Source organism: Pithys albifrons, chromosome 27 (genome assembly GCF_047495875.1).
Source record: "Pithys albifrons albifrons isolate INPA30051 chromosome 27, PitAlb_v1, whole genome shotgun sequence".
Classification (NCBI taxonomy): domain Eukaryota; kingdom Metazoa; phylum Chordata; class Aves; order Passeriformes; family Thamnophilidae; genus Pithys; species Pithys albifrons.
The window spans coordinates 4,569,495-4,704,413 of record NC_092484.1 but is presented as its reverse complement, the minus strand read 5'-3'; the positions used below and the strand labels follow the sequence as shown (position 1 = coordinate 4,704,413).

Genomic DNA, 134,919 nt, shown 5'->3' with positions numbered 1-134,919 from the left:
ACAGTGAGTTTATAGCCCTGCTGTGGGTGCTTCTGCAGGGCCACAGGAACACGGATAATGCTGCTTTTCTAGGGGAGTTGTCTTGTGCAGTGCCAGGTTTGTGGAAACAGCAGCTGTAAGCCCAGTGTGAATGGAAATGTCAGTGTTGTGTGTAGCATCTTGCTTAACTTACTTGTGTCTGTTGAGCAGTGTCTGGTGCTGACATGAACTTAACATGAAATGTGCTCTATGCTCTTAAGTAAACCATTTTTGTTTTCTTTCTGGTTCTTGCATGTTTTGTCACTTTTGTTTTCCTGTCTTGACCCGAGACATGTAATTTTACTTTCAGAATGCACCTCTTTAAGCTGTGGTACTTTCCTTCCTGGAGCTGGTGGTCTCTGAGCTCTCTGAGTTGACTCCAGCCCAGTGACAGTGCCTGCCACACTGACTACACTGGATAAGCTGCCTCTGAAACCGGTAGAGTTTTAGTTACAGAAAGCTTGAGCTTGCTGTGTTTGCAGACTTCAAAAAGAGGTTTAGAGAAGCTGTTCTTTCTGTACCTCGTAAGTACCCTGGATGGCAACTGCAGGAGAGTCCTGCCAATTTAAGCATTTAGGGAGAGTGACAGAGTTCAGCAAATGAGAGGTGATGAATTTTGTCTTTTGCTGGAAATGATCAGGGCAGTTCTGTTTGATACGTAGTTTGTGATTGGGCCCCTGAAAGCTTCAAACTGCTGGCCTAAATGATCCCTTTGATTATACAACCTCTTTATATGTAGGTGATGTATGCAAAAATAGATTTCAATCTTTTTTTTTCTGAGAGAATAAGGTGAAAATAAGCTGTACTGAGAAGGCAGAGACATCCTTCATATGTGTGGGTTTGCTGCCTTTGGTATTTTGTTTGTTTTGTTTTTAATATTAGTAGCAGTGGCATGGTAAGTATAAAGGTATAATTTTCTGATCTCCTGTGTAGGAGCACAGCACAAGTCATGATGTCTCATCAGACCCTCAGAGATGGATCTCCAGCTGCTGGAAATCCTACTACTACTTTTGTGCTGGCAAACAAGTTGGATGTGGTCCCTTCCTCCTGTTGCTCACTTGTCACCAAAGTGAAAGTACCAGCTGCTAATCCAAGGATGGATCAAAGTGTGGGGCAGCTGTTGTCATAAAGTGTCTGGAATCTGCAGTTCTTACCTCTGCTTCTTCTCACCTCCTGCAAGTGCCCTGTCCCTGGCAGAGGAGTTGTTCCCTCACAGCACAGTTTTTTGTGTCCAGATGTCTTTTTTGCAGGTGAAAAAATTGCCAGAGGCAATTTCTGGACAATCTCATGCTGTTTAGAAAAAGGGATGTAATAACTAATTTTTTTAATCTGTTTATTGTAAACCTGTCCTTTTAAAATACCAGTGCAGAAGAGGAGATAGTCCTGGCCCCCTGAAGTTGTTCAGCTCTCTCTTCCCTGCATAAGAACTCTGTGATGCTGTTACCTGGCAGCATCTTTGACTGAGGGATAAATGACTGTGGAATCCCAGAATCCCAGAGTGGTTTGGGTTGCACAGGACCTTAAAGTCTGTCTTTTTCCAATCCCCTTCCACCAGCCCAGGGTGCTCCAAGCCCCATCCAAGCTGGCCTTGGACACTTCCAGGGATGGGGCAGCCACAGCTGCTCTGGGCACCCTGTGCCAGGGCCTGCTCCCCCTCTCAGGGAGGAATCCCTTCCCAATATCCCACCTAACCCTGCCCTCTGGCAGTGGGAGGCCATTGCCCCTTGTTCTGTCACTGTCTGCCTGTACAAAAAGTCCCTCTCCCTCCTTTTTTATGCCCCCTTAAGGTATTGGGAGGCTGTAATTAATCAGGTCACCCCAGAGCCTTCTCCAGGGGAACACCCCCAGCTGTCCCAGAGCAGGGGGGCTCCAGCCCTTTTGGCCTCCTCCGGACTCCCTCCAACAACTCCATGTCTTTCCTGTGCTGGGAAAGGCGTTGTGCTGCTGGGAGGGTGTTGATGTGCAGCTCTGAGCAGCCTGGATCCTCCTGGCCCTGCCAGGGCTGGCTGTACCCTGGGAGGGGGCAGGTCTCGGCTCTGGCTGTGGCTGTTCAGTGTCTCAGCTGAGGTGTCTCCTTGCCCTGGTTTGTTCAGATCCAGCCGAGGGGCTGTCGGGGCCTGGTCCCCCCTGTGCTGGACCAGCAGCACGTGGTAATTGTGGCCAGCCTGTGTCTGATTGCTGACAGCATCCTAACCATGATTAATTTTGTTCCGAGGAGATGGGTATAGTTCATCAGACTGGTGAAATGAGGTCATTCCTCTGAAGAATGGAGCTGATTTTTTGGCCTCAAATACTTGTATCTCTGAATGACAAATATAAGCACTGACAAAAACATCTTGATGGTGTTACATGGACACAAAAACAACTAAGGAAAGCATTAAAAACCTTTATAGACAAATCTGATTGCTAAAGAAGATATAAAACTACTTTGTTGAAATATGAAAATTACGGCAGTTGAGATTTGTTAGACTAAGAAGACCCTTAAAATTAAGTTTATGCCCAGTGCTGATAAAACAACAACAAAAAAGAGCTTAAAATACAGTGTACTGGAAGTCACTGATTTAGCACATGGAAATAAAGTTTGTGGAAATGCAGTAGTAGATTTTAGCAATGGCCACTTCTGGTGCAGAGGTACTTTTATTGAGAAAAATGTGGTAATCTGAGGTTTAGTCAAGCAAAGGGAGCAGGGGTAATGTCCTCATTCCATGTTTGCAAAGGGAATCAGAGATGGGTTCCGTTAGCTCTGGAAAACTGGAAGGGCTGGCAAGCAAAAAAGGTTTCATTTGCAAACAGAACTTACACGTTAGTGAATGGATCCTACATGTGCAGCTTCTGTGGCTCCTCCATGTGCAGCACTCAAGAGTTTCAGGGTAAAAGAATCTTCTGTCTGAAGACAAAACTGTTTTTTTTTGAAGTGACCTTCATTAGCTTGGGTCAGTATTGAGTTGAGTTCATTCTTGTATGGAGAGACAGGAAAGTTAAAATGCTAACTGAATCAAATTGAATATTGAATTTAAAGTTTTCCTGTTTGCTGATTTAAAATATTGTGGCTGCAGGGCAGAGGAATCCAGATGAGTCAGAGAGTGCTGAACTAATCTATGGCTCTGGCACAGTAAAAAGAGAAATAGGATGGCAGTAGTTTGAAGTCAGGAATCTGTGACACCTCACTTTCTGCCTTTAATTTCCATGTGTACCAAAGCACCACGGTCACAATTCAGGAGGATTGCTTTGCCAGTGGAACGTGGGATTCTTGCTCCTGAAACACAGAGCTGCCTCTCAGCCTGAGAGGAAAGGTGAGGTCAAGAGTCTTCCTTTTGTGGTCAGGACTTGCTTCTTGAAAACAGCATCAGGCACCTCTCAAACCTGAGCACAATACTTCAAACCTGATTGGGTTTTATCCCTAAAAAAACCTTAACCTTGACCTTGCCAGTCTTCAGTGGAATAATTTGTTGAAAGATGTAACCATGTTGCCCAGATCTGAGTTAAGGCTTTAAAGTGTGTGACCTGTACAGGCTGGGATAACCTTCTGTGTTCGTGTTACTTCCCCTCACACAGTGTATAAATGTTGCTCTTGAATTAAAGAGACAATCTGGATTTTGTGATTTCCCCCTCCCTCCAATTGACTTTTGGCATTTGGTCAAGATTTGAAGGAATTTTGAGGGAATTTCAAGGAATGTTACATGAATGCAGCAGGGCTTGCCCTGCACTGTCCCTGCCCTCTGGTCTGTGGGTGTTGGGGGGGTCTGTGCTGTGTGTGGAGCCACTGGGAACATGAAAGGAGGTTGTGCAAAGAATACAAGGTGTTTTCTTGGTGATTATGGGGAAAAGGTCTGTGACATAGAGATGTCTGGGTTAAGAAATAGAGACAGTGTTCTGGCTGTGGAGCACTGGGAAACTTTTTTCTTTTTCTTGAGAGGCATGTGGGCCTGAGGAGGGTTTTCTACTGGTGTGGCTTCTCAGGTGAAACCTGTTCTGTTCCTTAACAGTGAGTTCAGGGAGGACAATTTGATTTTTTTTCCTCCAGTGTCTGTCCCTTCTCTGTCTTGATTAAACCCTTGCTTCTCAATGCTGACAGCTGGTGCAGAGCAGATTTGACATGGCAATACCACGTTTGATCATTCTTGAAAACTTTCCCTGAACAGTTTAAACTCGTGAAGCCTCTGCAGGCCCTTTAGGCCCTTCTGTGTGTGTGGCATTGGTTTTGGCACATGTTCTAACCTGGACATCTCAGCAGCTGTGGGGATTGGTTTGGCACTTGCCTGCTTGTTGTAGTGTCCTTTTTCATTCTGTTTCAGGTGTGGTCTCCAAAACAGTGCTCAGCAGCAGCAGGATGGGGAGCCAGAGCAGTGTCTAAAGATAACCAAGTTTGTTGTTGGCCTCTGTCAGCCATGGCTGCGGGGGGCAGGCATGTCAACAAAGATCATCCGTGTGCTGGAGAAACAGGAGGAGGGCTCTTCTTTGTATAACCCTGAGGTTTTACTCAAAGCACCCCGTCGAGATTCTGAAATGCACAGACCTGTGAGACTGAAGTCTGAGTTGATAAAGCAGCTCACAGCAGGACTCTCCAGCATCACTGCTGTCAGGGCCCCTGTGCATTCACCACTGACAACCCCAACAGGGAGATTTCAGGGATCTGTCAGACAGGGTCTCCTGAAGCCCCTCCTGCACAGGCTGTCTCGGGTGATGCTGCCTCGCACTTCCTTGCAGAGAAGGGTGGAGGTCTTGGGTCAGTAGCTGTGTCAGTTAATTTGCCACAGGTCTGCTGTGGTTTGAGGACCATGCTGTGGTCACTGTGGCCCATTCCCAGTGTTCCAGTGAAGGTGTCACAGAGCTCGTTGCTCTTGGAAGAATTTCCCATCCTAAGTTCTGCAGCAGCTGGAATGCTCATTACCCTCCATCCCACCTGGAGCTCCATGTCTGGCTTAGGGGCTCCCAACACAAGAAATACATGGAATACCTGCTGGAGTGAGTCCAGGGGAGGCCATGGAGATGCTCCAGGAATGGAGCCCCTCTGCTCTGGAGCCAGGCTGGGAGAGCTGGGGGTGTTCACCTGGAGAAGAGAAGGCTCTGGGGAGACCTGAGAGCCCCTTCCAGTGCCTGAAGGGGCTCCAAGGGAGATGGAAAGGGACTTTGGGCAAGGGGAAATGGTGTCCCTGCCCCTGGCAGGGAGTGGAACAAGATGAGCTTTAGGGTCCCTTCCCACCCAAACCATTCTGGGATTCTGTGAGCATCTGTTTAGGGATCTGCATTCAAGTCTGTAATCCCAGTAGGAATCTGTGCCCTTGCAGTTCTGTGAACCAGGTTAAGGTAAAGCCTCTTGCCTGATACCAAAGACAGTTCTCCTTACCAGTGTTCCTGTTTCACATTATCTCCTCAGATCCATACAGGTCTTCCTTCTTAGCAAACATCTTGCAGTGAAACAATTAATAGTACTGATTCCTGGAATTCTGGATGAAGATAGAATATCATTTGGAAAAAGCTTTTATTATTGGCTTGTTGCCAGATTCATTAAACCTTCTGAGATCTGGTGTGCTCTTGTGAGAAGGTGATTGTTGTGGTCATCGAAACATTTCTGAAAATAATACCATGGAGAGCTCTTCAGTCCAGTGCCAGCCTGGCTGTGGTGCCTGGGCAGTGTTTGGCAAAGGTGCTGGAGTGTTGTGCTGTGGGGATTCAGGCACCTCCAGAATGAAGGGAAGATTCAGGCACAGCACATGTGGTTCTTTTTGATTGCTTTGTGCTCCCTTGGCATTATCTGATCAAGAGCATCTCACCCGTGGAAGAAAGTGCCTGCTGCCTTTTCAAACAAGCTTCTGCAGGGTTTGGTTATTTTTTTCTAAAATGTCATTTTGGGAACTGCAGTGCAGCCAAACTTAGTCTTAAAGTTTCAGGTTTTTGGGATATGGAATTGTGGTCCTGTTTCGAAAAGGCTGCAGAGTATCAGTCTCATTACAGGCATCCTCCCCAAATGAAGCTGTTGGGGCTTCTTGCCATCCTTGGCCCGTCTGCATTCAGACTTTTGTTTCATGTCAGTGTGGATTGACATATGTTAGTGTAGGTCTATGTGCAAGTTCATGTCTGGGCCTGGTTCTCAAATCTGGAATATTTGCTGATAGAAATGTATTGTTGCCTCTTTGGTAAAGAATAATCAGGAGATTCCCTCAGCATATTTCAGTACGAGCAGAATAAAAACTTGTTTTCTAATGTAGCATTGCTTGTTTCATCTGTCCTGACCATCTTATACCCCCTTTTCTTTTTGGATTTTTTTTTCAGTATTCAAAGGTTACAGTTCTTCTGAGGCTGTTTTTATTTTCTCTGTCATGAGAACTGTTCACCTGTTGAGGTCAATGTACCTGGTGCAGGTGGGCAGTGCCACTGTGAGCACAGGGTGTACCTGGGTGGGTGGAACACACCTGGTGCAGGTGGGCAGTGGCCCTGTGAGCGCAGGGTGTACCTGGGTGGGTGGAACACACCTGGTGCGGGTGGAACACACCTGGTGCAGGTGGGCAGTGCCACTGTGAGCACAGGGTGTACCTGGGTGGGTGGAACACACCTGGTGCAGGTGGGCAGTGCCACTGTGAGCACAGGGTGTACCTGGGTGGGTGGAACACACCTGGTGCAGGTGGGCAGTGGCCCTGTGAGCGCAGGGTGTACCTTGGTGGGTGTTCCTGAGCTCTGGCAGATTTGGGTTGTGACCACCCCCCACCTGGAGAGCCTGTTCAGAACCTTTCCCTGATACCCAACCTAAGCCTCCCCTGACACACTGAGAAGACCCCAGATTAAATACCAGCCCCGCCTGGGGTTGTCTTTGTGCAGGGGCCCTGCCCAGGGGCACCAGCTCAGGCTGTTCTGTGTCCCTGTGCACAGAGAAACCAGGCTGGGACTGTGCTCTGAAACTGGGGCTGAGCTGGTAAAGGGAACTGGTCTGACTGGGGTGTGTGGGGATCACATGGGGTCACTGGAGCTGCTGCTGGAAAGGGGCTTCAGTCCCAGCAGTAGCAATTGAGTGGTGCCAGTGGGACCCCCAGAGTGGCATCGGACTGGTCGGATGGGGGAGTTTCCTCATCACCCCACCAGCGGAGGGAGTGGTTTCCTACTAATCTGGAGGGTGGTTGGACAGTGTTAGTCCTGCAGCAGGTTGTGTCAGTGCCCAGTGAAAGATTAGGAAGAAAGAAGCATCTTCTCTCTTCATACTCTGCTCCTTTTCACTGTGCCTTTATCGCTCCCACGTGCTTCGTTCTGGCATTCCCTGGAAACCTTTGCCAGGCCTGTGTGCAAGGGCTTCCTGTAGTTTTTTCCAAATACCTGTAGAAAAGCAGGTGCCCAGCTCGAATGGCTCTGAATCAGCACAGCCTTGTGGATCTGGGTGGTGCAGACAATGAGGTTGGAGGCTGTGGGACTATGAAAGAAAGTCAAAAGCCACTTACCAATTCTGCTTAATGCCAGATAGGAGTCTGGTAACACCATCATGATGTGCTGGGATGGTTCCTGTTCTTGGTTTCTGACTGTGGTGCCTCCTTTTTAGCAGCAGATACACCTTGGAGGATTAAAAACCCCCAAACTCTTTTCCTTAAGTTTCTGATTTTATAAATTATTAAAATATGTAGCAATTTCTTAAGCTTGGCAGGACGGGAATCTTGGCAACAGGAGGATTTTTATTATCTTGGGTAAATTGATTTAAGGAAATTTGAACTTCTGTCTCATAAAGGTGGAAAAATCTCAGTGTTTCCTCCTTTACTTATTAAATATTCTAATCTTATCATACAACTTCCAGACTCATCAACATATTCGTGTGTTGTGCTTGTGAGGCTTGAATTTTATAGAGGACAAAGGCAGGCAAAGTTGCCTTCCATGAAGGTAATTTTAAAAAGGTGTGTTACGTGGTTTTGTAGCTCAGATAGAGGGAACAGGGACAGTTCAGCTGTTGGAGTGTTGTTCAGCAGAACAGGAAACTTCTCTGAGATTGTGCTCAGCCAGTTCTGACAGAGCTGGGAGGGAAAGTGTATTTAATGACAGAATTTCACAGTACAAGTGAGACAACTTGTCAGCTTAAAAATCACTGGGTGCAGAGGGGGCGTCTCTTCCCCTGGTTCCAGCTTTGCCGTGCTCCCCCTGCTCTCCAGTCCTCTGGCATTAACTGGTGCTTATCTTGCAAGGGAAGCAGATTGAAACTGCTGACACAACCAAAAGGGCTCCCCTTCTGTGTGGTTTTCCATTGCTTTCACAGTACAGATGGGTTACCCCGAGGGCAGAGGCTGCTGGGGCAGGTCTGGGGGCACAGAAATGGGGCTAGAACCTGATCTGTGGGCGAGGGGCAGCCAGAGCTCTCATGTCCTGAGCTGCCAGCTCTTAATGCTTTAACATGTATTAAAAAGGTGAAGATTCAGTTCAAATCTGTACTGTGCTAAATCTTAAATTAACATAAGTCTTCCTATGGTTTATTTTGTAATGATGTGCTCAGGTATTGCCAGTTAAAAAAGTCTGACCTTCACACGCAGAGAGTGTGAAATATTGTCAGGAGACTGAACAGGAGCTGCTGGTGAAGGGCCTCGAGTCCCTTTGTAGACTGGATTTCTAGTGCTGTTCCTGATTTCTTCCATTATTCAGCTTCTGGCTGTCAGTGGTGGTGCAGTCCTTGGAAAGACTCATCTGTAGTACATCCTGATCTGCAGATCCTGTTGAAGAAGTTTAGATATCCTGATTTTGACTATTTCAAAGTAGTTGAAGTGCTTTAAAATCTTTGATTCTGGCAGGCCATGAGCAGCTTGGGGCTGGTGTGAGTTTGAGTTTTAGATGTTCTCTGTACCTGAATCATCAGGATTCAGTCCCTGATGTCTGACTGAGATGGAGAGAGTCTTTCTGGATGTTTTCTCAAGGCTTTCTTTTAAAAGGTGTGAAAATCAAACATCTGTGAAATACTCAATCTGCCCCCAGGTCAGTGTGCTCAGACTCACTCGTGGGTTCCATGCACAGCTGAGCAGCACCAAACACAGCACTGAACAGGAACAGGCCTTGAGGTGCAGGACAAGCAACGTGTGCAGGGGGAAACCTGCAGAAAATAAATAGTCCCCAACTGAAACACTGCACTGGGCCAGTAGGGCTGACTGCTCCTCTCCCTGTCTGAAAGAGTTGTGGGCATAAGGTTGGAATTCAGGTTGAGGTGGCAATTTGGTTCTGGCTGGTCAAGTGTTTGGACATGGGGAATGTGATTTTTACCTTGGCTGTTGGGAATACTTTGGTGTTTGCAGGATGTCTTGATGCTTTTTATTAAAAAAGTAAAAAAAATCTTGATGAGCTCCTTAATGGTACATAGTTCTGTAAAATGCTGTGCTTGTGAGCTTGAAAGAACGAATTGTTCTGGAATTTTCAACAAATAATGTTTTGTGAGTGGAAAAAATAAATTGCTGAAGACAGTGGTTCTCAGTTTTTTAAAATAAACATTCAAACTTATTTCAGGTGGGGGAAGTTTGGCTTATTGAAATGCGAAGATTTAGAACTCACTGGGTTTTTTCTCCTTGCAGATACATTATAAAATGTCTAATGGTTATGAAGATCACATGGCTGAAGATTGCAGGGATGATATTGGTAGGACAAATTTAATTGTGAACTACCTCCCTCAGAACATGACACAGGATGAGCTCCGGAGTCTGTTCAGCAGCATCGGCGAAGTGGAATCTGCAAAACTCATTCGGGACAAAGTTGCAGGTGAGATTTGGTATATCAGAAATCGTCACTTTGGGGAGGGCTGCTCAAGCAAATACCTGATTGAATGCAACTTAATGTAGGAATAACAAATATTTCTGTGTGTGTAATCAAAGTATTGACAACTATGCCTGGAACTCCAGTAGTGCCAGGACTAGATAGTGGATTTTAGGAGGACAAAATGCTCAAGACTAAAGTAGTGACTGTTGTGTATATGGCTAAGAATTCCAAGAAGTAAAGTTCCCACATTTGAACATCCATAGACATATCTAAAACTAGTTTGGATTTGGTCCTCAGCTGGTTTATTCTTCCTGCAGTCTGAGTGGTTTTGTCTCTACCGAGCTCTGAACATTCAAACAAACCTTTTGCTCTGATTTTGATCAGTAAAAATAAGGTGTGGCAAGTGTCTGAAATGGCCTTATTGCTCTTGAGGAATTTCACTCGTAAGTTCCTTAAATAGGATTGGTGGCAGTAGTAGCTTTAAAACATGAGAGGAATGAATTGTTCAGATTTGTGAAACTTAATGTTTCATTGAAGCCAAACAAGTGCTGACAGGGCAGCTGGTTCCATGAGCCATATCCGTTCAGTTGTAGGAGCTTTTGGCTCATAACCACAACCTCTCTTTTTAGTGAAGAGGTTTTAATCAATGTACTGTTAAAATACTTCATTTATAGGTTGAGGTTATTCTTGTTCAGAATTCACAGAATCTTGGATTTAGTGAGAGCATGGTTGTTTGTGGGGGAAAAAAAAAGTACTTGTGCTGTTAACGAGCTGTGCACGTGTTTGTTCCCAGCCTGCAGCTGAATGCCTGTGGAATTCTCTGCTGCACATGCTCAGTCTTGTATTTCAGACTCCAGTAATACTGATTGTTATCTAATCCAGAAGGGAACAGGGCAGAGACTGCTTCCCTGTCTGGGGAAACTGCAGGAGAGCTCATGGAATGCATGAGAGTTCTTTGTACTCTTATATCTTTAGTGCTTTAGAATAGACATGAGAACTGAGTAATTGAAAACTTCAGAGTTTCCTTCCAGAGTATCCTCTCTGACTGCCATGTCTCTGGGTTTCCTCGTGTCTTTCAGCTGAAGTTTCACATGATGCCTCTCTGTGTAAATCTGTACTTATGGGATGTATGTGTGTGTTCAGTCAGGATCAAATAGTTACATAAATACTGATGTCTTTCAGGATTTTGGCAGCTGTGTTTTCAGCCTAGATACTGTCATACACTTTTAGGCACTTAAGAGTTTTGAGGCTTACTCTGAAGGCTGGTTTTGCAAGGAAAAGATCCCTTGTTTAATGATAGCAAATCCAAGCTGACCCACACCTGAGACTGTCAAATAAGCACAAAATCACCTGTGTGAGAGGGAGGGAGGGATATTTTCAGTGGGAAGCAAAAGACTCGTCCTTGCCTGAAGCTGAGTCTGCTTCACGCTGTTCCCTGTAGCATCAAACACTGGTGAAATCTGCTTAACTTTAACTTGGAACTTGTCAGTGCTGGCAAGTTTAGTCCAAAACATACACTTGTGTGCTTCAGGATGTTCTTAACCTGAAGAATGAAAAGTAAAAGTGCAGTAAGTGTTGCACGGAGTCCTTGAGTGCCTGTGGACAGAACACTGGCTTTTCTCCTGAGTGGTAGCAGGAGTTGGACTCCACAGTGGTCACACCACTGAATTTTGTTGCTACCTAATTTTTCATTTGCTTGCAACACTGTTAGGAGCAGTTCCCAGTCATCTCCATGGTCCCTGATAGTTCTGGAGTGTCAGTACTTAAGAATTGGTGTCTTTAGGAGCCCTCTAAGCCTTTTTTAAATTCCTTTTGCTCTTTTTGCTCCTTCATGTTTGCATTCAGTGTCTCTATTCTCAAACTCTGTGTTGAACAGCAGGTGGGTGTGTGGCTGCCCCTGAACAGAGCAGTGCTGTGGCAGTTCTGCTTTCCTTGTGCCTCCACTTGCATTTCTTGGCCCCGTGGCAGACAGCAGGAAACAGGAGCTGCAGAAAAACCTGTTCAACTCCCTGACCTTGGTTTCTGGTCAGATAAGTCATAGTATTGGCATGTGAGACATAGCGGGGTTGAGTGGCCTGGACAGGAGAGAGAAACCTTTGCTTTTGTTGGAATTAGACCTTTTGGGTCAGTTCAGTTCTTTTCAATGAAATCACAGCTTTGGTGCCCCCATGAAATTCTAATAATCAAAGTATTTTGTCTTTGGAGTTCCCTTTATTGTCTGTATTTGCAGAGTTAAAATCAATGTTTGGTTGATAACACTTTTTGTAAAGCATTGACTGATGTGCAAATTTTTTCTCAATTCATTGTTTATTAATGAAACATGTGGGGCAGAAAATGTCTTCTGCCAGGAATGCAGTTTTTAATGACTTATTGAACTGTCCTGAGCTTTCTGGAGTCTGATTACTGGGATTCAAGAATTGATTTGGAAGCCAAAGTTTGGGTTTGTTTGAGCAAAGTATTTCACTGTGATCGTTGCACACGCTGAGCTTTGCTTCAAAGGCAGCACAGTATTGAACAGTCTGCATTCCATGTGTTAGATTGTGGTGATGAAATGTAGAGAAACTCTTTGAACCACCAGACTGCTCATCCTTTATCTCACTGTTGATGAGTGTTAGGGAAGCAGCAAACCATGGTGTCAGTTCACACTCCTGGAGGGAATTTTCAGCTTTGTGTGCACACGGGTCATCGCCATTGGTGAAAGTGCGACTGCGTTGGGGTCGTTTTTGAGATGTGACTTCTTTTTCTGGTTTTTTTTTTTCAGTAACTGTACAGAGAAGCTTGTGCACCATTAGCAGGGTGCAGGGCTCCTCCAGCTCTTCCTGCTCAGACTGGAGGGACAGAGTGCTGGGCTCTGCATTCCCAGTTGGGGTATTGCATTTCTCAGCACTTCCAAATGTGGCTTAAGCTTGACTTGTAATGGGGAATCAGTACTTGGGGTCAGTGGGCAGATACTGGGTTGTTGCTCTGCTGCTCACTGTGCTTGTGTTCATGGTAAGCATGTCTTGGACATCCAGGATTTTCCTAAGAGGATTGTAGAATTCACTGGATACTCTTTTTTCTGTCAGATCCTAATTGTGCACCAGCCATACACCCTGGGGCTTTGAACCCTGGGAAAATGTTAGAAGGCTGATTCCCACTTCCCAGTGGTAGTGTGGGAGTGGCCAGCCTGAGATGTAACTTTTTACTGTTATGTGTCCTGGCCTGTTGTGCTTATTGCTGAGTAGCCATTGACCTGGTTCTGTCAATGAAATCCTCCCTTCCTGTGGCTCTGGCTCATGATGGAGGTGAGAACAAGAAGTTTGGGGTTGGTCCATGTGGCCTGCACTGGTCAGACTGAATCCCTGCATCCCTGACTGTAGACACAGTGGGACCACCAGACTTGTGCTGTGCACTGGTTCCCTCTCCAGTGATGTGTATAATGTTAAATGTCTCCTTCTTTGAAGCAACTGCCTCATGCCAGAGAAGATTCAACAAAACAATGCCTTTTGCTTTGGGCTGCCTGACTTTGCTGCAGTGTCCACATTCTGGGGCCTGGGTTTCTAGACAGTGCTTGCTGTCCTGGACTCCTTTTACAGGTGAATGTTTTTAAAACATTTTTCCTCCTTCAATACCTGTTAACACCAAAATCCAGGCCTCTGGACCCTTTAGACTTGCATTGTTTCTTGGAGCATGGATGCTGATGGCTCGTGGTGTCAGGATATCTGATGGTGCACAGCACGGATCAATCCTTCTAAATATTGTGAGAGAGCCTGGTCATCTTTAGCCTGCTTTCCATGCAGCTCTGCATCCACAGGCTCTTCAGGAACAAATGCTGAAGCTGAAACTTAGTCTGTCACAAGCATTTTAGTTTCTCTGTCTTCTTTACCCTGAAGTGTTGGTATTTTCAAACCTGACTGTCCTAAAGCTCTGAAAAGCTTGTGTGAAGTCATCACAGGCTGATATTAAAAATAATACTCCTGCTTATTGGCATTGTGTGAGCTGTGGGATGGCTCCCACCTGTCATGCTGATGTAACTGTCCTCACAGTTAAGTGAAAAGAATTCAGCAAAACCAGCATGAGGCTGTGCTGGGGGAGGTTTAAGCTGAATCTCAGGGAAAGGTTCTTTCCCCAGAGGGTGGTGGGCACTGACCAGGCTCCCCAGGGCAGTGGGCACAGCCCCAAGGGTCAGAGCTCCAGGAGTGTTTGGACAACGCTCTGGGGGACAGGATGGGATTGTTGGGCTGTCTGTGCAGGCCCGGGAGTTGGACTGGATGGTCCTTGTGGGTCCTTTCCAACTCAGCATTTCTACGATTCTCTTCTAGGATTCTGGTGAACCTTTTCCACCATGTGTTTATGGTCTCAGAGCCCTGTGGGGTCTGCTTCTTGCTCCTGACACCCACAGCCCTGCTCTGGGTCCGTGGTGACAGGTTCCTGTGCACACCTCTCTGCGTGAGAGTTCCTCCTGATGGCAGTTGGGTTTGTTAGAGAGGCATCCAGTTTCTGAGGGCTCCTGTTGCCTCCCTCTCACCTTCTGTACTGCCTGAGCTAGGAATGTTATCCCTGTGATGCTTGTGTTGTCTGTGTGATACTTGTGACAAAATAGCCATGAATTTCTACTCTAGAAAATGTTGGACTGTGCCAGGGACTCTGTCTGTACCTGTCGCTCCCAAGGCATGGCCCTCTCTGTGCAGAGGCTGGAGGAGACGTGACCTTCCCATGCCCTCCTTGCACTTGCTTCTGTCACTGAGCACTGATGGAGCTCACTGGAGTCAAACACCGTGACCAGCAGCTGCCAGGGACAAAGGGATTGCTCTGCTGCTGCTGGAGAATGTGGAACAGAAAGGACATTTTGGGGTGACTTGTTAAGGTTGTGTGCAGAAACCTGGAGTCCATTTCAAACAGTGCTGTCATGGTGCTCACCTGCTGCAGGTGTGCCTGGGGCATGTTGCTTACAGGACCAAAAAGAAGTCACTTTTAGGTAGTTGCAATTCCTCATGAATGGATGTGCAGCTTCACCTTTTCTCTGTCCTTTTTGTGTTGTTTTCTCTGGAAGATTTGTTCTCAGCAGTCTGAAAAAGCACATGAAAGTCTGTGTCCTTGTAAGCTTTAAGGCAGACGGGGAGGAGGATTTTACTGCCCTGCTATCAGGTGCTGCTCCAACTCACATGACAGGGCAGCTCTCCTTTCAGTAGTGCAGTGGACTCTGTATAGAAACAGAATCCTGAAGTGTTACTGTTTGTGGAAAGTGTCTAAGTATTCTCTTTGGTTGAAATAGTTTCATTTTGCATTGACAACACCCATGAAATTGCTTATGCAGTTTTGCTGTTAACTGTGGAATTGGAATGCCTCATTACCCCTGGATTTTTTGTTCTAGCTCTTTAATCACATTTGGTGGTATGTGATTTCTTTAAATATGCATTCAAGAATGCCTTGTGGCAATGGTTAACTTAATGAGAAGTACAAATGGTTTGCAGATAAATTTCCCAAATACTGAACATGTGAACACCCTTCCAGCTTTGCCAGCTCCACTTATTTTCCTTTCTCGTAAGGGTGGCCACATAAACTGCCTCCAAGATAATAACTGAGTTCTAGCAAGGGTGCAGGAATTCAGTTAATCTAATTCATAGAACCATGAAATCTCCTGAGTTAAAAGGAACTCACAAGAACTATTTTGAGTCCAATCCCTGGCCCTGCACAGACACCCCAAAAATCCCACCCTGTCCCCCAGAGTGTTGTCCAAACCCTCCTGGAGCTCTGGCAGCCTTGGGGCCGTGCCCACTGCCCTGGGGAGCCTGGTCAGTGCCCACCACCCTCTGGGGGAAGAACCTTTCCCTGAGATCCATCCCAACCCCCTGGCACAGCTCCAGCCATTCCCTGGGTCCTGTCCCTGGTCCCAGAGCAGAGCTCAGTGCCTGCCCCTCCACCTCCCCTCGGGAGGAGCTGCAGCCACCGAGGAGTCTCCCCTCACTGTCCTCTGCCTCAGCTGAACAAGCCCAGTGCCCTCAGCTGCTCCTCAGATCCTTCCCCTTCAGAACCTTTCCCCTCTTCATAGCAAAGGCTTCTTAAAGGCTGCTCAGGTTCTTTCAGAGGGCTCAGAGCACATCCAGAAGCAGCAATAGCTCCTGCAGCAGTTCTGAACTCTGCTTCTAAATGTTTTGAGAACCTCTGGGTTTGTCAAAGGACTTCTGGCATCCATCTGATGGCCCAGAGTGCTGGCTGCTGCCAGGAAGGGATAACTGTGGGACACCTGGGCTTGGAGCAGGTTGCTCAGAGCTTTACTTGATCTAAGGAGGTTGGAGTTTTTGTTCCAGTTGGCCCCTGGTTGGGAGAGTGAAGCACCTGTTTAGCTGTAGGCCAGGCCTATGTACCAGTCTGGCCTAGACTGTGCTGGACTGGCCAGAGTGGTGGGAGCAGGCAGAGCAGGACAGGGACCGGGAGCTCTGCTGTGACCAGCTCTTGTGCACTCAGGGCTGGTGGGGATGTGCTGCAGCCTCCAGCAGTCACGATAGCACCTATTGCTGTGACAGCAGAGGCCTTGACCAAAAATGAGCTACCTTGATCAGAAAGGATGGTGGAGCTCTGCATGGAGTGCCTGAGGCCTCTCGCTCGGGTTGGGCAGAGATGTGTTCCTATTGCTGCAGGTGTGTCCTGCTGAAGGACCCGTGGGTGAAATGAAAACCAGTCCCTGGGGTGCATGGAAGTGCAGCTGAAGGCAAGTCATTGTTGCAGTACCCAAGAGTTTGACTTCAGGGCCAAATCTGTTAGAAATGTTGGTCCCTGACCTGGCTGATGGTTCAGGTTGCACCCTCAGCACGTGATGATGCCAAACTGGGACCAGTGACTGGTGACCAGGTGAGGCTGCTGCCATTGAAGGGCCTCTGGCTGTTCTCTGAAAGCCTTGAGGCAGGGCTGGCCCAGGGGAGGCTGTTCCTGCTGTTTGTGGTGTGGGTATTCCTCCACTCTATCTGGTTACATTGAGAGGGTAAATATATTCATGCTTAGTGTCCCTCCTTATGATATTAAAGTCAAAAAGACCAGTGGAGCTGCACAGACTATTCCATGGCTCTGCTTCTTTTGCACTTCTTTTCCCTCATCCATCCATCCATCCATCCATCCATCCATCCATCCATCCATCCATCCATCCATCCAAACGAGCCATGCAACAGCATCTTTGGTTGTGCTCTGTTATTTCTCAGTGTGCTTTTACTGGGAGTTACTGTTCCACGTTTTAGAATATTCCCATTCTCTTCCAAGGAGCAGCTTCTGCAGAGTAATGGTTTGGTTCAGCTTAACCTGTGGTCGTGGTGACTCTGAGCACTTGCTGAGGTTTTGCAGTATAATGTTCACAGCTAAAAGGGTCATTATTTGAGAGCTGAAGTTTCTTCTTTAGGAGATGGGGGAAGTGGAATTTTCAGCCCTCAGCATCTTGAACAATCCGATTTTTGTTCCACCAACAGGTGAAGAGATTCAGTCTTGGTTAAAGAAATGAGACCTTATAGTAAGTGGGCAAGGAATTTTCTTCACAAAGATTCCCTCAAAAAAACAGCCTGTGGTTATTCCTGCACGGTTTTGGGCCTGGTATTTTCTGTGTTCACTTTCCAAATCCTTTTTACTTCACAGCATTTTGGGTGCTGGCACTTCATCTGGAAAAAGGGCCCTGGAGCAACTGAAATTAAATCTCAATAGAGAAATGTTCTGGAAATGAGAGAAAGGAAACAAATCTAAAGAGAACACATAGAAATGATAAGTATGCAGAGAGGCTTCAGGGCATAAAATTAATTGCTAAAGAAAGGGAACCTTTCAGGATCTAAAGCTATCACTCTTACGGTTGGATTTTTGCAATATTGGTGAGATCCCTGTGAACTGTCTGGGCCAGGATGAGTAACAGACTTGTGTCAAGTTAGAGTTGTAGCTTTTGACTTTTCCCCAAAGTGTCTGTTTGAGTTGCTTGTACTCATCTTTGTTTCAAGGCAAATACCAGTGATTTTGCATAAGGAGGAGAGGCTACTTTATCTGTGATTTGTAATGTTTTGCTGAGTTATTTGAAGGTCAGGCTTTCCAAACCAGCTAAATGTGATTTTGCCCTTAAGGTTCCATAAATGAGACTTGTTTGGCCGTGAACAGAAAAGGACTTTTGTCCTGGCCTGTGGAGCCAGGGGAAGCAGCAGAGACACATTCTGGATCTGAAAAACATTAGCAGTATATCTTTGTGTTTTCTTTGTTTCTTCTCTAGTTCTCTTCGTTGCCATCAGGAGTCTGTTCAGTGAGATGTGCTTGTTTGAAGCCTCGAGCAGAAGCAGGAGTTGGCTCAGAGAGCAGCCTGGGTCTTAGTCACAGAACTGGAGCAAAGCTGAGTTCAGGTCCTGCAGGAGGAAGGTCCTGAGCTGCTGCACCACAGAGATTGTTTAAAGGACAAATGCTGTGGAAGTGCTCCAATACAAACCTAAACTTCTGGCTTTGTAGTCTCGGGGCACGGTGTAGGTGGAGCATGATGCTGTAATTCCTGGAGTGGTGTTGATGGGACTGATCAGTGTTACAGCAGCACAGTTGCTTCCCCAAGGTCCTTCCTGGGTTAGGCACCACCCAGGCTATTCTGGCCAGGCTGAGCTTTGCCCTGAGCCTGACACAGACTCCACATGCTGTGTGGAGTTTCTGGTGTTCTCTTGATGTTTCAGTGATTAATGGTAGTTTGGGGCAGCATTTATGACTAAACTGGAGATGAAGCAGATTAAAATATTTCAAAGTGATTAATTGTTCCTTCAAGAAGTTACTTGGGCAAGCAAAAGGAGACTTATTTCCATTTTCCAAAACCTGTAATAGAAGACTGCAGAATATTTTTGATGCACAAGGTAAAAGTGGTGCTTAAGATGAACCTGCTGCTTTCAGCACCTGCACTGAAACTCCTGCACTCAGTTCTGTCCCTGGCACTGTGGCTTCTGGTTTTCTGGGACTCACCAGAGCACAAAGCAAGGGGGATTGTGTCAGAGGGCACAGCAGCTGTGGTGTCACTGGTGGGGAGGGCATGAGGACATGGCTGAGTGGGGAACTGGAGTCTTGGGAACTGGGTCAGGACAGAGTGGGTTCAGACTGTGGGGTTTAGCTTTATCTTCATGTGTTTCCAGAGTAGCTGAGGTGCATCATCTATATTGTTAATGAAGGGCTGGAGCCCCTCTGGCTCAAGGGGCTCCAAGAGACCTGGAGGGGACTTTGGACAAGGGCCTGGAGGGACAGGGCAAGGGGAATGGCTTCCCACTTCCAGAGGGCAGAGTTAGATGGGATATTGGGAAGAAATTCTTCCCTGTGAAGGTGCTGAGGCCCTGGCACAGGTTTTCCAGAGAAGCTGTGGCTGCCCCATCCCTGGGAGTGTCCAAGGCCAGGCTGGATGGAGCCTGGGACAGCCTGGTCTACTGGAAGGTGTCCCTGCCTGTGGCAGCTGGGGGTGGGACTGGATGAAATGAGCTTTAAGGTCCCTTCCAACTCAAACCATTCTGAGATTCTGTGATTTCCTGTATTTTCAAAAACATACCATGAATTAGGTGCTTGATAGTAATAAACAGAATAAATAGAACCACTTTTATGTTGTGATAATGAGATTTATTGACATAGGCATGGAATGGAAAATCATGCCCTTCTACTGTTAGTTTTGAGGATTAAATACTTGCAATGTTTGTTCTCATCCAAAAGTATGTTTTGATAGAAATTCTTCATGAAGCTGCTTTCTTTCCTTTTTTTTTTTTTTGATAAGGACACCTTGCAGTATGAAAACAGATCTGCCAAGGACATAACAAATAGCAAGAGCTTGTCTCCAGAGTTGAGTCAAACAGCACATGTAGAACATGGCAGGTTCTGAAGTTGGCATTTAGAATATTGAAGTGAAAAAGTGGTTAAAAGTTATGATGTGGAGCAGATTCCACATTGGACTGACAGTTATAAGGAGGAGCTAGAAATTAGCATCATCACCCCAGATCAGTGGACAAAAAATGACAGAGGAAATCTTGTGGAAACGTATGGATATGAGTTTTCACTAAAAAATAGACTGTGAGAGTGGGTGCTTTCAAAAACCTGTGATAGGATAACTGCATATTGGCCCAGCCATGTAGCAGTTTTGGTAGTTCCAGGCTCTGGCTTAGCTACACTAGAAATAAACCCAAAATTTAGAAATGATTCCATGAATAGGAGAAAATCCTAAGAGGGTGATGAAAAGTGGGATTCTTTACTTTCACTAAACCTTTCATTAATAGTTCTATTCCGTCCCTCTTTAGCTGAAAGATACATCCAGGATGTCAGTGCAAAAAGACCTTGTGCTGTGGAAGTGGAAGAACACGAGGTTAATGTAGTGTTGAGTTCCTTGTTCTGTCCTTTGGAATTCCAGGATGGCACAGTTTTAAGGGACACCAGTCCAGCCTCCTGCTCAGAGCTGAGTCAGCTGTGAGGTCAGGCCAGGTCACTCAGGACTCTGACCCGTGGGTGAACTTCCACATGTTCCGGTCCCCGAGCAACTTGGTGGCCCTTCCTGAGCTCATTCCAATTGATCAACCTTTCCTGTTTTGGGGGACATTAAAAATGGGATGCAGTATTCAAGGGGTGGTCTGGTGTTGTGTAACAGGGGATGGTCTCTTCCTTTTGCCTCTGCCTCTGTCAGTGTAGTGCAGGGTGCTGTTACCCTTCTCCACAGGGGCACTTCTGGCTCATGTTCCATACCCTGATTCCCAGTTCCTATTCCATACAGTGCTCTCCAGACAGTAGGTGCCCAGTCTGTTGCTGCCAGGACTTCTTCCTGCCCACAGTCAGGGAAGGATCTGTCCTTGCTGCATTCTGTGAGGTGCCCCTTGGCCTGTTCCCCCAGCGTGTTTGGCACCTGTGGGTGGCAGCCCCAATGCCACCAGCAGGTTCCTCCTAACCTGGTTTTGTCTCTCTGGTCTTGGTGAGAGCACATTCCTGTCTCCTCCTCCAGGTCCTGGATCTAAAGGTAAACAGCACATCCCAGAAGAGACACCTGGCAACTCCTCTCGATCCAGGCATACACGTGGAGTGTGTGTGAGGGGCGTGCATGTGTGGGGTGGAGGTTTAGTCTCTTTTTGAAGATGGATGTGACACTTGCCTTCCTGCAGTTGTTGGAGACCTCTTCCAATTCCCTGATCGTTCAAAGGTGAAACAGTTTCAGCAGGGACATGAGCCTGGTCCCTTACAGAGAGCCTGTCTCGTGCCCCCATGGGCTTGACTGGAACAGGTTCACTCAACCAGTCAGTCCCTGGCTCAGCCTTTATCCACTGGCCCTTCTCATAGAATCATAGAATGGATTGGGTTGGAAAAGACCTCTGAGATCATCAAGTCCAACCCTTGGTCCAACTCCAGTCCCTTTACCAGATCATGGCACTCAGTGCCACGGCCAAGCTCAGCTGAAAAACCTCCAGGGATGGGGAATCCACCCCCTCTCTGGGCAGCCCATTCCAATCCCTGAGCACTCTCTCTGCAAAGAATTTCTTTCTGCTCTCCAACTTCAATTTCCCCTGGCAGAGCTTGAGCCCATCGTGCCCCCTTGTCCTATTGCTGAGTGCCTGGGAGAAGAGACCAACCCCCACCTGGCCAGAACTTCCCTTCAGGCAGTTCCAGACAGTGCTGAGGTCACCTCTGAGCCTCCTCTTCTCCAGGCTGAACACCCCCAGCTCCCTCAGCCTCTCCCCACTGCACTTGTGCTCCAGTCCCTTCTCCAGCCTCGTTGCTCTTCTCTGGCCCCACTCCAGCCCCTCAATCTCTTTCCTGAACTGAGGGGCCCAGAACTGAACACAACACTCAAGGTGTGGCCTCCCCAAGGCAGAGTCCAGGGGAAGGGTCACTGCCCTGGTCCTGCTGGACACGCTATTTTTGATCCAGGCGAAGATCCCATTGGCCTTCTCCTTGAGCTCTTTCTAAAGTGCAGAGGTCTGTTAGGCTGTGTTGGTGAAGTGAGACACAGAAGGCATCCTGTCCCGTCTCCTCAGTTCACACGTTAAATCTGCTCCCACCCTTCCAGCCCTGTGCTGCTGAGACAGCATAACCTTTCCTTGTTACCCTTGATATTATTCTTTAGTTTATTTGCATTCCTTTCAGGTCTGAACTGCAGCTGAGCTCTACTGTTCCTCAGACACAGTGGACAGTGTTTCCAAATTCCTCCTTTTGTAGCCATCACTTCTTCCATCTCCTGTGCTCTCTGTTTCCCTTGGAGCTCTGCCATGAGCTCCCTGCCCAGCCAGGCTGCTCTGCTCACACATCTGTGTGTTTTCCTGGGTCTTAAGAAACAGAAGATGCTGTATGTGTGGTGTGACTCACTCAGGGATTAGGGTATCCCTCGGTCTCACCTGCCCTGCCAGTCTGCACTTCTGCACTGGCATAACACTTTTTGGGAAGTTTGGTGGTTGTGTTTCTCTCTGGGTTCATGTCCCTCTGTATCCCTGGCTGTGCAACAGTGGAACTGTGCTAAGAGCCCACACGGGGCACATCCCAGCACTTTAATCTCTCCTCTCATCCTCAGAAACTACACTCATTGCTCTGAATTCTGCTTTTTCAGTGCACTGATGCCTGTTGTTTTCCCTCATATTTCTCAATGTATTCATGCATATTTAGGCTCTCTGGTTATCACTCACAGCACAGTTTGTAAAGCCAAACAAAAAACCCAAACCCAGTTCACACCCTCCAAATGCTGCTTCTCACTTCAGAAAGCAGGTTCTACACTAAGATGCCATCATACTGATGTGCATTGATCTGACAGGAGCCAGATTTAATTCTGGGGTTTCCTAAGAAGGACAGGATAGGGGGGATCTGTGTTGGCTGCTCTCAGGGAAGTGCTCTGCCCTCATATCAGACTCTGTGAGACTGAGACTTATCAGCAGTGGACCAGGAATGAGGAAAGAGCTGGTGACTGAAGCCACGTGTCCTGGGAGCTGGGAAAGGAAGCAGGGACATGGACAGAAACCCAAGTGATGCACAGAAAGAAAATGACTGCCCTCTCTCATGAAAGGCCCTTTTATCATGGAAACAAAACTTGTTTCTTTCTGCTGAAGGAGTTAGTATTTTGCTTAAAACTGGATTTTATAGTCACACTGTTAATTACTCATCCAGATAAGGACCTACTTGTTGCTCTTTTTTTAGCTCTGTCTCTTGAGTATGTTTTTAAGTATATACAAACTTCTAAAAATATTTTTAATTATTATCTACTAAAATGGTTTGAAAAGTGTTTCTGCACCACCTTGCTTTGCAGGTTTCTGTAGCAGGCTGGGAACATCAGGGGAAAGCAAAGAACTTCTCTCCTTGCCTGGGGAAAACACTTGACAACAATTATAATACTGTGCAAATGCCAGTTCCTCATGTGTTTCCTGGCATCCTTAGCACAGAGGTAGAGTATGTTTTAGGAGAAGGGAGTAAAATTGTGAAGCAAAGAGTATTCCTGCTGAGGGATCCGTGAGGGAATGTTGGAATGTGCCACCTGCAGTGATGGGAGTGTTGTGTGTGAGCCCAGTCTGTGCAGAGATGAACCCCCGGCCACTGAGTGGGAGGAGGTGGCTGAGGCTGTTGGGTATTGTGAGCCACACAACTTTGTGTGTGTGCTGGCAGTTTTGCCTGGGCTTGGTTTTTCTGGCACTTCAGGACTATACAGTCTGGTGTAGTTTAAAGGTGGTAAATCCAGGCTAAGGGATGGTTTGAGAAATAGGTTATTGTGGAGAAATACAGGTAATTGATATTTTCTTACCTCGTGGCAGGTAAAAGTTAACAGAACTGTAGTACTGGAGTTCAGTCAAGCTTATTGTCATATTCCTTCATGGCATATGAGAATGTCTGACTGTTCTGATCCTGCCACTTTCAAGGGCTTCCTTTTTTCATCTGTGCTTTTTTGTGAAAACCCATTACCTCCCTCCTCCCTCATTTCCCAGGATTTTCAAACTTTTGGATAAGGAATAGTCATTGAGCAACCTGTATAAAACTGCAAGTGGAAAAGGTCCAGAATTTTGCTCTGACAAAAACAGCAAAGAGGGTCAGGAGGATACAGTGATTATGTGGGGGTAGTTTGCAGACAGACATGTGGAAGGGGAAGCTCAAGGACAGGATTTGTACAGGAACAAGAAAGACATGGACATGCTGGAAAAAGTCCAGAGGAGACCATGGAGATGCTCCCAGGGCTGGAGCCCCTCTGCTCTGAAGCCAGGCTGGGAGTGTTCACCTGGAGAAGAGAAGGCTCTGGGGAGACCTGAGAGCCCCTTCCAGTGCCTAAAGGGGCTCCAGGAGAGCTGGAGAGGGACTTGGGACAAGGGATGGAGGGATGGGACAAGGGGAATGGCTTCCCACTGCCAGAGGGCAGGGCTAGTTGGGATATTGGGAAGGAATTCTTGGCTGTGAGGGTGGGCAGGCCCTGGCACAGGTTGCCCAGAGCAGCTGTGGCTGCCCCATCCCTGGGAGTGTCCAAGGCCAGGCTGGACAGGGCTTGGAGCAACCTGGGCTGGTGGGAGGTGTCCCTGCCCATGGCAGGGGGTGGAATGTGATGGGCTTTAAGGTCCCTTTCAACCCAAACCATTCCATGATCTATGATTCTGTGCCTGCTGTGTTCTGTGGGAAATTGTTGCAAGGGAATAGGGAAGGATACTTGCCTTAGTAAGTTTGTATGGTGTGGAATCCTGCACTTTTTCATGTGCCAGGAGAACAGTCACCCCCTCCCCAGTGCACATCAATCCAGGGAGAGACAGCCCTGAGTGCCAGGGCTCAGTGTGGGTCTCTCTTGGAGGGATTAGTCTTACTTGGACTATGTTTCCCTGGTCTTTGAGGGTCTGTTTCCATAAGCTTTATCAGGACCTGGTTCTGTTCAGTAGTTTTCTGGAATATTCATGTTTATGTGACTTTTGGGACAGGTTGAAAACATCCATAAAGCAACTGGTGCTCTGGGCCTTCAGAGCAGGGCTGAGGTGCTGGAGCTGTGAGAGGTGTCAGGCCCTTCCCACCCTTGGAAGAGGGAAAAGTCATTGCCAGCTGTTTACCTGGTATTTGCTTGCTCTTAAACTTATCTCTGCTTTCTTGGTCAGACTCTTGAGAGATATGCAGGGTCCAGGTGCTAAACATTTTTCTGATTATTAAATTACTCAGTTCCTTAAATCAAGAGAAAAGAATCTTGGTAGGTAAGTGGGTGTGAACAACCAGATTTGATTGAAAGGATTGACCTTACCCGACTAATAAAGTGAATTTTACAAGAAAATCACAAAATCCATGTGGTGGGTACATGTAAGAAACATTGTACCAATTTTTGCGACATTATCTGTAGGTCTTTATAGGCTAAAGGTGCAGAAATGAGTGTTCAAGATCTCTTATTGCATTTTTTTGTTTTCTATGTCGACTTAAATCCTCCTTGGCTGTCCTGGGGTGCTTTGCCCTCACTCATGTGCAGTGTGTGGTGTCATGAGAGGCTGGTGGGGATATTGAACAGGTCTGGAGGGAGCAGGATGGTGTTGGTTCTGTGTGAGGGGTGAGCACAAAGCAGTTCTGGCTTCTCCAGGGGCTTTGGCAGACAGCAGGAATTCCCTGGGAGTGTTTCCACAAGGGGTGTATCAGCCAGCAGGCACTGCCATTGTTGGGGTCCAGGTGAGTTCCTGCAGGTTTGGGTTCCCAGGGAAGCAGCCCCGGGCAGAGGCCGGGCCAGGGCAGAGCAGGGGCAGCTCCTCAGCCCGTCTGGCACAGTTGGCACCAGCACTGAGCCCCCTGCCCTCCCTTCTGTGCTTTAGACCTGTCCTCTGGATGCCTCAGCAGACTGGGGGTTCTGTTTTTTAGTAGCTGGAGTTAATGTGCAGTGTCTCTTGCAGCCCCTTTGCTTCAGTTCCTCTGACAGTTCATAGAATAGAACCATAGAATTGATTGGGTTGGAAAAGCCTTCCGAGATCATCAAGTCCAACTCTTGGTCCAACTCCAGTCCCTTTACCAGATCATGGCACTCAGTGCCACGGCCAAGCTCAGCTGAAAAACCTCCAGGGATGGGGAATCCACCCCCTCTCTGGGCAACCCATTCCAATCCCTGAGCACTCTCTCTGCAAAGAATTTTTTCTGATCTCCAACTTCAATTTCCCCTGGCAGAGCTTGAGCCCATCGTGCCCCCTTGTCCTATTGCTGAGTGCCTGGGAGAAGAGACCAACCCCCACCTGGCCAGAACTTCCCTTCAGGTAGTTCTGGACAGTGCTGAGGTCACCTCTGAGCCTCCTCTTCAGGCTAAACAACCCAGTTGTACCAGAATATCACCATTTGACTCCTGGGTGGGTGTATTTGGTGTTCTGAAAATGTCTGGAAAGCATTAGGAACCTTCCTAGGCAGTCAAGACCATTGCAGAGCTGTGTGATTAAAAAAGGACTATATTTCACAAGAGACTCCTTTGCCATAATAATTAGCTCTGTCTTCCAGTGTCCTCAAGCCTAACAATGGAGCTTAATAACTTAAAAATAGTATATTGTTAAAGTAGCTCATTTTCCTATGCATGCTTACAATTTTCAGTAGAAACTTCCATAGATCTGGCTGAGAAAAAGAGGAGTTGGATGAAAAATGTGTCTTGTATTGAATTGGATTTGTTTTATTGCACTGAGACAGTTTTGAAAGTATTTTAGTTATTTTTAGGTCTACAATGAGCTTCTAATTTTTGGGAAATTCCAGCCTGAAATGATCTTAGTGTGTAGTGTCGTAATTGATAGTAGGAATTGTGGTGATTGGAGATTGAAGCAGAACAAATAAGTATCCAAATAAATATTCTTTACCTTAAATACTTTAAAGATTTGTATTTTTTCAAATTCTCTCTGTAAGAGTTAAGGGTTAACTTAGATAAAGCAACAGTACACGAATTGTCTGCACTGGAGGAAATCTTTCAGTCTCCACTTTGATGCTGTGTTTGCAAAACCCACAGCTTATAAACTGTGTTTGGAAGGATTGGAAACTTCTTTTTCTGTCTTGTCCCGGGAATGGAGGCTGGAACAGCCACACAGAAATGAGCACCTCGTGGTTTCTTACCTGGCAGTTCATCCATAGTTCATCCACTTTCTGCTCTCTCTCTACAGGATTTTCTGCTAATGAACTTGGTGAAGTTCTTGCCTTTGTTCCACACCCATAAAGTTTACAAGACTAGTCAGAGTTGGTGTTTTAGTCTTGAATTTCTTGCTGTTGGTGGGTGCTCTGAGCAATTCCTGCTGTCCCTGGGGACACAGAGGTGTCCCAAGTGGAAATGAAAGAGCTCTGAGTTACTCATGATCTGTGCCAGCTTGGGAAACCTCTTTGCCTTATTGAAATATTTACTGTGTAGATGTTGAATTCACTTCTCATTTGCATTTCTTTCATTTTGATGATTATAATAGTTTTTTTATTACAATTAATTTTAAAAAATGTTCTTTCCTGTAGGGCACAGCTTAGGCTATGGCTTTGTGAACTACGTAACTGCAAAAGATGCTGAAAGAGCAATAAACACACTGAATGGCCTCAGACTTCAGTCAAAAACTATCAAGGTAGGAGGTTTTTCAGTCTCTCTGAAAATGATAGATGTAATGAAAGTTGTAAAACTTCATTCTGGTGGTGCTCCCAACTGCAGGAAGGGTGAATCTGGGAGAAGAGTAGTGAAGTGTTTTGAAACAGCTTTGTATTCAAAGATTCCTCTTTTTTTTATTCTCATCATTTTTACAGCAGTGGAGAAACCATTCTGAATTGTTGCCAGGCTTTTTAAAAAACTCATGTACCTTTTGGGTACTTCATGGTGTTTATTTTAAATCTTGTTACTGCACATGGCACTCCTTGTCCAAAACAACAGCCTGTGCTGCATAGGTGGGATTCACACCTGCTTAGGTGATATTTGTAACTTTCTCTAGTAGCAGACAGAAAATTGCACTTTAGCTGGTAAAGTCTTTTTATGAAGCTTTAAAAAATACACTGACAGGACAAGTTCTCAGTGTGACCTGTGGGAGCTGCCAGTGTCTGAGTCAGGGATTCTTCAACATGGCAAGTGTGTTTGCTGGGAGTGTAGGTATTGATCTGCTGCTGTCTCCTTATGGCAGTGCCCATGTGTTGATTATCTGTTGGATGAGCCCCAAATGAATGGAGTTATGCAGGGACATGCCCTTTCTCCTTTTGTTTTCTCAGTTTTCCCTTTCCTCTCCCAGTTCTGTTTTTTTGAACTCCAGTAAAAATCCCAGAGTTGTTTAGTGGGGAATAAATGCAATTGCCTCGTGACAAAATAACTTGACCTTCCCTGTTAACCCTGAGCATACCTTTACTTTCTTGCTTCTGCAGGTCTCCTATGCCCGCCCAAGCTCTGAAGTTATCAAGGATGCTAATTTATATATCAGTGGCCTGCCCAGGTCCATGACACAGAAGGATGTTGAAGACATGTTTTCCCGCTTCGGGCGCATCATCAACTCACGTGTGCTTGTGGATCAAACCACAGGTGAGCTCTGGGGCCTTGGCTGCATTAAACTGCAGTGTGCAGCATGTTCAGTGGTTTTCTGATACTGGCAGTTCTGAAACTTAATTAAATTAGACTTCCACAAACTAACCATGACATCTGGTGTCAACCACTGACATAATTTTAATGGGAAATCCTTGTCCAGTGATTTTTTTGAACACAGAATGATTCTGCTGCCTCCTTTGCTAGCTTAGAGGCCAAACCTTATATCATCTTAAAAAGGATTATTGTAATTTTTGTCAGCTGCTGATTTGCCAAATCTCTCTTGCTCTGACACTTGTCACTGCAGTGCAGCTTCTGCACCATGTGTGTAACCTGCAGTGCTGACTTTGCCTGTCTCTACACACATGCAGTTATTATCCACAGGCAAATTCCAGGCCATGGTTACAGATTTAAAAGCAAAGCAATATGTTTTGTCTTTTATACCAGCTTGGAACTCACTCAGACAGTTTTCTCATATTTTCAACCATTTGAGGTGTCTTACAAGCCCCTGTGGTTACTGCTAAGCAAAAGAATGAATTTTATACACTTAGTACAGCCCTGAAAGTTCTGAATGTATTTTGTTTATTGAAAAAAAAAAGAAAGAAAAGTGAAAAGAGTTAAGTGCTTGGCTCAGGGGAGAACAGTTAAGGGGTTTTTTATGATAATAATTCTGACTCTGTTACAGTGTGTTTCAGAGTTTAAATTTCTTACCTCATTATTTCAAATTGGGTAACTGAAAGAGTCTGGCTTATCCTGTCACCCAGGTGTTCTGTGGCTTTTCCAGTAGGCCTTATGTCATGTGTGAGTCTGGGGAGAACTTCTGCAAATACACTTTTTCATTGATCAGACCTGTGCTGTGTTAGAATAAAGATAATCTAATTCTAGCAATTCCACATTTAACATTTATAACTGGAATATGTGCATTTATCCACACTCATCAGTTCAGCAGCAGCTTTCCCGCTCTGTGAGGAACGTGCTGTAATCCAGGGTGGGCCATCAACAGGCTCTGGTGAAGTCAGTGTGACTGCAGGCTGAGGGCTGGGGGGCTGGGACCCCACCAGAGCCAGCTCCTGGTGCAGGAACCTGCTCTGGAGTGTCTCTGTGTGTCAGAGACACCCGAGGTGACTGGATGAGGTCTGGGGACTGGCATTGTACACACTGTGGTGGAGTGAGGAAAATCCCATCCTTCCCTTCTAGAGAGGAGGATTCTTTTTGTCCAGCTCTGATACCTGTGTGGTCCCACCTCTAAAGCTGATTATCCAGGAGGCAGCTGTACAGAGAAGCACGAAAAAGACTCATGGGGCACAGCAAACTTATGTACATGTCCAAACTAGTCATCCCTCTGGCAGTCAGTGGGGGCTGGAGAGCACCTGACTGCCAGAGCTGTAAAATGAGATGGCAGAAGTCATACAAATAAAATCTCTCCAAGAGTAATAGACTCTTCATGGGTGTGCTGAAGGCAGATGCTGTGTAATTCAGCTCAGAACACACCTCCTGCTTTCCAGTAGCCCTAATGATGCCTTGATTGAAAATGGATTGTACATCACAAAATCAATGCCTGCAGACCTGGGTTTGCTTTCCCACCAGGAATGTAGCTGTACCTTCTCACAGAGGTGGTTCTCTACTTTTGAAAACTATTCTGTTTGAAAACAAGGCTTCCTAAAGTATTGGTATTTTAAATGAATGCTGTGATAGATGGGTGAGAAGCACTTGGAAGAGCAACATGAAAGTAGTCAAGTCACAGTAAGCTGAGCTCTGGGACAGGCCTTGCTGACTTGTGGGTGATGCTGCTCCAGACCTTTCCAGAGTGGGACAAGGCTTTCCCCTGGCACAGCAGGCTGATCTCAGGGGCACCTGAGCACTTAGTGCTGTCAGCTCTAATCTGGTGAGCCCATCTGTTGTTCTTTATCAGAGCTCTCCCAGTGCCCCGAACACAAACACACTTTGCTGCAGGCCCAGCATTTGGCACGATGCATTTTCTTCTGTGAAACAGAGAAAATGATCCTCAGTGGTTATCAAATACCTGGTGATTTATGATAAGCTTAACTTCTGAAACTGGCTTTGAAGCCCTGTGTGGGTACAAAGAACACATGAAAGTATCTGATATGTCCCTTCCTGAAATAGAGCTAATGAAGTCCTACAATATCTGCTTTGGAATGGCATTCAAACAAAAGGTGCCCTTTCAGCTTCACTGTGATAAACCATATTTTCAGCCTATGGTTGAGTCACAGATGAGAATCAAGGGGAGGAGGGGACAGTTCACAAGGCATAACCTGCACCTCGATCAGCATCCAGGGGCTGGGACTAGGACAGAATTACAGTTTAACAGCTGTGAAATTGATTCAGTACAGTCACCAAGAGGTAATTCTTAATTGGTTTTAATGAATTAAAATAATGTGTGTGCCAGCTAGAAATAATGAACGTGGTGTAGGTGAAATTGTGACCTCTCCATTACAAAAGGTGAAACTCCTTTATTACAGTCAGACCTTTCTTTCTCCATATCTGAACCTGAGTGTGTTTCCAGGATGGAAAAAGGAAAAAATTGCAAAAATGTGTCCATTCTGTGTTTGCAGATGCTTTTTAGTGATAAAGTAATTGAAACTAAGGGGTTTGGGTTTGTTTTTAAGCAAATGGAATGAATTCTTCTTTTAAATTTACTTAAAATGTTGGGAGGGTTTTTTTATTAATGGAAATGTCAGTTGGTGATGAATTTCATGGAATTCTATCACATTGTAGTTTTTAAGTGTTTTAGTCATTGTGGTTGTTATACCTGAAATGAATATGTTAATTTATCTTTGGTTTCTGAATTTCATACTTTATCCTCCAGCTGCTGAAGAAGCATTAGTAAATGTGGAGAATTTGAAAGCTGTGACCACAGAAATATTGACCTTTTTGTTTTTTGTTTTCAAAGTTATTTTGAGTTTATCCTGAACTTCAATTTTTTTATTTTTTTGTTTTGTTTTGTTTTGTTTTTTTATTGGTTTGGTTACAAGGTTTGTCCAGAGGGGTCGCATTTATCCGGTTTGACAAAAGGTCAGAAGCAGAAGAGGCAATTACAAATTTCAATGGTCACAAACCCCCAGGTTCCTCCGAGCCCATTACAGTGAAGTTTGCAGCCAACCCTAACCAGAACAAAAATGTGGCACTGTTGTCGCAGCTGTGTCATTCACCAGCTCGACGGTTTGGAGGGCCAGTGCATCACCAGGCGCAGAGATTCAGGTAGGTTAGGAGGAATAAATGCGTTTAAGGCTGTGCTCCTGTTCCCCTGTCCATCTGGAAGCTCCCACAGCTGGGCAGTGACTCCTCGCTGCAGCGTGGGGGAATGAATACATGGTGCACTATGTGTCCTGCAGTGTTATGTAAATAAACTGTTGCATTAAAATATGATTAAAGTAAAGCTTTACTTGTAAAATTTATATTGAAGTTAGTACATAAAGGTACCTGCACTCTGGGGTCTGTTTCCACAACTGGGTACAGGGAGGTGAAAGAAGCAGCAGGTTCCAAGTGGGTGTTGGTAAGTCCTGTCTCAACAGATCCCCATTCTGTGGTCTGTATTTCTCAGCAGAGATATATTGGCAACTTAACTCAAACTCTGAACCGTTGGTTCCAGCCGGGAGGTGTCATAGTAAGACAGGAAAACCTTGTTTCTGATGAGGAGGTTCAGTAGGATCCGTGTGTGCATCCCGACCTCTGCAGGGCTCTGCCTTCCCTCGAGACCTTAAGAGTTCAGTGATGAGAATATTGAGTAGTTTCAGCATCTGTCTGCATCCAGGCTGTGGAAGATGCTGTGTTTTGCTTTTGAGGATTGCCTTGGTTGCTTTGAGCAGGAATTGCTTGAACTGGAATTGTCTTGGATGCTTTTGGAGGAAGCTGATGGTTGGAGAGTGCTCTGGAAAATGAGATATATTGACTGGCAGATAAGCAGTGGCCTTTGAGATGAGATTATGTTCCTGAGAGTTTCTGGCTGCAGTGTCTCCCTGTTGAGAATATACTCTTTTTTTATTTTTGTTTTTCTTCTCTGAGGTGTCCAGTGATGGACTAAAATCTCAGCCAGTTTTTGGCTGTGCTGCTGCTCCACTTGCCTATAATGCTGTAGTTCAGCATTTTGAGCACAGCTCGGTGTAATGTGTCCCCAGAGAGAACTGGTACTTTGTGGTCAGCTGTGGTTTTACACTGAGGATGGTTGAACAGTTTGCCCAAAGAGACCATGAAATGTTCATTCTCAGAGTTGCTGAAACGTGGCTGGACAGGGCCTGTGCCACCTGCTTCACATGCCCTGCCTTGAGCAGGGACACTTACTAGAGGATTTCCAGAGGTCCCTGCCAGCCTCAGTTGTTCTCCATTTCTCTTCAGCTCTAGCCCAGGGAAGTTTAGTTGAGGCAGCTCCTCATGTCCCTGAAACACTTACCCAGATCTCCACATTAAATCTGTTGAGCCACACCGAGGAATGAAATTCTGCATTGTGTGTATTTAAGTGAACTGTTACAAAACTTGACAGTTCTGTCCTTTCCTTCAGCCAGGGCTTCAGTATGTCCTGATCCTAGTAAAGTCTTCAGGCTTATGGCTCATTTTTTTCATTCTTAATTTAATTGGACATTTTATTCATCATTCTTTGCCTTTTAACAGAATTAAGATGAAGCAGTACAAATAAAATTCACATCCATAAATAAGAGAGCAAATAACTTTAGTTCTGTCCTGTAATGACCACTCAGGAACAATAAAAATGATTAATGTATTCGTGCTAATATTGCTGGTGAAACTGGATTTTAGTAACCAGTTTGTTCATTGTTCTTTTATTGCACCATTTAGAGTGACCTTAGTGTCATTTGTGTGCATTTCATAGAATCCCAGAATGGTTTGGGTTGGAAGGGACCTTAAAGCTCATTCAGTCCCACGCCCTTCCCATCGGCAGGGACACCTTCCACTATCCAAGGTTGTTCCAAGCCCTGTCCAACCTGGCCTTGGACACTTCCAGGGATGGGGCAGCCATACCCAATGTTTCTGTAGGTTTGAGGTGTCACTGAGGGGTAAAATGGAAGAAAATGTTTTGTCTCTATCTGCTCCATTGCTGCTGCTGTGGGAACTGTGCCCCCCCAAATTGTGCCCAGCGCTCGTTTGTGAGCACTTTTTGGCCAACTTTGGGTAGACCTGCTGGTTGAGAAAGAGCTGAACGTTGTGTGGTGCCACAGACTGGCAGAGACAGGAGTAGAGCAGCTGTGAGTTGGGTTGTGCTGAGGAGTGTGGTGTGGACACAAGACCCACTGGTTGCCTTGGAGACACAGACTGTCCATCTCTGTCTTCTCACAGACTTACAAGAACTCCAACACTTTTATAAAATTTCCTGCCCTCAGTGACCTGTGCAGGCACTTATGTAAACATCTGCACAACACTTGCACCACAGAGTCATGGAATCACTAAGGCTGGAAAAGACCTCCAAGATCCAGTCTATCCTACAGCCCTTCAGATATTAATTCCCACCTTTGGTGTTAGCTGCAAGTTTTTCTAGTTAGTCTTCCTTAAAGGATGCTGAACTTAATGAGTTACAATTACTCATGCTGTGGTTAAACTCAGGAACCTGAGTTTGGGCTGAGTGTTGTTTGTCTTGGTAGTGAACAAGACATGATGAAAGATAAGCTGCTTCCACAGTGCTCAGTCTGCATAAATTAAAGTTGTGGTCTCTGCTCCGTGGAGGTTGAATACTTAACCTGATATTTTGATTACACTTCATCTCATTCCATCATAATCCTTGTAAATCCAGGATTAAGCCTTTAGTATCTAATTTGTAATTATTAATTTCCTACAGATATTGCTTCAACCCTTTGTTTAATGTTCTGTTAATCCTTTGGAGTTCCTGTGGTATCTGTGGCTCCCATCAGGAACTGGTCTTAGTGCCATGTCCCCCTGGAGTGCTGGGCTGGCTGCTAATTCTGGGCCAGGGGCTCTCTGCTTCCATCCAGAGGGAGTGATGCCACAGCACGTGGTGTGTCTGGAGGAGAGAGAAAATATCTGGGGCAGGGGTTTCTTTGGAGCATAAGATTTGTTTACCTACAAATCTCACAAACAGGAGATCTTCAGGTCCTGAACTCTGATGACATGGAGGGGTTTGGCTCTGAGGTGTGAGAGGCTGCCCAGAGCCCCTGTAAGTCCTGTGGTTTTACAGCTTACCAGGGCTTTATACTAGAAGAGTGTTCTTTCCATCTCAAATATTCCAAGTTCAGCTGGTTTTGCTTTCAGACTTGCTCAGAGTCAGAGCCAGTTCCCAGTTACTGTAATGGGCTTAACTCTACTGGTATCAGGCCATGAGCTCAGTCATGAATGCCTGAAGGGGAGTAATGTCTGATAGTTCTTTCATCCAAGAGGAAATGTGAGAAGACTCCTGAGTGTTTAACCTGTAATTGGCATTATTGCTCAGAGAGCTCCTGCACTCTGTTTGGTTTCACTCCAGTGAAATTGTTTAAATTTTCCATTTTTAGGTCAGTTTGTAATTTGGATGCGAGCTGTCTGTGTTGAGAATACCATGGAAGGAACCATTTCACCCAGAGTAGGATTTCATCAAGGTTCTGGAAGAATGTGGGCCTGAAACCCCACTTGCTGCTCTTCTCTATACTGTTTGATTGAACACCCTCATTTATTGCAGGCTTAGGGGTTGTACCACTGAATTCTCAACACAATTTGTGTTGGTCACAGCAGATCATTTCCATCTGTATCAGGGTAGGGCAGGAAAAAGTTGCTTGTCAGAGGGACAGTGTCAGTGTAGCTGAACTGCCAAACTTACGTGTGTAACTCATAGGCTGATACTAAAAATAATGTTCCTGCTTATTGACATTGTGGGGTGGCTCCACCCATGATGCTGTATATAACTGTCCTCAGAGTGCAGTGAGAAGAATTCAGCTAAAACAGCCTGAAACTGTGCCAGGGGGTTGGGATGGATCTCAGGGAAAGGTTCTTCCCCCAGAGGGTGGTGGGCACTGACCAGGCTCCCCAGGGCAGAGGGCACGGCCCCAAGGCTGCCAGAGCTCCAGGAGGGTTTGGACAATGGGACAGGGTGGGATTGTTGGGGTTGTCTGTGCAGGGCCAGGAGTTGGACTGATGATCCTTGTGGGTCCCTTCCCACTCAGGAGTTTATGTGATTCTATGAAAAGGATTTATTGGACTTTCAGAGACCTAAAAAGAAATGGTTTTCATTCAGGAATGTATTTCTGAGATTTTCCTCCAGTGTGTTAGTTTCAGGGTCTCTTAAACATAGCAGTCTGTCTGTCTTATGGCAGAAGAGGAAAATGTCATTCATATAAGTAAGAAACTTATAAAGTGAGAAAGAATTGCAATTAAAAATCCAATGTGGTGATACTTAATGCCACAAGATTTTGGAGTTTTAAGTTGGCATCACTTGAAAGAGCCATCCATTGATAACACTGACCACAGACTCTTAGGAAGGGTTGAAAAAGCAAGGTGGAGGACACAGTATAAAAGTGATCACAAGAGAAATGAGAGTAAGTGTGATAAGACTGAGATTGTTCAAATTACAATATTAATGGAATTTTAAAAACACTTTCTCTGAAACATCTTGGATCTCTTTGGGTCTTAGTGTTTGCCCAAGTTGGATAGTCTTTTAAATATCCTTAATAAGTATAATTTCCTAAAGAGCATCTTAAATTGCTGTGGTCATAAAAATCTTTCCTGGTAGGACAGAATTTGTGTGTCAGCTGCTCCAGGCCTGGCTCATCCAGGCAGTTACCCCAAGCCGAGTGAGAGGTCTGGGGATCCTCTTATGCAGAGTGAGCACAGAGATGTGTCAGATGAGTTGAGGTGCATTTTCTAGGGTTGTTTTTTTTGAAATTACTTTTCAGGTCTTTTGGGGGACTTTTTTTTGGTTTACCATGTTTTTCTTGTTGGTTTTTTTAATAAACCTGTAATGTTTTTGTGAGTCAAAGCAGGAAGAGAGGAAAATCTCTTTGAAAATGAGTGTGTCCAACGAGCAGAGGTACTTGCTATTTTCAGTTATTTTTTTCTGTGACATGCCTTTAGGTCTGTTGTTTTCTTGCATTTAACACCAGCTGCTCCTGTGCAAGTGACTGCAGTCCTTGGTGTGGTGTTCCCTGGGCTTGGGGGCAGGCAGGGTCAGAGCTGCATGGGATGCTGGAACCAACGTCAGGCAGTTCTGAGCTCTGGTGTGCTGCTCCCTGTACATGTGAGCAGGGCCCAGGACTGGTGATCTGTTGAGATGAAACTTGCCAGGTAATAAGTTAAATCCATCCTACCAGATCATTACTCACATGAAGAAGCTGCAGAGCTGAAGGTGTCTGTCAGACCAAGTAAGTGTATCAAAAACATGCAAACACAGGAACATTTTTCTCCAAAGCCAAAATAAACATCAGGTATGTCACCAAGTCATCAGATCACACGGGTTAGTGCGCCTCATTCACCTTCTGATGCTTCTCCCTGCTCTTTCAGTGTTACTGTAGTGCAAGGATTCCCAAACTTGGGTTTGCTTGGGGCTGGCCCTCAGTGGGTCTGTGGGCTCAGGTGTGTTCTCACTGTGCCCCAAACCTCAGGCTCAGGGAGCCCCTGGACAGCGAGGGAGGGGTGGAGTGACCTCTGCTCTGGGCAGATGGTCATTGAGTGGTTCTCATGTGTGAATGTACAGCCTGAGTTGGAGCTGGTTCCCTGTGTGTGTGTCCTGCCACCCCTCCACTCGCTCCCGACACATGTCCTTGAGCCCTCCCTCCTCGACGGAGGCAGCAGCAGCTCCTTGGTGCAGGGCAGGAAAGAGTCACTGGGGACCATTTGGCACTTCACTGCCCAGACATCCCTTCCCTGTTTCCTCCAGGTCAGCAGAGAATCAGGATCTGCCCCCGCCATGCTCTGGGCAGAGAGCAGCTCGTGTACCACTTTTAAGGGGTTTGCATATCATCAGTGGTACAACTCAGTTTGGGAACCCCTGGTATAGTATCATTATATTTCTATGTGACCTCACATTTTTAAATAATAAATAAGCACAAGAGTTCAAAGTGAGTTTTGACCTTTATGTTCACATGTCCTGTACAACCCTAGTATTGCACTAAAATATTCAGAAGCTTTGAATTTCTAGGGTGGAGGCCAGAAATAAAAGAAGGGGGAATTAGAAATGTGGGTTATAGGAAAAAGAAAATATAAAGCAAGACATGAAAAGGAGAGGCTTTTCCTTTTTTGGTAATGCATAAATCCTGAGGCAGGTTCAGGAAGAGTGAATAAAGGTGATTTTAAAAATCTAGTTCAGTAAAGTTGTATCTAAGTTTTCTTGGTACAGAGTTGGTGTAAAATTAATAAAACCATCCATGCATACTGAAATGGTAAAACTGTGCACTGAGCCTGCTGGTGTTGGGAGTGTTTGCCTGTACCTGCTGCCTTTGAGTGGAGAGGGAATAGGTTTTGTTCTGTCCCACAAACCAAGGAATTAATACATTCCAAAAACCAAGCACACCCATTCCCTGGCCCAGCAAGCCCAACGAAACCGTTTGACTTTGGAATTCCCAACATGCTATTTTAGAGGCAAGAAAAGGAGAATGGGTCAAAAAAACCTCCTTGAGAGAAATAACTGGGAGATGCCCCAGGGTGCCTGGGGGCTCTGGGGTGGGGCTGCCCCTGCCTCAAGCAGTTCTGCACACTCTGAGCAGCCTGGCTGAGTTCAGAGATCCATCCAGATCCCCTGGGAGGGTGATCATGTAACCTTGCCTTGCCCTTTGTAAGGATAGATCCCTGTTGATAAAGCAGTTGGAATTCTTAACTCTTTTTTTCCCTGGCAGCTGTTAATTTGATTGTCAATTTGAATGGGGAAACATTTATCTCGCGGTTTTGATGTCCATGTAGAAAATATTCATTCTCAGTTGCTTCCCATTCAAGTTAATTTGCTTAATTGAATTGAACTTTTACATGAAATATTGTGCTTTTTATTTGCTAGGTTCTCTCCTATGGGTGTAGATCACATGAGTGGGCTTTCTGGTGTAAATGTTCCAGGAAACGCATCTTCTGGCTGGTGTATCTTCATCTACAACCTTGGTCAAGATGCTGATGAGGGAATCCTCTGGCAGATGTTTGGCCCCTTTGGTGCGGTTACCAATGTGAAAGTTATTCGAGATTTCAACACCAACAAGTGCAAAGGTTTTGGTTTTGTGACCATGACAAACTATGAAGAAGCTGCAATGGCCATAGCAAGTCTTAATGGCTACCGCCTGGGGGACAAAATCTTACAGGTTTCCTTCAAAACCAACAAGTCCCACAAATAACTTGCTCGTGCTTTTTGTATGGAATAGATAATGGAGTGACAGAAGTTGAAACATTTTTGTTAGTGTTAAACTCATTTTGCGCCAATTTTCACAAGTGTTTGTCTTAGTCTAAATGAGAAGTGAAAAGGTTTTATATTCTGGGATGCAACTGACATGTTCAAATGTTTGAAATCCCACAATGTTAGACCAATTTTAAGTTCCTTTAAGTTATTTCATTTAAAACATGTTAAAAATCCCCAGAAATCTTGAGTAGATTGCATTAACTAGACCCTCGGGATGGTGGTAAAATTGAAGCATGCTTTCACTTATGAGACTAACATTTGTTTCATTGAATGTTGTCTGCAAAAACTGGAATTTTCTGAAAAATATCAGGCTGAATTAATTAATTTTCTTGGGGTTTATGTTGTTGTTTTTCCTCCCCATCCCCATGTCCTTTCTTTTCCCCCTCAGTTTCCGTAGTATGGAAGAAAAGTTGAGAAATACTAATGTTTTAGTTGACAGCAAATTGTTTGAGCAATTAATATTCATAACTGTGTGTCTAGCTGAGGGTCAGGCTTTTAAAGTCAAGGTCTTGTAAGTAGTAGCATGCCAGCCTAACTTTTAACACCATTGGGGAGGTAAGTTGCACACGAGCAGTGGCCGAGCTGTCCAACTCCCAGGTTGTACAAACGTGACTTCTAAAGCCCACTTTGAGAGGAATGGACCAAAGAGTTTCAAAGAAACTCCAGGACGATTTCAGAGTCAAAATGAAACTCCAAAAAAGCAAGTGTGAATATATGTTGCTACTTTATCAGACTGAATCTCTTCTGTCCAAATACTTAATGCATGGTGCACTACTTACTGGTACATTATAATGCAGCAAGATACTTACTCATTTTCCAAGATCATTGTAGTTGGAATTCCTTTGGCAGTTCTATTTTGTTAAGAAAAAACAGTTATAAACATTTGAGCATTGTATTTCTCGCATCCCTTCTAATGAGTGCTAGATTTTTCTATTTTAATAGGATTTTGTTTTGACAACTAGCTTTACTTATTGAACACTCAGCAGAAAAGTACTTACGACTTGCAAGTTAGATATTAACCAAAACCCCCGTTGATTTGTAGATTTAAAGATTAATCCCCCAGGTTTTATGCAGACTGCCTTGAAACTTTGAGTTGTTCTGTTTCTGTTAATTTTCTTTTGCTTTTTTGTGTTTTTTGTTTGTTTTTACTTTTGCATTTAAGAACATTAAATTTGATTTTGTTTTGCTCAAATTTTGTTTTGTTTTTTATTTTCTATTCTTTTTTTGCTAAGTATTTCACAAAGTGTCCAGCTTTCAGAGTGTTGTTTAAAGAACCGTAGCTCCTCTTTAAAAAGAGAATTTTAATTTACTGCTTTGACAGATGAGTAGAAGAAATAGAGTTGTGAAACGAGCACTACAATAAATCTGTCACATAGAAATGATGTGCCACAGACTGCTGTGACCCTCAGGTGTTCCTGGGTAGGAAACTTGGAAGGGCTGACCATGCCAGGTGCAGGTGTGTGAGGTGCTGTGCATGACTAGAGGCTTGGCCACTTCCAGCTCTGGTGTTCATGTAGGGAGAGCAGACGTGAAATTGGGGTCCATGGCAGATTCATGCAGTGTCTCCTTGTTTTGCCTGAACCTCTACCAGCCCCAGAGTTTATTCCCAAATTCCAGAGGCCATTCCATGCCACCTGCTGTCTGGGTCCATTCCCAACTGCCCTTGCCTTGTGATTGCTGTTGTTCCTGCTCTCCCAGCAGTGGGATCTGCAGTTCTGCACAGCCCGACGGCTCCCACAGCCTCTGCAGTGGCTGTGGAGGCTGAGCTGCTGCTGCCCAGCTCCAGTGGGGACCTGTGGGAGCTGCTGGTGCTTCTGGAGCTGCCCCAGACACACCTCAACCCTGCAGATAGGCCTTGACCCAGCGAGCAGCCTCCTGCTTGGTTTGAGTTTGTGTGCAGAGAATGCAGGTGGGATTTTTCCTGTTAAAACATCCAGCCTTGCCTCTCCTGCTGGTCTGTTTGTTCTCCATCTCTTGAGAAGCTCAGTGGGCTGTGAAATGGTTACTGTGACACAGAACCAGCCCCCTCCTGCCCCACAGAGCGTGCTCGTGGCTGGCTGTTCCAGAGGTTCCCACCAGTTCATTGTCATCATTTATCATGTCAATGAATATTTCTTTTCTGTGTATGAGGAGGGGTTGAGAAGCATTCAGGGGCTTCTCCCAAGTTAAAGCTGTGTAGTGCAGCGAAGTTCTCTTGCTGTCTCCTGTCACTACTGAGCCCTGCACTGTCCTGTTCCACAGGAGTGCCTGCTGTCGTTCCTAGTTCCTGTCATTCTTTCTTGCCTTTTTTCACTTAAAATAAATTTTCAAACTAAATGGGAGTTGCTGTTTATCACAGTATTTAGCTGTGTGTTCAAACTTAATGACCCCTAAACATGACTGTATCAGTTCTAGTTCTGAGCACTGCTGTGGGCTCGCCAGCTGCCACTCAAAAAAACCCTTCTCTTGGATGCTTTGTGTCAGTACTGTCTGCTCCTTTTTCCACTGCTTCCCGATTTTCCATCTGTCATTCTTTGCTAAATAAGAAGGAAATGCAGGATATGGTTTTGTACCACTACTGCAACAATCTCTTTTAGGAAAGGTCTGTTCCCAGCTTCCTTTGATAATTGCTCTGAAAATAATTGCTCCAGGTAATTAGTATGAGCAAAGCACTGCTGCTTGAGTCAGGAAGAGGATAAAATCCTGCTAAACTATTCAGAGCTGATACCAGAAGTAGTCTATGATCTGCACTGCTCTGCCAATAAATCCTTGGCATAAACAGCTGAAGTCAGGAAAAAATGGTGTATATATTCTTCATGGTTTTGGTCCTAAAGAGCAACCCATGCATCTCACTAGTAAAGACCAAAAGGAGAAACTTCTAGAGGTGGAAACTAAATTGTAACAAGACATCTGCCAGCAGTTTTTCTGCCCAAAAGGTAGGAGCAACTGGTTCCTCACCACGCCATCCAGCAGACCCTGCTTTGAAGCTCTCACTTGAACAAACCTATTTCATGAGAGGTTTTGGCCTCTTAATTGTCAAGGAATGTAGGAAAACTGTGTGTGTGTATTCTGCTTTTTCATCCGTTAATTTGACAGAATCCAGGTGTTTCTGCCAGGTTACACTTTATCTCAGTCAGTGCTTGCAGGATCTTTGTAGGACCAAAGGGCTGTCTCAAAGCAGAGGTCTCTCATTCCTCATGACATACAATGTCTCAGGTAGGGAATTTTGGAAAGTCTTTAGTGCTGGATTAGGATGTGATGGTCAGATTTTAAAGAACTGGATTTATTGGTCTGTACTGGAGATTTTCTACAAGAACAGCTGTGATGGGAATGTTTTAGGGCCCTTTAAAGCAGGTTTAGGAGCCTCTTGGGACAGCCCTGGGTGCAGCTTCTGAAGGTTCAGGTGTAATTCCTGATGAAAACACATTGGGCCCTGCTGCTGTCACAGGATCTTGTGCAGAGATGTCAAACATTTGCCACCCAGCTGCTCACATGAATGGAATTCACCCTGTGCAGAATGCTGACCACGAGCCTCATCACAGCCTGAACCTCCTGTTAACCATTAGCAGACAGGGAAATTCCACATAAATACGGAAAAGGAATCTGATGTTGCTGAATGTGTTTGGTATGAGCTGGCAGAGGCAAGTGCAGTCCTTCAGGTGAGGGGGTGGCAACACCTGAAATCCAAACACGAGCAGAATCAGAGCAGCTCAGTGTGTTCAGTTCTCAGTGAGTCCCTGTTAGGTTGTGTCTGTGCTCTGAAGTGTTGCATTTGTCCTTCAGGCTGCATCATCATGAAGTTTGGTTTACTTGAGCTGCTGCGCTCTCTGTCAGAGGGAGGGACTGGCCAGTGCAGTTGCTGTCACCTCCTGAGCCAGCTGTGCCAGTCCCTGGTCCTGCTCTAGCTCTGGCTCTGGGAAGGGCTTGAGGATCCAGCTCTGAGGCTGGAGGGAGCAGTCACTGTCCCCACACAGCTTTTCCTTTGCTGGGATACGGTTTTTGTACATCTGTATCATGTGAGCATGGAAACCACTGAAAATCCAGAGATCCAGAAGTCACTGGAGCAGGATAAATCCTGACCACAGTGAGCACCAGTTGGTCAGTGTGGGGTCACTTACCTTGTCCAGGTGAGCAAAAGGTGCCCATATGGGGAGGACACCTATTTTTGTAGGGGGCTGAATGTTGTTGTAATGTTTTTTATATACAAAGCAGTTAAAAATCTTTAAAAAAAATTTGGCATAGCTCCATTTGTAGAAGGAATGTCTAGCAGTCAAAACTAAAATGATGATCTAATTGTAAAGGTGATCTACTATTTCAAGACTGAGTTTGGAAAATGAATAGTCCTTAAGGTCCTTAGACACTTGTTGCAATTTTATGTTGCTTTGATGTTCTGAGTAAGGTCAATAAAGTAGAAATTTGTCAAATATTTCAGGAGATATTTTTTCAGTGCACTCTAAATATTAATAATGCAAGTTACTTTTTGGATAGTTTATCATTACATATATACTTTAAAAAAAAACTTGGAGAATGTCCCTGTGTTTACTTTTTTAACACAATAAACAGGTCATATAATAAAATAAGCTGTTCATTCACAGTAGCTCCTCTGATAGCTCTGCCTGCAGAGCATTAGGGTGTTTGAGAGGTTTTAACATGGCTTTGTGAGCTGGTGAGAACCTGGTTCAGTCACATCACTCAAACACAGAGCAGTTTGTCTTCTGTCAGAAAGTCACTGTATTTTTGATTGCCATAATGAAGAAATTTTTCCTTTATAACTCTGTCAGTGAAGCACCTGATTGTTACATTTCTACTTTAGGCTCCTAAGAATAGCTTTAGAGGGAAGGGAGCAAATTCACCTTTAGAATAAGGAAACCCCAAGCCCCTTGAATTCCCTGAGTGGAGGTGCACTTTTGTTATGGTTTTTTTCCCCAGATGTGAATTTGTCACCTGAGGTACTTTAATCCCTGTTTGGAAGCAGGAGAGTCTCTCTGTGCCGTAAGCAAGTTCCTCTAATGTAGCCCTGCACTCCTCAAGGTTGGATACTCAGCACAATAGAATGGACAAATCCAGAGCTCAAGAGGCCAGTGGTTATTTTCTGTGGTTATTATTATGCCTTATTGGGTTTTTGCATATTAATATTAAAGAATAAAAATTAGGACTCCATGAAAAGGGTGCCAGTCCCTCTGTCTCTGTTGGGACGGCGGCGGGACCGAAAGTCGCCGGTAGTTTGAGTGTCCACTCGTAGGTTGGTCAGGCCCAGCATCGTTTTGGTGATTGCCTTCTGTAAGAGGTTCATGTAGTCAAACCAAACCAAACTCGAGTTGTTGCTTTCTCCTCCTGCATGAGTTAAAACCAGTCAAACCCTTTGTGGTCTCTCCAGCAAATCCACCCCCCATGAGTGGGTTTGACATTCAGCCCTGGGGGTTTGTTCTGGATCACACCTGGTCAAACATCAATAAAGGTTTAGAAATGTTTTTCTGTTGAGTGGAATTTTCAGCACTGAAATTCTTTTTTGTTGCTAATGATGGGAAATCAGTAAAGGTAGAACTGCCACCTGAAACCTTGGAAAATTACTTCTGTATTCACATTTTAGAATCTCAATATTCTCCTACTGTTGTTCCTTATTTTTAAACATTTTTGAGCAAGTTTTCAGTGGTATGGCTGAACTTTTTCACTTGGTCATTGAGAAGAAAATGACTTGAGACATTTGAAACATAAGTTGGGATAAACCTTTATTTGATGAGTAATTTGAATAATACTGTACTTATAGTCTTTTTATTGATTTCCTTTCCTTTAACTTATGTAATCTTTTGTTTATAAATTAATCTGTTTGTGGGACAGAAGGTTTTATCAATTGCTTTCCATACTGTACAGTATATGGTTACACATTTTGTATATTTAGTGTGTTTTTAAGTTATTGATTTGTTTTATATCAAATTATTTATTTTTCAGGTACCATTTTCATTTAAACTTTGTTTTTACATGGGTTTATTTTAAATAAAGTATGACACTGCTTTCCAAATGTCTAAAATGAAGTTGAATCCCATTGTGTTATTTTGAGATGACTTATGTAAATTAACTTATTTTAGAAATAACTGCAAATATGTACCAAATCCATACTTTGGTTGTGCTTCAATTCAAATGCTTGGAAATTCTCTGCAATGATTTTTGAGCAGTTTGAAAAAATGGAATTTTCATATTGAAACAGTTCAAAGATTTGTTGATGAAGCAGCAGCTTTGTAGAATCCTGTGGATGGAGTTATGAGCATTGTTTTCTATATGGATTTTCAAAATTAAATGAAACAACTCATAGATATTTTACTGGTGTTAAGACTTAAATGAAATTATCTGTTCATAGTACAAAGGAGTTTTGTACCTTTGCCTCATGTTCATGACTGGTTTTGTTGAGTACTTGTTTGGAACATACTTGGGATGTTTTTACGTGAGTCCTGATGGAGGGTGATGTACTTCAAAGTAGAATTAGGCTGTTACTTAATTGTTCATATTTTGTCTTTTTTTCCCTGCAGGAATTGGATTATTATTGTGCAGTTTGGAATTTGACATGTTTTCAGAAGAATCTGAACTGTTTTCAGGAATAGGCCAATCAAGGTTCCTCCACTAAAGATTTTGTAACTTGTGGCCTTGTTAGAAAGACGGTATTAAAAGAAGGTGCTTGGTTTCCTTTCTGTTTTTCAGGCAAAAGAGTTGTTCCCTTCATCTTTTGGTTGTCATCCCAATCTAAACCAACCCAAAAGCCCAGCTACACCATTAGTTGTGTAGTGAAACTTCTGGAGGGAGCTACTGAGGAATGACCTCTGATTGTGCCAGGGCAGGTTCAGACTGGATTTTGGGAATAATTTCTTCATGGAAATGGCTGTCCAGCCCTGGCACAGCTGCCCAGAGCAGTGGTGGAGACACCATCCCTGGAGTGTTCAAACATGTGGATGTGGCACCTGGGGACATGGGTTAGTGGTGTTGGGCTGGTGGTTGGACTTGAGGACCTTTCCAACCTCCTTGCTCAGTGTGTGGGTCAGACTGTGCTCCCTGTGGCTCCTCAGGTGGGCTGGGGCAGGACACACTCCCAGGAATGCTCTTGGGGGGTTCTTTGAGGGGCCTTTTTCAGAAATGCTTCTTAAACTGTGTCCTTTCAGTTGAAGGAGCTCACACGGCCCTGCTGGCTTTGCACAGCCTGTGTTTCAGTCTCAGTCCCTTCTTCACCAACACAAATTTTTAAAGTTTTGATAATCAAAGTCTGTCCTGCTGAGTTTCAGCAGGTGCCTTGCTGTGTCCTTTAGTTGGAGAAATGATCCCTCTCTCCAAGCTTGGCTAATTATGGTACCTCTGATTTTTCTCCTAATGACTCTTAATGTAAAATAAGAAAAATAAGTAGTGTTTCCTGTGGGAGGGCAGGGAACAGAGGGCGATGCTGCCTCAGCTCGAGGTCACTTCTAACTCAGGAGATTCTGAGATTTGCAGTTATTTTTTCTTGTGATGGGAATTTCTCAGCTCAGCACTGTTTACCGTGTGAAATTATTCTTTGTACTAAATGGAGGAAGAGCAGAAGTGAGAATTTCTGTTACTACCAGTGTAAGTTCAGCATCTGGTGTTCCCAGAAATGCTTCATCAGGATTTAGACCTTTTCTGGGTTTTCTTTTGGATGCAGCTGGAACACCTCCATTCTTGCTCTCACCAGGTGTTTGTCCAGTGGTGATTCGCTTTGCTCAGGTTTGTTCTGACCACTGTTGTTTTTTCCAGGTTTTTCTTCTATTAAAAATCATGAGGGAAAACATGTATTACATAAAAAATCCCTTAATAACAGGCAATGGCCATGTGAAGTGTAGGCCCCTCAGAAATGTCTTTTTTTTGCAAACAACACCAGAAAACTTAGTGTAGACCCATTAACTCCCCAGCAGAAGCTCTGGTTTTACAGAATTCCTGACAGACTCTCTGGCTTTAGACCATTCCCCCTCCTTGCTCTGCTCTTGGGGTATCCTGCTGCCAAATTTCACCCCCTTCATTTCCAGAACACTCTCCCATGGGGGACAGAAAAAGGGAATTAAACTGCCCTGATTTCTGTCTTGATGGTGCGTCAGAGAACAAGGTGTCTGAATCCTTTTCTCTGTATCTTCTATCCTTAAAAAAAAAAAAGAGAATATGAGAGTAAGGAATGTCCCAGGTCATGCATTTGCTGCGGGTTCTGTCCCAGCAGTGGCACTGAGCAGCTATTTCAGGAAAGCACTCCAAGCCTCCCACCACCCCCTGTCCTGTCATTCCCCTCGTGCTCCCCCAGTAGCTCCTGTGCTGGAGGGGCCCTGCCTGTTCCCCAAATACCTCCTTTCCTTTTGAGTCCTGATTTTCCAAGCTGCCTTTCTTTTTCTTAAACTGTGCTCTGCTTCCATCCCGTGCTGACAGCAGGAAGGGGAAGTGGAATGTTTGGGAATGGTTTGACGTGTGTGTTACCCGTGCAGTTGAGTGAAGGTGAATAAATCAGGATGTTTCAGTGTTTGCACTGTGACACACTTTTGTCTTTTTAAAATATGTATGTTTAGAATCAGTCTGGCGCAAAATGGGACTCTGAATCCAGTTTGTCAGAACTTACACTAATATGTCATTGGCAAATGTTTTTTCATTGCAACAAAATTAATTTAAACCATATTCAGGACAGTTAGAGTACAGATTTTCTTTATTTGAATTTTAAGTGTGGTGTATAATGCTTTAAAGGTTGAGCTTTTCAAAGTGGATTGCCTTCCCTCTGCAGAGCTGGAGCTGGAGTGCTTGTTCTCAAACTAGAGCTTACAAGGAACTTCCTGAGTTTAATAAAAATAAGTTTGAGACTTCCTGTGTTCTCGGAGGGATCAGTGGAGCTGTTAAACCTGCTTTAACAAACCTGTTAAACCTCCTGTTTCAATGTGTTGGAACAGATTCTGCCCCAAGTGCAGCCCATGCATGGTACAGAGAAGGATCCTAGAGGAGAGCAGAGCAGGAGTGGTTTGGCTTAGGAGCAGAGGTGGGCAGTGTGAGCAGTGCTGAGCTGTTCCCTGCCCTGGGCTCCAGCTCCAGTGTCACAGGAGCAGCAGGCACTGGCAGGACTCCAAGGCTGTCCTGCAGCCCATGGACAGCTGTGGTAAGTAGCTCATGTGCTTCTCAGAGGCCTGACACAGAAGGGTTTGGTCTCAGTCTAACCAGACTTGCAAATTTGGGATGAAACACTTTTGTGACCTTGTATCCTGCTTTACCTTTCTGTCCCAGGTTGTTCCTTGTGCTTTACATCTTTCAAGAGACACAAAGTACAGACACATTTATGTGTCTGTATACATTTATGTGTCTGTATACACATATAATAGCTCTGTGTGTGTGGTAAAGCTTGGTAGACTGTATTTATATGTGTACACATCCCTGTTGTTAATTGTGTGTATTGTGCTGTGTGCACATGTGGAATGGCACATCCACACAGTCCCATGTCCTGCACAGTGTAGAAGTAATTCATGCAGAGATGTATGTCCTTAAAAGCCCAAGCTTATATGAAGCTCTAAGGCATTGGCCACAATGCCTTACAGTGATGTGTGAGGAGTGATAAGTGGAGGTTTAAGAAAATTAGTCTTGAGCTGGGTAAGAATTTTAACATGCAGTTTTCTAACTCTAGAAAACAACCACATCTGTATATTGTATCTTAAAATTCCTCAGCAGTGATCCTGTACACCATGGCACTGCTGTTCAGGGAGCACCTCCCATTTCCTTCTCCCTGTGACATACAAAGCTGTCACTCCATGGGGATCAGGGCCTTAGGAAATCACTCTGATTTTGTTTTAAGCCACTTTTACTCCTTATTTCCCCCTTTCTGTTTTTACTGTATTTCCAGGGCCTTAATTTTTTAATCCTTTCTTACTGCAGGACTGGAGGAAGGAAGACAGTTCAGCCTCAAGAAGGACTGTGGTTCTAGTGAGATGGCAGTGACTGACCATGCATGCCATGGGTGCAGCCCTGAGCCCCTCTGCCCCCATCCCTGGGTCCCAGGAGGGACATCAGGGCTGCTTGTGCTAGCTTAGATAACATAGAGCTAAACCTTGGCCCCTTGTCTTCAGAGATGCTTTTCTGAGCAAGGCAAAGTTAGATATGAAGTATGAGACTGCAATGTCTGTGCCTTGTGCAGTCACTCAGCTTGTAAGGACTCACACCAGGTGTTGACACTGGTGCCTCAGCCTTGTGATAGTTCCTGGGGAGCCTTCTGGCTGTCCTGATATGCATCTTAAGTTACTTAGACACAGTGATGCTCAAGGCAGGTCAAGAGCTGCAAGATGGAAGCTGTTTGAGAAGCTTTGTGTGCTTCCCTCCCAGTCTTGGTGCTCCGTGCTCAGCGGGGCACATGTGAGCCTTATGAGCTGTTGGACTGCCAGGGGCCTTCAGGAAGGAATGTTTGTAATCCTTGCCCTGATTTTGACATCTCCACATTCATACCACAAACCCTGATCTTACAGAAGAACATCTGTAATACCCACTGCCTGGAATTTGATGTCCCAGCTCCTTTGTTGTTACCCATTCTGGGTTTGGCTGAGGGAGTAATGCAAGCTTGTTCTATCCAAGGAGGAATAAAAAAGGAAAAGGACAGACTTTTTGAATTGGTGAGATCAAGGCAGTCTGTGAAACACGTGACAGGAAGGATCCTTGTGTGGGAGCCCTGGGGCAGTGCTGGGTGTTGGTGAGGGGAGACTGAGCTGTGTCACCCCTTGGCTCAGTGTCCAGGGGAGCAGCATCCTGTCCTAACGAAAGGTTTGCTTAGTTTGCACAAACCAGAGGAGGAGAAGAAGTGTGATACTCCAGTGTGGACAAGGATGAAATAGTTTTGCCTAGAAATATTTCAGTGTTTCACAGTATACCTGCTAGAGCAGGATATCTGGCCTGCAGGCAGTGCTGCTGGACTGGGGTGTGCTGTCAGCTGAGGGCTCTCCATCTCCAGTTACTCACTGGAGAGGAAGGAGGAATTCCTTGCAGTGGCTGCATTGTCATCCTGTCAGCTGTGTGAAAGCTTGATAGGTTATTAACATGATGTTAACATGATCTGGCTTCATAAATGGTTTTGTATTATAAGATTTTAGATATTGATGTCCTAAAAAAACACCCCAAAATGGCAAAGATCATCATCAAATGTCATTGTAGACATAATTAAGACTCCAAAGTTGAGCTGTGGATATGTTTCAGGTGCTGGTGTTGCTATGAATGCTCCTGTCCCAGCATCTTACTTGTGCTGATAAAGCTGTTAGTAAGACATTTAAATTAAATGAAAGATAAGCTTCACCAGTGGTTTCTTTAAATCTGGGTCAGTTCTGGATCTGTTTTCCATTTAGGCCCACAAGGGGCAGTTAAAGGCAGCTTAATGTGGCAGACAATTTAAGCCATCAAAAAGAGCTCTGACTTCTGCTTGGAGTGCTTGAGTTCAGCTGGGGGCTTGGGGAAACTGGGGGAATTGGTTACTCTGGGAAGCCATCTGGACTTAAAGGTGGACTGTGGGTGTGAAGGACAGTTGGAGTCACTTCTTAGTCAAAACTGCTGGTACAATCATCAGTCCTTGTTCCTGACAAAAGCCAAGAAAAGGGCACTGGAAAAAGTCCAACCCAAGTTGTTAAAAACAGAGTAAATGGAGTGGGAGAGGACTGGGGAGCAACAAAAGGTACCAGTCAAAGGTCAGAAAGAGCTGATGGTGGTGCTGTGAGGTGGGGTAGGTAGAGGCTTCAGCTGAGGGGAGAATGTGGCATGTTGGGGACAGAAGAGTGGGCGATGGGAGTGAGCACCTGCAGTGCAGTGGCTGGGTAACACCAGAAGGGACTGACTGATGCATTCCTGAGTGTAAGTGCATGGTTAGCACAAGAGTTCTGGTAGGAAATACTTCAACTTGCCAGTCCTGGTGGTGTCTCCTGAATGGAAAATGGCAAATCACAAACAAATGTGTATTAGAAGTGTATGGTGTGGGCTGGTACTACCCTGTAATCTGATCTCTGTACTGCACAGTGTATTTCCATAGACAGGACACTTATCCCTGCAAAGGACTGAAGCTGGGAATGAAGGCTGCAGCATCTTCTTCCAAGGGCCCAGAGTCTCCTCCTGCTGAGGAGACTCAGTCCTGCCAAGGCATGGCCCAAAAAGCTCCTCTAAATCCATACACTTCAAATTCTGAGTCACAGATTTAAAGATACAGAGGTAAATGAAAATGTTCAAGTACATTTTGTCACAGAATAATTAATTTGATGAGTTTCTTTGAGAATAATAATTTTTAAAATCAGTAAATTCCATTTACCTGGACTTTGATGGATCTCTGATATGGTGTTGGACACCACTAAATCAACTTGAGTAACTACAAATACAGGAAATTCCTGGTGGGAGTTGCTTTAAAGGGGGATAGTGGCAGGGAAGGTTATGCAGAAGATTTTCAGCTAGGGGGACATAATGAATTTCCTAGTTTTCTGGGATGCATTTTCAGCATATCCTTATGGCATCCTCAGCTGGAAATTGGAGAGATGCTGTAGCTATTCCCTGAATTCCCCCTCCCATCTCCCATGAGTATGAGGAGAGGTTCTGGAAAGGCACAAGGAGTACATGTTCTTGCCCAGAGCATGGGTCTGGAATGCTTGAGGAGTGCACAGACACACTCGGGAGCCAGGTCTGCACACCTGTGAAAGGGATAATGGGAATGTGGGATACAGGGATAATGGGAATGTGGGATACAGGGATAATGGGAATGTAAAACATAGCTGTGAGAGGGAGCTTTGGGTGCAAATTGTTTGGGGCCTGTAGGAGCAGGAGAGTGTGATGAGGCACATGGGCTCAGTCATGTGCTTCATAGCATCTTTTGACTCAGGACTGAAGCTCTCCAGAAGAGCTTCCATTTACATCTGTGTGTGCCATTAGTGTGTATCCTTTGGCTGGGAGATGCACAAGGATGGCAGTGGGGAAATCATTCCAGGATGGGATTTGGAAATCTGCTGTCCATGTTGTGACATGTTTATTTTTGAAAATGCAGTGGAAAACTGGTGGTGAGAACTTGAAAATCTTGGTGCATCTGGCTCTTCAGTGGTTGGCCACACAGGTGACATGGGAGTGGGGAGGCTCAGAAAGGGCAGACAGAGATTTCTTTCTCCCAGACAGGCTGGAGTAGAGAAGCCTTTTAGATGTCCTGTTCCCAGATGCAGCATATGGCACTGCTGTTGAGCTCTTCTGCTTACAAGGAAATTAGATGGAAAGGCCCAAGCCTTGCAACACCTGTTTGTTCTGAATTGAACCATCCTGCTTTGCTTATTCTGACAGTAAGCCAGTTGGGCAATGTGGTGGTTTTCCACTTGGGGATGGGAGATGAGGGAAGTGAGGGTGTCATGTAGGGTGAGGGTGCAGTAAAGTAAATGATTTGTGCATATCAGAAACCTTTCTCTGGCAACTTCAACCAGCTCAATACATCTCAGGTACAGTCAGTGCCGGCACTGCAGTGGTCATGGACACTGCTGTTTGCTGTCCAAAGTCAGCCAAGTTGTTCTGGGACTTGTCAAATACCTGCCTCAGAGTTATCTTTGTAATCCTGGGTTCAAGTGGTGTGTTGCTGATGGTTGCAGATTAAATCCAGCTGGAGGCTGTGTTTGGTGAGGAATGCAGAGGTTGCTGAGCTGAGCAAGTGTCTTGCTCTGTGTGGCTGCCTGTGAGTGTCAGGGGTTCAGTTGTATGGCCCAGGACCTGCCCACCCAGGAGGGTTTTCTCTTTGTCCCTGACTCACTGCCACAACTGTCAGTACCAGCACCCAAGCCTGGGTTCTTTGTTACAAAACAGGGTGTTGTTCTGTGCCCATTTTCTCTGGGCACCAGGATGCTGATGTTCCTTGTCCCCAGCCCAACTCAGCTGAAAGCCATGGCAGTTCATGCAGGCAGCAGGGGATGTCCTTGATGGCTTTGAAGGCAACTGCATTTGTAGAATCATGGCACGGTTTGGGTTGGAATGAACCTTAAAGCCCATCTCATTCTACCCCCTGCCATGGACAGGGACAACTTCCACTATCTCAGGTTGCTCCAAGCCCCCTTGAACCTGGCCTTGGACACTTCCAGGGATGGGCCAGCCACAGCTGCTCTGGGCAACTTCACCACCCTCATAAGCAAAGAACTCCTCCGCAGTATCCCACCTATCCCTGCTCTCTGTCAGTGGGAGGCCTGTGTCCTGTGACTCCATCCCTTGTCCCAAGTCCCTCTCCAGCTCTCTTGGAGCCCCTTTAGGCCCTGGCAGGGGCTCCCAGGTCTCCCCAGAGCCTTCTCTTCTCCAGGTAAACACCCCCAGCTCTCCCAGCCTGGCCCCAGAACAGAGAGGATCCAGCCTTTGGAGCATCTCTGTGGCCTCCTCTGGGCTCTCCAGCAGCTCAATGTGCTTCTGCTGTTGTTCCCCAGAGCTGGAGGCAGCTCTGCAGGTGAGGTCTCTAACCCTAACCCTCCCCTGCTGCCCCTGCTGTGGGATCAGCCCAGCACATGGGGGGTTTGGGTGCCAGCACACATGTCCAAGGCATGTCTATGTCCAGCATCTCATCCACCAGCACCCCCAAGTCCTTCTTCTCAGGGCTGCTCTCATTGAGTTCGCCCCATCTGTGCTCATGTCTGGAGTTCCACTGACCCAGGTACAGGACCTGCACTTGGAATTGTTAAACTTGATGAATAAAAGAAATAAATAAAATGTAAATTTATTATTTAATTTATGAAGAAATGTTTCTTTATTTTGCAATAATTCCATTCCAGTCTCAAGAACTTTTGTTCCAGCAGGAGGTTCTGGGCACAAGTCAATGACTGCCACAGCTGTAGAAAAGGGGTTAACTGAAGCAGAGACTTTGTTTTGATTCTGGGCTTTAATGAATAGGAGAATAAACAGGAGAGTAATGTTCTTTTTACACCAGTGAGTTTGAATAGCAAAGCAGTGCCACTGGGCTCTTAATTTTACTTTTTCCACCAGGGTGTATTAGGACAAGCTGTGATTCTTTCCATTCTTTCCTCTGGTGACCCATTAGAAATTACCATCTCATGTTATTCCTGTCTTCCCAAGCTGGTGTATGGGTTAATTCTTACAGTCTCTTTAGTGTTTTGAATTGAATGTTTTGGTTCACACACTGGTTGGCAGTTTGGGTAACAAGCAGTTCAAGAGGGGTCACTGGTTCCAGGTTCTGCCCAACCAGCTGAGGTGCTGTGTAGACACTGCCCACCTGGCCCCAGCCTGGGTCTGTGTGCACACAGGCAGCAAATGCATTTTGGCTTCTCCAGTAACATATTTTCCTAATGTCTGTCTCCTGAGATGGGGAGCAGCAGTCAGGCTGATCTCCAGAGTGCACTTGATATTCCTCGTGGGATGTGCCAAAGGAAAACAGCAGAGGCCATGTTTATGTATGGAGAGGGGATAAAAGAGAGAGCAGCTCTTCAGGGGGGCTCACGTGGAGACAGCTGTGTTTGAGTGCTTGGAGGGAAGGATGGCAAAATGGAGAAGGGTCCTTGCTGTTTGTGTCTGCCCATTTACAGGATTCTTGGGTCTCTTTTCTATCTGCCAGTTTATGGGGGTTTGCACCTTTCTCTGTCCGTCTGCTCTGGCACTGCTGAGGTAGAAGCTGGCGACTGACAGTGCCCCAGTGGAGCTGCTGGAGGAGCGTGTGGGGTTCACCCTGAGCTGTGTAACTCAGTTGTTTCTGTTCTCTGTTGCCTGGCTATGTCACTACTGAGACCTGGCTCCTGCTCACCGAGATCCTGCCTTTGCACTTAGTGCCATGATCTAGTAGTTGGATTAAGGGTTGGACTTGATGATCTTGGTGGTCTCTTCCAACCCAACTAATTCTATGATTCTATAGGAAAGGGGAAAGGCAGGTTTTAGGATTGCATGTTCAAAAAGTGATACATTTCAGGTCTGTAGGTGAACACAGAGCTTGGGCAGTTCCCTCTGTATATGGTTTGTACCTGGTTGTAAAGGTGAGGGGGTTAGAACAGAGTTCTGCTTTGGTGAGTAGTTGTGAGCAAGTGAGGAATTGTTGCTGGGGAAGGATACGTATGAAGGGTTTATTTCCTGCTTAAGGTCTGGTGTTTAGGAATGCAAATTGGTGCTCAGGTTGGAGGGAAGCATGACCTTGGAGAGGATCTGATAACTCTGAGTAACAGCTGGCTGGGTGCAGCATCTTCTTGGGAAGAATTACTGATACATCAGCAGTAGAAACCAACAACTGAAGGTCTGGATTGGTATTTTGTTGGCATTAGGAAGAGAATCATGAGAAATTCAGCCTGGCTTGAGCTGTGACACCAACAACAGATGTCTGCCAGGCTGTAAGTGTGAAGAGCATGTGTTCTGTCTGTCTGCAGTGATTGCAGCCTGTCAGAGTAAATAACTGCTTGGGGTGTGGCATTCAGAGGGCAGACAGCAAGACAGGGAAATGGAGTGAGATGTCTCGAGACAACACAGTGTTCTGGAGGTGGTGTCACAATGTGCTGTTCTCAATGTTTTAGCATCAGGATCTGGTTTAAGGTCCTGCTTTGTGGTTGAAGACTTCAGGAATATTGAAAGGGAAACAAGGAAGAGAATGGCCAAACCCCCACTTTGTTATGGTTTGAGGAAGGACAGTGAGTAGATCTCTGAGGTGAGGTGGCCAGGTAAGTGAAGCAGCAACTTCTGGGCTTGGTATAATGTGTCAGCCTTACCATTCTTTCCTGTCTGGGCTGAGCTGTAGTTTGGGTGAGTCAATGTCTCAGAGTGGGCCAAAATCTGGCCTTACAGAATTTGAAGGCCCAGGATTCTAAAAATAAGGGGTTTTGCTCAGAATTGTTATTTGGGGTGGGATCTATCCTATCGTACTGACTCAAGCTATTAAAAATATTAGCATCAAGTCCAAACCCATCAGTAAAAGCCTTCTGAAAACATCTCCTAAAATCTGAGAGGTACTGCCCAGAAAGGTGCCTGGCTCTCCCTGCTCACTGCAGGACAGTTCATCTCTGTGGTGTAAATGAACTACACAGCTTCCAGAAAGCAAAGATAAGTGCATGTTGCACACCTGGGTGCCAGGACCTGCACACGTCTGGGTCTGGCTACTTCTGACATGGATTTTGGAGCACCTTACCCAGGGATGCCACAGCTTCCTTCCCACGCTGAGACATTTGAAGAAATCTGGGAAGTTTGCAGCTGGAGAATGTCCCCCATGGTGAGGGAAAACTTGCTGCAGAATTGCCCAGGCTGGTGGAGACCCAAGGTCACCAGTCCATGGGGCACCTCTGCACCCCGTGCTGGACATGGCCAAGGGCTGAGGGCTCTGTGGGATGGAGGGAGGTCGGGACACCAGCCCTGAGGGCCCAGCAAAGGTGCAAATGCCGCTTTTAGGGAGCCTTCAAAAGACCTGGAGTGACAAGGCAAGGGGAATTGGCTTCCCACTGCCAGAGGGTTGGATGGGATATTGGGAAGCAATTCTGCCCTGTGAGGGTGGGTGGGCCCTGGCACGGGGTGCCCAGAGAAGCTGTGGCTGCCCCATCCCTGGAAGTGTCCAAGGCCAGGCTGGACAGGGCTTGGAGCAACCTGGGCTGGTGGGAGGTGTCCCTGCCCATGGCGGGGGGTGGGACAAGGTGAGCTTTAAGGTTCCTTCCAACTCAAACTATTCTGGGATTCTCTGCATTGGAACATTTAATAAAGAATTTGTGAGGTTCATTTGAACTTCTGTTACGAAGCAGTTTGCAGATGGTCCCACAACCCCAGGCAGTGCCTGTCCCCCTGTGCTCTCCTGGCTGTGCTTTCAGGAGGCTCTGCTGAGGTACCTGGGGGTGTGGGGTGTGTGTGTAACCCGTGGATGATGTGCTGACCTGCACCTGCCTGTAGGAGGGGCTGAAATAATTTAGTCAGATTTTCTAGAAAATGTTATTATCACATCGGACAAAGTGAGTAATTCCTTATGGAAACAAATATGTACAGTGACTCAGAAGGGAAGAGGCAGAGGCAGAAACTCCCAGAGCACATCCCTAGGGAGGCATTCACTCCTTAAAGGAATGTTTAGTGTGGGTTACGTGCTGTGAAAAAAAAAAAAAGAGGTATGTGTGTTGCTTGAAGCTGTTTTAGAAGTCTGGTTGTACAGAGGAACTTGGCATTTTAATAAGTTTTAAATAAAGACTTTCAAAACTTCTTGTGGAATGGAATTTTCAAAATTCTAGAAAACCTGCACAGAGTAATTTTGAAATGGGTAGTATTTTAAATTAAAAAATGGGAGGTTTGGGCTGGTTTTCACATCTGTTACTTGGATTGTACTTTGTCACACGCTACAGCATTGGGTTGTTTTGCTATTTTTTTCAATTTCAGTAAAATATAAACACAGGTATGTTTTGATCCAAAGGAAAGACAGCAGCAATGCTCTCTGCTGACTGACTGTCCCCTTCCAACTAAAAAGATGTAAAAAGTCAAAGTTCCTGATGAAAACACATAATCTTTATAAATTCAGATATGTAACAATAATTTGTGCTCTGGAATACAACTGATTCACAGAAAGGAACCATCCTGTAGGATCAAGGCAACTTACCCATGGACTGTAGGAAAAAGCTCATGTCTCATGTAAAGTTCACACTCAAGTTACTCAGTTCAGTGCAAAGTTGTTTAAGCTCAGTGTTTATGGTCACTCCCATCCTCAAATTCCCCAAAGCCATTGGGGAAATGCCATTCCCTGATCGAAGCTCATGTGGCCAGTAGGTGAGTTTTCTGCTCTTGTTTCTGCCTCAAAGCCAAGCACTGCTTCAGCTTTTGCTTAATAACCACAAACCCCATGAGTACCTTTCACAGGGATTTTGCTTCCCCAAAGTAGCTTTCTGTGACTTTTTTCCCTCAGTGAAATAACACTTGTTCAACAGCCAAATTCCTTCCCCCAGTTGCCTTCCCCAATTTTATTACAATATTATACACACCAGCCATAACCTGGGAATCACCGATATCCCCATGGCAGTTGAGAATTTTGTTTGTAAGAAAAAAGGTATTTCCAAGGGAGAAATGTAGGTTTGGGGCTTGTGTTCTTTCTGTACACCAGATTTCTGTGCTGTTGGATGCTGCCTCTGTCTCCAAATGCATGGAAATAAACAGAATTGGGTTTTTGGTGCTGGAACAGAGAGAGACATGTCTTTTTCTTTCAGATCTGGGAAAAGAGATACTTTGAAGATGCAGTGTATCAGTCCATAGGATTTAATCATAGAATCACATAATGTCCTGATGGCCCTTGAGTTGGAAGGAACCCACAAGAATCAAATCCAAACCCTGGCCCTGCACAGACACCCCAGCAATCCCACCCTGTCCCCCAGAGCATTGTCCAAACACTCCTGGAGCTCTGGCAGCCCTGGTGCTGTGCCCACTGCCCTGGGGAGCCTGGTCAGTGCCCACCACCCTCTTAACTTGTAATCTTTTTTTTGAGCCTGGATAGATGGGTTTCAGTTTGCCAGCAAGGCACCTTGTTCTGCCTGGTGTGGGACACGTGATGCTTCGCCTCCCTCCCATCCTGCACTCCTGAATACAGTCAGGACAGAACAAAACTCCAGCTGATGCCCACTGACTTCGTCCAGACTCTGTGCTACTTTCTTCTAGAAATCTCTTGTCCCTTAACCCCCAGTAAGTTTGCTCCCTACAGAGGCTGTGCTGGTGTTTCTGATTTGAAGGGTGCCCCCTGTGCTCAGCTCGGCACACGGAGGCTGCTGTTCCCTGGGTGTCAGTGTGCCCCTGGCAACAGGGTTAGAAGAGGCAGGTGGGGTTGGGATGGTGCCATCCCAAGGACAAAGGCCAGGGTAGTGGGCACCTCATGAGCTGCTGAACTGGGGCGTTCAGTAAATCCACTTCACTCACTTTTGCACAGTTTCTTTTCACTGTTAAAAGTGTTCAGGTGCCTCTCCTCTGCCTGTGTGCAGTGCTGGAGACTGATTGTCCTTGCTGCCTTTGGCGTGTTCCCATCAATAATGATGACTTCTCTCTATGCCAGACCACAAACAGGCTTTCAGAAGCATTTGAATTATTTTTTTCCCTTATTCTACCCTGTTAGAGGGGCACAGTGATGACAGCTCACTCTTGAGTGTGCTGAGTTGTTAAAGCTTTTCCTTGCTGTGTTTGTCACAAGGTACAAGGCTGCATTATATAGGCTCTGACATAATACTTTAATTTTAACCATACTAGCACCAGCATTCTTCAAGCTGGTTTCCCAAATCAGAACTTCTCTGCTAAAATATATCTCCAGATAATAGGAGATGTCACCACCATTTTCAAGGCCAGGTTGAACATGGCTTGGAGCAACCTGGTCTAATGGAAAGTGTCCCTGCACATGGCAGGGAGGTGGAACAAGATGAACTTTAAGGTTCCTTCCAACCTAAACCATTTTGTGATTGATTCTGTGACTGATAAAACACAAGGCTTGCAGCTCCTGTGCCCAGCTGTGCAGAGTGGGCTTGGCTTTGCCAGCTCTAGATTTACTACCGAGATAAAATATTCAGATTTTTTAGTAGCAGTTTGTTCATTGCAGTGAGCTCGAGGATGTGCTGTGTGAGTTTAGTAGAGTGCAGCCTCTGCGGGCAGGGGCAAAGCTGAGTGTGCTGCGGGGCACAGAGCCCTGTGACAGCACTGCCAGGGGCTCATCGTGCAGCCCCAGCAGTCACCCAGGGACCTGTGCTGTGGACATTCAGTCCTGCCTCTTATTGCAGGATTAGTTGTGTGCTGTAATGTCCAGAGCTTGTTAATGAGAGGGGAATGACTGTGAAAGTGAGGTCCATCTCAGCTGCCTGTGCAGGTACCTGTGCAGGTTGGCTTGGGCTCACCTGGAGCAGCCAGCAAGGGACATGAGTGCTCCCAGGATCCAGAAAGGACTGCTCCCAGGACTGCACCAGAAAGGTCTCATAAATCATCCTTTTAATCTTTGCCTGTTTTAAATTACTGCCTTGGCCAGGTGCCTTGGAAGTGTCTGTCCAGCTGTGTGTGAGGGATGTGGGTAACTGATGCAGACAGACAGGGTGCTCGGATCCCTGTCCTGGAGCTGCCTGGAGCCTCCCAAGGGCTCACCATCATCTCCCCAGGGGTTTTTGGGTGCCTGAGCTTGCTCCAGGTATAGAGCAACAACCATAGCTGGGGAGCTGAACCAGTGTTGGTGCACCCAGGTGATCACAAATGGGGAAATGACTGGGGAAGCTGCAGAGCTTGTTTTGAAGTGTGATTATTTTGTGGTTTGCAGGTGATGGGACTGCTCCTATTGAGGAGTAGTTGGGCTGTATTGTTTAAGGAGGTATAAATAACCTCACCAAGGAGGAAAGGATGAGAAAGGCCAAAGTTAATAGCAGTGCCTCAAGCTTACCTTGCCCAGGATTCTGGTTCTTTGAAGGCTTTTGGAAGTTAAACAAAGACAACTGTTTTTTGTGCAAAAGCTGGTTTATGATATTTAATGACTTCTGCTTTTCATTTGGCAAAACTGGAATGAATGTTTCTTCTAAACTAGATCTTTTACAACCTCTGACTCCAACAGGAAAGAATTCTGCACAGAAAATGTTTTCTTTATGTGCAATTGGAAAACAGTGGAATGATGTGAGGGGAGGTCTGAGCTGTGTTACAACTTCTGATGCTGTGGCAGGAAAGGCTGAGAGGGAAAAAAGGGATGAGATGGCATTTTGAGAGAGAAAATAATTCAGTGACATGAATCATTGGTATAAAAGGCTTTGGTGGAGAAGGCTGTACTGGGAAGCCTGGATTTTAAGGCTGCAATTGGAATTTGAGCTTAGGGACAGATCTTTAGATGGGAAAATCAGCACTATTGCAATAGTGCCTGGTCATTTAGTTCACTGTAATAAAACAGCCATGGGAACAGGTGTGCAGCTGGTCCTTCCATCCCTGCAGCCAGTGGATCCCACCATTCTGTGGAGAGTGGAACAGCTCAGCCCTGACAGCTGGGAAATCCAGTTATGTCCAACTTGGATTTTGAGCTCTAGACAAAAATTCACTTAATCTTGATTTTTAGATGAAAACACAGTAATAAAATAAAAAGCAATGATTTAAAAAAATAATCTCTACAATAAGGAAGACGAGAGCTTCTGGAGCACAGCCTGGCCTGCAAGGGAGAACTGCTGGCCAGAGGGGTCAGAGTTATCCCATCCCTGCTGCATTCCCACCAAATCCAGTCAGCTAACACCTGGTCACCTCCCTAACTTTCAAAAACAGCTGAAGTGGGAAAATGGGAGTTGAAACCTTCAAACCCGGCCATTTCAGACAGGGCAGTAGCTCCCAGCTGTGTCCTCAGGCACAGGGAGGAGCTGGCTCCCTGCTCCACTGGCAGAGCCGTGCCCCTTGGTGCCAGAGTGTCCAACATCCTTCAAAGGATAGAGAGGATTTCCCCGCTTTTTGTGCCAAGTAAGGCCTTTATGTTGCAGAGCATCCATATACAACACTCACAATGTCAGTGTTTAGCACCAAGATGCCATTCCTGGGAGTAGGAATGCCGTGGTCTACACCTGGCAGATGTTATAGTGAACTCCTGTCTGATCTGTCAAGGCTTCTTCAATTACTTCAATCACGTTGTCTTTGAGATGCAGCTGTGAGGTCTCCATGGAAGGAAACTTGTCCGTGTTGCTCACTGGGTCTTGCTGTAAAAAGAAGCAGCACAATTTTAATTTCTGGAGTGAGCCCATGCCCTATGTCTGTGCTGCCATGCCCCAAGTGCCCCTGCCCTCCCAGCCGTGCTGCACATACCAGGGGGGGCTTTGGGGCAAAGTCTTTCTCACAGACGTGTGCAATGATTCCAGCAGCCAGAGCATCCCCCAGGACATTGGTCATTGTCCGCAGCCGGTCCCTGGGGGAGAGACAGCGTGAGGGTGCAGGGGGTGGCCACAGCAAACATACCGGGGTGGTGATGGCTTTGGAATGTCTCAGCCCTCATCCCAAATGTCCCACTGGTGTTGCTAATGGCAAGGTGAGCCAAGGGCTGTGATGGTTTTGAGAATACAGAGAAAGGAGTCCCTGCGTGCCTCTGTGAGCCCTGTGCTATGACAGCAATGGGGCAGCATCTGTCGCCCCCTGACGTGTGTTCAGTGCGTGGACCCGGCTGTGTCACCTCCCAGACGGGGCATTGGCATTGTCTGTGCTCAGTGTGGAGGTGACTGCCTCAGTGAGTCATAAAACTTCTTGAGGTGCCCCTCAGGGAGAAAATCCTGTAGATCCAGCCACAGCTTTTGTCTTGTTTACCCAGGCACCTCTCACGTCAGTAGATCACAGGTGATGGTGGGGTACCCTGTGAGGCTGAAAGGTTGAACTGTTTTTGGGTTGCCCTTGCTTTAAGTGAAAGAAAGAGAAAAGCAGCCAGGTTATTGGCACTGTTCCCTCTCTGCCCAGGCAGGCTCGGAAGTACAAACCAGCCACCCACATGTCAGCTCTTTAACTCAGCACCTGCTCTGTGTGGTTTCTCACCTAATGATTTGCTTTGCCTCTATCTTAGTACTTTAAAATGGCACATTTCACAAACTGTGTGTTCTGTTTGTGACAAGTGTAATCCAGCATCAGTTTCTATCTCGAGACCAGTCTGGTTTCATCCATCAAGATGAGGATATGTCACCATGAAGTGGCACTTGGCACCCACCCGTGGCAGGTCTGGAGAGCACTTACAGAGCCCAGTCGACGGCGATGATGAGGGTGATGTCCTCGGTCGGGAGCCCCACGGAGGTGAGCACGATGACCATGGTGACGAGCCCGGACTGCGGGATGCCGGCGGCGCCGATGCTGGCGGCCGAGGCTGTGATGCTGCAAAGGGAACGTGGCTGTGCAATTCACACCAGCGTGTTTGGGTGGAAAAGTAAGTTATCCCTGTATGGAAGGATTGGATTGCATCTGGCTTTCTCCACCTTCCTGCTCCTGGGGGCCATCCTGAGCCCCTGCCTGTGCACAGCAGGTGCCCTGGCTCTGTGCTTGCACAGCTCCCCTCTGCCTTCAGCGGAAGGAGCCCCTGCTTAAAATTGCTAAATATTTGCAACTGTAGGTAATTATCTGTTCAGGTGCTTTATTTCCCTGCTTATAAAATGCAGATATCCTATTCCTGAAAGGGAGTAAATGACACCTGCAGAAACCCTTCTGTGTTCAGGTAACCAACCCATTGACCTTGAAGTGCTGTACAGTTTGTGCTGCTGGACTTTTCTCTACAGCCAAAGTCCTTGACCTGCAGCAGATTCTGGGGTCAGAGCCCAGTCCAGCTTTCCCTGGCACATGGTGCAGGGGCTGGGACACGCTGCCCCTTTCTCTGCTCCTCAGCTTCTCAGCAAAGTTCACTCTGTGTATTAACAACATCTCTGCAAACAGGAAAAGTGTGAGGATTGTCCTAATGTCTGTAAATAGGAATAGAGAGAAATAATTTGGCTGCTGCAAAGAAACCTTTACCTTATGGTTATAATCTGTCCCAAATCTAGTTCATACTCGTTGACTTGGGCTATGAAGATGGCAGCGACTGCTTCATAGAGGGCCGTGCCGTCCATGTTGATGGTGGCACCGACGGGCAGCACGAACCGCGCCACGCGCCTGTCTATGCCGTTGTTCTCCAGCAGACACTTGAGGGTGATGGGCAGAGTGGCTGAGCTGTAGGAGAAGAAATGATCACTCATTGTCTCTGTTGTTTGCATTGAGCTTTGTAAGCAGGAGTCGGTGTGATGGGACAGAAACACCAGCCCTCCCGAGGGTGAATGCAGCACCAATGATACACTAATTGCTGCAGCTATGACAGACTCTGCAGCTCCTGCCACCTGGGCAAGGGACATCACTAGCTGAGTGAGCTACAGGCTGTGAGAGAAAATGCCAGAGTGCTACAGCTCTGTTGTGCAGCCCTGGTCCCCACGTTAATCCTGCAGCACTTCCTGGGGCGTGGGACAGTGTGGGACAGCTCTGGCTGTGCCGTGGTCCAGCCAGACCCCGTGGTCCTTGTCTGTCTCTGCTGTTGGGTACAAGGGGGGGCTGCCTTGGCTCCTGCATCCCCTAACCTCTTCCTCTTGTTTCTCTCTAGCAGGGCTGAGAGACAGACATGAGCTGTCCCATGGGAGCTGGGATGAGGACATGGAGGAAAAAGGAAGAGTGGAAGAAAGGAGACCATGGAAAAGAAGTTGATGTGATCACAACAGACTTTGGGAGGCAGGGACTGCTTTTGGGAAAGGAGCTGGATGCAGAGCACAGTGCAGTGCCCCCAACCCCAGGCACAGACTCTGGGGCAGGGACAAGGAGCAGGGGGTTCCTTCCATCCCTGCGTGCCTTGTCTCCAGCTTGCTGAGCTGGCTGCAGGGCAGAGGGAGGAGGAAGCCTGATGGAGAAGGAGCTGGAGAGTTGCAGAAACACCTGCAGCTGTGGGTACTGGGAGGGGAGGCACTGTCGAGGTGGCTTTATTGGGATTATGTGAAGAAGCAACAGGGAAGCTAAAAAAGCCCTTTGCCTCTTTGCCTGGTCAGAGGTTTTCTAGGAAAATGTTTGAACTTACATGTCTTCCAGAAAGGATGGTAGTTTATAGTGTGAAGTTTCTTCCCTGTTATAAATAATATTTTTGAATGAAATTACAACAGATAAATATCTAAAATGATAAAATCTTTTCAAAGTAGACAACATTTTTCTGTGGAGGAATTTGGGATACACAGGAGTTGATTTTAGATTATCAGAAAAGTGTTCAGAGGAGCTTTTGGTGCTTTCAGTTAAATCCCAGGATCATAACCCCACATGGTTTTATAAAGCACCTACAACAGTTCTAGTGTGAATTTGTGGAAAGAAAACTACAGCACTTAAAAGAAGCAGAGACACATATACACAAACACAGAAATGTTGCTGGTTTGGTCTGGGAAAACCCCAGGAGAAGGTGAGTGGAAGAGCACAGTGAGCTGCCCCAATTTGCAGTCACACCGAGGCCAGGGCAGGGCCAAGAATCTGCTTCCCCCAAAAACCAGGAGTGTTTCAAATAGTGGAGCATAATTTTCTTTTGAGCTACACCTGTCCTCCCACAGCTCACCTGGTCATACACAGTCACATCTCCTTTGCTAAACCAGATCCCTGCTCAGGGATATTGGCAGGTTTCAGCCACATTTTCCTACCTGGAGGATGTAGCTAAGGCAATCAGCAAGGCTTGCAGAATCCCCTGAATGAAAGCAAAGGGGTTTTTCTTAGTTATGAGCACAAAAAGCAGAGGTAAGAGAATGGTTCCATGGAAGGCAAGCCCTGACACTACTGTAATGACATACAGTCCCAGCTTCTGTCCTATAACTGATGGATCTTCCATCTCCACAATCTTTCCAGCAATAAGAAATACAATGCCAAAGGGGAAGTACCTGCAAAGAATAAGCATAAAAAATTATTTATGAGGATGCAGCAATGCCTGAAGCACTGCATGACAGACACTGCAGTATTTGGTACCCTGTGGTACAGTCGTCGGAAAACAAATCCAGTGCTCACAGCAGATACTTGCAGAGGTGTGGCCAGCATTGCCATTAGATAGCAGGAAAGAAAATAACTGAATCAGTCCAAACCAGACTTACCAAACGGCCATGGAGACAATTTTCATGACTGCTTCGTTCAGACACTGGCACACGTTAACCAGGGGGGCTCCTCGCTCGCCCATTTTTCCCAGGAGAAGTCCTGCAACCAAGCACAGGGGGTTACATTACTCAGCAGCACCTGCCAGGCCGAGTGTCTGCAGGCTCTGGGGGCCACAGAATGGGCGTCACTGGGCAAGCTGGGATTCAGCACAGGTTGCCACGTGCTCTTGTGAGTCACAGCCATTCTCTGCTCCAAGCAAACACAAGCATCTGGCCTTTTCTCACAAAACCCCACCAGACCCAAATCCAGGATTTGGACTGTTCTTGCACGGAAAACCCATAAACCTCAGTGCTGGAAGAGTGACTTCCCAGGGTGGATAAACTGGATTAGGTGGATTGCTGTTTGGTGATACAAGAATAATGAGCTCTGGAAGCAAAAATGGATTTTTTTAAAGGACAAAGCCTGGTGAGGTCTCTATAGCTGAGGATGTGATGCTGTGCCACGTGCACCACTCGGAGCACTCCAGCAGTGCTAAGGTTCCCAGTCCCGTGGGCAGTGGCCGCACTGGGTTCCCTCCTGGGCAGGGCTGTTCCTCACCAATGGCCCTGTTGGTGGCTCACAGGCTGTTCCCTGGTGGTGACAACACATGTGGCTGTCCAGTGATCCATCAGGAACGATCCGACTGAGTTGCTTGGATACAGGCATTAAGCCTCCTCTCTTAAGTCTGTTTTTCTCTTTTGATGTTGTTGCATTAACCTAATCCAGCCTGATTTTCTGTTGAGGGAACACTAGATCAGAAATACAGGAATGGTTATGAGGGGTTATGGTGCTGTCTGGTCTGCCAGTGTTAAATCTCATTGCTTTCTCTGGCTGGAAGGTTTCCCAGGAACCCATTGAGCAAAGGAAAAAGCCTTTGATCATATTCCCATCTTGTTTCCAGCCTGGTGCACATCCTTTCTGTGTTGGCTAAAATTAATTTTGAAGCACTGGGCAGGTGTCTATTTTAGCTTAGAAAAGAGGAATATAGACAGGATCTCATCTTGTCCCAGTCGTGCCTCCTCAGTGTTCAGGGCTGAGGACTCAGAGGCCCTTGGTGGGTGGTTGGATCTCTTGCCTTGCTCAGAAGAGAGATGAGATGGAGTCACCTTTACCAAGACTTTCAGAAATGAGACAAGGCTTGGCATGTTTAAATCTCAGATCTGTGGATATTCATCTGCTATTTGGTGGCCACAGCAGCTGCTTTGGGAGAAAGTCATTGTTCCTCAGGTCCTACAGAGCTGATTTGGGAGGCGTGTCCCCAGCAAACAACTTCCTGCAAAAAACTTGAAATCTCTGCCTTTTTCTGGATTTCAAAAGCAACAGAGAGGACCAAGATGCTCAGTGACAGTGGAGGGACTGCCAGAGCTGGGGTAGCTCTATGGGGTCACCCTCCCCAGCAAAATCCCTCGTACTCAGCAGGTGCTGTGTGGATGCCTTGGTCTCAGACACACAAACTGCCTAATTTCGGTATTGGATGCAAAAACACCTTTTGCTGAAGCCTCACCCAGCTTCCACCTGGCCTCCCTGCCTTCCTGCACTGAGGAGGTGATCCTGTTTCCCAGGCTGTTCCCACTGAACAAGTGGAATGCCCTCCCCTCTCCATGGGGCTGCCAGTACCTTCCCTGTCCCTCTTCTGTTTTCTGCCAGGCCTCTGCTTGCTGGGAAAGCCTCCTCTGGGCTGAATGCCCTTTATCGAGCTACCCATGTCCAGTGCAGGTGATGCTCTGCCAGTGTGGCTTTGTGGAGCTCTAATCCCTCCTGGGCAGAACACGGGGAGTGCAGCTGGTGGCTGGGGCTGGCTCAGGTGATCTCCTGCTGCCTCCTAACTCGGGCTGATCCCACTCCCACGCTGGAGGGGTGGTGAAGTGTAATCTCAGAGGAGAAAAGCGGCTTCTTGCAAGTTTGGCAGGGCTGTGGGAGGGCACATGCCCTGTGGGCAGGAGCTCAGCACTTTCCCTGACTGCCCAGGGTCTGCAGAGGGTGTTGGTTGCTGGGACAGGAGTTTGCCAGAGGCACCTTCTGTTTGTGAGGATTTGTCAGTGGGTCTGGCTCTGCCCAGTCCCACTGTGGCCATCCCCTCCAGGCTCTCTCTGTGTGGTCGCCTTTAGAACTGGCTGCTCTCTGTGGCTTTCAGTGCAGTCCAGTGCACTCCAATGCTGGGCTGGCTGCACTGCCTCCACCCCTCAAATCCTCTAATTGGCTTTTTGGTTCCTTATACACAAAGTTCAAGCTCCTTGCCCTCACCTCTAAATCTGCCCATAATCCTGTCCCCACGTTCATCTCACTGCCTCCCACTCTTTCCCCTCCCGATCCCTCCCTTCTTCCCTTTCTCACTCAGCCTTGGACCCAGTGTCCTTCTCATGCTTTGGGCCAGCTCCAAGTTCCTCCTTTCAGTGACTTTCTCCCCTTTAAACTTCTTTCTGTCTTGCACATGTCTCTCCACAACCTCTGCTCCATCTTCTTTCTCAAAATTGCTGCTGAGCACTTTGTCCTCACAGGATTGCAAGCTGTTCAGTGCAGAGAGCTTCCCCACCTCCTTCAGAAACTCCTACTGTGAATTCCCATGTATTTGTGACAGCACTGAGTCTGACCCGCCTGTCACATCCTGCCAGCTCAAGGGGCTGAACACTCACTATGAAGGGTTTGGATTGTTGGGATGAGCTGTGTCCCTGGCAGCCTCTGCAAAATTACACCTCACTTCAAGTTTCATGAAAAGGATTTCCCAGCTTATGTTACAGTTCGAAAACCCTCAGGACCTGCATGAAAACTTATATGGGAAATCTGGGGAGAAAACAGCCTTCCCAGTGCCTGCAGCTTTGGTGAGCTCCACTATGGACGGTACTGATGGGGTCTTGGTACGAGCTTCTTGCTGGACTCAGTTCCCAGGGACTGGAGCAGTTAAAGCTGAAAGCCCCTTGTCCCCCTCCCTCAGGTTGAGCACAGTGGCTGCAGCACTTGGCCCCTGGGCTGCAGCTGTGGCCCCACCCACCCTGCAGCAGCAGGTACCGATTGTCGCCGAGAAGATGACGATCCCCAGGACATTCATCTCGTTGCTGGTCCCAGCCAAGGTCCTGTAGGTCATCTCGGGTGACGGAGTCAGCTCAAGGAACACCGGCCGGTGGATTTCAGGGTTTTGGTCATCAGGTGCAAAGTAAATAAAATTGACAGGTTTTCCTGAGGCCTTTGGAAAGCCGTGAGACTTCACCACTGGAACAAGAACGGTTCGATACTGGAACAGAAGGAAAGGAGTGAGGGTAGTGTGCTGTTGGCATGAGCTCCATCCTGCTCTGAGCACAGAGACAAGGCAGCCCTGGGCCGGGTGGTGCTGGAGGTTCAAAGTTTGTTTTCTATGTAGTAAAATTCTGGTGGAAATAAGGAGCAAGAGACAGGCAAGGGGAGCTGTAACTGTTCCTTTCAGACCTCAGCACATCCGTCCTTGGCCAAGGCTGCTGGGCAGACAAGTGGTGGGGGTGAGTCAGGTCCCTGCAGGATCCCAGCCTGGCACTGGGAGAGCACTGTGGTCCCCATGGAGAGGTCCCCCCGTCCCTCTCCACGAGGCTTTACCGATGCTTTCCAAATGAGTTTGCTTGTTTTCCCTCTCCTTCCACCCTACCTGACTCTTCCTCAGCCTGTCCCTTTTGCCCACCCCAACCTCCCCTGCCTGTCCTTCCCTGGGGACTGGGAATGCTGCACAGGGGGGAGCTGAGGGGAGGGACATTCTGTGGTACAGGACCCTCCCAGGCAGAGGGCAGGCACGGGGGTCCTTGTGAGTCTGTGCACCCCAAGCACCCTCTTGCCTTCAGGTGCCCACCTCGAGGTGAGGATGAAGGGGAGGCAGAGGGGAGGGAAAGGAGGAAGGGGGAAGGAGGAAAGGGGAAGGGAAGGGGAGGAAACAGGGAGAAAGGAAGGGAGAGGGGCAAGAGGGAAGGGGCTCATGTCCAGGCTGTGGCTGGGGAAAGAGACAGCCCCGTGTGGAGCTGAGCACCATCCCAGCCACCTGCAGAAGGACCAGGTGAACTCACCTGCTGGAACGAAGCTTCAACCAGGTTAGAAGGAAACATGTTTCTGTAAGAGAGCAATGGCATGGGGGTTAAAGTGTGTTGTGAGAGCACAGGGAGCGCCCTGGGAAGCACCTCTGGTGGGCATGGAGGCCCAGAGGAGGACATTACAGCCAACACCAGCTTGGTGTCCTCTGTGCAGGCTGAAGGCAAATGGAAGCTGGAAGCTCAACACAGAGAAGGACTGAGAACCACTCGTAAACATGACTCATGGAAAGCCAGAGCCTGGGGCAGACATCTGCCATTTCTAGCAGAATGCTCAGAGCCTGGTCCAGCCAATAGAATGCTTCCAGGGTTGGAGATTCGCCCCCCAGCCCCTGGGTCTGTCCTGCACCCCAGATTACCCCACCCGCTGCTTTAACCCAGCTCTGGAGCAGCTCCAGGCTTGGCACGTCCCAGCTGGGATTGCACAGGAGAGCCCCTGAGCCTTGCAGGGAAGGTTATTCTGCTCTCTGCTCCTGCCCCCTCTTTGCTGGTGGCTTTGGGAGAGCGGCAGCAGTGACAGTGGTCAGGGGGACATGTGGGGGGCTCAGAGGTACCAGTGCCTGGCCAACAGTTCTCCTGTTTCCCTTGAGACCTCAATGTCTCCTGGGAACTCAGAGCCTTCTGGAAAGATCTTGTTATCGTAAACTTGGCTCCTGCTGAAATCCTGTGATGTACCTGATTAAATCCAGTAATGCATCAGCAGAGCTGAGCACCACTTTCCCCACAGAGTAGTTGTCCTTCTGGGCAGCTGCACCAGGGTGGATGCTGACCACGAGGATGATCCCCACAGTCACTGCCATGAAGGTTGTCCAAAGGTAGTAGGTGATGGTGATCACACCCATCTTCCCACAGGCCTTGGAGTCCATGGTGGCCAAACCGGACATGAGGCTGCAGCAAAAACATGGTGGTCAGTGTCTGCTCCCAAAACTGCACAAGATGCATCTGATAGGCAAAATATCCAAGATGGGAGCAGTTTCCATAAATATTTTCTAAACCAATGCCTAAGTGCACCACTGAGCTCTTGCATATTCATTTACCAGCACACACAGGGTCTCACACCCAGGATGGGCTCGTGGCAACTCAGGCTGAACTGTGAAGGGCAGGAGATACTTCTAAGTCTCTTTTCAAGATCTGGCTGTGTTTTCTGTTTTCTCCAAGAGTTAAGAAGTTTATATTCTTAGTGCATTTTGATGGTGAATAACTGATGTTGCTGTTTGGTAAGATACTGTTCTCTCCAATCTCCAACATCCTGTGCCACTGCTGTATGTGACTGTCAACAGCAAAGGAACTGAGGAGCAAGGTTCATAAATTCCTGGTGAGGGTGGACCCCACACCCCCAGGAGAGAGCTGCTGGTTCAGGTTTCATGCACTTGTAAGCTTGCCTAAGAAGTAACCCATAAGCTACTTTTCAGCAAAATGGCTAAAAATGGGCATTACAGGCTGCCCCAGCAGGGAGAGCAGTGCTGGTGGGGGGGCAACTTGGGTACAGGACTGGAAGGTCCCGAGTGGAATTGCTAAGGACACCAAAATGAGAGGAGATGCTGACACCTCAAGGAGAGAGAGGCCCCAAACAGAGACCCTGACAAATATGAGGGTTGGGCAATCCCCAACAATGTGACATTTAACAAGGGCAAGTGCTGGGTCCTGCTCCTGGGCTGGAGCATCCCCGGATGCCTGGACAGATGGGAAATGAGGGGCTGGAGAGCAGCACCACAGGAAGGGACCTGGGGGTCCTGGTCACTGACAAGCTGGGTATCAGTCAGCAGAGTGTTCTGGCAGCCCAAAGGGCCACCGTGTCCTGGGGGGCATCAGACCCAGCATCGCTGGCTGGGTGAGGGAGGGGATTGTCCTGCTCTGCTCTGAGCTGGGGCGGCATCACCTCAAATGCTGGGGCAGCTTGGGGGCCACAATGTAAGAAGGATCTGAAGCTGTTGGAGTGTCCCAAGAAGGGACATGGAGATGGGGAAGGGTCTGAGGAGCAGCTGAGGGCACTGGGCTTGTGCAGCTGGGACAGAGGACACTGAGGGGAGACTCCTCGGGGGCTGCAGCTCCTCCCGAGGGGAGGTGGAGGGGCAGGCCCTGAGCTCTGCTCTGGGACCAGGGACAGGACCCAGGGAACGGCTGGAGCTGTGCCAGGGGGTTGGAATGGATCTCAGGGAAAGATTCTTCCCCCAGAGGGTGGTGGGCACTGACCAGGCTCCCCAGGGCAGTGGGCACGGCCCCAAGGCTGCCAGAGCTCCAGGAGGGTTTGGACAACCCTGGGGGACAGGGCAGGATTGTTGGGGTGTCTGTGCAGGGCCAGGAGTTGGACTGGATGATCCTTGTGGGTCCCTTCCCTCTCAGGATATTCCAGGATTCCATGAAATGTGAATGTTTGAGGGCTTCAGGGTGCCCCATGTGTGTGCAGACCCACAACAGGCCCAAGCTACTGGTGGAGCCCAGCACTGGCCCAGCGACCGTCAGGCAGGACATGATAGAGATGGGGGCTGTGAGGGTCAATGCCAGCCTTGAGGACACATGGGATGGGTGGCTCAGTAGTGACCAGCCCACAAATCCCCTCCAGCAGACACGTGTCCAGGAGGACAGGAGCTTTGGAAGCTCAGGAGGCCTCAAAAGCAGTGCTGAAGTGGGTGATTCTTCCAGCTTGAGGCTGGGATGGTGTGTACCTCGAAGATGCCACTTCACCATCATTCAGCAATTAAACAAGAAAAATCCCTGGTTCAATCCAACATGCAGGAAAACCCCTGGGAGCCCATGCCTGCAGGCAAAACAATTGTCAGAACCAGCCACAAGGGCAACCCAGGTCACTGAGCTGTAGGGAGGACTGAGAGCAAAGGGAAACTCTCAAGGGTCTTGGGGGAGGGATGTGAGATACCAGAGGAGAGAAGAAAGCAGCCCTACAAGGGCTGATGCTCAACAGGCCACTTGTGGATAGACTACACTGCTCCCAAAAATAAACCAGAGCCACATGAGACAACAAGCAAACTCTCACAAACAATAGAGAAATTACACATCCTCGAGAGAATGAGGAGCTGATTGTTTGTGTGTGTCTAATGAGCATGTGCCAGCCATTGTTTACAATATGTTAATCCATGTAAGCGTTTGAGACTTTGCTTAGACCAGAGTGTGACTGCAGGCTCAGTTCCTTATTTCTAGGTCTGTATGTGCCTGTAAAATGGGGATCTGCAAACACAGATGCAGCACTGAAGGATGCTTGTGGTTTCTACTGGAAATTTCTCAAATCCCTCTAAATAAGGGAATCTGCCTTGAGGTTGAACAGCCACCCATGGAGGGTCCCAGCATCACCAGCTGCCAAAAAGAAGGGAAACACCCCAGCCAGTGCAGATGTCTGACCTGGCTGTGGGTGCCTACCACATCCATATGAGGATCTGTCCCAGACTGTTGCTGGGAAATTGTGGGGTTTGATGTACCCCAAACCAGGGGATGCTGCTTGGCTGGCACCTGCTTAGGGCCAGGGTTATTCTCATCCCAGACAGTTTTGGGGTGATCTCCACAATGGAAGGGTCATGGGGCCATCCCAGCATGATGTCAAAATGGTGCCTTAGAGCAGAAGGTGATGTCTTACCTGGAGGTAATCAAGGGCAGGATCAGCATCTTCAGCATCCTCATGAGGAGCTCTCCAGGGAAGGAAAAATACTGCTTCTCCTGCACACAGAGCAGAGCTGTGTGTCAGGTGAGCACTGAGAAGTGGATGATGATTGTGTGTTAAGGGCTCAAACTTGATAAATTTGCCTTTTTCCCAACCAGCCCAAGCTCTGAGCTGGCTCCTCCTGAACATTGTCGCACTTGTTATCAGGGAGCAGAGGCTCAGCTGCATCTGCAAAAGTGCCCTGAAGCTGTTGGGAGCAGCAAAAGGTGGGAATACCTTGTGGCTGCAGGTGGCAAAGCCAAGCTCAGGGAGAGCCTGGATGTCCAGGCCATCCATGGGGCAGCCTCAGTGCAATGAGAGAAGTTTCCATGCTATTCATGCCCTACACCCCTCCCATGGACATGGGGAAGGGTTGTCTGCAAAGAGAGACACCCAAAGTGTCGATCCCACAGCCATGACCAGGGGAAGAGTGAAGGGTCTGTGGGGCAAGCAGCCACCTGGCCAGCATCCCTCCATTCCTACCTTTACCCACCATCTGTCCATCCGTCCGTCCATCCGTCCGTCCATCCATCCATCCGTCCGTCCGTCCGTCCATCCATCCATCCATCCATCCATCCATCCATCCATCCATCCATCCATCCATCCAACCATCCATCCATCTTTTCTCCCCCCTGTCTTTCATTGTGCCACTGCAGAGGTGTCAGGGATGGATGAGATGGCCCCAAGCCAAGCAGGTACTTTTGGTTACTCCAAAGTAAGGCTCTGAGGTGAGCCAAGGCAGCTGTTAAAACAGTTGCTCCCATTGCTGTCCCTATGCTGTCCCAGGGTGGCCTGGACCGTGGTTGATGTCTCAGAGAGGTGTGAAGGGTGACAGCAGGTTTGAACAGCATTTCTTTGTCAGTGGGTCTCTCACCTTTGTGACACTTTCCCATTGCAGGGGGGAAGGCAGGGATTGGCCACTTCTCCAGCCCCTCCTCTGTGGTGCGGATTTTGGGGCAAAAGTCTCTAATGGGGAGAAGTGGCTGCTGGGCCCCCCAGCAGGGCTGGAGCAGGGCATGGAGGAGCTCAGTGCTTGCAGGATGAGGGGCTGAGCCCGGGCCGTGCTGGCCTCACGCCGGCGTGGGTGGCTGCTGGGCTCTCACGGGTGTGTGCACTGGGATGCAGGGGGATTACACCCGGTTTCAATTAAGTAACAAGATCATCCCCGCTGCGCTGATGCTGAGGGGCCTAATTGAAATGACAAGACTTTGCTAAATCCAAGTGGGCAACACAGGGATGTTCCAGCACCAGCCAGGCTCTCCCTGGAGCAGCATTCCCCCTCCTGAGCTCACCGACCTGGCCGAGGATCAGGGCTGAGCCCAGTCCAGCTGCCTGATGTCAGCACAGCCACGTGGATCAGCTCGGTGCCGTTTCACAGCACAACTCTGGAAAGTGCTGAGCAAATGTGCCTTTTAGGTGCATTTTCTCCAATGCATTTGTCTCCAAGGCTCCTCAGAGGAAGGACCCCTGGAAGATGCCCCAGTTTCCCACCTGCTCTCTGTTTATTTGCTGGGTCTTCTCCAGAGAGCAGAAATGTGCTTGGATTGAGCATCTCCACAGCTGGGGCAGGTAAAGGGAGGAGCTAATCCCTTGGACCCCATTGCTGCTGGTGGTGTTGAGGGGAGCCTGTTACTGAGCATCTAGAAACCAAGCAGCCATTCCACACTTTCCCATTCCCTCCCACCTGGAGGCTCTTGCAGTCCCATGGGGTCCATCCCAGAGCCCCCCACTCCCATTGGAGGGAGGCAGGATTTACCCTGTAGCTTTGGCATTTGGGGGCAGCTTCTTGGTCAAAAAAAAAAAAAAGAAAAAGAAGAAAGAAAAGCCATGGGCAGAAACCTGCCAGGAGGTGGTTCCTTTGGGCAGGAGCCTTTGCTTTCGGGGCTGTGCCCATATGGTACCCTTACTGCCACCAGGACTGGTTGCTCCCCAGCCTCACTCCATCTCCCTCCCTCTCAGCCCCATCCTGGCTTACCAGCTCCGACAGCTCCAGTGTTCACAGCAGGAACCCCAGGAAGCACCCGGCAACAACCGACAGCATCGAGAGGGTCAAGAGGCCATTTTTATACCAGAACGCCCGTACCCACTTCCAGAGGCGCAGGAGGATTGTGGACAGGGAGTGCAGCACAGCTCTCCTGACCCACTCCCACATGGTCGTGCTCAGCCGCCCAGACGATGCCACTCGGAGCAGCTCCCAGCCCCGCTCATGGCCATGGGCACCAACAGACCCCTGTTCTGTGCTTGGAGCTCAGTATGCTGATGGCTAATCCCCACAACCAAAAGCTTCGGGGATATTTGGGAGCCTTTCCCATAATGGAAAGTGACGTCTTCAACTGGTTAATCTGGGCTTGGCATCCTGCCGATGTGGTGCCGAACCCTCCCCGTTTAACCCTCCAGTCCCTGGGATGGGGGCCGGTGTGCAGACTGAGAGCAGGGATTCAGCCCCAGAACTCCCTTCCCCTCATGGTTCCTGATCCCAAAGGATCTGGGTCCTGCCACCAGGTCTGGGTCCTGCACCAGATTTGTGCTCCCACCAGCTGTGAGCCCATGCCCCTCCTACCCCATCTGTGAGGACTTCATGAGGGCAAGACTTTCTCATGGCATCTGCACAGACATCAGCCCAAGACTCTGACAGATGATGCTGGATATTCCCAGAGGAATCTACGCTCCAGCACAGCCAACTTCCCCCCCAGCTCTGCAGGGAGCTGCCCCGAGGCCACAAGGTGCTGCTGGACTGCCTGATCAACAGTATTTTTGAGTATTTCTATGTCAGGTTTGTCTCTGGCTCAGGTCAGGAGTGGTACTGGGGCCAGAGGGTGGTGCAGAAAAATGGGGGGGGGGGGCTGTGTCCAAGGCTGAGGATGCTCTGGGAATGGGGAAATACCAAAACTTTTCTGGCCCTGATGTTAACCCCCCAACCAAAAATAAGGCCACAAACCCCTCTCGAACCATTGCCATATTTTACACAGACAAAACAAAGCCACAAGAGAAGGTGTGTCTTGAGGATCTCTGGCCCCGTGCCCCATGGGACAGGATCTGTGCAGCCCCACGTGCTGGGCAGCCACACTGCTGTTCCAGCAGGGTCACAGTGGACTTGCAGGCAGTCTCAGAGCTCCCTTCCCAGCAGGAGTGTGGTGTCTGGTGCTGTGCATGTGTTGGCCCTTGGGGAGGTCTCTGTGGTGCTGTCTCCTGCCCTTGGCTTTAGTGTAGATCACTCAACCTGCCAGAAGTAGATAAAGTGTTTGCTCTTCAGCAGAGCTGAAATAGAGTTGTCTCTATTCAGCATCAAATTCTGAGCCAACTGCAAGCTGATGGATGCATCTTGGGAGTGAGCAACTGCTTGGGAAAGGGGAGTCCCAATTGTCTGGGGATCGGGAACACCTCAAAGACTGTCAAAGGGGCCCTGGGGCTGACAGCAAGTGAGGGAGCAAGATGAGAATGGAAAGGGTGCAGGGAAGTCCAAATAACTGGGAACAGAGGAATGTGAAGACCTTTGGGGAACTGAGAGCAAGTAAAGGATATCCCCGGGAGAAGAGGAGGAATCACAGAGAGGGAGGGGAGATAGAGAAGGTGGCAAAACAGCAAGGGGACAGGAGGGGAGGCTCCAGTGCTGGTATGGGGGGTTGCTGCTGCCAGTCCATGCCAGGCAGTACCTGGTGAAGGGATAGGGCAGCCGTTCCCTCTGCACCTACCATAAATCTCAACATCATCATAGATGTCAGTGTCCCTGCAAAGAAAAAGACAGGGTGCTGTGGGCAGTCTGGTTTCCCATGTCCCCATCACCTCTTGACCCTGAGGCAAGGGCCAGCTCCTGCTGCTGTAACTGTCCCATCTCTCCTGACATTTCTGTGGGATCTGGTGTCCACCTGCTGCCCTGTTTACCCCCTCCCAGCACTGTGCTCTCCCTGCAGAGCCAGGACCCTCTGGTATGGGGTTAACATGACTCTGGCCCTCTCACGGACAGTGGCCTTGTTCCAGGTCACTGGGAACTGCAGACCTGGCCACACTGAGGGGCAGCACCCTTGTGCTGTGCCACCAGCAGCCTCTGAGCAGTCTGTGGACAGGTCCTACGTGAAGGACCACAGCTTGGTGAGTGTTCACAGTGCCCCACTGCCAGAACTTCTCCTGACACCAGAAATGGCAGATTCCATCCCAGGGTAACCAGCTGGTGTAAGGTTTATGGTCACTGCCTGGGCTGGATAGTTTTGAGTTGTCAGTCAGTGGCCAGGAATGGTTTGGTGCTGGGCACTCAATGAGCAGTTGCTGCAGCTCATGGAGTGGCATGGAAGGGGTCAGGGAAAGGGACTCACAGGTGCAGCATCACGGCCCGGGGCATGTAGCCATCTGCAACAGAGTGAGAAAAACATGTCAGGTTGTGCTGGGAGCTGGGGCATTAACAGCTGCCCCTGCCCAGTCCTGGCAGGGTTTAGCAACACCTCATGTCCCCATGAGGGAGAGCTGGGACAAGGAGAAGCTGGGTCTGGGAAGCTGAGCTGGACCCTTGGGAGGAGCCTGCTTGGGGCAGTGTTAGGAAGGAGCCTGCCAGGCTGGGTAGCAGCTGACAGGGAAGAGCCTGATCCCCATCTCTGCCTGGGGGATCAGCAGCCCATTTCACCTGTGAATCCCTTAGTGCAGACACAGCTTGTGGAGTCCATGCCCATGGCAAAGCCTGGTGTGCCATGCTCCTGGTGGTAGCCAGGAGGCTCCAGGGACTGCAAAGGCTTTTAGCAGGCGAGGACAAGCCCAGCTCACAGCAGAAATGCTGGTGGTGAGCTGGAGGAAGAGCAGCACGTTGCAGAGAGAAGTGGGAACCTTTGAGGCCCAGGGTACCTGTCAGGTCTGTCTAACAGCAGGAGGATGTCTCCTGTGGCTTGGTGGGGTGTGCGGGCATGAAGAAACTTGTCCCCAAAACTGCTGTGCTCCCAGTGGGCAAACCCTCATCCTCTCCCAGACTTACATCTTCTCTGGCTGTTCCTGCAGAGGATTTGCTCCTCATTTGTAAACTGAATGACATCAAGGATCTCTCCCCGTCGCACAGGCAGGTTCTTCCCTCTGCCCCTCTTCTCTGTCGCTGCAGGGTCGACCATCATCTGAGTCAGGACGTTGATGCTGCCTTCGAACTGAAACACAAACAGCAGTGCCCCAGGGCAGCTGAGTCAGGCAGGTCTGAGCACTCTTCCTTGTTTGGGAAAAGCAGATTCCTCTCTAGCCAAATGGTCCGTGGGACTGGTCTGCCCTGGGGAGACGGGGAAGGTGGGACCTGGGGGAACAGGGCAGGCATGACCTGGGTATTGGCCGGTCCCTGAAGAGCACAGCTCCTCTCTGCCATTGCATTGCACCCTTCTCAGGAGAGGAGAAGGAGCTTAGAGGGATAAGCAATCACTTGATGCTGCTGCTCACCTTGAATTTCTTCTGAAACTCCTTGTCTGCCTTCTCTTCCTTCTTGCATTCCTTAAGTGTCATGGTCTTCATCTTCTGGGAGACCTGGGCTTCTCTGCACTCATTGAAGTCACAGGAAGTTTCAGATAATGCAATGCTCTGCTCCTTCCCATCCCCTTCTGCCCCCCTGGCTACTGCCCCATCGCATTTCCTTGCACCAGCTCTGGGGCTGCTGGGGGCTCTCAGACCAGGTGCACAGCCTGCAGCTTGTGCTTTTCACCATGGACTTTCCTATTGCAATCCCAGATACCATTAAAGCACTGACACCATTAAAGCACCAGCTTCGTCAGTGCAGCAAGGACACCTGCCCATTATGGGACCCTTAGAAAAGTAAAACCCTCCCATTACCTCTGTGCAGCTGCCAGCAAGGTAACTGTGTTGGAGGCTTGGCCAGCATCTCCACCTGTAAAACCAAAGCCCAGGAGAGATGTTGCTGTGAGGCTTCTGTAAGGTGTAAACACCTGCCATGACAGGATACAAAGAGCAGCAAGGGCTTTCTCCTCCTGGGACCAAACACTGAGATTGCCCCTGAGTGTGGTGGGATTGGGATTTCTCTCCCCATGCACAAGCAGCAGAGAAACCCATCTCCCTTCTGTGCATGGGAGCAGTGGGCTCAGCACAGGCTCTGCTGCTGCCTGTGGCTTGTCAGGGCCTCAGGACCCTGGGAGCTGCAGGTCTCACCTCAAAAAGCACCCCAGCCTTTCCTGTACCCACCTCTTCTAGGGCAGGGATACACTGGTGGCCAGGACACAGGAGGCAGCAGAAGGCCTGGGCTTCTCCTGGGCAGTCCAACAGACTCAGCGTCGTCATATATCTCATCTTCATCCCTGTGCAAGGCAGACTGTGGTTGGGAAGCACTGCTGGGGGCTGAGGGCAGCACTGAGGCTGCCGGGAGGAGAGTGGGCAACAGGCAGGCCATGGGCTGGCCCTGGCTCTGGGGCAGAGCAGGACAGCAGCTCTGTGCCCTGTGCCAGCAGCTCCTCACACAGCTGGACAATGCAGCACAGCAGGGCTGTGGTGGAGATGGGCAGTGGGGTGTGCTGGCAGCAGCCACAGCACTGCAGTAACGCAGCACACACTGGCTCCAGCAGCAGGCAGGAAAACCCAGGGAACCTCTTGCTGTTCCCTGTTGTGCCTCTCCCACTGGGTTGGCACAGCCTCAAAGCCACCTCGAAGAGCAGTCCTGCCTCAGTCCTTACCCTGTCCCACTCGGAGCATCCTGCAGCAGGAGCCGCACTGGCGCTGCCCCAGCACGGCCTGGTCTCAGGTGACCTGCGGCAAACAGCGGAACAGGAGGCAGCAGCAAAGGGATTATTTCACATTTTCTCCTTAGCTCTATCACCCACCCTGAGGTCAGAGTCACCCTGGGCTGGATTTAGTGTAGAGGGAGGCAGGGAGATAAAACTGACTGCACATCTGCATCAAGCAAGGAGATTTTACTCCATAGCCCATCTAGGGACTTTATCCCACCACATGGCAGCACAGCTCATTGGGGAGATCACTGGGCACCTTCCACATATATTTTCTCTTTCTTGTGTCCCTAATGTTACTTTCTCCCTGGACAAATGATGGAACGGGAGGGGAAGAAGACAAAACAGGTAGTTTGAATGTGAAAACCCCAAATTCCAGTTCTGTATCAGAGTTAGGGCAAGTTCTGGATTTGTCCGTGTGCTCAGGACCATCAGTAGCTGGAACATACTGCTGGACACTGTAGGATTGCCAGCATGCCCACATCCCTTCTAATATCCCACTGGTTTTATCACCAGCTTCATCACCAGCCTGGTCAACCAGAATAACCAACAACTGGCATGAAGACTCAAGTGCAACATCACAGCTCTGATGGGTTATTGTACCAAGTAATGCACAATCAAATACTAGGCCCTAAAACTCATAAGACTGCCATACTAACAAAAATAACCAAACCAGGGTGGGATGTAATTCTAGATGTTCAAATTTGCCTCAGTACCCATGAGACAAATAAATAAATGCTGGTTTGTATGACATGGAGAGAGCAGGTCTGTCCCTTCTCTACCAGGGCTGCTCAGCCTCTGACCAGGGCTGGTCATCTGGCTGAGCCTCTCCCAGCACAACAGCATGACCAGCCCTGATAACACCTTTTAATAGTAACACAAACCAGCTTGATTTTTCAGTTCTCATAATTAAAGGAAGGAGGACCTACTGTCATGGTCAGAAAAGCTGAGCAAGAAACAGGATTTGAAAGAGGATTCATCACCCAGAATGTGGATTAGCAGAGCAGCAGCTGTGAGAAAAACCACTGCAGCAGCCTAGATCTGGAAGGCCACTGTGGTGCATCCAGGGCTCCTGCTGAATGGAGAACCATCTCATCCCAGAGACACAAAGCCCTGCATCCCCATGGGCAGCAGAGATCCTCTGTCCCATGGCCAAAGAGGCAGATACACTCACTGGGTGTCAAACTTTGTGTATAAGTGGTTCTTGCCCATGGGACAGACCAGCTCTGCCTCCCACCAGTTGGACTTGTCTGCTGTAACAAGGACAGATTGGTTGGAATGGACCTCTGGAGACTCTGATCCAACCTCTGCTCAGAGCACAGCTGGCTTGAGCCACAGCAGGTTCTTCAGTGCCTCATCCAGGTGACAACTGATTATCTCCAAGGATGGAGACACCTGTCTTCCTGGTGCCTGCATCAAGGCTGCACCACGCTCACAGGAAAGAGTCTTCTCCTAATGTGTAACTGGAATTTCCCCTACTGCTTGTGCCCATCACCTCCAGGCCTGTCCCCACACACATCTTGGGAAGAGTCTGGTCCCACTTCGTTCCTAATTAGGTAGTTTTGGCCAGTGACCTCTCCCCTTCTCTCTCCTCCCAACTGAGCAAGCCTGGGTCTCAGCCTGTCTTTCCCCATGTGCTCCAGCCCCCAGTCACCTTAGTGCCCTGCACTGGGCTTACTCCAGTTTGTCAGCTTCTGTCATATTTTACTCCCTACAAACACACCAGGGCCTGATAGCTGTGCCCCACCAAGGACAGGGCACTTTGTTTTTGCACCTCCTCTTCTTCTCTCTCATTCCTTTCCACATGCTATTGTCTATAAAAGTCCCTTTGGTATTACCACCCTGCATCTCTCCATCAGTCCCTGCAGTATTTCCATCTCTCAGGAGCTCCAGATTTTAAATGGGGACATTTCCCTTCCTGAACAAGCAGCATTCTTCCCTGAGGGACTTCCAGGTGCCCGGCCATACCCAGCTGAGCGTTCCTTGGTGGCTCCGTGGCAGGACGGATGGCTGTCCCAGGATGTGCAGCTGCTTTGAACTTTGCCAAATCCATGACAGGAGGGTGCCAAGGCTTGGCTGGCTTCACTCCCAGCATGCTGATGTGTGGCAAAGGCTTCCTCTGGGGCAGATCTGGGGGTCCTGTCCTGTGTGAGCTTCCCACAGCGACCAGGGGGGCTGCAACAGCCGCACCTTTGGCAGGAACCACTGGAACACCCTTGTCTTTGGTGAGAGGCCGTGTCTGCCGGGCTGGCTTCCTCTGGGGAGCATCAGAGCCAGTTCCCACCTCCTTGTTCAACACACCTCCTTCTCCTGGCTTTGCCAGGTGGAAGTTGGCACCTTCAGCCATCGCCTGCTTCCTCCGTGCCATCCGTGCCAGAGTCTCCTGGGGGGGATGAGGAGGTGAATGCTGTCCCACACTCTGACCTGTGCTGTGAGATGGAGAGGCCCTGCTGTAGTCCACCCTCCTGGTCTGGGGGGGCTTTGGAGGCAGCTTGCCCTTGGAGCCCACTGGAGGGGTCTGTCCTGGCTCTGGTCCATGGGGTGCTCCAGGGTGACTTTCTGGCCAGCCACCCACTTCAGGAGGGTCTTTCCTGTTCCCTTGGAACTTTGCCTGGAGGTGTCTCACCACAGCATCTCTCCCCTCCAGATGCATCTGCAACCATTAAGAAAAGAAGTTCCAGTTAAAACATCATGGAGGAAAATGAGCCAAAATTCCCCCTGGGGAATGTGGTATTCCTTTAACATGGCCTCACACATAGGCCTTCTCTTTAAAACAAAGTCTTTGCTCAAAAAGGTCCTGGAATATGTCTGAGAAAACAACACTGAGATGCTGGTCTGATCCACCCTTTGTCCACTACCAGGGACCATCAAACCTGAGGGGTTGGGTCAGGGATTACACCTGACCAGTAGCAAAGCTCCTGAGGGCAGAATCTGAGCTCCAGAGGCTGATGAGGGCTTGGATGGGAGCAATATGCCTTGCCCTGGTCCTGGTTCCCACACAGAGCCAATGGATCCCTCCCTGGAGGAACACTCAGGACAATGCTGCTGAGACTCATCCCACCAAAGCCTGTGTGCAAAACACAAGGCTAAGAGGCAGCAGACCTGCCCTACATTTCTGCCCTGCGTTTCCTGTGCAGCTCACACCGAGCATACATTAACCAGACCCCAGCACAGGGTTGCCCTCAGCTTCCTCAGTGACTGAAATTCACCTTTTTCTCGAGCCTCCACACAAAGGCTACCAGGAGGAGGCTGGATGGCTCTGAAGATTGCCAGGTCAGATACATAGCACAGAGCTATGGGATGGGGCTACATTTTTCCTAAGCTTCTCAGATAGACCTTGTGGGAGGGGAGGGATTGCCTCACCCTCCCCATCTTTCTCTCACCACCTTGTCCCCAGACCACGCTGTCCCTCTGCACCAGAACTGCTGCTCTGCTGGAGCTCTAGGCTTTGATTGTGGAGTTGTTCTCCTGGGATTTTATTTTGCATTTGTAGTTGCATAATTTTTTCTCTCATAAGGGAAGGACTGATATGAAGAGAAGCTGGCTTAATGTTTTTAGACCCAACTGATCAAATGCATATATATATACCTATATAAACACAAGTTCTCCAGAGAGATGCCCCAGTTTCCCTGGTAAACCCTCACATGCAGGACTTGGTGTAGCCTGTGGGGAAGGAGAGTGCATGTGCTGTTTCCTGCACACCAGGCAGTGGGATTTTCACCCTAACTACAGAAAAAAGGCATTTTTTTCCAGATTCCCAAACATGCCCCTGGGTTTTTTGCCACCTGAATGATTCAGTGGTTTGTAATCAGCAATTCTGGGCCTGTTCCATGAGCTGGGACTTGCCCAGAGTCCTTGGGTATACCCGTGGGATACAGCATCTCTGTGTCCATGATCAGTTCCAGGTTTTGCAATGCATTTTGTGCTGGTGGGGCTCTCTTGGACTCAGTAGGAGTGTGGCCTCCTCCTTTCATAGATGTTTATAACCAGCCCAAGTTCACCCAGCAAACCTCCCACTCAGCCCAGAAACGGGTCAGATCTTTGAATCTCCACTCAGCTCAGATGTACAAGAGGACTTTGCCTTCCAGGAGGAGCAAGGGTCTCAGATGGATCCAGTCCCTCACAAGGATGTCCCCAAAGGCTTCCCAGTAAGGAGACACAGCTCTGCTCCCGGTGTCCCATACCCATGTTCAGCACAGCCCAGGTCTGGTTCTTACCATTTTCCGATCACTGGATGCCTCCCTGTGTGTTCACCTCCTCGCTAAAGACCACTCGAGGTATCCCAAGATGAGCCTCTCTGAGGTCGTCCCCCCGAAACCAGAACCTCTTTCCTAACAGCTGGTGAGGAACTGTGTGCAACGCCAGGAAGTCACTGTAGCCTGATGGTGAGACAGCAGGAGGAGGAGGAGGAGGAGAAAGAGGAGGAGGAGGAGCAGCTCTTGGTGCACCACTAGCTTGGCTCTGCTGCTGTTGGAAGCTCACAGCCCACCAAGCCCTGCTGCCTATGAGTCTCATCCAGAGAAGAACCTGGGTTTTGGGAAGTGACTGCAGGATGCGAAGGTTGGGACTGGGAGGGTGGGCAATGTCCTCACCTGATGGTGGCTGATGTGAACCCTCTGCAGGTCAGGTCTCAGAGGTGATTTGTAGGGTGGTCACACGGCAAAACAAGCACGGCCCCACACAGATGAGCTCTGTGGGAGCACAGGAAGGCAGGAGAGGGCTATGGATTCCTGGATTATCCAAAACTGGGGCACAGGTGCTCCACTGGAGAGCCCAACTCCTCCAGGAAGCAGAAGCTCTGCACGGTGCAGTGCTGGGCCATCGCTGGCTTGAAATGTTGTGGTGTCACTGTTTATTGCCTCAGGGGCAGGAATGTTCTGAGAGGTCAAGTCAAGCCCTGGGCAGGGCTGCTCTGGCTGAACAGTGGGTGCTGATGTCCCTGCTCCAGGGTGATGTGTCCCTCCAGTTCTTTGGGAAGGCGTCGCCTCAGCAGGTGGCTCCTGCCTGCAGATTTAAGGATAAAACAGAGGTTAAGGACGTGGGGAAGGCCAGAATGGGCACCCATTGGCCAAGGGTGGTGGTCCTGGGGGTCCTGGGGAGGGTGGTGGGTGCCCAAGGCAGGCACTGGAAGATTTCATTCCACCAGCTGGAAGTGGGACAGGGAGGGGGTGTCAGGAGGTCCCACACTGGACCCACAGGGAGCCAACGGGGGGCACAAGGTGGTGATAGAGGGGGGTCCCATCCCCACATGTCCCACTGGTCCCATGCGGCCATGGGGACAGCACAGCCCCGTGTGGGGACAGCACAACCCTGTGTGGGGCACAGGGGACAGCACAGCCCCGTGTGGGGACAGCACAACCCTGTGTGGGGCACAGGGGACAGCACAGCCCCGTGTGGGGCCAGCACAGCCCCGTGTGGGGCAGAGGGGACAGCACAACCCTGTGTGGGGACAGAGGGGACAGCACAGCCCCGTGTGGGGCAGAGGGGACAGCACAGCTCCGTGTGGGGCAGAGGGGACAGAACAGCCCCGTGTGGGGCAGAGGGGACAGCGCAGCCCTGTGTGGGGACAGCACAGCCCTGTGTGGGGCACAGGGGACAGCACAGCCCTGTGTGGGGCCAGCACAGCCCCGTGTGGGGCACAGGGGACAGCACAGCCCTGTGTGGGGCCAGCACAGCCCCGTGTGGGGCACAGGGGACAGCACAGCCCTGTGTGGGGACAGAGGGAGGCCCAGGGACTGTGCTGGGGGTGAGGGGTGGCGGGGGGTCCCTGAGGGCCATCTCTGGGGCGGACAGGCATGAAGGGGCTCAGGAGCCGTGTATGGGCATGGGGTGGAGGGTGAGGGGCCGTGTTTGGAGGGAGCTCAGAGGCCGTGTTTGGGGACAGGCCGAAGGGGAGGATGAAAAGCCACGTTTGAGAGTGCCGGGGGGGCACAGGGGGGCACAAGGCGCTGTGCCGGCGGTGCTGGGGGCCCAGGGGCCGTGCTGGGAGCTCAAGGACCGTGCGGGGGGTGCCGGGGGAGCTCAAGGGCCGCGCTGGGCGCTCAGGGGCCGTGCTGGGGACTCGGGGGCCGTTCTCCAGGCTCACCCCGCGCCCCTCGCCCTGCTCGGCCGGCCCGGCCCGCGCAGGCGCAGCGCTCGGGCGGGATGGCGGCGGCGGCAGTGCCGGCGGGGCCGAGCCCGGGACCGGGTTCGGGGCCCTGTTCGGGTCCGGGGGCCGCGGAGGCGGCGGCGGGGCCCGGGGACGAGGCTGCGGTCGCGGGGCCGCAGTGCCCGGGGCCGGCCCGCCTGGCGCGGCTGCCGCTGGCGCGGGTGAAGGCGCTGGTGAAGGCGGACCCGGACGTGTCCCTGGCCAGCCAGGAGGCCGTGTTCGTGCTGGCGCGGGCCACGGTGAGGGGGTCTCGGTGAGGGGCCCCGCACAGCCCGGGCCCGGAGCGCTGACGGGTGCGGGGCCGCTGCTCGGCCCTTCATGGGGGTTTTCCTTCTCTCCGGGTGCTCAAGAGCTCCCCAGCGAGGGACTCGCCCGGCCTGGGGAAGGGGCTGGAGCAGCAGGAGGAGATGAGGGAGCTGGGGGGGCTCAGCCTGGAGAAAAGAAGGCTCAAGGGGGACCTTCTCACTCTGCAGCTCCCTGACAGGAGGGGGCAGCCGGGGGGGGTCGGACTCTGCTCCCAGGGAACAGGGGCAGGAGGAGAGGGAATGGCAGCAAGTTGAACCCGGGGAGGTTTAGGTTGGATATTGGGGAAATTCCTTCGTGGGAAGGGTTCCCCAGCCCTGGCACAGCTGCCCAGGGTACTGGTGGAGTCACCATCCCTGGGGGGATTCAGCAGCCCTATGGATGCTGCACTTGAGGTCACTTGTGGTGGACATGGTTGTGGTACTTGGACTCTGTGACCTTAGAGGGGTTTTCCCACCTGAACAATTCCATGATTCATCCCCTCAGCACAGGACACCTTTCCCCCTTTAGAGGGTACTCTGGGAGCCACTGGTGTGTAGGAGATCTCCCAGACGTGTTCAGGGGAACCATCACACTCTGGGCCTTCTCCCTTGTTGCTTCTCCTGTGCATCACTGTCCAGCCATTTCTTTTATTGGGGAGGAACAATGTTAAGATGAAGATTCTGGTTTCACCCTGAGATCTTGTAGGACCTTTCATTTCCTCAGGATATTCTCTTTCCCCTCTCCCATTGCCTGTGTGAAATTGTCCTGTTTGTGTCTTGCAGGAGCTGTTTGTTGAAACCATAGCCAAAGATGCTTATGTGTATGCCCAGCAAGGGAAACGGAAAACTCTGCAGAGAAAAGACCTGGGTATGAGAGCATGTTCTGTGCTGCCCTTAAACAAAAGGTTGCTGGGATTTTTCCACCTGTCTCAGGGTGCTGAAGTAATCATAGATGCTTCTTTTTCTTTCTCTGAAGATGGGAGAGAAAAACTTCTCTTGTGCCATATAGGACACTAATAATTTCACACACCAGCTCCAAAACAAGTAAACCTCTTTGAAATCAGTCACTGTGCTGTAATTTCAAATGCTGCTGTTAAAAGCAAATACAGAGTCAGTTTATCTATGGTAATTGTTCTCAATTTGCTTTGCAGATAATGCCATTGAAGCTATCGATGAATTTGCCTTTTTGGAAGGTGAGTTCCTGCTTGGTTTCATTTGGTTTCAGTATTTTGTGTTATCACCACCTTGGGAGAGAAATAACTGAATCATTTGCAAGGCTCTCTGTTTCCACATCATCAGTAATTCATAGTGTAGCTTATTATGCCCCCTGAGCAGTGGAACAGCTCAAGTGGACCCTGAGGCACATGCAATACTTTTTGGTTAAGTTTGGGCTTCCTCATGTATGATTTGCTTAAACTTTAAATTCCCTACATGTCCCTTTGGCAGCTTGTAAACAAGTTTCAGTTGTTCACAGGACTGCACTTCTGATCCTTGAGACTATAATGCATTTTTTCTTTTCCAGGTACTTTGGACTGAGCTGGACAGAGATTGAGCTCTCTGGAGAAAGAGACTGGAGAGATGGTGTGAGATGGAAAACAGGATGCTGAGAGTTCAAAAGTAATTCCTAGAACTGAGACCATGAAATGGCAACCGTGATGTTTTGTATAAAGTTGAAGTTATTGTAACTTCTTTTATTTAAAATGTGTATTTTTTCATGATTATTTTGTATGCCACTTCCCCGTGCCCTGCAGGTGGGTCTCTGGCCAGGTTACACAGCAGCTATTCAAGTACAGTCTGGCCTCTCCAGATGCTCTGCAGCACCACAGAGCTGTGACCAGAGAGTGGCTCAGCTCAGGTGCCCAGGCATGGGGAATTTTTTAATGGAAAGGTGGGTTTTGTTAAATATGTTTGTCTCTTGACACAATTAAATTTTTATTTTTTTGTTGTTGTTGAGCATCTGTGCTGATTTCTGCTCTGGGCTGGAGTTTCCTGTAGCTTGGTGATAAATGGTGTGGGTTTGACATGGTGCCTTCTCCTGGCGTTTTTGGTTTTGCTAATTGTTTCCTCAAGGCATCCTTCACAGAGGAGTCCAGCTGGCCTCAAGGAGCTGGGGATGAGCTCCAAGGAGACTCAGCCTGTTCCAAGGCCTCTGCAGCTTCTGTAACTTGTGATTGCTGCACCTGTAAGTAATTGTAACCAAGAAAAACCCAACCCCCAGAGCCCCCTTTTGAATGCCAGAGTGGTGTCTGGTGTGTTATGCTGCCCATCATTGTTCTGTGTGCTCTTGCTCCTGAATCTGGCAGAAACATTTCCCCTGGGAACTGGAGCTGTTCCCTGCCACGTGCCCTTGGTCAAGTTGGTGCAGAGATGCCGAGTTGTGTGGGGAGGAGCCTTGTGCATCCCGTGTGCAGGAATATGGCTGCCCTTGGCCACGGCTCGGGAGGCCCTGACAGCACACGGTGCCTCTGCTGCTTCCAGGGCACTTTCCTGCTTGCATTTAACTGGTGCTTTCCCACATGGATTTAGCAGGAAGAGAGATGCCTCCTCCTGACTGCAGGGCTCAGTCCCATTGATCAGAGACAGAGCCCCAGGCAGCTCCTCATGGCCATGTGGAAAACACTGCCATTGATGTGGGGAGTCCTGCTTTGTCCAAGCACCACCTCCGACTCCATTTGGTGTGAGGAGGGACAAGAGAGGGTTGTCCCCAGATAAAACCATTGAATGGGATAAGGGAGGATGAAGGATGCATGTGCCTTTCAAATGAGAGGATTTGAGAGTGGCTCGCAGTCACCACAAACTTAATTAGTTTGGAAGTGATGGTAAGAACAAAGACCCCCAGGGGAGCTTCCCCAGGCTGGTAGCAAGTCCAGTGGCTCTCAAGAAACACTTTGAAGTTTTGCTGGAAGCCTGTTCCCAGCCTGCCCGTACTGGGAGTATGACCCGGATATGTGGGAGAGATGCTCACTGCCCAGGCTGCTGAGGTGTTTGTTCAGATCACAATCTGGGGACATTTGCACGTGTATGTGAGTCCATTTGGCTCTGAGCTGTTCACCTTCGCACCTGCCCCAGAGGGCAGAGGTATAAGTGTCAGAGGTCCTGGAGACCTTCCTGTGCTTCCCAGGGTGCAGCATGCAGGACCCATGGGCTGTGGTCCTCCTCACAGGGCTCTTGCAGGCTCCCTTCTTTGCCAGTAAGTTCCTTTTTCCTTCTCATTGTCCTTGGCACTGCTTTGGCCTCTGGCAGGGGAGAGCAGAGGGGGTGTGGTGTGGGACTGGGCCTGGGCTCTGCTCGGATCCTGTGCTGCTGGAGGGCCACTGTGTGCTGTGAATAGTGAGGTGCCTGGGGTGCCTGCACTCAGCAAACAACTGAGGGTTTGTGTCAGGGGAATGTGGGGAGGGTTTTAGTGCCTGTAAGGTGCTTTGTGCTGTGGGAGGCAACTCCTTACTGAGCTCACCTTGCAGTAACATGAAAGTAAAAGGGAGTGGGGAACTGATGTCCTGAGACAAACAGTGCCAAACAGAGCACTTGGAGTAACTAAACAGGGTGTTCATCCCAACCAGCCAGGGCTGAGCTGTCAGATGAGTCATGTCCATCTGTAACTCCTCCTTATGCTGGAGCTCTTTGGTTCAGGATGGCAGATTGATGGATGCTTGGTGCCTTCTCCCAGCTCAGGCAGGAGAGGTGGGGTCATGCTGGGCTCGCTGGTTTGTGACCACAGGTGCTGGAGCTGTTGGCAGAGCAGAGGAGCAACAGAACCTGTTTGCAGAGAGGGGCTGCTGCAGGAGGCAGAGCCATTTCCTCCATGTTGGGCACGGTGAGTTCGTAGAATCATAGAATCTAAGAACGGTTTGGGTTGGAAGTGACCTCAAACCCCATCTCATTCCACCCCCTGCCATGGGCAGGGACACCTTCCACCAGCCCAGGTTGCTCCAAGCCCCATCCAACCTGGCCTTGGACACTTCCAGGGACGGGGCAGCCACAGCTGCTCTGAGTTCCCCTTCACCTGCAATAAACTGGGATCCTTGATGCTTCCCCACTTATGTCCTGCCCATGTCTTGGCTCTTTATGTTGAGGTTTTCCAAGTGACTTTTCCCTCAGGGGATTGAGGACAGACTTGTGCTGGGGACCATTGCCCAGATAATACAATACTTAAAACATCTTTTGTAGCACAGGAACTGGTGAGTAGCCTAGTCCTTGGCCCTGCCCATCTGCATGGAGGAGCTCGATTCCCTGGACCTCCCTGCTGTGTGGTTGATTCTGTGTTTGAATTCCCTGTTTGCTTGTTTATTGCTGCATAAATTCAGGACTACTGCAGACTTTTGCTTCCCAGGATTAATGTGGGAAGGGCTATCAGCAGAACAACAGGGTGTCCTGAGAAAGTAGAGGAAGTAGAAAGTAGCTCCATTTGTTCACTGTCCAAAACACCCACGGCCTTCAGGAGCAGTGTGTGGCCCCAGTTCCCCCTGCAGTGGCTGTAAGGCCACAGGAAATGAGCTTGAGCTGTGAGAATGGCTTCACACTCTGAGGTTTCTTGGGGTTTTTCAGTGCACTTGTACAAATTTAATGTTTAGTTAGTTTGCCAAATACCAGGTTCTTGTGTACAGTAGAAATGATAAAATTACCAGCTCTAAATTAAGAGCAGTCACACACAATGACACCTTGTCAGCTCCAGAGGCAACAACTTTAGAAGAGTAAACAATGATGAAAATGGTAAAAAACTAATAAACTATTGGCCTAAAAATAATAAACACAGCTTATATTGCAGCAGGGCAGGGAGACCAGGGGTTAACTTTGTCCTCAGCTGGCACAGTGTGCTGTGCCAAGTGCCCATCTGTCTGCACCCTGCTGTGGGTGAGGAGCATCCACAGGCATCACAGCCAGAATAGCTGATAACCTGGGAATTGTTGCCTGGCTTGCTGCTCACTCCCTCCCTGAGCAAAGGAACCCTCAGGCAGCCAGCAGCAGCTGGACCCCAAGGGTGAGTTTCAAATGTGCCTCCATGTTTCCTTGTCCCCTGCAGCCAGCACTGGGCACACTGAAAATCAGTTTTTAAATCAATGCAAAATTTCAAGTGTTGCAGCACACAACTGTGTCTGTGACTCCAGCAGGTTAAAGCAAATTCATTACAGTGGTGTTGGACTTATCCATAGGCACTTTTAGTACCAGTTTTCTTCCCTATTATCTGATGAAATGAAGATTCACATCTGTAAACCTTGTAGTTTGGACACTGCTATTGGGGAAAAATAGCTCATTTCAGAAGAATTTTCAGAAGAAACAGCAATTGGCCAATAACCACTGATAATTTGCAAACTGCAAATACAGCAGAGCAAGCTAATCCAAACCTGGATGCCATGGTCCCATGTCTTCCCTGCTCCCACACCCAACCCCACCTTCCCACCCTCTGCTGCAGAGCTGATGTGCCAATGCAGCAGGTGTGAAGGGCTGGGGTTTGGTGAGGGGGCAGGTTTGTTTCCAGCTCAAGCACCTCCATCAGGCTCTGGGACTCCTCAGGGCTCCTCCCTGCCCTCAGCCTGGGCTTGCTTGGTACCTGCAAGGCCTGTGGTTCAGCCACAGCTGAGTGTTCCCTTTTCCCTTTGATAATCAGTGTATTCACCTTTCTCACCTCATTCTTCATGTGCTCATCAAAAACAGAAAAACCTGTGGTTTCCTAGTGAAATTTTAATTGCACTCCTTTTAGTCTTTGTGTCCACTGACCAGTCTAATATGAAATCTTTTACTCTGGTCTGCAAACACGGTAGATGTGACTGCAGTGCTACTGATGGCTTTTCCCTTGGGAATTCCCACCTGTGCTCAGGCTGAAGGAATCTCTCTCCCAGGCGCAGTTCCCCGGGGTGGGCCATGTCTCTGTGCCAGTGTTTGTGTGGTACTCAGCCCTGGTTTGAGCTTGGGCCTCCCCAGCATCACACAAGAGGTGCATGGTAACCCTTCGGTGGATCTGGTTCTTCACAGACATCTCTGGCAGTCCCGTGAGTGTGGACGTCGGGCAGTGCCGCTCCAGCTGCCCATCCCAGCAGATCAGCTCCCTCTACCCCGGCCTCCCGGGGCTCTTCAGACACTCTTCCATGCTTGATTTCCTACGGAGCAAGAAGGTGAGAACAGTTATGTCACTGCAGGAGCACTTGGGGCTGCATGCGGGTCGTGCTGGTGCCTGTGGCTGTGGTTTTGAACAGTTCTAAAACGTGTGGGTTTGGCTTCTGAGAAAACCTGGCATTGAGCCTCTCCTCCTCTTCCTCTGGCTACAAAGAGTGGCTTGTGTAGGTGAGAGAGGTGGAATTCCTCCAGCAGTGCTGGATACCTCCAGGCAGAGGAAGGGCCAGAGCTCAGCCCACCCAAGTGCCCCAAGCAGTGTCCAAGCGTGTTTCTGGCCAGCCCCAGCACAGCAGCCAGACCAGCTCCTTCAGCCACTTCTGTACCTGAGAGCTGCTGTCCCATATCTACAGGGGTCAGAGGCATTTTTCTGCCTCCTTCAGCAAAACTGGCAGGATGTGTGATTTCATTATAAACATCTGGTCTTTGAGGTCCTTGTATCATTTCCATATCATGTGCCATTTGTCCCTAAAAGGGACTTAAAAAAGCTTGTGCATTTGGGGACATGGCTGTGCATGGTTGTGGTGCTCCCCTTATCCCAGGAGAGCTGACATTGCCTAAAGTCTCATCTCCGTCGGCATAACAGACCATGGAGAGGGACTGAAAGAAGCTCTGTGGGTGCTGCACATGTGTGTCCTGTTAAAAATCTCATTACCACTTGTCCTGCTGCTGTCAGCACCCAAACACTGCTGGTGCCACATCCCCCAGGCCGGCAGGGAGAGAGAGGAGTGAAAACTGAGCCAGTTTTAGGTCAGGGGGAGTTTGTGCCGGGGAGCTGATGCTGGAGGTGGTTCTCTGTGCCGTTTTCACCGGGTGTTCCCCTGGCCCTGTGCTGTGCCCCGCAGGTGCGCCGCGCTCTGCCGTGGCCGGGAGCGCCGCGGTCCTGCCCTGCTGGTTCCCGCTGTGAGCCGGCCCGGCTGCGCCTCGAGCGGCTCCTGCTCCTCCAGGGCACCCGCGAGGTGGAGGTGATCGACGGCTGCCACTGCAGCACCTGCCCCGAGGAATGTCTGCGGCTCCCGGCTCTGAAAACCTTCTTTCCAGACTCTCCCTGGGAGGTCACGGTTGACGTGGGGAAATGCTCTGATCCAGCCCACAGCACAGGTATTGGTGAGGGAGAGCTGAGCTCCTTCCCTCTGGGAATGTGGGGATGAGCCCTTCTGTGTGAGCAGCACCAATCTCTGGGCTCAGGGCCTGAGCTCTGGCCTGCTGAGCAGAACTTCTTCCTTTGTGGGCATTGGGGTTATGGTTTGGGTTTTCTGTAGTTGGGCCCTTACAGTGCAGGTCTGCAGGCACAGTGGTAATTCTCTGCCCTGTGCATGGGGTGAGGATGGAAATACAACCACCTCATGTACAGGGAAGTGTCCTCTACCCAGAGAGCATGGAATCAGAGTAACCCAGGGTGGGACAGACCTCGGGGGTCTCTGCTCCAACCCTCCCACTCAAAGCAAGAAAACCAACCTGGTGATGAAAGCTCTGCTGGAAACAACCCTGGAAAATGGAGTTTCCTTCCTGGCAGTCTGAAATGCCCTTTTAGCACCAGTGAACTACACTGATGGGTCAAAAATCACTCGGAAATGGAAACTCCAAAAGAAATCATTCTAGATGGGTCAACCCCCCCACCCCCCCGGGATAAAGCTGAACTGATTCATTGTGAACTGGTGAGCTGTCTTGTGATAAAATGACCCGAGATACGTCGCTGGAGATGAACTGATCATATTTTATCAGAATGAAAAGTCGTGTTGAAATAATTTTCCGCTAGTCTTCGACAAATTCCATTCTTCTGGAATTTGTTGATGTCATTTTTTTGGTATTTCTACTTCTAAGCCCATCCCGTTCAACCCTCCCGACACCGGCGGTGGCAGGGCTGTGCCACCACCACTAGAGAGGGACAGAGACCGCGGGAGTCCTAAAGCCACCTTGGAGAGCCGCGCAGGGGCTGGGAGTTCATTCCGTGGTTCTGTGAGATGAAGGGGCTGGGGGCGGCAGCGGCAGGAGGGGCCGCACGGGCAGCAGCAGCATCTTGATTATCCAGCTGCAAGTGGAAAAGGCAATTAGGCAGCGTGAAGTGCCTTCTTCCAGCGGTGGCAGAATCAGCATTTACTTCCCAGACGTGTGAGTGGAAAGTGCTGGACGGTGCTGTTGCCCCGGGGGAGCTCACGGAGTGGGGAGGGGAAGTCTCATTCAGTGATAATGGCCCAGGGCTGGCAAATGTGGAATCGCAGGCAGCTTTGCCTCTGCCCTAGGGCAGGTCTCTGCACTTTCCTACAGGATTTTCCCTCTAAAGTCAGGCTGACACTTTCAGTGTCATGTAAAGACTTGAAACATCAGAGGAATGGAGTGCAGGGGGAGAGGGAGACTGGGGGAAGATGTTAAAATCTCACCCAGAAATACTGATTTCCAGAAATCTGTTGTCATTTTATGTCCCACTCAAGCATCCCAAAGAGATTTGCTTTCAGAAATAATTTTTCCCTCCCCTGAAAATGCAGCTCCATCCTGGAACAAAGAAATCTCCTCCAGCAGCTGCTGAAGTGGTTGGGTGGGAGCAGGAAACTCTTTCCACCCGTTCAAAACCAGGAGCCAAACACAAACCCTGAGGGACCCACACCCACAGGCTGGGACAGGGCAGGACCAGGTCCTAGTTAGAGCCCAAACCCACTAAACCCTCAGCTCAGTTATCCTTCTCCCTCTCCTCTAGCTCATGCAACAGAGGTTTTAACCCTAATTTACTTGGTGAGGAGAGAAAAGCCTTAAGATTTAGCAGATAAAATGTTTGTGCACAGAACATGATCTCACTGAGCCAGGCAGAACAGTCTGTGCCTCTGACCTTCCAGCTGGATGTAGTTACTGCAGAAGGAGCCCTTGTCCCTCCTCTCCAGTTGCAGAGCTCCTGCCTGGGCCATCAGGACCTGCCATGGTGGCGTGTCCCTGCTTGGGGATGACATGGCAGCAGGAAAGTGACTGTCTGTGTGCCCACCCAAAGCCTCCCCACCCCTCTCTACAATCAGACTGGGAATGTCAAATCCAAACAGAACTGCTCTGTGCTCTGGAAATTTTTTATTGAGTTAAAGCTTGAGTAGGGAAAGAAAAGGCAAAGCAGGACTTGGTCCTGTGCCCCCAGAGCCAGGGCCATCTCCTGCCTCCCCTTCCTTTCTTCCCTCTTGTACCAACCTTCCAGCAGATGCCATAACTGGTGCTGATGTGGGGAGATGCTCCACTGCCCCAGCCCCAGACTACTCTTCTGCTGGCTCTGCAAGCTGAGAGCCCAGGCCAGAGCAAACCCTTTGGAGGCGCCCAGGGAATGTATCTCCAGGAGAGCCCACAACAATCACTCCAGCATCTGAGAGACCTGTGCAGGACAGAGCCCCCCACAAATACAGAGGGAAATGCTGAACAAGCAAATGTTAAATCATGTTCCTCTGCTCCCTGGTGTGAGAGTGTGATTCTGGAAAAAGTGCTGCCATCAATATTTTATGTTGAAAGATTGTTTTTCTCAAAGAGAACATGAAATAGCTCATGCTGGCTCCCCAAAGCTGGGGCTTTCACAGGGCAGGGACTGAGTTCATGATCTGCACCCAGAATAACCTCCCTTTTCTTGTTATCTGAAACTGGGATGGAGGAATAAAATCTACCACTGAGGCCCTGACCTGATGAAGGAATGAGCCCCAAACTCCCACATGGGACCTTCCTGCCCTTACCAGCTTTTTCCAGCCAGGTGCTGGACACCAGAGCTGGATGGTCTGCACTGCAGGACAGACCCTGCAGATGCTGCAGCCTCAGGGGCCTTGGGGACAACTCCAACTTAATTTTCTTTCTGGTTTCCTTGCAGGTGGACTCTCCTGTGTGCCCACGAAGTTCAGCACTGCTCTAGTCAAAACCCCACACGGTGGGGAGGTTGTTCAGACACTGGAGAACTGTGAAATGAAGGAAAAATGCTATCGCATCTCCCAGGTGGAACATTACTATGAAATTGTGCAGAGCTCTGCAGGGCACAGAGAGGAAAGGCTCAAGGTGTGTTTCCAGGGGTTTGGCTCCTCTCTGGTGGGCTCAGCTGAGCCCACATATGGGGTTTGAACTGCTGGGTGGATGGTCTGCCATCGGGAGCTTCACCCTGGAATCAAACCAGAGTGGTAAAAATCTCACATTTGTATTCTCTTGTGCTACAAAATCTATTTTGCTGTCACTAATCTGTGCCTATGCCAAAGCCATAAAGTAAAAAAATGGCCTTTTCTTTGGGGTGAGGATTCCTTTAAAAAACAATCAAGATGATATTTATTTTAAAAAATATTTCACTGTTAAGTATGTCTTCAGTTCAACAGAGACTCTGTTTTCTACTTCAAAACATATTTGTGCACTGGGACCTCTGACTTATAAAACACTGCTGTGCCTCCAAAATACTTCTTACCAGCTGTGCCTTGTTGCTGCCCTTCCTCGGGGGTGGATGCTCAGCATTGGGCTGTAGGGAGGGTGGAGGGTCCTGGGGTGTCCCCGCTGAGGTGCTACAGGGGATTGTAATGCCTTTGTTTTGCAAATCTTTGCAGGAAATCGATGTGGGAAGGTGCTTGGGCAGCTGCTCCTCAGGGGATCACTGCTTGCTTAGGTAAGCACAGCTGCCAGTGTCCGTCTGCACATCCGCACCCGCCCGGGCCAGGTGGGAGCTGCACCCAGTCCTCTCACCTGACACATCTGCTGCTCCCAGGGATGAGAGCAGGGTTCGGGGACCACCCCCAGCTCACCCTCCGGGGGGGGGCAGCGGCTGCTCTGCTGTGTTGTGTTGGGGGGAAGAGCAGAACCTGCCGTGATTGTGCAGAATTGGGCCCGTTGGGCAGGTGGTTACAGAGCCCGTGGTCCCCCATGACAGCAGGCACAGATCCTGACAGAGGCTTCTGCAGCCTGAATGTGCCACTCCTGTCCCTCCCCCGCTGGCAGTGCTGTGGGGCAGGAAAGGGTGGCAGCGATGCTCAGAGACCAGGTGGGTCCTGGTGGTTGTTTCAGACAGGGCGGCAGGACTTTGTGTTGCTTGCAAACATAAGAACATGAGTTCCCAGCACAGGAAGGAAATGGACATGTTGGACCGAATCCAGAGCAGGCTACAAACATGTTCCCAGGGCTGGAGCCCCTCTGCTCTGGGAGAGCTGGGACTTCTAAACCTGGGGAAGAGAAGGCTCCTGGGAGACCTGAGAGCCCCTTCCAGCACCTAAACAGGCTCCAAGAGAGCTGGAAAGGCACTTTGGACAAGGGCCTGGAGGGACAGGACAAAGGGGAATGGCTTCCCACTGACAGAGGGCAGGGTTAGATGGGATATTAGGAAGAAACTCGTTTCTATGAGAGTGGTGAGGCCCTGGCTCAGGTTCCTCAGAGAAGCTGTGGCTGCCCCATCCCTGGAAGTGTCCAAGACCAGGTTAGACAGGACTTGAAGCAACCTGGGATGGTGGAAGGGTGTGGAACAAAATGAGCTTTAAGGTCGCTTCCAACTCAAATCATTCTGGGATTTTATGGATGCAAAGGGAAGCAAATCAAATCACACGGAAAGAAAGAACACCTGCTCTACCCAGGCAGAGGGAGATAACAACTCACCGAGTTACTCCAGGAGTAAGGAACAGGTGCTGCTGGAAGAAAGGTGCCTCCTTTCTCCCCCACCCTGCTCCAGGGCATCTGGCCTTTTCCCGAGTGTGGATGGAGGGTGCGGGGTGTGGGGAGGGCCAGTGATGTACGGGGGAAGTACTGGTTTGTCTCTGCCTGCAGGGAGGCACAAGATGGAGAGCAGTGCCTGGTGTGGGCAGGAGGTGCCCGCAGCCGCTGTGCCCCTCACAGCTACGACGAGCACACGTTCCGGAGCCGCGGGGGTCGCGTCCGCACCGTCGTTGCCATCCGACGATGCCAGTGCCGGGGGTAGCGGGGCTGGGAGTGCAGGTGGGGCCGCTGGAGCCCCTACCACACTGTCTGTAGGATATGTAAATGAGAGAAGCCTATTTTTTTTAAATAAAAGCTATTTTAACCAGCGGGTATAAATGAGCCCTCTACAAAATGTGTTGCAGTTTGCAAAATAAACATCACAGGCAATTCGCAGCTCCCTGGGGTTCTGCTGTGCAGCTCCGCGGCCTCTCTGCATCACAGCATCGCGGAGGATGAGGCTGTCTGGCACGGGCTGGGGCCCACGGGTTGGCTGCTCCCCGTTACGAGCTGCGCAGCAGGAGCCAGCCGAGGGGACCAGAAGCTGGGCATGATGGCCAGAACTGTCCCCTGTGTAGGCACTTCCGGGTATCCTGCAGGACATGCCGCTGGTGAGCTGGAAAGAGGAAGCAAAGGATCCCGAGCAGGAATTTCCTCTATCTATTAACTCCAGCCTGTCGTTGCCTTCCTGCCTGTTCTGCATAATTAACAGCCCTTTGGGTTGGAATCAACTGTAGGCACCACCTGGGATTAGCCTTCACCTTGTCTCCCATGGCATGTTCTGGCAGTGCTTCAGCGGGGTGCTGAATTAGTTATTTAATGCTAATTTTTTCCATTCAGTCCCTTGGCAGCTGGACAGTGTCATGTTCACCCCACACCAACCTGTTTCTCTGTGACTGGGGAACAAGAACTAAAGAACTGGCTTTTATCCCATCAGTCGGAGACCATTGGGCTCTTATGATATTTCATTAATTTCGAGCATTCAGGAATTAGCAGCATTTTAATGCCTTTTAATCCCCATGAAGCCAATTGACTACTTAAAACAACAACAAAAAAAGCCAAGCTGGATTAGGGTTCGGGAGCTGCGACTGCTGCGGTGTGAGCACAGCCCGGGGCTCCACTGGGACCTGCTCTGCCCCATGGCCTCGGCCCCCCGGGCTTTGCGTGGGCACTGGGGGGGACACACAGCCTGGGCGACCCTCCCGCACACCTGGCAGGGACATGGCATGGGGACACCAGTGTGACACTGAGCCCATGCCACGCTGCTCGCTCCCAGCAGCGACACGGACAGCATGAGCTGCTGCAGCAGGACCGGCTGGGAAGGGGGTGCCCATCTTGGAGGGCTGCATTCCTCCGGTTTGTCCCATCATTAAAATGCACTCCAGTCTCCTACGGGGAGCAAACGCAACGCGGCCCAGGGGCTGCTGGCCCCAGACCGCCGTGTCCCCTGCCAGCCTCAGGAGCGCTGGGGAGCCGTCCTCCCTCCCACTTGTGTACTGGGGCTAATTGGTGCAGGGGGGCCGGCAGCCTGGCTTCTCACCTTGTTAGCACGGCAATTAGCTCTCTTTACCCTCCTGATTGCTCTTGTGCATATTTCACTCCAATCCAGCTTTCCAGCGACTTATAAATGCAGCACCGATGAGGCTGAGGGAGTCGAGCTGGGTAGGGACCGTGGAGCTATGCTGGGGACTGTCCTGCTGCTGCTGGCCCTGGCAGAGCCGGCATGGCCGAGCCTCGCCAGCCTGGAGAGCCGCAGGGCTGAGGCACTGAAAAGGCTCCTGGAAGTCTTCGGCATGGAAGACCCTCCAGCCCCTCCAGCTCACGTCAAGCAGCCACCCCAGTACATGGTGGATTTATTCAACACTGTCGCCAACGCAGATGGTGTCACCAAGAACCCCGACATCCTGGAGGGCAACACGGTCCGCAGCTTCCTGGATAGAAGTAAGAGATGGGGGGTCCCTGCAGTGCTGGGATGGGGCTGCACGGCGGGGCTGAGCATGGCCGGCAGAGCTGCTGCCCCCGCTTCCACTCCCCTTCTCAACTCGTCCTTCCCTCCAGCTGACAGTGAGGAGATGAGGTTCCTGTTCGTCCTCTCCAGCGTGGCCAAGAACGAGAAGATCCTGACTGCAGAGCTGCACCTCTTCCGCCTCTGGCCAAGAGTCACAGATGGGCCCAAAAGGCACCACTTCTGCCAGGTGAGGAGGGGGCTGGGGCTGGGGCTGGGGCTGGGGCTGGGGCTGACCACCCCAGCCTGTGCCCGAGGATGCCACTGGCGTTCTGTGGTCAGTCACCTGAAGTGGGAGCACAGCCCAGCTCTGGGATCATACAAACAAATGTTTCACAGGGTATTAATGATTTAACTGTGGTGGGTTCTTAAATTCTTAAATATCCTTCTGGTATGTGCAAACATCAGCAAAGGCACCTGAAGGTTGTGACAGGTCCACGCTGACAATTCCCCATCTCGGCTCGTACCTCTGTCCGAGGTCATCCCCTCAGGCAGGACCTTTTTCTTTCCCCAGGTCAGTGTCTACCAGGTGCTGGAGAAGGAAAAGCCAGACACACCTGGAGGGAAGAAGCTTCTGGCAGCCCGGCTTGTCTCACTGCAGACCTCGGGCTGGGAGGTCTTTGCCATCACTCCGGCTGTGAGTTGATTTTCCCTTGTTTTGGGCAGCACAGAGGGAATGCCAGGGGTTCACATGCAGGAGCTTTTTTAACCCATTCCACCCCCAGCAGCCTTTTGGGCTCCAGTGCAGTTTCCTGTCTGCAGTCTCTGCAGTGACATGGGAGGGATACATTTTCTGGAAGGGGGAAACAAGAGTCCTGCCAACAGCTCTAGGGGTTTGCTTCTTCCTGCCCCAAACTGGTCCCACTGCTCCTCAGGGAGCTCCTGCCACAACGGCCCCTGGGCTTCACCCGCAGAGCAGCCCTAACTATGGCACACAGTGTGGCCTCATGGGGTCGGTTCACATCCCCTGTTGCTGGCCTGGCACCTGCTGTGGGGGCACCAACACAGCCCCTGTCACAGGCCACAGCCCCGTGGTGACACTGGTTTGGTTCTTCAGGTTCGTGACTGGACTGAAGACGAAAGCAGCAACCAGGGTTTGCTGGTGACAGTCCAGGGTCTTGGGGGGAGCCCACTCGACCCCCCTCCACTGCAGTTTGCATCTGGCCGGGACCACCATGAGAGCAAGAGGCCCATGTTGGTCCTGTTCACGGACGACGGGCGCCGGGGACCATCACTGCCCACGGGTGGCTTCCCAGGTGGGTCCCACATGCCCCGGCACAGCTGCCTTTGTGCCACTATCCCTTTCCTGGGGTGCTACCCACATGTGGTCTCCTCAAATTCTAAGCCACTTCCCTGGCTGGAGGCAGAGACTCTCCTGTCTGGTTTAGGCTGTGCAGAGGTGCTGCCTGCTTGCAGGTGTGAAGCTGGATTTGAGTGTGGCTGTGAGACTGATGCTGTCACCTCTTGGTTGTTCTGCCTGGGCTGGTGACAGGCTGTGCTTGGGCTGGTGACAGGTTGTGACTGGAGGGCTACAGACAAGACTCCAGGCTTGTGCAGTTGCTAATGGCACTGGATGTTCCTTTCTGGCAGATTTAAAGCCTCAGACTCCTGATGTCCCTGCCAAGATGCCGGTGCCCAAGCCGGCTGGGTCACGCCACGCACGCTCGCTGGGCCGGATCCTGCCCTGCCGGAGACATCCCTTGTTCGTGGACTTTGAGGAGATCGGCTGGTCTGGCTGGATCATCTCCCCAAAGGGCTACAACGCTTTCCACTGCAAGGGCTCCTGCCCCTTCCCGCTGGGTGAGAACATGCGGCCGACGAACCACGCCACGGTGCAGTCCATCATCAATGCCCTGAAGCTGAGTGAGGGTGTCAGCACCCCCTGCTGTGTGCCCGACAAGCTCAACTCTATCAACCTCCTCTACTTCGATGATCATGAGAACGTGGTGCTCAAGCAGTACGATGACATGGTGGCCGGGAGCTGCGGCTGCCACTGAGGCAGGAGGAGCAGGGAGGTGGAAATGCCATTGCAGCGGAGGCTGCTCCTGCTCCCTCCAGAGCATCAGTGTGGGGCCTCTGTCCCACAAAGGCTCTAAAGAAGTCTGGGGTGAGCAAAGCAAGGGAGTGCTGGCTCTGCCCCAGGTGGTGTCACCCCCTGGCAGTGCCTGGGAAGGCTCAGGGCCAAGCTCTGATTAAATCGCCTGAAGGACCCCCTGTGACCTGGCAGCCCTGGGGCAACAGCTCAGTTTTGGAGTACCCTGTGGGAGGCGTGGGGGTCCCTGCCCGTGCAGAGGCTTCTGCAGGCTGTACTATATGTATATAGCAAGAGCACTAATATATGACAGAAACTGTCTGTACAGTGTCCTGTAAATGTCTGTACATTCCCACATTGCTGTGACTTGTAAAATTTAATTCAGAGGAACTATTAAAAGTACCATTCTCTGAGGGCTGCCTGAGGACTCTAAACTGCTGCTGGGGACTGGGGTGGCCATGGGCAAGCAGGGACACCCCATGGGCACGGCAGGAAGGTGCATGGGGAGGGGGGTGCAGAGGGATGAAGGTCCAGCTACAGCCCAGTCTCCAGGGATATGGGAGAGAGGTCGGTGTGCCCTATTCCTTGGAAGCGGAATGATCTCAGGATCCATCAGCCAGCCTGCAAGGGGGGTGCAGGAATGGGGGATCCCTGAGCAGGCAGTGGGGGGAGTGTGGGGGGAATGTGGTGACAAGGTCTGGGGTTGGGGACAGGATGTGGAGGTGTCTGGAGGTGATGCTGCTGCGGCAGATGGGAGGTGGGTGTCATGGTTTAACCCCAGATGGCAACTAATCACCAGACAGACACTGGCCTCCACCCCCACTGTGTTGGGATAGGGAGGACAATCAGGAAAAATGGCAAAACCTGTGGGTTGAGATAACAAGGGAAATAAAATAAAATATTAACAAGGGAAATAAAATAAAATATTATAATATACAATAACATTTACAATGAAAAGTGAGACACCAAAAAGAGAGAGAAATAAAACTCAAGTAAAACAAGTGATGCCCAATACAGTTGCTTCTCTCACCTGCTGACCCATGCCCATCCCATCCACCAGCAGCAATTGGCCCCTCCCAAGCAGCTCCCCTGGTTTATACACTGGGTAGGACATTCCATGGCATGGAATATCCCTCTGGCCACTTTGGGTCAGCTGTCCTGGCCATGCTCTCCCTCAGCCTCTGTGCAGCTTCTCACTGGCAGGGCATGAGACCCTGAAAAGTCCTTGACTTGGGGTGAGCACAACTGAGCAACAACCCGAACATCAGTGTGTGATCAACATTGTCATCATGAATCCAAAATACAGTGTTGTACCAACCACTGGGAAGAAAATTATCTCCAGTGAAGCTGAAACCAGGAAAGTGGGGAAGGATGCCTCCTGGGGAGATGGCCAGGGAGACTGCTGGACCCAGAGAGAAGGTTCCTTGTGGAAGAGAAACGGCATGGAAACCAGAACTGACCAACGCTGTGGGGTCAGGTCAGTGCTGGGGAGGTGAACAGAGGGTGGGTATCAATATGGGTACTGGGGAGCGGGTGTAGGTGTTGGCAGACAGGGCAGGGGTCCCCTCGCACCCCCTGGCACAACCCCCTTGTCCCCTGCAGTCCAGGGCTCAGTGGGAGTGTGGCTGTCCCTGCCAGACCACTCAGTCCCTCCAAGCCTCTTTCCAAGTTTCCAACACCAGCGGCGCAGCCACGGTCCCCCAGTGCCTCTTCATCTCCAAGCCCAGCTCGCAAGTGACCGAATCCCACCCTGGCCAGGCTGGCAGCAGTTTCTTCCCTCTGCCCACCTGGAATCAGCACCAGCAGCTTTGGCCCTTTCCCACCCCAGCCCTCCTTGCAGCCCAGGGTCCTTCTCTCCATCCCATTCAGGACAAGGGAGTGTCTCTTCAGGAGACTCATTGACTAGACATGGTCCCATACTGGAGGGCAAATCCTTCCCCTGTGCCCCCCAAATCCTTCCACTGGCCCCATGACGTGAGCACAGGGCAGAGCCAACCAGTGTGTTCTGAGCACATGCACATGTCCCAGCTTCTCTTCCAATGCACTCAGCCCTGGTCACCTGTGGTAGTTTTGGCTTTAGTTTCAGCCAGGCCTCAGTTTCAGCAGGTCCAGAGAGTCTACGTAGGTTAGAGGAGACAAGCATCACCTGACTTAAGCAACCAAAGAGATATTTCATATCATTTGATGTCAAAATCAAGTATAAAAGAAGGTATAGGTGGTGCCTGGCTCAGTTCCTTCATGGCCAGGTGCTGAGCAGACCTGCTATCACCATTGCTGAGGGTGTTGGGTCTCATTCACCAATGCACAGCTTTGGGAAGTACCTTTTTTTTTGTTTGTTGGTTTTCTCCTCTCTTGCCAGGTATCCTCTGGGAGGAGTTTGTTGTGGGTTGGGTTGGTGTAGGTCTGTGTTGTTGGGTGGGTGACTTGGTGGCTGCTGTTGTTGGTTGGGATTTTTCCCACATTTGTATATATATCTATTATATCATATGCTGTTTTTAATTGTCTCTTTTTTGTATAATATAGGAAGTTTGCTATTTGGGTTTTGGTTTTTTTTTTCTCCTCTTTAGTTTTTCTTCCTCCCTTCTCTTCCCTTGTTGGGGGGTGGATTCTCTCTCTCTCTCTCTGTTGGGCAATTGTCGTTTTGCCAGCTCAACCCAACACAGCACCTCACCCCAAACCCAACATGTGGACAGGCTCACCTGCATCCCTGAGAGCCCTGTCCTCGCACCGCTGGGCAGGAGAGATGGCTGTAGGCCCTGGGGAGATGTCCCCTCCTCACCCAAATGATGAACAGTTTACTGAATCACACACAGTGGCTGGCCAAGAATCCACGACAACAAAGGGTTTGGGCCTGATTTATTAAATGCCTGTTCCTGGGCTACAAGCTCTGCACCCCCGCAGTACCCACAGGACCCATCAGAGCAGCATCTCGAGCCAGGACTATGCCCCCAGGCTCCAGGGAAGTGTGGATTTGGCTGGAAGGGTGCAGGGCTGCAGCCTTTCCTGCAGACCTTCACCAAAATCCCCACGCTGGACTCGGCCTGGGTTGCACATCTACTTGGCTGGGAGGGAATCACAGGGCCCTGGGCAGGGGTAGCCTGTGCATGTCCCACTCAACGGGGAGCAGAACAGCACCTGCAGAGGTGTCACACTGGGCCACCATCCTCAGACAGGTGACAGTTCATCCCCACTTATCCCACCTCTTGATCCCTGTGACTTCAGGGTGCCCCACACCTCAGCCCACGCAGACAGACACACAGACACCCTGCCCCAGCCGTACAGCTTCTGGGGTGGCTCTGACTGACCGCTCTGTGGGACAGTGGTGTCCAGCACACAGCAGTGAGGGAGGTCCCAGCTGGCAGTGGCCCCTGTGCAACAGCAGAGCCCTGGATGCTGCTGTGACTCACTGCCCATGATTCAGAGACTCCCTGGGGGAAAGGACTGCCAGGGGGACAGCCAGGGCAGAGGGCAGGGGATGTCTGGGGGTGGGGGGGTCTGTGGTCAGTGGTGATAGTGGGGGTCGGCTCTCCAGCACTCTGACAGCTTCCGCATGACTCGCTCCTTCAAGTGCATCCTCCTGGAGAGCTGATGTGACTGGCTTAACTCATGGGCCTTCAGCTTGGCATAGTAGTCAGAAAACTTGTTGTAGAGGATGGAGATAGGCATGCCATTGAGGATGATGCCAAAGGAGATGCAGACAAATGCCACCAACCTGCCGAGTATTGTGTCAGGCACGGTGTCTCCATAGCCCACAGTGGAGAGGCTGACCTGTGTGAGAATGGAAACAGATAAAATCCCATGGGAACAAGCCCAGCAGATCCCACTAGAGAGGTGGTGCTGGGACCCTCCCGCCTGCCCCTCTGTGGGAGCCAGGTGTCACCTGAGACCAGTATTCCACAGTGAGGGCAGCCAGCTCAGCTGTGCCCTGTCCAGCAGCCTGTGTGGCCAGGGCTCTGCTGCCTGGGCTGCACTCGACAGGCCTGGAGAGTCCAAGGGTGGAGTGCTGCTGGCTGAGCCCCAGCAGCAGAGAGCAGAGGTCAGACCACTGCTCCCTCCGCACTTCACATGTGTCTCTTCAAAGGCAGCTGGACATCCTGAGCTGAGCCTTCCCCAGCAGTCTGTCTGCTGGAGCTTCCTGCCCCCACAGAGCTGTGGCTCCAGTGCTTCCTAGCTGTGAACTGCCCAGTCCCACAGGAACAAAGCTTTCTGGAGCCTCCATCCAAGGGAAACAGACACTGCCCAAAAATGAACCAGGTTTGCCGACCAGGGAGCAGGGCTATGGGGACAGTATGAGAGCTGAGGCAGAGAGCTTTGAGCTTTGCAGGGAGCTGTGCTCCCAGAGACGGGCTCAGCCTGGGATGTTGAGAGGCTCAAACCCAGTGATGCTGCTGAGTGACTTTGCCCTTTCTCAAGGAGGGGTGAATTTGAAGCAGACAGCCTGTGGTGGCCAAGGGGGATTAGAAGAGCAGAAGTGATGCGTGGGATCATTTAATCTGTCAATCAAAATGTCCTTGTAACCCCTGGCTCTCAAGTGCTTTAGGTACTCCCCATTTCAGAGGCAATCCCAGGTTTATTACAGTGCTCAGCTCAGCTGAGCTGCTGGCTCCTGGCATGAGCAGGGCAGCAAACAGGCAGCACACTCCAGTCCATGTCCTCTCTTAGGACACAGACCGAGGCATAGTGTGACCATGGGTTCCACATGCAGCCCTGGGTCCCCCATCTCAGCCCCATAAACTTTGATGCCCTTGAGTGTTCCAAGCCCAGCCAGGCTGCGATGCTGCAGAAGCCTCAGGCTGCCCTTGGCAGCTGTCCCCATAGCCATGGGGGGACTGAACCACATCCACCCAGCACTTGGGTCCTATGACAGATAAAGTCTGGGCTGACTCATATCTCCCCTGCCAATAACTCAGGCCTGGAGGTTCCTAGGCCTCCACCTCTGTCCCACCATCACATCCCAGCACCAGCTTTTGAGCCTCTGAGCTTAGTTCTGACTTCTGATTTCTTTTCTCAGAGCAAGCAGGGCTCTGGTTTTCCCACCATTACTGAGCTGGTGGGAAGGCTGGACCCATCTTGCACTCTGACCAGCAGCAGTGGTGAATCCTCTGGGCACCAGGGCAGCACCCACCCACAGAACCCCACTGCACCCCTCTGAAAGGAGGTGCTCACGCCTTACCGCTGCCCACCACCACGCACAGGGGATACTGGTGAAGTCGGTGCCAGGGACATCATGTTCCACTGAGTGTATGAGAGCGGAGAAGGTGAAGACCCCCATGGCGATGAAGAGGAGGAGGCAGCAGACCTGCTGGTAGCACTGGCGCATGGTGAAGCTGAAGGCCCGGAGGCCGGTGGAGTGGCGTGCCAGCTTGAGGATGCGAAAGATCCTCATGAGTTTGATGAGCTTGAGGACTTTGCCCAGCTTGCTCACATTCTCTACCTTATGCAGCTCCTCATGGTAAAGTGTGTCTGCTTCATCCAGATTTTCAAAGAGGAGCTGGATGTAGAAGGGCAGGATGGCCACCAGGTCTATAGCACTAAATGCTGCCCGCAGAAAGTTTTTGAAGCTGGAGGAGGATATGAGTCGCATGAGGTATTCTGAGGTGAAGAAGATGGCACAGATCGTCTCCATCTGCTCCATCCACATCTTCCCTGTTTTGTTTTTCATCTCTTCTACTGTGCTCAGTGTCATGCCCACAATAGAGATAAGCACAAAGAAGCTTGACATGACAGCAATGATCTTGGCCGGGACAGAAGAGTACGGGTTCTCAATAAGGTTCCAGATCATCTTCCGAAACCCACCCAGAAACTGGCCATCAAACTGCGTCCCCGAGTCCAGGGGCTCCAGTTCTGCCTCCAGCTCCTTCTCTATTTTCAGATACTCATTGAGTTCATCTTGCTTTTCCTCAAACAGGATCCGGCAGCAGCGCTGAGAATACTTTAGATGGATTCCCCAGTACTCTATTTCCTCCACAAAGTTACTGGGGCACATCTCATCCATCACCCACAGGACCCCACTGCGGTAGAAGTGGAAGATGTAGTGGAAAATTGAAGGATCTCTGTCAAAGAAGTACTCATTCTTCTGCACCAGGTAGTCATCACAGAGCTGCAGCTTCTTTGCAGGGTCAGTGTAAAGGGCCAGCTTCCCAAGCCTGGTGATGGGATACTGGGCCAGGACCTTGCAAGCTATCTGGAACAATTTGCCTCCCACATTAATGTTGAGCAGGTACTTGTTCCTCTGGATGGGAGTCTCGCTCTCCTGACTTCTGTCTGCCACGTTGTGCATGGAGTTCCATTGCTTTACCAGGCTGTCCTGTGCAAATGGGATGTGGGCTTCCTCCTCCTCCGGGGTCCGGCAGCGGCCCTGGTGGTGCCCGATCTTCAGGCTGGCGGAGAGACTGGCACGCCTGGGCCCCAGGTGCCTCATGGTGCCTGGCCCTTGGGAGCGGCGACTCCCGTTAGGGGCTGCGGGACAGCAGCGCTGCCTTCATGGGAACACTCCACCAAGGCAGACGCTGACTGGGATGAGTGCTGCGAGCTCGGATGAGCAGTGGAGCACTGAGGGACACTGCCCTGTCCTGGTGCCATGTGGCACCTGCCAGGGTCCCAAAGCCGATTGCTGATCAGATTGTGGTTCATATCACAGGAGTCGGAGGCGGCCAAGCACCCGCTCCTTAAGACACTAATGAGATTGAGGCACTAGTCCTTTATGTAAGGAACTATTTCCAGCTCTGCACTTCTCTTTTCCCTTATTCTGTTCTTATCAGCTGTTTGCATTTGCCACACACTACCTGTTTCATAGAAGGGCATTCATGATAGTAAGTTGGAAAGAGAACTTGCCTCGTTTTACCCCTGCCAGCCCACCAGGAAGGTGCAGACATGCAGGATTTGTACTGGTTTTGTACCCCCACACCAGATGCTCTCTTGGCACCGGCCCTTCATTAAGCACTAATATAGCTGCCTTGGCTCTGTCAGCTGTCACAGCCAGAGAAGGGAGATGGTTGTGACCTTGCAGCTCATCCCTCAAGCCCCACAGTGCAGATTTACAGGGGATGAGGTGAAGGAACCACCTCAGTCTCCACACAGAGACTGCCTGAGCAGATTCTCTGCAGGATACGCTGCTCCTGTGCCCCCTGCCCTGTGCCATCACATCAGCCCCATGAATCCCACAAGCAGGGGCAGGAACAGGACACTGAAAATGCAAGTAAGCAGTAAAAGTTCCCCTCAACTATTTGAACGGAAAAGGAGGAAATAATCTTTTGGATTTGCAAGTAAAAGGGGAACAAAATTAAATGGGCTGATGTTTGAGGCCTTACCCTGGAACATGAACCTTCTTCAACACATAAAACCTCACACTGATCTCCATGAACTGGTCTAATTAAATACAGAGACCTGGAGCACAAAGCTGCTTCTGGCCCAAAAACAGCTTGGGCTCCACTACAATTGAAACCTCTGAGCCACAGGATTAGGACAACAAAAACACTTCTGGTACCAGACAGAGGAAGGGAAATTGCTGTCACAAAACACAGCCCCAGGTTTTGTCACAAGATCCAGGAAATATGTTTCTTTCAACCCTGAAGAACTTGGCTTAGGAAGCAGTAGCCTAAACCTGAAAGATCTTGTGAGTTTGATGGACCCTGCTCCTCACTGAACAGAGTAAGGGCTCTGTTCTAAGGGCTCAGCTTGGCAGCTGGAGCTTAGAGGATGATCTGGGACTGGTTGGTGACAGCTGACCTTGGCCCCATGGCCCGAACAGCAATAGCACTTCTATGGCCCCCATCTCAGCCCTGTCCTGCCAGGACTCCTGGAGCCCTTCCTGCACTGCAGGACTCCCCACTCCATGCACTGCTTGATGAAGGGACAAGTTCAGGCAGTTTTTTCACCTTGTTATTGGCTGAGCTCCCCACTTGTCCCATTTGGCAATAGTGCTCCTGGCACCAATGCGAGCTGTTCCTCCTGTCCCCACCTTCTTCCTTCACTCTGCTCCCTGTATTAACTTTTCTGCTACAGTTGGTGTGTGCTGGAGTTGTGCCTGTCCCAGGCAAGCACAGCAGCACTTGCTTCCCCTTATTGGCCCTGCCAGCCCACCCACAATGAGATCTCTTTCCCAGCATGTGACAATCCAAAGGTGATGCAGAACCTGAACTCTGAACTACAGAGTTTAAGCAAATACACAAATCCAGGAAAAATAAAAGACTCCAGAACTCATTCATTTCATGTTCTTTATTTTCCTGTGTCAGTCACCACAGCTATCTCCACCTGTCCCTGTGGAAACAGAAGCAAGGTTGTGTGTACCCTTGCAAATGACTCCTTGGTACTAAAAATAGCAGCCCTGGAATAACTCAGGACTCCACACCACATATAGAAGTTTCTCCCGTGGGGTATGGCAGCATTCACATGCTACCCAGGAGTGGAAGATCCCTGCTCCAAAGCTGATCACATGACTGGTGTTTGCTTGGCAAGACATGTTCCCACCTTCAAGGCATGGAGGGCAGCAGCCAAGGCAGCAGCTTTGTGCACCTGGTGAACACCTGTGCAAGGTGCACGTGGCCCGGAGGCACCAGACTCTAATCTCCCGGGAACAGCCAGTTCCAAGGCACTGAGCCCTTTGGCTGGAGCTCCCTGTACCACACAGAGCATCTGACCCAAGACATGGCTTATTTCAAGGGACACCTCTACTAGACCAAGGTGCTCAGAGCCCTGTCCAACTTGGCCTCAGGGAAGGGGGAGCCACAGCTGCCCTGGGCAATCTATGCCAGAGCCTCACCAACCTCACCCTAAAACCTTCTTTCCTCATGTCCCACATAAACCCAGCCTCTGTCAGTTTGTAACTGTTGCCCCTTGTCCTGTTACTAGAGGCCTTGGCGAAAAGCCTCTCTCCCTCTTTCTTACAATCCCCCTCTAGACATGGACAAGACACAACAAGGTCTCACGGAGCTGTCTCTTCTCCAGGGGTTGCCCTGATTAAGGTGCAGGATCGTGCACTTGACCTTCCAGAACTTCATGAAGTTCCTACAGACTTGAAGGTCCCTTTGTATGACATCCCCCTCTCCCAGCTGCATCCCTCAGCCTGGTCTTAGACTGGCTGAGGGTCTACTTGATCCCACCCTACACACCACTGATGAAGACATGGAATAGCACTGGTCCAAGTATGGACTCCCAAAGGACACCACCCATGTCAGAACAGTTTTAAGGCAGACACCATTAACAGTGTTACAGGAGTCACAGGACTGGGGTGGGGAAAGCTTGTATGTAAAAAGTGGAGATATTTGTGTAAGGGAGTGTGTGAGGAGCTGCTGGCCTGGGAGCCAAGGAGCTCCCTGCCCCATGCAGGCTCAGGGACAGAGGAGCTCCCTGCCCCATGCAGCCTCAGGGACAGAAGAGCTCCCTGCCCCATGCAGGCTCAGGGACAGAGGAGCTCCCTGCCCCATGCAGGCTCAGGGACAGAGGAGCTCCCTGCCCCATGCAGCCTCAGGGACAGAAGAGCTCCCCGCCCCATGCAGGCTCAGGGACAGAGGAGCTCCCTGCCCCATGCAGGCTCAGGGACAGAGGAGCTCCCTGCCCCATGCAGGCTCAGGGACAGAGGAGCTCCCTGCCCCATGCAGGCTCAGGGACAGAGGAGCTCCCTGCCCCATGCAGGCTCAGGGACAGAGGAGCTCCCTGCCCCATGCAGGCTCAGGGACAGAGGAGCTCCCTGCCCCATGCAGGCTCAGGGACAGAGGAGCTCCCTGCCCCATGCAGGCTCAGGGACAGAGGAGCTCCCTGCCCCATGCAGGCTCTGGGACAGAGGAGCTCCCTGCCCCATGCAGGCTCAGGGACAGAGGAGCTCCTTGCCCCGTGCAGGCTCAGGGACAGAGGAGCTCCTTGCCCCACACTGGCCTGAGTGACAGTGCAGCAAACCCGAAGCAGACAGGAAGAATTTTAACTGCCACTCCCATGGTGGAACTGTCAGTATAAGCCTCCTGTGTGCAGGACTGAGCAGTGTCAAACATAGTGCAAACATGGAGCATTTGTCTGATCTGTGCAGAGTCACTGAGCTCCTATGGAAGCGGGTGAGAAAGCCCCTGGTCCCTGACTAAATCCAGGGGGAAGAATGGGGCAGGTGAAAAAAGGCTCTTGGCTGGGAGTGGAGTGAAACAGTGAACAGTACTTGGCATTTAACAGAGAAAAACATCTTTGAGTCCAAGACCATGCTGTTGGGAACCAGCATTAACAACTGGAGCCCAGAACAATGCAGACATTCCTACCACCTTTGTGAGGTTTGATTTCACAGTGCCAGGGAAGGTCCTGTGCTATATCCAGAGCCAAAGTAGTCCCACAATCTAAGACCCATTTCCAAGGAGAGCATCCTCTTGGTGTTCCAGTGTAACAACCCAGATTTGAGAGCTGATGTCCAATTCAGTCAGACTGTGTGGTGAGCAGGAAACCAGGCTAGTCCCACCTTGTCACCCCTGTTCTAAAATCAGAAAAACATCTGGTTATTGAAAGTCCTTGGGGTAAAAGCCTGGTTTGACTTCAGTTTGTGCAAAGTGGAGGAAAAAAACTCACACCAGAAGATCAGTATCTTAGTATCCATGTCAGCAGCAGAGAGGAAAGGGGAAGGTTCTGCTGCTTCAGGGCAGACTGAAACCCCACCCACCAGGCTGACCAGCAGAAAGAAAGCTGGGAAAAGCCACCCCCAGAGGGAAAGCTCTCGAGGCCAGAAACACAGGGCACATGAGGTGCAAGACACTTACCCTTCAGGGAAAGGAGCCTGTCTGGCTCTTGTCAGGCATAAGCTGTTCCCTGGATGCTTTTTCAAGACTGACCATGTTAGATCTGCTTTTTGTTTTGGACAGGCCCCACACAGCAACTGAACCCGCAGCTACCAGGATGCTCAGGAGCCCTGGAGAGGAGAGTGCACAAGCAGAGACCCACTCACTGCCCTGGTCTGGGCATCAGGACTGGACTCTGCTGTTCAACACCATCAATCAACAGCCAGAGATGAGCAGCTTCCCTTGCAGGCAAGGGACAGACAGAGAGGAGGCGAGTTAGTGCTGGGTCGCACGGGATGGCCCTTCTAAGGACACACCATGTCTAAGTCACAGCAATAATTAAGCGGTGGTGTCAGGCCTCCCTTAGCCCTCCCAGCACAGCAAAAGCAGCTACTTATACAGGTCTGGAATTGACTCCATCAAGACACTCAATTTATAGCCCAAGGCAGGACCAAGAGCATGTGCAGCACCCCGAGTCTCACACACCTGCAACAATCAGGATCCACATGTAACCGTGACTCCTCGATGGCACAGAGACCCCAGCCTCTGGAGTAGCTGAAGCCTCTGTGAGGAAAAAGTGATGAGTCCATCAGGCTTCTTAGTCACCCTACAGTCAAAGCAATCTCTAATTCACACCTGGCTGAGTTCCCAGCTCACCTCAAGACCATAAAGTCTTTTTTAATTCAACTGAAACCTTATCTGCTGCTACTCTGATTAACCCTTATCGGAGGAAAAAAGGCCTACTGGAAATGGTAACAGTGAAAGCTGGGAAATGTCCCAGCTGGAGCTGCAGCATCTTAACCTGTCCTCACAGCACTGGGAAGCCACGGGTACAACCAAAACACAGCTCATCTTCCCACCCACCAACTGAACTGGTGTGAGCATCAAACCCAAACAGAGTCTGTCACACCTGCTGTAATCCCCCTCCTCTCCACACCCGCCGTGCCTCACCCCCAGACACCACGGAAACCCCGGGTAAGGGAGGCCAGAACAGCCCTTCCAAGCACCCCAGCCAGCCCAGGGGTCTGTGACAAAGGACTCCACGGGGCTGAGCAGTAGGCTCTGCTGGGGCTGCAGACACCGTGCGGACACTGTGTCTGCAGCGCCAGCCCAGGCCAGAACTGTCTCCCTCATGCCCTTCCCTGCCGCCTGTCCTCTCCCTAGAGATCAGAGGAGCTTGGAGGGTGGACTGACTGCAGCGCCGGTGGCTCGTTGGGAGGGAGCTCCTGGGGATTGCATGCTCTGGAAGAAGGAAGGATGTACTTCAAAGGTGCTTCCCGAGGGAGCCCTGGGGAGCGTCAGCACCTCCCCACAGGAGGAAGCTGCAGGTGGGGGTCCCCACCCAGCACATCCGACACGGCAGCGACCGCGGCTGCCCCGGAGAGGCCGCGGCCGGCGGAGAGCAAAGGCTCTGGTCCGGTCTGCCGCCCCCAGCCCCTACCTGCGCTGCCGCCGGGCGGGCCCGGGGTCGCGGTCCCGCAGCCCCGCTCGTCCTCCTCGTCCTCGCAGTCGGGGTGGCCGTCGCAGAGCCACCCGCGCGGGTAGCAGAGGTTGCCGGGCGTACACTGGAACTCGTCCGGGAGGCAGCGGGACCGGGCGGCTGCGGGGACGGAGTGAGGGGCTGAGGGGGAGGGCTTAAGGAGGGGGGCTGAGGGGAGAGCTGAGCGGGGTTTGGGGGGCTCTGAGGGGAGAGATGAGCGCGCTCTGGGGGGCTCGGGGGTGGGGGGGCTCTGAGAGGGGCTCGGAGAAGAGAGCTGAGCGAGCTCTGGGGGGCTTGGAGGGGAGAGCTGAGCGGGCTTTGGGGGGCTCGGAGGGGAGAGCTGAGCGGGCTTTGGGGGGCTCGGGGGGGGGAGGCTCTGAGAGGGGCTCGGAGGGGAGAGCTGAGCGAGCTCTGGGGGGCTCGGGGGGGGGGGGGCTCGGCTCTGAGAGGGGCTCGGAGGGGAGAGCTGAGCGAGCTCTGGGGGGGGCTCGGAGGGGAGAGCTGAGCGAGCTCTGGGGGGGGCTCGGAGGGGAGAGCTGAGCGAGCTCTGGGGGGCTCGGGGCGGGGGGGGCTCTGAGAGGGGCTCGGAGGGGAGAGCTGAGCGAGCTCTGGGGGGCTCGGGGGGGGGGGCTCTGAGAGGGGCTCGGAGGGGAGAGCTGAGCGGGCTCTGGGGGGCTCGGAGGGGAGAGCTGAGCGAGCTCTGGGGGGCTCGGGGGGGGGGGCTCTGAGAGGGGCTCGGAGGGGAGAGCTGAGCGGGCTCTGGGGGGCTCGGAGGGGGGGGGCTCTGAGAGGGGCTCTGAGGGGAGAGCTGAGCGGGCTCTGGGGGGGTTCTGAGGGGTGTCTGAGAGGGGCTCGGAGGGCAGAGCTGAGCGGGCTCTGGGGGGGTTCTGAGGGGTGTCTGAGAGGGGCTCGGAGGGCAGAGCTGAGCGGGCTCTGGGGGGGTTCTGAGGGGTGTCTGAGAGGGGCTCGGAGGGCAGAGCTGAGCGGGCTCTGGGGGGGTTCTGAGGGGTCTGAGAGTGCCCCCCGGCCGGGGCAGCCCCGCGCAGGGCGCTCGAGGGCAGCGGCCAATGGGAGCGAAGGGCGTGCGGCGGGAGCCAATGGGCAGGGCCCGCGCGGCCGCTCCCCCACTCACCGTTCGGCGGCGGGAGCAGCAACAGCAGCACCGGCAGCAGCAGCGGCGGCGGCGGCGGCACCGGCAGCCCCGGCCCCGCCATGCCCGGGCCCGCTCCGGTGGCTCTGCCGGGGTCGCCGCTCCGCTACAAGGGCGGCCGCGCGGGCAGAGCGCGTGCGCTCGGGCCCCGCCCCCGTCGGGGATGCCGAGGAGGGCGGGGCGAGGCCCCGGCCCGGCCCAGCGAGCGCAGTCACGGGGCCGGGGCCGGGGCCGGGGCCGGGGCCGGGGCCGGGGCCGGGGCCGGGGCCGGGGCCGGGGCCGGGGCCGGGGCCGGGGCCGGGGCCGGGGCCGGGGCCGGGGCCGGGGCCGGGGCCGCTCGGGCACCGCTGAGGCCCGTGGACTGCCCGGCTAAGCCCCAGCCCAGCCCTGCCCTCCCGCCGTTCCCTGGAAAACCATCAGCAGCGCGGCCGTCAGTGCCCCGCTGTCCCCAGGGACGGGCCGGACAGCGCTCAGCACCGCAGCGGGACAGGGCACAGCGGGGGGAACGCCACAGGCTCCTGAACTTGTCTCTTCCTGCAGAACCGAAGCACTGGGAGTGGCCAAGGCTGTGCTTTACACCGCTCTGCTCTTCACTAGCAACTCATCTACAGTTCACAGATCCCCCAAGCCTGTGCTCAAACACCTCTGCTGTGTTGCTATTCCATCAAGCAAACTTGACCCAGGCACTGAAAAGCTGTAACTCGAATAACTCAAATAGAAGAGACACAAAATGGGAGGGATGTAATCACAGCTTTAAATACATTTATTAGTCAGATCTCAGCTCCCTGCAGCACTCGGCAACCACATCCACCACATGCTCCCCCCGGGAGCTGCTCTGGAACCACCTGTGCCCATCACACGGCCTGGGCTCACTGTCTGCTCACAGGTAAGGCTGATCCTTGGAAATTTCCCACTTCTTAAGTGGTGGTCCTGGTGTCACTGCTTTTTTTCCTGCTGTTGTCACTGCAGAGCCTGAACTGGGGCAGAAAAAGAAAGAGAGGCAAAGCTTTAGTAACTATGGAAATCACAGTCCCAATCAGAAGTCCAGGTTTTAGTAGGGCTCGAGGGATTTGTTAATCACAGTTCTACAATGGTTTGAGTTGCAAGGGACCTCCAAGATCATCTCCACCCCCTGCCATGGGCAGGGACACCTTCCACTGTCCCAGGTTCGTCCAAGCCCTGTCCAACCTGGCTTTGGACATTCCCAGGGATGGGGCAGCCACAGCTGCTCTGGGCAACCTGTGCCAGGGCCTGCCCACCCTCACAGGGAAGAATTCCGTCCCAATATCCCATCTAACTCTAGCCTGTGACAGTGGGAAGCCCATTCCCTCCTGTCCTGTCCCTCCAGGCCTTTGTGCAAAGTCCCTCTTCAGCTCACTTGGAGCCCCTTTAGGCACTGGAAGGGGCTCTCAGGTCTCCCCAGAGCCTTCTCTTCGTCCAGGTGAACAGCCCCAGCCCTCCCAGCCTGGCTCCAGAGCAGAGGAACTCCAGCCTTTGATGCATCTTTGTGGCCTCCTCTGGACTCATTCTAACATATCTCTGTCTTGGGTACCCCACATCTGGACATGGGTGCTGCAGGCGGGGTCTCACCAGAGCACAGCAAGTGAACTTTCTGCCACCTCAATTCTCCGCCAGGAGACACAGACACAAATCATGAGCTCCCCGTTCTTCTACCAACCTGGGTAACTCCGCACCGTGCTCCGGGTGGAACTCAGGGCTGACCCCGCTCAGCGGCGGCAGCAGCGCCCGGGCCAGACCTACCTGCCGGGCTGTGTCCCCGCAGCCAGAGTCCTGTGCGCCGCCACCACCACCACGGGCGGCTGCGACTCCCGGCGCCCATCCCGGCCGCAGTAATAGTTGTCAGCGAACTTGTGGCTGGGGCCCACCGGGAGCTGCGGCGGCGGCTGAGTCCTGGGCAGAGAACGTTCGGAGCGTCAGCGGCGGCGGCCGAGCCCCGCTCAGCGCCCCGGCCCCGCTCAGCGCCCCGGCCCGGCCCCGGCACCTCTTGGCGATCTCCTCATAGCGCAGTTGCAGCTTCGCCTGCAGGTTCCGCTGCAAGGCAAGGCCGGAGCGGCTCAGGCGAGGCCGTCGCCCTGCGCCGGGGGCTCGGCGGAGCCAGGGGCGCAGCGCGGCGGCCCCACGGGTCGGGGGAGCGCCGGGCCGGGCGCCGCTCTTACCCCCGCCAGGAAATTGCGGAACCGCTGCACGATCCGCGTCGCCGTCGCCATCTTGGCCGCGGTGAAGGGCAGGGCCGCAGGGGGTGCCGGGAGCGCACGCGGCGCGCTGGGTCTCGCGAGGCTTGGCGCTATATAAAGCGGCGCGGGGCGGCGCCGCCCCTTTCCGCGCCGCGGAGCCGCCATGGACACGAGCCGCGTGCAGCCCATCAAGCTGGCCAGGGTGGGTGTGCGGGGCCGGGCCGGGCCGGGCCGGGCCGCGCCGCACCGCGCCGCACCGCACCGCCGCGCTCACCTTCCGCTCTGCCTCCGCAGGTCACCAAAGTGCTGGGCCGGACTGGCTCCCAGGGGCAGTGCACGCAGGTAAGCGCGCCGGGCCGGGCCGGGCGGTCGCGGGAGCCGCGGGCCGGGCCCGGGCGGGCTGATACGGTCCCGACCCGCAGGTGCGTGTAGAGTTCATGGACGACACGAGCCGCTCCATCATCCGCAACGTGAAGGGCCCAGTGCGCGAGGGAGACGTGCTTACTCTGTTGGAGTCGGAGCGCGAGGCCCGGAGGCTGCGTTGAGCGGGGCCCGGGGCCGCCCGAGCACCCGTCCCCGTGTCGTCCGTCGGGGGATGGAGCCCGACCACCATCCCTGAGGCGTCCGTCGGGGGATGGAGCCCGACCACCATCCCTGAGGCGTCCGTCGGGGGATGGAGCCCGGCCACCATCCCTGGGTCGTCCGTCGGGACATGGAGCCTGGCGCGGCTGCTCGAACGGGCGCGGGACACGGGTGGGGGAGCGTGGCCCTGTCGTCACTGCAATAAAGGGTTTTTCCAGTAGCCCCGTGCCCCGCGTCTCACTCAGCAAGTGCCTCGGAGCTCTGATTTGTCTCATACCTGAGCACCTGGCGCTTTCCTCGGGTCAGCAACACACCCTGCTTGTTGCTGGCGTTACACATAACTCCGTTGTAATATCACTGTATTATTGCATCTTTATTGACCTATCACAACAAAAATAACCCTGTTTTCATTACAGCAGCCTGAATCCTGAGCTTCCTGGTAAGCGATTTTCTGTATGTAACAGTGAAGTGGCCCTGAAAACTTACTGAACTTCAGTGACATTTAATCATAAGCTGGAAATCAAGCTTGGTACCAGCTTGCAAAGCAACAGCCTGCTGCTTCTGTCTATCTCTCCTCAGTAAGCTGTTCTCTGAATGCTGCTATTAATACACTTATTTACTGCCCTTCCTGGGAGTCACCTGCAAAGATCAAGTGCTCGTCTCTCCCCTTTGATTTACTGACTCCTCTATCTCACTTTCTTTGGCTTTCTCCTCCACCACAAGATCAGCTAGTAAGATCTATTGTTTCAGGATATTACATCAAGCAAAATTAGGGCTGAAACATTTAGTAATGAGCCTAAAAACTGTCCTGGCTCAAGGGCTGTTTTTTCTATCTGCTTAGAGTGGTCCTGGTTTGTGGTGTGTTTGAGCCAAGACAGGTCTGCAGCCCCTGATCTCTGATGTGAGTATTCCTGCAATGTTCAGAGCCTGACTGAGGCAGCTGGGAGGAGCTTTGACTGTGGGTCTGTGTGTCCTAAAGCTGAGCAGAGCCCTGCTGGGACAGATGTGCAAATTGCTGAACTTGAGCAGACAAGGACATTTACTGTAGGGCTGGTGTTAGAGAGTATTTGAGTATTTATGGGATTTTTCCCTCCTGCAGGTGTTGTGCTGTGGACACCTCACGGGCAGCCTGAGGTGGATTTTGTGCCCTGGAGAAAGCCCTTGCCAGTGTGTTCACTCTGTTGCTTGATTGGTTCTTGATTTTTTTGGGGTTTCAGTTTCAGAGCATCACACAAGGACATGCTTCCTGGTTCATGGGATGCAGCAGAGCTCAGAACTGGCCATGAGTGCCAGAAGTCCTTATCAGAGTTTACATCTCTGGCTGCTGTTTCTTCCTTCACAGCCTCGGCAGTGACCCAAGAGTGTTTGCTGTGGCCCCTGGCAGCACTGACTGCTGGGGGACCAGGACAGGAGCCACCAGCTGTGAGTTGCAAGACAGAGGGGAATGTCATAGTGGAAGTGGCTCAGAGAACTGTATTCCTTCTGGGATGTCCCTGTGGGGTCAGCCTGGTCCCTGCCCAAGTGAGGAGGGAGGGGATTTGCATCCCCACACTCAGTCTGGTGATTGCACTTTAATGATGCAGCACCACAGAGAGGGAGGGGTGGTGAAGGGCTGTGGCTGGTCCTGGGAAATGAAACAGGCCAAGACACCACTGCACCTGCCTGGGACAGTTCAATGGGAAGAAATTCAGACTGAGGGATGTAGTTGGTGCACAGATTTGTGGGGAATGACTTGGAATGTAGGGGCACCTGCTCAGGGTGGGGGCTGTGCCTCCACTGCAGCTCTTGGGGGGCTTTATCATGACAAGCAGGCAGGATACTGCTGATGATCACTGTAATATTTCAAAATAACTTTAAATTTTATTCATATCTTAAAAATAAACATCAGTATGAAAATACCAGTAAACAGAGTAGCATATTAGAGAGTGGCAGTGAGCGCTGTGTGTTAACTCCAGTGCAAAGCTGAGATGGGCCCACTTAAGAGGGCAGCAGTGGGATGCCCAGAGCAGGTTTGGGTGGGGGGACGATGACTTACAGTTTCTTGGGGGGATGTTTCCCAGCTCAGAATGGCTCAGACTAGGCCTGGCAGGGTAGGAGTGGTGGTGGGGACGCTGGGCCAAGGAGCAGGAATGGGAGCTCAGAGCGGAGCTGCCTTCTCATGCAAAACCCTTTTTTCCTCCCAGTCCTTATCCTTCCCCTGTTCCCACCCCTCCTGGTGCTCACACACTTGCACAGCCACACATGTTCTCTGACATACATGCTCCTCTCTGCAGGCCCTACCTGTGTGCTCTGAGCTCTTCTGGCCCATCTGTTATACCTGGCACTGTCCTCAGCTACTCTTCTCCCCTTTTGGATGGCAAGTGAGCAGAGAGGGACTGTGGGCTCTGGCTGTTTGCACAGTCCATGGGACTCCTTAAATGGGGAAATGTTCAGGAGGTAATTGCCTTTTTTCCCTTGGGAGAAGGACCCCATGTGGGATATTAGTTGGACAGGCTTAGTCACCAAACACTTCCTTGGCCTTCAGCCCCTTCTGTCACTTGGCTGCAGCCCCAACTGCTCAGAGGTTTTGCTCCCACTGAACAAATCAAATCCCAAGTGATTTCATGTTGAACTCCATTCTTTGGCCAAGCAATATAATTTTTTTGCTTTGTGTGCATGTGCTAAAAAAAAAGAAAAGCCCCAGATTTCAGCCAGGAAAGGAAATGCCAGAAAAGAAAGGCGGCAAGTATGTCAGTCTGGAAGTGCTCCCAGCCCACCTCCAAGGCAGCATTAGGCAGCTGGTGTCCCCTCTGTGCAGCACCTCCACCCTGCTTGGGGCCAGGAGCTGTCACTCACCCTCCTGCTCCTTCTCGGCGCTGCCAGAGAGCACAAACCAGGGGCTGTTTCTGCCAGCTTGGTTTTCTGCTGGACCCTCCTCACAGAGGACTTTGGAGGTGGCACAGCTCTCTGGTGGTCGTGGCAGGGAGCAGGGGGGATGGGGTGATTTCTGCTGCCTGCACGTCCCACCCTGAGGTCACTTGATGCTTGGCTCCTGTCACTTGGTGTCACTCCATCGAGGTGGCCACGTATGGGTGGAGTATGGGTGGAGATGGGCGAGGGAGGCCCAGGGACGGTGCAAGTGACAGGACTAAAGCTGCAGAGAGCAATTTGGCACAGAGGGGTGGCAGGCAAGGGGACATAAACTACAGCCCAGTGCTGATGGTGGCTGCTGGCGGGATCCCAAGGTCACTCTAATTTGGTTTCTTTGAGTTCCCAGGGCTCTTTGTGGCTGTTGGTGATGTCCCCTGCTGCAGAGAGAGCAGAGTCATGAAATGTCACCAGAGAACCCTCCAGTGACTCCTGGTCAGGGCCAGCAGGGCTGTACTGAGCATGTAGCATCTGGAATGCTCTGCTCAAGCTCCTGCAGCCCCTTCCTGAAGACCCTCATCCGTGTCACAACCCGGTCCCTTCCCATGGGGCCACCTGCCCACCTGTGTGTGGGACGTGACAGGAACCAGGGCAGTGGTGTGGTACTCACGGGCAGCTGTGCCTTTGTGCCATTGAGGTGAGCATAGAGCAGCCCAGCAATGTCGCTATGACCGGCCTCCAGTGCGATGGCCACGGCATTGTTACCATCCTAAAAGGGAAGGGAGAACACGTGGGAAGGAGTCCGGGGATAGGACAGAGCGTGGGCTGCCCAGGCCCAGTGGCAGAGCCTTACGCTGTCCACGATGGAGACGTTGCAGGTGGGCTGAGCCAGCAGCAGCTTCACGGTCTCCACGCGGCCGTGCTCGCAGGCGCACATCAGCGCCGTGGAGCCCTCCTCATCCTGCAGGTTCACGTCGGCCCCGCAGGCGAGCAGAGCTTCCACCATCTCCTGCCGGCCGTGGCTGACAGCCAGCATCAGTGCTGTCTGCCCAGCCTGCCGGGAAGGGACACTGTCAGGCCAGCCCTGCCCCACTCATGCCCCCTGCCCTGCAGGTCCACTGCCAAGAGCCTTGTGCCAGGCAGGAGGAGCTCCTAAGGTGTTGCCCTCCCCATGCGCTGACCCCTCCATGTTTTGCAGCCATGGTCCTGCCCTCTGAAGAGCTGAGTGTGGCTCTGGCAGCTGTTTGGGGGTGGGGGCAGAGGGTCAGGATGTGGTGGCCCCCAGCCTGTGCCAACCTGGCTGGCCTTGGCATTGACGTTGCCCATGCTGAAGAGCCTCCGGACCACGTTCATGTCGTCCTCCTGCTCGACGGCTGCCAGTGCTGCCAGCATGAGGGCGGTGTAACCAGCTTTGTTCTGGTGGTCCACGTTACAGATCCCTGCCAGGGGTGGGCAAAGGGGACTCAGGATGCTGCAGGGCTGGTGGGAGCCATGGACCAAGCCATGTGCCTGGCTCCCACCCTGCCAGGGTGATGTGAGCCATCCCACTGCCCCACGGGCACAGAACTGCTGATGGGTCCCGCCATGAAATCTGGGCTCTCACCCCCCCGCCCCCGATGCACAGACACAGCCCAGGGGAGTTCTCCCTGCCCCTCTGGTGCCAGGACCTTCCCCCTGTGCTTGGCAGGCCAAGTGGGATGTGGCCTGGGGGGGTGGGGGGCACTGACCTGTGTCCAGCAGCAGCCGCACGATGTGGAAGTTGGAGTGGGAGACACTGTAGTGCAGGGCCGTGTTGCCGTTCCCATCTGCCAGGTTCACCACGTGGGCCAGGAGAGCCGGCGAGACCTCGGCAAACGCCAGGAGATGGTTGGCAACAGTGTCAGGGACGGACGACTTCTGGCTGGACAGACGGAACCACTCCTGCAGGACGAGGCTGCTGCTGGCGAGCTGTGGGCAGAGAAGGGCTGAGCTGGGGCTGTGGCTCCCCCAGGCTCTGCATGGCCCACCCTGCACTCACCCCATGCTGGTGCCCTGGTGGGGAGCAGAATCCCTGCTCTGGGGAGGGCTGGGTGAAGGCAGGACCCTGAACCCCTCAAAACCATGCTGGGATGCCCTGAGCTGAGTCCACACAGATTTTGGGGTATCTGGGACAAAGCCTGGAGCAAAGAGCTGTATTTTGGGGGAAGGTGCTGATCCAGGCTTTGCTGGCCCGTCTCTGAGCAGGGCCAGCCCTGGGGGGATGCTGGCAGAGGCTGGGTGAGCCTTCCCACCCCAGCACCCCACTCACCACCTCTTTGCTCTTGGTGGCACCGGGATGGCCCAGGTGGGTCTTGACGATGAGACAGGCCTCCCGCATCCTGGGGCTCAGCTCGAACCTGGGGAGAGCATGAGGGCATCTGTGGTGTGGGGCTGCATCACCCCACCAAACCCTTGGGGTGGGGCACCCCAAGTCACCCTGTGGAGCTCACTCATGCCTGTGAGCCTCCACAAGCTCCCTAGGGTGCAACCTCCAGCCTGGTGGCAGCCTGGCAGCTTCAGCCTCTGCAAACCTCCACAGAACGGAGCCTTATATGGATGTGCTTGGGCTTGATTTACCCATTCTTAGGCCAAACTTTTCCTTTTTGTTGAAAAATGCCATTGAGTTGGGGTTTTTTGTCCCTCTCCAAACTACTACAGCAAAGAGGCATCTGGGGCCTCTCATCCTTTCCTTAGCAGACCCAAGGAGCTGGAAGGATTGTTTTCTGCTGAATGGTTTCTGCAGGAGCTGAATGTGTTTTTTCCATTGGCGGTACTGAAGCCATGGCAGACACCCTGAGCTAGCAGGGCCAGTGCCAGCCTGTAGCTCCCAGCTGCACAGGGCCAGGGATCCTTCCACATTAGCACTTACTTCTCCTTCACCTCCGGGGCTTCTGGCAGGATCACGCCAGTCCCTTCACACCCTTGTCCTGGCTCGCACACGCCTTCTCCGGCCTCCTCCTCTGAGGTTTCACTGTCTCCCTGCTCTGAGCTGTCAGAGCTGTCAGCTGAAGCCTTCTCAGAGGAGCTGTCACCTTCTTCCTCTTCCTCCTCACTGGATGTGCTCTCATACCTGCACAGAGGGAGGATGCTCAGTGGCAACACAGCACCTAGCTGGTCCCCTCCAGGCCCTGCCACTGCCACTGCCCCCAGCCCAGCATGGGCATGTTGGGGGCCAGGACTGGCTCATGGGGGTGGTAGGAGCCCCCTCAGCACGTACTCCCCATTCAGCACGCCCACAAATTGCAGGCTCTTCTTGCTGCCCTCTGCCTCGCTCCGGGGGGGACCATCCCGCTTCTTCATGATGGACTTCAGGGCTCCTGTGGGGAGAGGCAGATGTCAGGGGCCAGTGAGCAAGAACCTTAGAATCACAGAATGGTTTGGGTTGGAAGGGACTTCAAAGATCATTTTGTTCCAACTCCCCTGCCATGGGCATGGACACCTTCCACTAGGCCAGGTTGCTCAGAGTTCCATCTAGCCCAGCCTTGAACACACATCCAGGGATGGGGCAGCTACAGCTGCTCTGGGCAACCTGTGCCAGGGCCTCACTGCCCTCACATGGAATTTTTCACCAATATCTATTCTAAATTAGTTTGAAACCATTCCCCCTTGTCCTGTCACTACGTGCTCTTGTAAATAGTCTGTCTCTGAGGCTGGCCAAGCAGCCCAAACCCACCAGACCCCAGGGTGGGCATGGAAGAGATGTGGGCAGCTGCTGGGGCACAGGTAGCATTGGCCCTGCAGGCACTGTCCCCAACAGGGCCATCCTCTCCCTTCCCAGGGGATCATCCCAACCCGGACCCTGGTGTCATCCTAGGCACCAACTCACCGGTTGCAGGGCTTGGGGTGGCTCCACTGTCCTGTGCCGGGGACGGGTCCCGGCTGCTCTGTGTTGTGTCCAGTACAGCTGTCCGGGGGGCTGGGCTGTCCGGGCACATCCCCTCTGTTACTCCCACGCCCTGTGCCGAGGGGCTGCTCAGCCCAGGCATTGTCTCCTTGCCTGCACCAGACTCTGTTTTCTTGCCCACACCATGCTCCGTCTCCTTCCCTGCATCAGGCTCTGTCTCCTTCCCTGCACCAGGCTTCTTGTCTTCTCCTGCCAGGAGAGTGCTGCCCATGTCAGTTTGGCTGCCTTTGTTGTCGCAGCTGGCAGCTGAATCAGGTCCGACCGCCACGTCGCGCCCGTCGGGGCGGCAGCTCACTCCGACACAAGTAGTTGGGGGGCAGCACTCCACACCTGCCTCTGCCGTCTCTGGGGGGTCACCTGCTGCCCGGCTCTGTGTTGCTACCGTGGCCTCCACCAGCGCCTCGGCCACCTGTGGCTTGGCTGTCACCTCCTTGTCCACCTGCCCACGGGGCCGGCGGGCACACACCTCCAGCCGCAGCTCCTCCAGCTCCCGCGTGGCCTCCTGCAGGTGCCCCTCCATCAGGGCAATCACCTCCTTCTGGTGCCCCACTGTCTGCTGCAGCAGCTCCAGCTCCCGCTCTGCCTCGCTGGCCAGCCCCAGCGAGGACTCCAGCACCCAGACGGCTGCATCCCTTCGTTCCCGTGCTCCACCGTCCAGGGTGTCACCGCCCTCCTGCTGCGACCGGTAGTAGAAGACGGCATCCGTCATGGCTCGGTCCTCACCCACCGCCACGGAGCGGCACAGCCTCTCGCCCACCCTGGGACTCCTGCCTGGCCAAGCCCTGACTCCCCGCTCCGGCACAGCCAGTTTCTCCGTCAGTTTCCTCAGCTCCACAATCTTGCTTGCTCGCCCCTTTGCTGGCTCTGCTTCGCTCTCCAGCCCCAATCGGGGCGTGTCCTCGCCCCCTGCCCCTGCCTCGGAGCCAGGGGAGTGCCCCAACCCCTCGCTGGGCTCTGCTGACAGCTTCTCCAGCAGCTTTGCCTTCTCCCTCTTTAGTTCACATATCTGTGTCTCCAGGAGGGGGATGGTTTTCACCTGCTCCTCCAGGTCCCGGAGCTGCCGCAGGGCCGCCGCCATCTGTTCCCGCACGTGCTGCAGCGGGGCCGTGCCGAGCCCCGCCGCGGGTGTGCTGCGCCCCGAGCTGCCGGGGCTCCCCCGTGCCCAGCCCGCCTGGCCCTCCGCGCTCACCGGCACCCAGCGAGGCGGCTGGCTCAGGGCACCCGGCGGGCCAGTGCGGGAGGCACCGCTGATGCCCTGCAAATGGCCCTGCTCCTGCTCCAGCCTCCTGCTTGTCTCCAGCAAGGTCTTCTCCACCCGTGGGTTTCGCACGAGGCACTTGCGGGTGGGGGGTGGGAGCAGCCGCACTGGCGGTGGTGAGACAGGGAGGGAGGTTGGCTTGTTCAGGGGCTCCAGGGGTGCCCGGCCATGTGGGGTCACCAGCAGCGCAGTTCTGCCCTCCTCGCTGGCTGTGGAGGTGAGGGACTCGGTGGAGGTCCAGGCACTGGCATGGCTGCTGGGGCTGCGCAGGGTGCTGGGTGGCAGACGGGTCCCTTTTGTCCTGCGAGGCAGTGGCACTTTCTTGAGTGTTTGGCCACTTTCAATGTCATCGACATATTTCAGGAAATCGAGGTCCAGCAGGAAGCCATAAGGGGTTTCCACAGAGTATGAGCTCTTCTCCCCATCGTCCTGGTCCCGGTACAAGAACGGGCCCCCAAGATCTGCAAGAGGAGCAGACACAGTTAGGCAGGATCCTGGTAGAGACAGAAGGCTTTTCCAACTGGCTTTCACTGGAATTTGCAGTCTCCTGGCCTCTACCCTCAGTGATAGGTGATGTGTCTGTCCCCAGCACCCTCAGTGCTGTGGGGTGTCACAGGAATCCCACTCTATGCTGGGGTTAGTGATGGGGGGAGGAAGTCCCTTGGGATGGGATGGGACAGGTCAGCCCTGCTACCCCCCCTTATGCCCCTTCTGCTGTCCCCACTCAGTGATGACCCTGGTCACTTTACCTGGGAGGTTCTGGTTCAGGGGTGCTGGCTGAGCCATCTTCTCCCTGGGACGCTGCTGACCCGGGGACCATCAACCTGCAACAACAATGAGGCCATATCCAGCCAAACCCTGTGACTCGGGGGCCAGTGAGTCCTGGGCAGCCACACCCCCCTTGCTCCATGGCCACCCCTCTCCATCTGCCAGGTCCCCTGGCCTCCCCCAGTCCCGGTGCCGAGGGGCTGATGCTGGAGCCGGGGCTGGGCAGGCGCGGTGCTGCCTGCGGGGCCGTGACTGTTTGTACATTTAAGGAATGCTCCACAGCCTGGCTGGGACGGACGCACTGCCAGCTCCAAGGGTGCAGCGTCACGAGCTGGAGCTCGGCTGCACGGTGGGAGCAGGCCATTAAAAAAAGAGGCTGAAGCTTGTGCATGTGCAATTCTCAGTGGGAAGTTTGCTTTGGATAAAGGGAATTGATGCTTTGGCAAAGCTACATGACTCTGGGCACCTGCCTGCACCCATCGGTACTGGGTGCAATGTCCCCCCTCACTGCCTGAGGTGCCCCACGCTGCTCATTCCTGCCTTGGGGCTGGTGATCCCCAGGAGAGACCTGGCTGTTTCTCCCTGTCGATAATGTGGGATAAGGCAGGGGGACTGAAATAGGAGCCTGGTTTTCCCAGGACCAAGGCACGGACACACTGGAGAGCCAGAGGGATGCGGCTGCCATCCAGAGGTGAGCTCATGACTGGGGGTGCCGCCAGCTGTGAGCGTTCAGCTGGGATCTGCTGCAACGTTTGGCAGCATCCGGGTGCTGGGGCCCAGGTGGGAAGTGATCCTGGTGGCAGCTGGATGGGGCAAACAACACCCTGGAGCACCCACTACTGCTGCACATGGCAGCAGGGGGACATGGTGGCCCTGCCCATTGGGCACAGGTGGCCATGGGGCTGAGCAGCTGTTGGTGGGCAAAGCATTTGGCACCAGGCTATTTTCAGAAAAAAGCAGGGGAGGAGGAATGCCACAGAGGAATGGCAGCTTGGGCACAGCCCTCAGGGAAGCTGAGGCTCAGTCCTGCCCAGGGAAAGGCATGGGATCTGGTCTTGGCTGCACAGAAACACCCTCATCCATCCCCAGATCCTTTGCCCATGACATCCCAGACTTGTCTTGCAGAGATGCTGTGGCTGGCCCTGTCACATGTCCCAGCTTGGGGATGATATGACAGCCCCTGGCTTGCACCTGCTGCTCATGCTGATGTCACTGCCACCAGCCCATGGCTTGCCCTGACCATGTGGAGCCAGCAGAGCAGCTGTGGCAGTGCTGGGCCAGGCTTGGGCTGGGCATTGTGGTGTGGCACCCTCCCACCCTCAGCCCAGTGCACGGGGCTGGGGGCTGAGTCTGACCCAGCAGGGATGAGACCAGTCATCAGGGTGGATTCTGGGGCTCTCCCACTCCTCTGCCAAACCATCCACAGGCGATGAACATCCCAACTTTCAGCTCTCTTTGGAACATCCCAGCTTCAAGCCAGCATCCATTCCACCTCCACTGGGAACATCCTGGCTCCATGCTGCTGGCTTAGTGCCCAAGAGGTTCCACACGTCCCCACCTCATCTAATCCGTTCCACCCTGGGAAGCGTTTGGTTTCCTCCTCTGTGCAGCCATTGCTGCAGGTAATTAAACAGTGCTGGGGTCAGGACAAACTTCCCACCGGGCTCCACACACACTGTAAATCAAACAGGAGGAAGAGACAGCAACAGGAGCCAGAGCCAGCGGGTGCGTTTCCTCGGGGGAAGTGGCCGGCAGCTCCCTTCCGCTACCCAGCCGGGTATTGTCCTGCCTGGGGACAGGAAAAGCCTCCTCTGCTGAGGCCTGGAGGCCTCCAGCGCCACTCCAGCAGCAACAGTGCCCTTTGCACCAGCACTGCCCTGCTGTCCCTTCCACCGAGCCAGGGACAGGCTGTTTGTCCCCCTGCAACCTCCTGCAAACTCCACCAGCAGCTGCGTGGCTGTACTGCCCATCCCAAATGCAGAGGACACCCTCCCATTGCTCCTGACCCCCACCTCTTTTGGTCTGCCACCACCATGGCACTGCTCAGAGCAGCCACTTTCCACCTGGGCTGAAGTCTTGGCAGGGACAATTGCACCAGCCACTTTGGTGCCACAGGCTGACCTTTGGCAGCTTTGGCTGCTTCCCTGGGCACTGGGGCTGGGAGCTGAAAGGGCTGGGCACACAGACCCCCAGGGGCCAGAGGAAGGGGACCCAGCTTCCTTCAGAAGCAATGAAAGTGTTTCCAGCCCCAGTGTTTCCACAGAAAAGTGGGATGGTACAAGCAGAGTGCTGGTGTGGAGGTTGGCAGCAAGAGGAAGAGGAGGAGGATACACAGGGAACCAACGCCCCCAGTGGAGACGGCTGTGTTTTGCCCTGGGCTCACACCTGTATTCTCCCCTTGTGCTGTTCTACCGATGCCAACATGGGAAACCTGGGGCCAAAACTGGAGCTGCTCCGCTCAATTACAATAAAAAACCATGTCAGGGATGGGACAGGCTGGGCTCTTTGGCACAGCTCAGGTACCATCCAGTCCCCATGCCCCAGCCCCAGTCAGCACCCTGGGATCCTTGGCCTCATGGTCTGTAAGGGGCAATATCCCCTTGGGGTCCCCAAGCCCCTGTGCTGGAAGGGGACAGGCTTGGAGGAGCTGTTCTTAAAGCTCCAGACCTCTTCAGGGCCTTTCCAAGGGCACAGCCCTCTGCCTGGCTCAGCCACATGCTGCTCCACCGGCGGGGCCAGGGCTGGACATGGGGAGGGCTCTCCCCAGCTCTCCTCCTGTGCCAAAATACTGAGGTCATGAGGAATGTGAGAAGAACAGAGTCCAGAGCAGCCCTGGCCAGCACAGCTTGATTTATCTCAGCCAGGCACGCTTCCCTCAGAGCTGTATGCAGGCGATAAGCCCAAAAGCTTGAGGCTGTGGCTGTCCCAAAGTCAAAGGGAAACCAGAACAAGTACATGGTTTCCTCCACTGCCAGCAACCTGCTGGGATTCGGGCTCCTCACACGGAGCCAGCTGTCACATGTGCCTATCACCTGCAGTATCACAGTGTCGCTGTGGTTGGGTGCAGCAGGAGGTATCCGGGGCTCATCGCACCTTCCCGTCCCCATCCCCATCCCCATCCCCATCCCTATCCCCATCCCTATCCCCATCCCTATCCCCATCCCCATCCCTATCCCCATCCCCATCCCCTCCTGTGGGGCTGTACAGGAGGGCCTGTGCCCTGCAACAGCCTGTGCCCACTTGCTCAGGCAACCTTTGCCATGCTGTCCAGGCTGGGGCTGCTCTCAGAGGAGCCAGATCCCAGGTGGGTGGATGCACCAATGCTGGCCCAGGGAGCGAAAGGGAAACACTTCGATCTCCTCAACAGTGTTATTTCAGGGTTGGACTGTTATTTCTGGAGTGTCATCACCACCAGCCCAGTTGGCTGAGAGGATGCAAGGGCTGCCCAGGCTCCAGCCCTTTGGGGACCTTCCTGAGCTCAGACGCCACAGGAGCAGAGTCCAAACACTGACTTACCCACATGGGGGATCGGCTCTACGTGTCCCTTCGCACCTACAGCGTTGTAGGGTCCCTTCAGCTCCATTAGAGAACATCAACCCCTTGCCCTGCGCCCTCATGGCAGCTGCCCACCAGCACCTTCCAATGACACCTCCCAATTCCCGTGGGGCTGCTGACAACACACAGGGTCAGCAGTGATGGCCTGGGCTCGCCCTGCTGCAAGGAGGGGCTCAGGGAGGAAATGTTTAAATTTACACCCCAGGTGCCCAGGCACAGTTGGGGTACACACAGAGCACCGTGCACAACCCCATGACGGGCTCCCCGTGTGCATGCAGAGGGCACCACAAACCCCTCAGCGCCTCTATACCCTCCAGCACCCCAGAGGGGGCTGCAGCAGCCTGGGGTGTCACAGCCTCAGCCCTGTGGGTCCCAGCACCTGGGCTGCCCACAGCACCTCCAGCCCTGTGGGGGCCCCAGGACCACACAGAGCGCTCAGAACCCCCAGCCCTGCGAGTTCCCAGCTCTGCAGGGAGCACCGAGCACCCCCGGCCCTGCACAGACCCAGGACCCTGGGCTGCCCCCCCAGCATCTCCAGGACTCCAGGGAGCCCCCAGAAATGGAGCCCTGCGGGTCCCCATATCCCAGGGAGTCCACCAGCATCCCCCACCTCGCGGGTCCCCAGCACGCCCGGGGTGCCCGCAGCCCCCTCCCGGCACCCTCCCGTCGGGGCGCCCGCCTGCGGCCAGCGCGGGGACCCGTGGGGAGCGCCCGAGCGCGGCCCCAGCCCGCCCGGGTGCGGCAGCCGCCCCGCTCTCCTCTCGTTGCCCTCCCGCTCCCGCTCCCGCTGCCGCGGCCGCCCGGGCGGAGCCCCCGGGGTGGCGGATGGCGGGTCCGCCCCGTCCCGCTGAGGCTCCAGAGCGGCCCCTCGGTGGGCCCCGGGTGTGCTGGGGCCCCGGCCCTGCCCGTCCCGTCCGGTCCCGCCGCCCCTCACCGTGCTGCCGGGTCCTGCGCTGCAGCCGGGCCGCCGTCCCGGGCCCGGGGCTCTCGGGCTGCTCCGCCGCGCCGGCAGCGCCGCCGCCGCAGCCCCGGGCCGAGGGCGGGACGGAGCGGGAGCGGGAGCGGGAGCGGGAGCGGGAGCGGCCGGGGCGGGGCGGGGCGGGGGCGGGCGGGGACCGGCCCCGGGCCCGACGGGACGGGCCCGCCCCCGGCCACTCGCCCCGCGGAGTCCTCCCTTCTCCTCGGGGTGGGGGTGTCGCTGTCCCCGTGGCCCCACGGCGTGGGATGTCCCCGTTTCGGTCACTCGGGGTGACCGCAGGAGTGTCCCTCTACGGGGACTGTCCCCATACCTTGTCACCCCGCGGTCCCCTGCCCTGGTTACCCTGGGGAGGGGGTGTCTCTTGTTCCAGAGAGCCCAGGAAGGGGGTTGTCCCCTGCCCCTATCTCCCCAGGGCCGGTGGATCCCAGCCCCGGTTACCCTGGGGATGGAGTGCCCCTAGTCCAGCCCCTGGGGACAGGGTTCCCCCTGACTTGCCCACATCGGGGGTGATGGGGATGAATGGGGCATCCTTTCACGTCCCCCTGGCGCTGGGGTGCCCTCTGCCCGGAGCTCAACCCCGCTGCTGGCCGGGGACCAGGGCTTGGCTGGGGTCCAGCTCCTGCCCCACCGCGCCCCCCCGGCACAGCCTGCCCTCGTCCCACCCGCGGCCGGGAGCTCTGCGCCGCTGGTCCTGGCTGCGTTCCCCGGGCCTGGCCCCTCTGGGCTCCTGGCAGCCCTCTCTGTCCCAGCAGCGGCTGTTTGTCTCCTTTTCTTGCCAGCTTTCTTTCCCCCGCCTGCTTCCCGTGCCGGTCGTTCAGCCTCGAGCTCTGGGTTCTTCCCCATCTCACACGGACCCGCGGCCATTCCCCACCTTAGAGCTTGCCCTCATCAACTGCTCCAGCTCCTTTCAACGCTGAAACCCTCAGAAAGGAGTTTTACTTCTCTTTCCTTTTCAGCCCTGAAGCCCCCAGGTATTTTTCCATGTCTGGCTCTTCTGCTACTCACAGGAAAAGCAGGAGAAACAAGATGTGCTTCCTGATTGTCCCTCCCAGATGCTGGCTGGTAGTTTGGGGACTTCCTGAAAAAGGGTTTGCATCCGGATGGAAGTACCTTAATAGCCCTAATGAATCTACCGATACCAACAGATCTCGTCCCATTTACATACTTGGCCTCTCCAGCATCCTGTGGTAATGAACTTGGTGATTTCACGCCCTCATTCTGTCTCCAAAGCAGTTCTGGAACAGCATTGCTCTTGTCAATTCACTGACTGCTTGGCAAAGAAATTGGTTGGGTCCTCTGCACTCTGTGGCTTGCTTTCTCCATCCAGGTCAGGAAAGGTGGTCTGGAGTGATGAGCCACGTCCCACTGGAGCCCACCTGCCAGCTGTGCTGTGTCCTGGCTCAGAGATCCATGAAGGGCCCACATCCAGGTCCCTCACTCCTGCTCTTGGACATCCGACAACAATGTCACCCACCTCTAGGCAGCAATTCTAGTTTCCTCCTTGCAACGAGAAAAAAAACATAAAGGAGGAGTTGTGGAAACATGAGCTTGGGAAAGTGATGTCACCACAGCTCTGCGGGTGCCAGACCTTGCCCACGCGAATGCTGCCACCCTGTCACCGGGGCTGAGCTGTGGAACAGCAGAGAGGCTTCGAACCACCCCGTGCTCTAAGGAAATACAGCCCTGGGGCTGCCTGAACACGGTGCTGGAGCACAGAACTGTGGCAGCTTGGAGATATTTCCAGGCTGAAACTCACCAGCAGCCTTTGAGCAAACGTTGTTCCCCGCAGGGATCAGACTCTCTGACTTCAAGCTCTGGTGACTGAGCAAATCAAACCTAAGGGACAGCCTTTGTTTCTAATATTCAGTGTTTTCTGCAGAAACTCTGCGTGACTCAGATATGAAGCCATGGCCAGAGAACTCACACAGACTGGTTGGTATTTACACCCCATGTAAATCCCAACTCCACCTGGAAGGCTGCATGGAGCAAAGCCCTTCCCAAGCCTCAGCTGGTGGCTGGTGTGATGGCTTCACCCCAGGCCAGGGACGCCAAGCCAGGACCGGTCTGAGCTGTGGCACCTGCCTGTCCAGGCCAGCAGAGCCTGGCAGCTGGAGCTGAACCCATGTTTGGAGGCAAATGGCAGTGGCTGTCATTGTCTCGACTGTGCCAGTGTCCTGGCTGTGCTGGTGTCCTGGCTGTGCCACTGTCCCAGCTGTCCACACACCTTTGCTGAGCTCCAGTGCAAAGATGCAGCTGTGAGGCTGCGAATGTTCAGGCTGGTGCTTGGGTGGGTGGAAGGTGCACAGATACTCAGTTATTTAAGGTTACAGATGAGGACCAGGGACTGTCACAGACTGGGACCAAGCTCTTGTATTCAGAACACTCTCGTCACCCTGCATGGAGTGGCAGGAGGGCTTGCCAGGCTGCTGTTCCTCATGAAGAGGCAGTTTTGCCAAAAAAAGATGGTTTTCTAGTGCTGGAATGTTGTTCAGCTGTCTGGGGCTCTGCAGACTTTCATGGCATCATGGCAGTTCCCTCATGCTGGCCCGGGAAACCAGCCCTGACCCTCCTGAGAGCATCTGTCTGAACAAGAAGCTCTGGGAATTGATGAGTTTTCATAGAATCACAACATTAAAAAGATTTTTTGGTCTGGAAGAAGGACTCAAAAAAGTATTTTCCTTGTGAATCCCAATCATTTGCTCTCTGCCAGTCCTGTTGGGACTGTGCATGTGATTGTACCTCAGTTTCCCCATCAGAGCGGATGGGGAAGTAACGTTGTGTGTGTGTGTGTGTGTGTGTGTGTGTGTGAGATGCACTTCAGTGTGGCCAGGTGCTTCTCAACAGCGTGCTGGGCACAGAGCCCCAGGAGCTGGAGGTGGCTGCAGACTGACAGATCAGACTGTGTCCCTGTCCCTTCGCACGCAGCACAGGAATTGGGTGGTGTCGGCACATGAGAAACACAAAACTTGGCCAGGATATGATGAGCTGTGAGTGGGTGTTTGCTGTCCCCTTGTGCCATTCAGATGGCCCTTGAATAGAGAGACCCTGAGAAATTCCACTGAAGATGCTGATGGGGAAGGGCTGCGGCCTGGTGTGCTGCAGCACAAGCCATCCTTTTTGCTGGGGCTCCAGATGACTCTGTTCCCTGAGCAGTGGGATCCCAACTTGCAGGCACCGTGGTCCCCTCCATGGGCAGCAGGATCCTACAGCCCTGAGCATCTCAGTCCTGTCTGGGGCAGTGGGCTCCAAAGCCCAGGATGTCCAGGCTGGCCAGTGGTGGCCCATGGCAAGGAAAAGCTGCGCATGCTCAGGGTGCACCTGGAAAACAGTCAGTGGGATGTGTTCTAGTCATTTCCTGGCTGCCTGAGTTCATGTCCACTTGTTCAAGCTCCACCTGCCTGAGCTTCACTCCCAGCACCACTGCCCCCACCATGGCCCCAAGAACAAGCTGGTCTGGCCATGGGGACCAGAGATAAAGTCTGTGTGGCTCTGCCTTGCCCAGTCTTTGTAGGAAAGTGCGTCAATGCCAGCAATATCCCAGCCCAGCATGCTGCCCTCCCGCATGCTCAGTGTCCCTGCCCAGCTGCCCCAGCAGGATGTCCTTGTTTTCTCCCTGCAGGTTTGGAAGTGAACAGGAAGCTCATTTCCTCTTGTCATCTCTCTGCTCGGGATGCTGCAGCGCAACAAAGAGCCCGAGAGTGGAGCCAAAGCAGCTTACCCTGCTCTCCGGCTGGCAGGACCTGGGGAAGGCTTCTCGGGGGGCTGTGGAAGCCCGCATGGTGCTCAGACCCATCCAAGCTGGCAGGGGAGGGGCTGGCATGGAGGCTGAAGCCATTG

At 51.4% G+C, this 134,919-nt stretch overlaps 11 protein-coding genes across 17 annotated transcripts in view; 5 read left to right on the top strand and 6 right to left on the bottom strand.

Moving 5' to 3' along the window:
• The window catches only part of ELAVL1 (ELAV like RNA binding protein 1), a 41,029-nt gene extending 1,390 nt beyond the window's left edge, over nt 1-39,639 (top strand). Inside the window, exons 2-6 of one of the 2 annotated variants that reach the window (XM_071578305.1) lie at nt 9,540-9,723; nt 27,088-27,191; nt 27,970-28,123; nt 31,117-31,342; nt 38,061-39,639. In XM_071578305.1, coding sequence (XP_071434406.1) covers nt 9,552-9,723; nt 27,088-27,191; nt 27,970-28,123; nt 31,117-31,342; nt 38,061-38,385 — 981 coding nt within the window. In that variant the 5' untranslated portion in view covers nt 9,540-9,551 and the 3' untranslated portion in view covers nt 38,386-39,639. Of the gene's footprint in view, nt 1-9,539; nt 9,724-27,087; nt 27,192-27,969; nt 28,124-31,116; nt 31,343-36,950; nt 38,034-38,060 lie in introns of those variants that run through there. The other variant, XM_071578306.1, reaches the window with a different exon arrangement.
• Nucleotides 39,640-59,823: 20,184 nt separating this feature from the next.
• Nucleotides 59,824-74,928, bottom strand: LOC139683225 (excitatory amino acid transporter 5-like). Its single transcript, XM_071578133.1, has 11 exons — nt 74,638-74,928; nt 72,600-72,679; nt 69,689-69,901; nt 68,993-69,035; nt 67,977-68,199; nt 64,931-65,030; nt 64,490-64,723; nt 62,808-63,002; nt 62,043-62,177; nt 61,134-61,233; nt 59,824-61,027 (listed from the first exon to the last, which is right to left on the bottom strand). Exons 2-11 carry the CDS (start codon nt 72,641-72,643, stop codon nt 60,890-60,892), a joined length of 1,425 nt encoding a protein of 474 aa, XP_071434234.1. The 5' UTR covers nt 72,644-72,679; nt 74,638-74,928; the 3' UTR covers nt 59,824-60,889.
• A 677-nt stretch (nt 74,929-75,605) lies between these two features.
• PRAM1 (PML-RARA regulated adaptor molecule 1) lies at nt 75,606-83,692 on the bottom strand. The gene is made up of 10 exons (XM_071578089.1): nt 83,569-83,692; nt 81,320-82,004; nt 79,301-79,373; nt 78,816-78,928; nt 78,450-78,504; nt 78,063-78,156; nt 77,620-77,782; nt 76,973-77,006; nt 76,355-76,389; nt 75,606-75,882 (listed from the first exon to the last, which is right to left on the bottom strand). The coding sequence occupies exons 1-10, from the start codon at nt 83,569-83,571 to the stop codon at nt 75,878-75,880; spliced, it is 1,260 nt and encodes a 419-aa protein (XP_071434190.1). The 5' UTR covers nt 83,572-83,692; the 3' UTR covers nt 75,606-75,877.
• Nucleotides 83,693-85,456: 1,764 nt separating this feature from the next.
• Nucleotides 85,457-87,731, top strand: POLE4 (DNA polymerase epsilon 4, accessory subunit). The gene is made up of 4 exons (XM_071578055.1): nt 85,457-85,738; nt 86,567-86,651; nt 86,935-86,976; nt 87,306-87,731. The coding sequence occupies exons 1-4, from the start codon at nt 85,496-85,498 to the stop codon at nt 87,317-87,319; spliced, it is 384 nt and encodes a 127-aa protein (XP_071434156.1). The 5' UTR covers nt 85,457-85,495; the 3' UTR covers nt 87,320-87,731.
• A 1,181-nt stretch (nt 87,732-88,912) lies between these two features.
• On the top strand, nt 88,913-97,784 carry LOC139683083 (uncharacterized). The gene is made up of 7 exons (XM_071577836.1): nt 88,913-88,973; nt 89,502-89,597; nt 91,754-91,893; nt 92,737-92,992; nt 95,718-95,899; nt 96,430-96,488; nt 97,634-97,784. Exons 1-7 carry the CDS (start codon nt 88,913-88,915, stop codon nt 97,782-97,784), a joined length of 945 nt encoding a protein of 314 aa, XP_071433937.1.
• A 1,456-nt stretch (nt 97,785-99,240) lies between these two features.
• On the top strand, nt 99,241-101,563 carry LOC139683251 (bone morphogenetic protein 2-like). Its single transcript, XM_071578195.1, has 5 exons — nt 99,241-99,502; nt 99,620-99,756; nt 100,081-100,203; nt 100,624-100,822; nt 101,157-101,563. The coding sequence occupies exons 1-5, from the start codon at nt 99,241-99,243 to the stop codon at nt 101,561-101,563; spliced, it is 1,128 nt and encodes a 375-aa protein (XP_071434296.1).
• A 3,426-nt stretch (nt 101,564-104,989) lies between these two features.
• Nucleotides 104,990-108,019, bottom strand: LOC139683324 (potassium voltage-gated channel subfamily V member 2-like). Its single transcript, XM_071578348.1, has 2 exons — nt 106,772-108,019; nt 104,990-105,366 (listed from the first exon to the last, which is right to left on the bottom strand). The coding sequence occupies exons 1-2, from the start codon at nt 108,017-108,019 to the stop codon at nt 105,100-105,102; spliced, it is 1,515 nt and encodes a 504-aa protein (XP_071434449.1). The 3' UTR covers nt 104,990-105,099.
• Nucleotides 108,020-109,816: 1,797 nt separating this feature from the next.
• CD320 (CD320 molecule) lies at nt 109,817-115,140 on the bottom strand. Of its 2 annotated transcripts, none has more exons than XM_071578349.1 (5): nt 114,959-115,140; nt 113,788-113,946; nt 112,833-112,910; nt 112,329-112,477; nt 109,817-112,048 (listed from the first exon to the last, which is right to left on the bottom strand). In XM_071578349.1, exons 1-4 carry the CDS (start codon nt 115,038-115,040, stop codon nt 112,332-112,334), a joined length of 465 nt encoding a protein of 154 aa, XP_071434450.1. In that variant the 5' UTR covers nt 115,041-115,140; the 3' UTR covers nt 109,817-112,048; nt 112,329-112,331. The 2 variants fall into 2 exon arrangements, with proteins under 2 accessions (XP_071434450.1, XP_071434451.1); XM_071578350.1 differs by having other exon boundaries at nt 109,817-112,043.
• Nucleotides 115,141-115,716: 576 nt separating this feature from the next.
• NDUFA7 (NADH:ubiquinone oxidoreductase subunit A7) lies at nt 115,717-117,255 on the bottom strand. Of its 2 annotated transcripts, none has more exons than XM_071578351.1 (4): nt 117,154-117,255; nt 116,979-117,028; nt 116,738-116,887; nt 115,717-115,953 (listed from the first exon to the last, which is right to left on the bottom strand). In XM_071578351.1, exons 1-4 carry the CDS (start codon nt 117,202-117,204, stop codon nt 115,857-115,859), a joined length of 348 nt encoding a protein of 115 aa, XP_071434452.1. In that variant the 5' UTR covers nt 117,205-117,255; the 3' UTR covers nt 115,717-115,856. The 2 variants fall into 2 exon arrangements, with proteins under 2 accessions (XP_071434452.1, XP_071434453.1); XM_071578352.1 differs by having other exon boundaries at nt 115,717-115,948.
• A 23-nt stretch (nt 117,256-117,278) lies between these two features.
• On the top strand, nt 117,279-117,973 carry RPS28 (ribosomal protein S28). Its single transcript, XM_071578353.1, has 3 exons — nt 117,279-117,373; nt 117,466-117,513; nt 117,594-117,973. The coding sequence occupies exons 1-3, from the start codon at nt 117,335-117,337 to the stop codon at nt 117,714-117,716; spliced, it is 210 nt and encodes a 69-aa protein (XP_071434454.1). The 5' UTR covers nt 117,279-117,334; the 3' UTR covers nt 117,717-117,973.
• A 1,615-nt stretch (nt 117,974-119,588) lies between these two features.
• On the bottom strand, nt 119,589-132,169 carry KANK3 (KN motif and ankyrin repeat domains 3). 4 transcript variants are annotated; one of them, XM_071578346.1, is made up of 11 exons: nt 131,038-131,127; nt 126,530-126,604; nt 124,445-126,241; nt 123,836-123,935; nt 123,488-123,688; nt 122,888-122,975; nt 122,328-122,547; nt 121,897-122,039; nt 121,454-121,654; nt 121,271-121,369; nt 119,589-121,040 (listed from the first exon to the last, which is right to left on the bottom strand). In XM_071578346.1, the coding sequence occupies exons 2-11, from the start codon at nt 126,564-126,566 to the stop codon at nt 120,984-120,986; spliced, it is 2,943 nt and encodes a 980-aa protein (XP_071434447.1). In that variant the 5' UTR covers nt 126,567-126,604; nt 131,038-131,127; the 3' UTR covers nt 119,589-120,983. The 4 variants fall into 4 exon arrangements, with proteins under 4 accessions (XP_071434447.1, XP_071434448.1, XP_071434446.1 ...); XM_071578347.1 differs by having other exon boundaries at nt 119,589-121,037; XM_071578345.1 differs by lacking the exons at nt 119,589-121,040; nt 131,038-131,127 and adding an exon at nt 132,088-132,169 and having other exon boundaries at nt 121,061-121,369.
• Between the last annotated feature and the right edge of the window lie 2,750 nt (nt 132,170-134,919).

What these genes read in the sequence shown, in the direction of transcription:
- LOC139683225 (XM_071578133.1), bottom strand. Translation starts at nt 72,643, where the DNA reads ATGAGGATGCTGAAGATGCTGATCCTGCCCTTGATTACCTCCAG. An exon ending in CTGCCCTTGATTACCTCCAG is followed by an intron (nt 69,902 to 72,599) that starts GTAAGACATCAC and finishes TTTTTGCTGCAG; the next exon opens with CCTCATGTCCGGTTTGGCCA. An exon ending in GGACAGATTATAACCATAAG is followed by an intron (nt 62,178 to 62,807) that starts GTAAAGGTTTCT and finishes TTCCCTTTGCAG; the next exon opens with CATCACAGCCTCGGCCGCCA.
- PRAM1 (XM_071578089.1), bottom strand. An exon ending in GTATCCCTGCCCTAGAAGAG is followed by an intron (nt 78,505 to 78,815) that starts GTGGGTACAGGA and finishes TTGGTTTTACAG; the next exon opens with GTGGAGATGCTGGCCAAGCC. An exon ending in CAGGAACAGCCAGAGAAGAT is followed by an intron (nt 77,007 to 77,619) that starts GTAAGTCTGGGA and finishes ACTCTGTTGCAG; the next exon opens with ATGGCTACATGCCCCGGGCC.
- POLE4 (XM_071578055.1), top strand. Translation starts at nt 85,496, where the DNA reads ATGGCGGCGGCGGCAGTGCCGGCGGGGCCGAGCCCGGGACCGGGTTCG. An exon ending in TCGTGCTGGCGCGGGCCACG is followed by an intron (nt 85,739 to 86,566) that starts GTGAGGGGGTCT and finishes TGTGTCTTGCAG; the next exon opens with GAGCTGTTTGTTGAAACCAT. An exon ending in TCTGCAGAGAAAAGACCTGG is followed by an intron (nt 86,652 to 86,934) that starts GTATGAGAGCAT and finishes TTTGCTTTGCAG; the next exon opens with ATAATGCCATTGAAGCTATC.
- LOC139683083 (XM_071577836.1), top strand. Translation starts at nt 88,913, where the DNA reads ATGCAGGACCCATGGGCTGTGGTCCTCCTCACAGGGCTCTTGCAGGCT. An exon ending in TTTCCTCCATGTTGGGCACG is followed by an intron (nt 89,598 to 91,753) that starts GTGAGTTCGTAG and finishes GGTTCTTCACAG; the next exon opens with ACATCTCTGGCAGTCCCGTG. An exon ending in TGATCCAGCCCACAGCACAG is followed by an intron (nt 92,993 to 95,717) that starts GTATTGGTGAGG and finishes GTTTCCTTGCAG; the next exon opens with GTGGACTCTCCTGTGTGCCC.
- LOC139683251 (XM_071578195.1), top strand. Translation starts at nt 99,241, where the DNA reads ATGCTGGGGACTGTCCTGCTGCTGCTGGCCCTGGCAGAGCCGGCATGG. An exon ending in TCTTTGCCATCACTCCGGCT is followed by an intron (nt 100,204 to 100,623) that starts GTGAGTTGATTT and finishes TTGGTTCTTCAG; the next exon opens with GTTCGTGACTGGACTGAAGA. An exon ending in GCCCACGGGTGGCTTCCCAG is followed by an intron (nt 100,823 to 101,156) that starts GTGGGTCCCACA and finishes CCTTTCTGGCAG; the next exon opens with ATTTAAAGCCTCAGACTCCT.
- LOC139683324 (XM_071578348.1), bottom strand. Translation starts at nt 108,019, where the DNA reads ATGAGGCACCTGGGGCCCAGGCGTGCCAGTCTCTCCGCCAGCCTGAAG. An exon ending in GTGCGTGGTGGTGGGCAGCG is followed by an intron (nt 105,367 to 106,771) that starts GTAAGGCGTGAG and finishes ATTCTCACACAG; the next exon opens with GTCAGCCTCTCCACTGTGGG.
- CD320 (XM_071578349.1), bottom strand. Translation starts at nt 115,040, where the DNA reads ATGGCGGGGCCGGGGCTGCCGGTGCCGCCGCCGCCGCCGCTGCTGCTG. An exon ending in GCTGCTCCCGCCGCCGAACG is followed by an intron (nt 113,947 to 114,958) that starts GTGAGTGGGGGA and finishes CCGTCCCCGCAG; the next exon opens with CCGCCCGGTCCCGCTGCCTC. An exon ending in CCCGCCCGGCGGCAGCGCAG is followed by an intron (nt 112,911 to 113,787) that starts GTAGGGGCTGGG and finishes TTTTCCTCACAG; the next exon opens with AGGCTTCAGCTACTCCAGAG.
- NDUFA7 (XM_071578351.1), bottom strand. Translation starts at nt 117,204, where the DNA reads ATGGCGACGGCGACGCGGATCGTGCAGCGGTTCCGCAATTTCCTGGCG. An exon ending in TCCGCAATTTCCTGGCGGGG is followed by an intron (nt 117,029 to 117,153) that starts GTAAGAGCGGCG and finishes CTTGCCTTGCAG; the next exon opens with CGGAACCTGCAGGCGAAGCT. An exon ending in GCGGGGACACAGCCCGGCAG is followed by an intron (nt 115,954 to 116,737) that starts GTAGGTCTGGCC and finishes TTTCTGCCCCAG; the next exon opens with TTCAGGCTCTGCAGTGACAA.
- RPS28 (XM_071578353.1), top strand. Translation starts at nt 117,335, where the DNA reads ATGGACACGAGCCGCGTGCAGCCCATCAAGCTGGCCAGG. An exon ending in AGCCCATCAAGCTGGCCAGG is followed by an intron (nt 117,374 to 117,465) that starts GTGGGTGTGCGG and finishes CTGCCTCCGCAG; the next exon opens with GTCACCAAAGTGCTGGGCCG. An exon ending in CCCAGGGGCAGTGCACGCAG is followed by an intron (nt 117,514 to 117,593) that starts GTAAGCGCGCCG and finishes CCCGACCCGCAG; the next exon opens with GTGCGTGTAGAGTTCATGGA.
- KANK3 (XM_071578345.1), bottom strand. Translation starts at nt 126,566, where the DNA reads ATGGCTCAGCCAGCACCCCTGAACCAGAACCTCCCAG. An exon ending in CCACCAAGAGCAAAGAGGTG is followed by an intron (nt 122,548 to 122,887) that starts GTGAGTGGGGTG and finishes CTCTGCCCACAG; the next exon opens with CTCGCCAGCAGCAGCCTCGT. An exon ending in TCAATGCCAAGGCCAGCCAG is followed by an intron (nt 121,655 to 121,896) that starts GTTGGCACAGGC and finishes CCTTCCCGGCAG; the next exon opens with GCTGGGCAGACAGCACTGAT.